The sequence below is a fragment of the Hippichthys cyanospilos genome, chromosome 13 (genome assembly GCF_059441005.1).
Source record: "Hippichthys cyanospilos isolate Australia breed blue-spotted pipefish chromosome 13, RoL_Hcya_1.0, whole genome shotgun sequence".
NCBI classification, from domain to species: domain Eukaryota; kingdom Metazoa; phylum Chordata; class Actinopteri; order Syngnathiformes; family Syngnathidae; genus Hippichthys; species Hippichthys cyanospilos.
The window spans coordinates 17704610-17848788 of record NC_142381.1 but is presented as its reverse complement, the minus strand read 5'-3'; the positions used below and the strand labels follow the sequence as shown (position 1 = coordinate 17848788).

At 38.8% G+C, this 144179-nt stretch overlaps 5 protein-coding genes, 2 long non-coding RNA genes and 1 pseudogene across 19 annotated transcripts in view; 2 read left to right on the top strand and 6 right to left on the bottom strand.

The window, feature by feature from the left end:
- Nucleotides 1–13017: 13017 nt before the first annotated feature.
- Nucleotides 13018–18540, top strand: LOC148414098 (uncharacterized). The gene is made up of 3 exons (XR_015867659.1): nucleotides 13018–13578; nucleotides 14772–14901; nucleotides 18105–18540. It is a non-coding gene; the product is annotated as an uncharacterized LOC148414098 (long non-coding RNA).
- Nucleotides 18541–32026: 13486 nt separating this feature from the next.
- On the bottom strand, nucleotides 32027–57062 carry sh3tc2 (SH3 domain and tetratricopeptide repeats 2). Of its 2 annotated transcripts, XM_088431847.1 has the most exons (23): nucleotides 56862–57062; nucleotides 51165–51263; nucleotides 48295–48426; nucleotides 47313–47440; nucleotides 45960–46065; nucleotides 45686–45829; nucleotides 44314–44509; nucleotides 43832–43905; nucleotides 41865–41905; nucleotides 41710–41822; nucleotides 41339–41475; nucleotides 41167–41217; nucleotides 40585–40889; nucleotides 40217–40411; nucleotides 38433–39293; nucleotides 38129–38349; nucleotides 37374–37540; nucleotides 37075–37252; nucleotides 36840–36990; nucleotides 35490–35612; nucleotides 35258–35408; nucleotides 34994–35190; nucleotides 32027–32989 (listed from the first exon to the last, which is right to left on the bottom strand). In XM_088431847.1, the coding sequence occupies exons 1-23, from the start codon at nucleotides 56875–56877 to the stop codon at nucleotides 32357–32359; spliced, it is 4419 nt and encodes a 1472-aa protein (XP_088287973.1). In that variant the 5' UTR covers nucleotides 56878–57062; the 3' UTR covers nucleotides 32027–32356. The 2 variants fall into 2 exon arrangements, with proteins under 2 accessions (XP_088287973.1, XP_088287972.1); XM_088431846.1 differs by having other exon boundaries at nucleotides 41710–41905.
- A 5706-nt stretch (nucleotides 57063–62768) lies between these two features.
- On the top strand, nucleotides 62769–128886 carry ablim3 (actin binding LIM protein family, member 3). 8 transcript variants are annotated; one of them, XM_088431509.1, is made up of 23 exons: nucleotides 62769–63127; nucleotides 73147–73281; nucleotides 90542–90725; nucleotides 100078–100193; nucleotides 102878–103004; nucleotides 103958–104051; nucleotides 109397–109484; nucleotides 109580–109638; nucleotides 109708–109779; nucleotides 111987–112151; nucleotides 112645–112674; nucleotides 112789–112915; nucleotides 114689–114787; nucleotides 115084–115134; nucleotides 120810–120926; nucleotides 121039–121109; nucleotides 121267–121435; nucleotides 123227–123256; nucleotides 123555–123610; nucleotides 124905–124971; nucleotides 125082–125092; nucleotides 125201–125281; nucleotides 127597–128886. In XM_088431509.1, exons 1-23 carry the CDS (start codon nucleotides 63115–63117, stop codon nucleotides 127708–127710), a joined length of 2076 nt encoding a protein of 691 aa, XP_088287635.1. In that variant the 5' UTR covers nucleotides 62769–63114; the 3' UTR covers nucleotides 127711–128886. The 8 variants fall into 8 exon arrangements, with proteins under 8 accessions (XP_088287635.1, XP_088287634.1, XP_088287639.1 ...); XM_088431508.1 differs by having other exon boundaries at nucleotides 120792–120926; XM_088431513.1 differs by lacking the exon at nucleotides 111987–112151.
- Nucleotides 68443–71538, bottom strand: LOC148414096 (uncharacterized). Its single transcript, XR_015867613.1, has 4 exons — nucleotides 71424–71538; nucleotides 70280–70375; nucleotides 68647–68787; nucleotides 68443–68535 (listed from the first exon to the last, which is right to left on the bottom strand). It is a non-coding gene; the product is annotated as an uncharacterized LOC148414096 (long non-coding RNA).
- Nucleotides 128887–133103: 4217 nt separating the features above from the next.
- On the bottom strand, nucleotides 133104–134651 carry LOC148414094 (N-acetyllactosaminide beta-1,3-N-acetylglucosaminyltransferase 2-like). The gene is made up of 2 exons (XM_088432057.1): nucleotides 133272–134651; nucleotides 133104–133154 (listed from the first exon to the last, which is right to left on the bottom strand). The coding sequence occupies exons 1-2, from the start codon at nucleotides 134649–134651 to the stop codon at nucleotides 133104–133106; spliced, it is 1431 nt and encodes a 476-aa protein (XP_088288183.1).
- A 2244-nt stretch (nucleotides 134652–136895) lies between these two features.
- On the bottom strand, nucleotides 136896–140471 carry LOC148414093 (fibrinogen-like protein 1; annotated as a pseudogene).
- Nucleotides 140472–140607: 136 nt separating this feature from the next.
- Nucleotides 140608–144179, bottom strand: part of LOC148414092 (calnexin-like) — a 3881-nt gene continuing 309 nt past the window's right edge. Inside the window, exons 2-5 of one of the 2 annotated variants that reach the window (XM_088432022.1) lie at nucleotides 143503–143562; nucleotides 142272–142391; nucleotides 140813–140915; nucleotides 140608–140746 (exon numbers count right to left, since the gene is read on the bottom strand). In XM_088432022.1, coding sequence (XP_088288148.1) covers nucleotides 140697–140746; nucleotides 140813–140915; nucleotides 142272–142391; nucleotides 143503–143562 — 333 coding nt within the window. In that variant the 3' untranslated portion in view covers nucleotides 140608–140696. The remainder of the gene's footprint in view (nucleotides 140747–140812; nucleotides 140916–142271; nucleotides 142392–143502; nucleotides 143563–144179) is intronic. The other variant, XM_088432023.1, reaches the window with a different exon arrangement.
- LOC148414091 (cyclic nucleotide-gated channel alpha-2-like) overlaps nucleotides 143712–144179 on the bottom strand; it is a 12159-nt gene continuing 11691 nt past the window's right edge. For 3 of the 4 annotated variants that reach the window (XM_088432018.1, XM_088432020.1, XM_088432021.1), the window contains one exon: nucleotides 143713–144179. This exon is cut by the window's right edge and continues 1529 nt beyond it. The gene's annotated coding sequence lies outside the window, so the exon portion shown is untranslated. The other variant, XM_088432017.1, reaches the window with a different exon arrangement.

Below are 144179 nucleotides of genomic sequence, written 5' to 3'. Positions count from 1 at the left end.
TTTCCCCAGTGATGTGTGTGGCTCATGTAACAAGGTATTTTAAAGGTGAATGTGTGCTTGCAGTCTGTATTTAAATAAAATACTGGTAATTTAATCAAAAGATGGTGCTCATATCATGCCTGTCAATATAATGCTACTTGTATGTGTGAGCTTCAACTTGTTTTTATGGAAAGCCGAGTGTTACATGGGTCGACATTACAGTATCGTGGCCCAGTGGCCTGTGGCCAGTGTAGGGTTGAGTACTGAGAACTGGTATTTCAGTGGAACCGGGACTATTATTCCAGTTCTCTTTAAATCATTCAAATTTTAAAATGTCAATGCTAAATCTTAAATACTTGCTAGCCACATGGAAATGTGGGTGTGACGGCGTAACCCCCGCTGCGGTTGATCAGTGATTGAGATTGAAAAATCTGCTCGAAATCGTCGCAAAAGACAAGAATTGTAATATATCCTGACTTGGTTTGTTAGGTATGGTTAGAAAGTGTCACAGCATGCTTATGAATTTACATAAGCATGCTTCCATTTTGTCCACTTAACCCTGTAAACAATGTTAAAACATACATTTTTTATTTTATTTACAGTACAGATTACCTCCAATGAGGGAGATCATTGGAGAAAAATATTGTGCTGATCGTTTTTAAAAGTTTTAAAGGTTGAAGTTTACAATGGTGGAATGTGCACATGAATTTTGATGGCAATTGGTTGTAGTTCTCAGATATTCAGGAGGGCTGAAAATGTTCCTACAGACATTGAGCAGTTTGTTTTGGTCTGTATTCTAACTAGTTAACTGGTGACTGCCACTGTTGTCCGAAGCAATGTTCAAGTACTGATGCCGCCAAATTGGCGGGATTATGTTTTAATCCTCTCTCCAGAAAATTCACCACCGGACCTCCAATTACTTTACAGCAAGTATGGCCTCTTTGGAGGCATCTTTTTCAGATAATGACATATTTTAAAACTTTTTCAATCACAATATAATAATACTCGAAGTAATAACAACAATAACTCAAATAAAAACTCTAAACTCTCAAAAGCATAATTACTCAATGTCAATATGAGCAACCTTGTTCAACTGTAAACACACAAAACAAACAGGTAAAAGCTTACTTTTTCAGTTCATTCCCCATCTACGAATCCCAATCTCATTATTGATTCATATATAAGGCGCACCGGATTATAAGGCGCACAATCAGCTTTTTAAAAATATTATGGCATTTAGGTGCCCCTTATAGTGCGGAAAATGCGGTAATAAAACAAAATCTATAGCACATTTGAATGTCTGCTTTACACAGGTATGCTGCTTTAAAGTATACTTTAAACTGACACTCTAGCCGGGCTGGTCTGTTGATCAATAACAAGCTCAGTTTATGTATTTTTTTAATCATGCTAGCAGTTTTATTTTTGAGAAATCAATAAATAACTATTGAATTCCAAATTTCCCCCTAAAAATGAGTAACATTGCAATGTAATTAATTCAGTTTTCCCACGTTTTGAAAGGAATCAAACAATATTCAACCATTCAAATCATTGTAAATATATTATTAATAATGTCAAAAACAGAGATGAATCAATTTGACCCCAAATTATATGTGGATATCCTTATTACGTTATCTTTTATGCCCAATCAACCCATTTCATTCAAGTATATCGTAGTCCCTTATATATGGAAAACATTTTAAAATATGTTATTAATTGAGGGAGCGCCTTATAATCTGGTGTGTCTTATAATGCGGAAAATACGGTATATAAATCAACCCGTGTAATGTTATTTATTTCATTTCATATTATGTATTTGATTTCAATAAAATGTATTTGCATCTTTCGTTTGCATTAAAGAGAAGGTAATGCTTGAGAATGCTTAAGAATTTAATGTTGAAATTAAGGAGACAAAATCATTTTCATAGGATAATCAGCTATAGTACAGTTTTGTTTTACAGTTTGTTAGTTTTGTTATGGTACATTCTAGAGTGATGGTATGCCAAAAGAATTTGGTCTGACCTGATACAAAGCAGCATTTGGGAAACATAGTTATAAAGTATTTCATGAGGCAGCTAGTAAAGTTATATAAAGTTATATAGAACATATCTGATGTGATTTGTATAAGGGAATCTTAGAATTTTGAACCAGCAGCAATCTACAATTGGTGTTGTTTGGTTAACCAGTAAGACATGGGTTTTAGTAATCAAGACAGGATGTGAAAACAAAGTGGAAGTATTGTTAGGTGTGAGGGATGGCCGCCTAAGGGAGACCTTTTATCTGTTGCAATCAATGCATGTCTAAAATGAAAGAGTGCTATTGAGGATGACGCACAGTCTTTCGGAGGAGTTATTGATCTGGATGGTAAAACTGCTGATTTAAAAAAAAAAAAGACAAACTAGGTGCCAGCCAGAGGAAATAAAAAATAAAATAAAAAAATCATTATTAAGTTATAGAAAGAGAAATTATTTCTTGCATACTGTTGGCGAACGAAGAAGGTGGGAGGATTGTGTGAACAGTTCGAACTAGATTTCAGCCACTTAAGGGAGGAAATTTAATTTATGTTTTGGAACAATATGGAAGTGAGGAAGGAGGTAGATAAAGAACAGAATAAGATCAAGGACAGAACCTCAGGGAACACCAGAGGAAAGGGGGTAAGGGTGTGATGTGAACTGAGCAAAAAACGAGTGAGGTCAAACAGTAATGAAGTGAACCAGGGATATGCAGTGCCAAATATTCCAATGTGGGAAAGTCTGTTGATAAATGCTGATTATGACATTTTCTGCATGGCTAAATTGAGCTCAGTTAGAGCTTAATGAGCAGCCATAATTGGTGGGATCTAGTTTGAATTTGATCACATACTGTCAGCTTTTGTAGGAAAGGTTAGCAATTCTAGGGTTTGAAATAGAAGTAAATGTCTGATCTTTTTCAAGTTGTTAGTGAGAACACCAGATTGTTTCCGTACTGGAACAGCTGCAGAAGGGTTTCCCCAAATGTTTAATATGTGTATCTAGACATTTTGAGGTCTCTAAATTAGGATGATTTTTTCTTGTCATAGTTTAGGCTTTCCATGATTATGAGATGATGGGACGGTATCAGAGGTAAAAGATGAATCAATAAAAATAATTAAATTCAGATCGTGAGCAAACAGATTCATGGAGTTTTCGGGTTTTTTTCAGGCATCAAATTATTGCCATCTTAGGACCTTTAGCAACTGTGTGGTTATTCTTATGGTTAAAACTATAGTTGTCGACTGTCATATCTTGATGATTCCAAAGATGCGACATTTATGAAAATTCACTTGAATGCTTTACAGCAGCACCTGTCCGATGTACTGCAATAACACATCCACACTCAGTCTAATGTGGAGTCTGAACCAGTCTAATAGCCACTTGTCATCATGTAAGCACATTTTGGCCAGCAACAAGTTCCAGCAACAACTCAATGCTGGAATACAAGAAAAGTTGTGTGCGCATGTTGAAGCGAATCACATAAGCTGAATCAAATTAAAACAACTTGTGCATTGTGAACTATGCCGCCTCCCTGTCATTACTGGCTCCAGTATGGTAGACGTGCAATGGCGACGATTCCGGGGTAACTTCATCTCCGGAGAGAGAATCCCCTCTGTCTCTCAACAACAGTCGGTGGAATTGAACTGGAATGAACACAGACTAAGTGATGAAATGTGTTGTGTTTCAGTATGGTGGCTGAGGTGGCGCTCAGTGGTCCAGAGACTCGGGAAGAGTTAGCCGCCCCTCTTGCCGTGCTCTGGTGCACTGAATGTTGTATAAAAAATATAAAGTTTTGCACCAAAAAGAGACACATGCCTGTTCAGCCTCAGATACTCTGGAGATAATCAATGGGCATGGGCAGGAAAGGTTGGATGGATGGATGGATGGATGGATGGATGGATGGATGGATGGATGGATGGATGGATGGATAGATAGATAGATAAGAGATCATCGTCTTTCTGATTTTTAACAGACATATACATAGCTACCTGTATTAAATTATGTACTCACAAAGAACATAGTACTAATGGCGAGTAAAAAAAACAGGTGGTCATGAGTGGGTGAGAGTGATTGGTTGCACCTGGGGGTGATTATGCTGATTGAAAGGAATGTGAGTTGACGGACAGATGGGAGAGTGTGAACTGACTGGACCTGGCAGACTGTGACAGTGGCCAGCCTGGATGGAAATGTTCAATGTTTAACATCTTTTGAAGACAACTCTTTTTGTACAGAAGTGATAATGTGGCAAACAAATGAAAATCATCTAAGAATTTTGCTTCAGAACCATTATGTAAAAATTAATATCTCACAACTTTCTTCAAAAAAAACTCTATGTTATCGTGCAAAAGTAAAGAAGACGCAGGATTTGTGTCACAGGAAACTTTACTATACATTACTTTACCGGAACAAAATGAACACAACCGGATGTTCGGCGCTCAAAACCACACTCTCTACAACATACACATCAAACCATAACCCTCAGGAAATTATGTTATCAAAGTCATACCAAAAGTTTTTTTTTTTCAGTATTCTCTCCTTTTTGTGTATGCATAATGTGGCAATCATCCTAGAGGATTTGAGCGTCTGCTTCTATTCACACTCTCTTCTACAGTTTTTCGTCACGATGAAAATATCTATCACAGGGTTTTTTTTTAATTTCAGTGTAAAGTCAAGTAAAAAAAAATTATGCTACATTTGAGCTTGAAGATCTCCAGTTCTAATATTAGTATTTTAATAAATGAGATATTGTTGAGCAGGATTTCCGAATGTCTTTATTCTTAACAAAATTCAACAGGTTGAAAATGAAGTTTCCAAGTACCTTAATTGAGTGTCGGCCTTTATAAAATGTTTTGGACACAATCATGTAGAGATGGCTCAATGCCACTTTTTTATGTTCACTATGGACTACAATACTGAAGCTGAGAGGATAAGCCAAAACCAATACTGTGCCTATCTGATTCATTTTGTCACTCTTGATATTTTGTGCATGTATTTTGCATGACGCTTACATCTAAAAATAACACATTCAGACTGTTTAACAAGTATCCTGGTCCCCTTAAAGAAAATAAATTGAAGTTTAGTCAAAGTCAAAGTCAAAGTCAAGTTTATTGTCAATTTCTTCACATGTGCTTAACATACAAAGGAATCGAAATAGCGTTTCTCACTATCCTCTGCGTTTTACATGTACACATTATTGTAAAAACCTACAGCTCGCATCGCAGTAAACACAGCAGACCCAGTATTCATATGTTAAAAAAAAATTATATATATAAAATATATATATATATATATATATATATATATATAGACTGTAAACAGGAAAGTCACATTAATAAAATTTTCAAAGCTCCAATAAATATTTGGAGCTATCAAAAACAGTGTTTCACCTAGAATAATATACGTATAAAATAAACATGGCTTCTTCCAACAAAAATCTAGGGTGCATATCTGTTGGCTGCAAGAAATATCAGAGTAAACAAAGAACACTGCAATTTATTATTTGTCTGTCTTGTCTGCACGCAATTCCTAATGTTAAACCATATATGTTATACCACAATATTCACATTTACTGATAAACCTGATCTTGAACTAAAAAGCTGATTTCAGCTGTTTGTTTGCTTCATCTTTTCATAAATAATGTTACAGACTGTGCTGAAGAGTGTCTTGCTCTCCACTCTTGCTGAAGGTATAGAAAGAAATATAGCAGTTATAGCTCGAAGGCTGTCTAGTTTGGTTAGCCTTCAAATACAGCAGTGGATTGTCTAAAAACAAAATAGTTGGCTCAATGAATTAGAGCCAACTTTGCACCTTGTTTCAGCCTCCACTAATGCCATCTTCTTTCCTGGCCCTAGGGTGGGTGAGGTCACAACTGTTGGCTCTGAGGCTCCTCTTGTCCTCCTAATTTCCTCCACCTTCATTACCTCTGAAATTAAGACATCCTTTGCCTGTCTTTAAGCTTTTGCATTCGAGAAGTGTCTGGAAGGATGAAAATAAACATGTACATGGCTTAATGTTAATTCACTCTTAATATGAATAACAAATTAATACATTCCAAATGTTATTTTATCCACTCACTTATTCTAATTCATTAAAGAAACCAAACATACCTGTCCTTACTGGCTGAGTTTCCATGTGTGGGAAACGTCTTCTTACAGCCTCAAAGACGGTCGTTTGAGAATGTGTTTCAGATCTTGGACAATAGGTATTAAATCATTTACAGAAGCAGATGAGGAGCTCACCTCCCTTGTCACCTCCTTTAAAGGGAATTAAGCTTGCACAGTCTTTTCCTGTAGCCCCCACTGAGTCACAGTCAGCACGACTGGCAATTCATACTATGCTATATATGCATACATTACTCGTAATACAACCTCTTCCCCTGTGTCCAAGCGTCTGTCTGTGGAGTATAGACATTAGAGAGCCATATTGAACTCAGCTTGAATGCCTTGCACGTCTCCAGCTAGCGCGTCACTCACACTACACTGGGACAGCAGCACCTCGTTAACAACAAGCTGCAATGTGTGGGCAAAGCATCCAATACTACACTGCAAAAAGTCAATTTTAAGTGTTCACACGGCGTTGGCCCGTGTCCCTTAGGAGGGGTGCTTCGGGAGTTTAGGGTATCACTCGGTACCATCCCTGTACCATCATTGTCAGAGTTTGATCCGCAGTTAGTCAAATCCATTTCCGGAGGGGGTTGGCCTCCACCAAGGCTGTCCTTTGTCACCAATTCTATTCATTACCTTTATGAAGTGTTGATGGGGTCTGGGTTGGGAGTCTCAGCATTGCATCTCTGCTATTTGTGGCGCTGTTGGCTTTTTCAGGCCGTGACCTCCAGCGCTCACTGGAGCAGTTTGCAGCTGAGTGTCAAGCGGCTGGGATGAAGATCAGCACCTCCAAGTCCAAGACCATGGTCCTGAGTCAGACAAGGGTAGAGTTCCTTCTCCGTGTCAGGGATGAGGTCCTGCCCCAAGTGGAGGAGTTCAAGTATCTTGGGGTCTTCTTCACGAGTGGAACGGGAGATTGACAGTTGGACCAGTGCAGCATCTGGTGTTATTCGGATGCTGTACCATTCTGTCGTAGTGAAGCAAGAGATGGGCCGAAAGGCTAAGCTCTCTATTTACCTGTCGATCTATGTTTCTGCCCTCTCCTATGGGCTGTGGGTTGTGACCAAAAAGAATTCGATCATGGATACAAGCGGCCAAAATGAGTTTCCTCCACAGGGTGTCCGGTCTTTCACTTAGAGACAGGGTGAGAAGCTCAGTCATCCAGGAAGGACTCACCCGACAATTCCACTTACTGCGTTGCGGCTGTGCTCAGTTGCATTGTGTATTTGCTGCATCATGTGCAGTACAATGCAGCCATGATAATGAATGGGAGCGGTTCCCCACTCGCTGCATTGCGGCTGCACCGTGGGGTAAGGAGTTTTGCTCAAAGGAGCTGTCTGAAGACCTGCGATCAAGAAATGTTTGTTTGTATAAAGCCAGCAAAGGATATAAAACCATCTCTAAAAGTCTGGATGTTCATCAATCGACAGTCAGGGAAGTTGTCTACAAATGGAGAGAGTTTGGAACTGTTGCTTCTCTCCCAAGGAGTGGCTGAGATGACGCCAAGGGTTCGGCGCAGAATACTCAGGGAGGTAAAAAAGAACTCTAGAGTGTCTGATAAAGACTTACAGAAAACACTGGCACAGTCCCATATCTCTATGCACGCATCAACTATATGTAAAACTTTGGCCAAGAATGGTGTTCATGGGAGGACTCCACGAAGGAAGCCACTGCTGTTTAAAAAAAAAAAAAAAAACATTGTTGCTTGTTTTATGTTTGCTAAAAGACATTCCTCAGAAATTTTAGCAAAATATTTTGTGGACTGATGAAACCAAAGTTAAATTGTTTAGGAGGAACGCACATTGTCACGTGCGGAGGAAAAATGGAACACCTCACTAACATCAACAGATCATGCCAACCATGAAGCATGGTGGAGGGTGCATCATGGTTTGGGACTGTTTTGCTGCCTCAGAGCCTGGACAACTTGCAATCATTACTGGAAAAATTAATTCAAAAGTTTATCAGGATGTTTTGCATTAAAACCTGAGGCTGTCTGTCAGCTAAAAAAAGGGGATGGATGCTGCAACAAGACAATGATCCAAAACACACAAGTAAATCAACTTCAGAATGGTTTCAGAAGAACAAAATACACGTTCTGGAGTGGCCAAGTCAGAGTCCAGACTAGAAGCCCATTGAGATGCTGTGGCATGACCTCAAGACAGCAACTCATGCCAGACGTCCCAGGAATCTGACCGAACTACAGCAGTTTTGTTAAAAAGAATGGACCAAGATTAGTCCTGATTGATGTGCCACATTACATTACGCTCACACACACATACCTGGAAATATGAATTTGGCATTCGAAATGTAGCTCATTACGCCTATTACACATCCAGTGGAATAAACTTAAACTAATCTTAAGTGAATTTACATACTCAAAAATGAATATTATTCCTCCCTTGGACTTGCAAATTGATTCCTAGATTGCTGGAAACGTAAAAAAAAAAAAAAAAATCTATCAATAAAACAACTTCAATAACGTTCTATGCATACCAACAATACATGTGCCATCTCAAGGCAACCAAAGGAACTGCATTCATGTTATCAACTGCTTCAATTAATATTATAAATACATTATAATGCATTGCATTGCGCATTACTGTCATTTGAACGGAGTAAAATATTACTCCATTTTTGTGTAATGCCTTACACTATCGCGTTGCAGCAAAAAGAAATTCAGTACCGTAATTACATTACATTTGTAACGCATTAATAAATTAGTCAATAAAATGTAAAATTTCTATTTGTTAATTCTAGGGTGTGAACTGTTGGTGGAAACTGTGGCTGAAGCATGTGTAGCTGAAAAGTGCAAGACCACAGTAAAGATCAGTCCAAGAAATCTATCCCAAAGATGATAACTGAGGAAATCACTTGACACTCACAACATGAATGTAATTGCTTCAAATCCGACTTTGTTCTTTGACAAGCAGACATACAGTAATAATAAGCTTCAGAGCAATCAATCTTTCTCTCTTTAACTCTGTGTCATGGATATTGTATTCTTAATAATAAGTTATTGCATGTGTTATGGCTTCACTTTTACCACTTTCAAAGCCTTATGCAACACCACAGTTGTGCCATTTAGCTCTTATATCACACTTGAAGATCATTGAAAGTATTGCATCATTCTTTGTTGTGAAATGCAGAAAAATTTACTTTTGTTTTTATTGCCCTTCTTGAACGTCATAGTCATTTCCTTTCAGAACCGCTGTGTATGAGTGTATTTGATAAGCAGCAGCCTTTGTTTTTTTATGCAGGGGTGTTGAAATCTTAACTTTGAATAAGCCATGCATCTCTTTTTTAGTGCAAGTTAAGTCTGCAAAGATTGACTCAGCCAGTTTGACCGCTTCGGGCTGTTCTGCAGACAGTATTACTGGAAAATACTGCACTGAAATAATCTAAAACAAACACAATTACGTGACACGCCTCCTATCAATGGTTGGCCTGGTGTTCTTAGTTTTCCCTAAATCAACCTCATTTGTTCTTCAAGAAAACATTGAACTTTGTGGGAAGGCCCTTTTCTGTGTCGATGCACAAAGCTTATGTATTGCGTAATGGTGGACCGTCAGGGCCTGCAAGGCCCTCTCTGCCGGCCTGACATATCCTGACATCATTATCATAGCTATAATAAGCGATATAATAATAATTGATACTAATTATATAACTATAATGAAAGTTTATTTCATTTTGAATTCATTTTTACTAAATATATATCATATATATTTTCTGTCTTAGCCAGAAGCCAGTGCATTCGCATCAACACGGCGCGGGCTTCTGTGCAAGGGCAGCTGGGTATGTGAGCGGCCCATATAACTTAATAGACAGCTGTATTAGCCAATTGAGTCATAAGGTCGCCATCTAGAGGCCTCAAGTGGAACATGACATGAGTGGATGCTCACTGTAGGAAGACGGTGCAATGCTCAACAAGCAAGCTACACGGTGTTGGCTTTGGCTGATTGTTGGCGTTAGAGGCAGAGCGTAGCTATTAGCTAACTTGTCTCAACTTGGCCATATTTCTGACTGGGCTACCAGGGGCGTGAGCTAACCCTGGCAAATAGTTCTGCTGGGAATGCCTTTTGTTCGCAAAGGTTCGAATTGATGTTTGGAGATACACTGAATGTGCAAACTTTTAACCACGACAGCAATGAGACACCAAAGCACGACTGGACACATGCACTACGGTGCTTTTAAAAGCTTCTTGAGACACCCGAGTGGATACACTGTACATCTCAGTGCCAAGAAAAAGAGAGAATGAAGAGGTCAAGAAAAATCAGGAGATTTTAAGCATTTTTTTTTTATTCTCGCTTTGTTTTATCACTACACTGCAAAACCTAATAAGTTGACACGGCTGCAGAACGGAAGACCCAAGAGCACACACAGGTAGGTGGGTTTAGCGACAGAATGTTTATTTAGAGAGAGATAATTGCTGGGGTAGAAGCTGATGAGGGCGGGTCGCTGTGGAGAGGCTGTCAGGGGTAGGGGAGCTGGCGCGTGGCAGACAATCGTTCAAGAGGGGATGGATGAGACGGAGGGGAATATAACAGTAGGATAACGGGGGGTCGAGTTCGGGCAGGGTTGACGTACCAAAGTTCAGGTCTCGACAACAGGCAATCGGAGGATCGGGGGTCGACATGGTCAAATCACAGATAATCAGGCAGGAAGAAGTGCTGGAAAGCTCGGCATGGCGCATAGAGGCAATCTGGCAAGTTCAGGAAGGAAAGGACCGGGCTATACACTGTGCAGGTGATTCACAGCAGCTGTTGATGTTTGGTCAGGTCTGGTGAAGCAGAGGATGGGGTGACTGACTGATGGATTGTGACATAAGTAGGCATTAGGCAGTAATTTAACAAAAACTGAGTAAATCGTTGCACTTTTTTTTACGTTTCAGAGATTATTTTTAACTATTGCAAAGCACAAAAAAATATTTTTACCTTAGTACAAAGATTTTTTTTCTTGATAATAGTGCATACATTATTAAATTAGGACCCATTAAAAAACTGTAAGCCTTAATATTATAGTTGAAGTTATTAGCAGATATACAATTAATTAATTATATAGATTATGTCAAATGACATATTTTACTATTTGAAAATAGCTAGTTTGAGTGACACCAAGTGATTTTAAAGAGAACTCTTCTCTTTAAAATCACTTGGGTTTTTTTTTTTTTGTGAAAACAGCAAAAATGACTTTGACAATAATATTTTTTGGTTTACTGGCATCTGAAACAACTGAACAGTCTTCCCCTTCCATAGAACATGAACAAAAACTTTGAAAATGTGTTTTTGACAGCAAAAGAACAATTTATATACAGTTTCATATACATTTGATAGTATGCAAACAGCAACATATTAACATTTGATATCATAATTATACATTTTTGGGCTAATTTACAAGGCATGTGTCCATGCATGTGTGTGTTTTAAACCCAATACTTGATTTCTGTGTGATAATGTGTCACATTCTTCTGGATCCAAGCGGACATTGCAAAATGTGCACACGCATCTTGATTTCCCACATTGTCTGATAGGCTTTGCCTTAACTGGCAATTCCACTTACTGCATTGGGGCGCTGCAGCACAACGCAGTCATGTTAATGAAGGAGAACGGTTCCACATGTCTGCTGCGCTGCATCACAGCTACATCGCTGTGCCACAGTCCGACAACTCTACGCAAGACTTGCAAAATCTGGTCCGCCGCCTGTCCGCCATGGCCAATTCCACAGTTCAGAAAGCACCAGACAGGAAAACGAATGTGGTCTACATCCGGATACAAAAAAAAGAATCCCACACGGGCAAGATTTTGTTCTCCTTTGCTGATTGATTGGATGAGGCCAAAAGCGACTGCTTCTCCTTGTCTGTGCCATTGACATCGAGACAAAAAGAGCAAATGCTTTCCTCCGGTCAATTGGCACTAGCGTGTACATAAAAATGTTTACCATTTGAGTCACGATTCAATCAATTCAATTCAAAGTTAAAACGAACGTTGTATGTATTCGCCCTTTGTAAATGAAGCGTGTGTAACATATTTAGTATGTATTGTGTTTTCATTTGTTCACGTTGGTTTTCTGTTTTGAATGAATGGGTGGAAACCAGACAAGTGCGAGACAATGAACACATGTTCATACACACAAAGGCTGAAACTAATATTGCAACAATAAATTGATATGAAGTTTCAATGCTTTTGACACAGCTGAATATTCATTTGTTGAAAAGCCCTAAAAGTCATCATCACTATCTGACGCGCCAAATAGCTCCTCCTACTTAACTCCAGGATGTCCTCTCATTCCTGCTCATCATTAGCGCAAATATCCTTGTTACTCTTCCACAGGAAGTCATCCTCAGACCCATCCAATTTGTTTGAAATGGAGGTCTTCTGAGATTATTTGCTGATCATCTTACTTGGGATATTATCCCAAGCGTTTTTTACCCGTGGTGACTGTTGTGATATCAGAATGTGGAAGGTTGCCCTTCACTGCCCTTCACTGTTTCTCCCCCCACCTGCCAACATCCATTATTACAATAATATACATATATAATATATAAATATATATAAATACAGGTTTTAAGGGCTGAAGGAGTCGTCAAGCCGATTTTTCCTTTTCATAATGTGTCAAAGTCCACTGGAAAAATTATCCACGCAGCCTCGTTGTTGATAACAAAGAAGCAATAAGACAGCGCTTGACGAAAGTGCATTTTTACGACATTCCGTGCAAACACTAAAATGGATCCATGCTATATTGAATTAAGGTACAGTATATTTAATAATTTTAAGCCTAGTAAGAGGAATTCTATTAGTTAATTTTCATTCAAATGTAATGTAAATGTGAATAAATAGCCCACTGTTTCTCCAAGAACCTACTAAGACTGATGGCCAACTGTCAGCCTGTGGGCTGCATGTGCTCACACTTGGAAAGGCCCTTGATTAATTTACAATGAATTATGCATCCATCCATTATCTTAACCGCTTATCCTCACGAGGGTCGCGGGTGCCGAAACCTATCGCAGCTGTCTTCGGGCATTAATTTAAAAAAAACAAAAACAAAAAAAAAAAACATTGACTGTGCAGTCACAGAGCAGAGAAGAGAGAGCTTGGATGATTTTGTAAGCAAATTCAAACACAAAATCTCTCGTACCTAGTTTGCTTAGAGATTCCATCATCCATGAAAGATTTTAACCTACCGTAAGCCACCACTAAAACGCTCAGCTCAAAGGTGCACAAAGAACAGGGATTCTTTTTTTCCACAGCTGTGACATGTGTTATGAAGATCATCAAGCGTTCCTCTTTGTGTTCTTTTAAGCATGGATATACTCACTGCTTAGTAGTGTTATAAATGTGTATGCTGGCTGCAAGTGGCTGTTGTAATGGATTCGCCTTATCATAAGTCACATCAGGAATGAATGTTTTTTTTTTGTCTTAAAATGCATTGTGTTCACAGGCAAGTGAGTCAACTTGTTCATTTGGATATTTCGAAGGATATCCAGGGACAAAGTAAGTATATTAAAATCTTTTCAATGAGGGAAATTTTGTTTAAACATACGGTACATAAAATGAGCATCTGCACTTACTGTTGGTTTTATTCAAGAGTAACCTTCACTGCAGGAGAGGGAGTGAATAATCAGTATCAATAATAGAATAAACTGTATCAGTTTATTTTTTGCAGTTGAGGATTGGTATATTTTATATTCAGTATATTAGGTCTATACTAGCTCTTCTTTGTATATCTTTTTCATACTGGTAGGTTTAATTAAAAACACAGAAAAAAACAGCATTTGCTCTTACATAAAGTGACAATTTTGCCATACATCGCTTTTGCACTTGTGGTGTAATTGGACATCAAGAATCTAGTGAAACCTGGGATAGACATACTGGTTGTCAAATTCAAATAGCCAGTTAAAACATTGTTTAGCGCAGGGATGACAAACTTGTTTAAGCTTGTGGGCCCCATGGTGGAAAATCATGGTACATATTTATATAACTTTAAAGCAACAACTTCAAAATTAGCAGACGTCCAAAGGAATTTATAAAAAAAAAAAAAAAAAAACTTTAGTAGTGATTGTTTTATTATTTTTTTGTTCTTTAAAAAGATTGGAATCAAGAATCATCATGAACAGTATTAAGAAACGGAGGGATTTTCACGTTTCTTTTTGCAGTGTTCTCGCTGGAGGAGCTGTGCATGTTACCATCAGAATTTGTAATGTTTTGTTTTAATGTTTTGTTTTTGTCCAAGATTTTAACAGCATAATATTTGTGTGGGGGACATGACGGTCTGAATAAATGCAGTTGCGCACAAACAGGATACTTTCGTTTTTCACTGAGAGTGTGCTTCAGGCTACAAGTCAGCAGGCTACAAGTCAACAAAAACACAAAACTTGTTTTCCTCCACTGCTAGTTGAAAAACTCTCTACTTGCTGTCATTGTAAATCATTATTATTACTGGTGACATGAAGCACAGACAAATATTCTGTGCCCAATTAAATTTGATCAGTTGAATTTGATCAGTTGTATTTTTGTTGAAAAAAAAATCATTGTCATCATTAAGAATACTTAGCTACACTTGATCTTTTGTTAAATATTAGCTCACAGCTGTTTGTTTAATAAAATGAGAGTAGTAACAGGTTCAACCACTGCTTATTTAACATGAAAATGTATTGTTTCACTTCATCCAACCATCCATTTTCCAGAGCCGCACCTGTCATGTTTTTGGAATGTGGAGGCCACAGTACCTGGAGTGAGCCCATGTAGGCCCGGGGAGAACTTGCAAACTCTACGCAGGATGGCCAGTGCTGGAACTGAACTCGGGACTCAGGAAATGTAAGGAGGACATGCTGAACACTGCGCCATCGAGCCTTCCTTGGTTTCACATTTCTTTTTATATTAATGTTGTATTTTTATGACATTTACCTGGGAGAAGTAGAAGGAGTAAACCTGCTGTTTGGGGAGAGAGAGAGAGAGAGAGAGAGAGAGAGAGAGAGAGAGAGAGATATGCTGGTTCCGCGACATTCAAATGTTTCATCCATCCATTTTCTAGAACCACTTGTCCTCACACGGGTCACAGGCTTGCTGGTGCCTATCCCACCTGACGATAGGCAGTAGGCGGGGGACACCCTGAACTGGTTGCCAGCCAATCACAGAGCACAGACAGAGAGGGAGCACAGACAACCATTATTGCACCCAATCAAACCTAAGGACATAGTATGTCCAATTTACCTGCCATGCATGTTTTTGGAGTGTGGGAGAAAGCCAGAGTGCCCGGCGGGAACACATGTATCGGGAGAACATGCAAACTCCACCCAGGATGGTTGGAGCCAGTAGGCTTTGAACTTGATTCCCTAAACTGTAAGTCAGATATGCTAAGCACTTGGTCCACGAGCCACCATTCAAATGTTTTAAAATGCAAATTAGTCATCTGCCCAATCAAAGTAGAATGGTAGGTCCAAACATTGAAATTCTTACTTTGTTTGTCTATCTCTACTTATGTAAAGAATTTGAAAAAATATTTAAAAAGAAAACTTTTGAACAATGAAAGACAAATACTGTAAAAGAAGAGGTGTGTGGTGAGGGCAAGACATTACGAATTAGATCAATATAATAAACAATGACAATTAAAAAAAAAATTATATATATATATATATATATATATATATATATATATATATATATATCATCAATAATATAGTGATTTATATTGTTTTTTGTTGCTCCAAAACTGGGAGGCGTCCACCTGATTTCAGACAACATCAATGAAAGGAGAAGGCAAGCATAACTGTATAGCATAGTTTTCGGACATTTAAAGACGCTAAAGCCTTAACTAACAGCCAGTCAGCAGCTCCCTGACGTGCATGCTACCTCCTGCATATAATTAGCTAGCAGACCTAAATGTTCCTTGTCACGGTCGCTCAGGCAATAAGTGCCAATACATGCAAGGTTAGCAGGATTAATTCGTGTTAGTCAGTCAGTGAATACATTAGTGTTTATGTATTTACTTTGATTGTTGTTTGTTTTGTTTATTTATTACATCCAGGGTTTTTTTCCGACTCTCTTACATGAAACAATTGAAATCTAGTAAAATTTCATTTGTGTTTTCCAATATTCAAGTATTAATTCCACAGTAACACTGATTTTTTTGCGAGTGTTTCTGAATCAAATCCATTGGCCAATTTTGGCAATGTGTTTGCACAAATTCCATCTATATTTACTACCTTCCATGAATAAACATGATTGGTTTTGGTTTTTGATGGAATATGTGTGCGTAAAAAAGAAAAAAAAAAAGGGTAGCTCAGACCTCAGATCCATCAAATATCAGGGCAATTTACAACAGAGCAGAATACAGTAAAGGACAGCTACTGTACAAAATAATCTTTTTTGTCAGTTTTCATTTCCTCATGGTGTCATACCCGCTTGTCCCAACACTTCTCTTTCCCACTTTCCCAAGCAATCTATTCATTCTTCATGCTGAAACATAGGCTCGGGCTCTTGTCAATTTTATATTGGACTTCCTAATATGGTGCTAAATGTTGATTGTGTGAGTCATGTTGGAGCTGTAAAACACCAAGCATGTCGAAAAGTGTACATGGACAAGGTGAGGACTCCAACCTAATCCTGTCATGGTTATTGTCATGCAGCACAGCACATTCCCAAAGGGGATGTAACGCAACAGAGGTGTGCTTATTGTGAAATGGAAGCTAGTATATAACATGAAACTATGCATTAAATCAGTAAGGATGTAGTGGCAAGGTCAGGTATAGCATGTATAACTGGATTCCTCTCGTCACTGAAGGTATCATATTTCTTTTGAGCGCCTGCTGCAGACCTGACTATGAGTTTGCAATCCAAGCTGCAGAAACCTCATTTCAGTAAACATGCTTTGTGATGGTATGTCTGACGGTTACAGATTTCCCCTACAGCATACGACAAGGCAAATAGCCAGTCATAAACTGTTATGATTATTTTGTATTCAAGAGTTTCTCCACAGACTGGATGGCTAGGTTCCCACTGCGGCTTGAAGTGACCTAATTCTGATTTTTTTTTTGCCCCCATCAGACCTGGAATTCATCTTTTGATAGCAGTGTGAACGACACAGATCTGATTTTTTAAAATGCGACCCAGGATACTTGGGTATTGGGTGCTAAATCCAATACGCATCCAATCTTTTGACATGCAACTTTAGTCAGAATACCGAGGTCACATTCATGCGACTCGCACGTAACAAAAAGGGACAAATGTCACAATTCTGCACACAAAAAGCTGCAAGCAGGTTGGCAAAAACAAAACAATAATACTCTGCCTTAATCTCACCTCTACTATTAGTACTACTCCTACTACTACTATCACATTTCAAAACATGCCTCTAAATTACCGTATTTTTTGCACTAAAAGGCGCACCGGATTACAAGGAGAACCCTCAATTAATGACATATTTTAAAATGTTTTCCATATGTAAGGCGCACCGCATTATAAGGCGCAACAGTAGAAGCAGTCAAACTTTATTAGTAGATTACAAACCAGCTTTCTGACAACTCCATTCACACCCAAAATGAATAAACAACTGTCTTATGTTTTATTTTATTAATATTTCAGTGACAGTTTATCTTTTAACAGCAAGGTATAACATGTAGTGCAACATTTATATCAGGGAACTTTTCCTCCAGTGCAATCACAATATAGAAATACTCTGAGTAATAACAATCATAACTCAAATAATAAGTCTACACTCTCAGTAGCATAGTAACTCAATGTCAATATGACCAACCTTGTTCAACTGTAAACACACAAAAGAAAGAGGTAAAGCTTACTTTATCAGTTCATTCCCCATCTACGAATCCCAATCTCAATATTGATCCATATATAAGGTGCACCGGATTTTAAGGCGCACCATCGGGTTCTAAAAAACATTAAGGCTTTTAAGGTGTGCCTTATAGTGCGGAAAATACAGTACTCAAAATTGTCCATATGTGTGATTGTGTGCGTAAATGTTTGTTTTTCTTTGTGTGCCCTTCCATTGGCCTCGCAACCAGTTCAAGGGTGTCCCCCATCTACTGTCGGAAGACGGCTGGGACGGCACGCCAGCGGACCCTACCGAGGATAACCAGCAACAGAAAATGGATGGATGGATGTTTAAACTGCCATATATGTACTTGGGAGCATGGAAGTGTAAACACAGTCTAAATAAGAAGCAAGCATATACAGTATATACTATACATGTACCTAGAAATAATTAAATGGAGTGAAAATTTTAGTATGCATCCGCTAATAAAGGGAGAAAGTGTCTTTAATGCTGTGTTTTTTAACCTCATTGGAGGTAGCGAACCCCACCAGTTTCATATGCTTGTTCAACAAACCTTTCTTGAGTGGATAATCATGCTTTTATTTACTTCAAATCCAAGTCATTTCATTATGAGTTTTACTGGTGCACATACTGAACTGATTGACCTGGTGACATATAGTGGTCAATTGCAGCCACTGATAGCTGATTTAAATAGGTCATTTCTAATGACAATCAATCAATTAATTCTCGGTTCTTGTGGTAGAAGTTCCACAGTGCCGTCCAATAAACTCTCACAACCATTCCCCTCAAAGAAATGTACAGATCAACATTGTTCCAATTTGATGTTGGCCGTAGGCTGGGAGGTCAATGTTTGCGCTATGTTTTAGAGTCATGGTTACATTAACGTAAATGCATTGTGTAATGTACACCATTTTGTTCACCACATTGATTATACAGGCGTTATGTCAAAAGTTCTGTTTAGAATTAAGTATTAAGAGATTGCATGTGTTATTTTGCTTTTTAAATATGATTTGGTTGAATAAATTGCTTGCACATACAGTAGTTGAGCAATGCATTCTGGGAAGCGATGGCTTTCAAGTAACCAATGGGCATGTCACAAGTGACAATCTCAGCCTCATTGACTTTTTGTCAAACAACACAAGAAGTTCTAAAATTACCCAAGAAGTCATTATCTAGTAAATTAAAATCAGCAAAATCTTGCTTTTTACTTGTAGTCTTTATGTGAGAGATGACGTGGTCAAATGTATACAGTACTTTGTTCTAGGAAAAGGTTTCTTCAAATTGTTTTCAAAAGTATTACTCGAAAGGTTGAAGGCATTCAAAAATCATGACGTTTATGGCTCGGAACTGTAAATGATGGACCAGCAAAAAAAATGTAAAATGCCCACTTCTGCTAATTCCTTCTCATTTGGACTACTGAGACAGAGTTGTGTAGAGGCTGCTTAGCAAGGGTAGGCTGCCAACATCCTCAGGCATCACCCACACCTCACTGCACCTTCACTGGCTTCCCAGCAAGACAGTCTTTAAACTTCTACTAATAACAAATAACTGCCTCCATGCCCTGGGCCCATCATACATCACAAACCTCCTCCGTTCCACCACTCCTGTTCAGAAACTACACTACACTCAGAAAGCAGTCGCGTCAAATCACTGCACCGAGGCGTGGTTTGGTCAAGGGACATCTGACGCCGGACGCACTTTAGTGACAAAGTGCTTCGAGTTCACGGATTGGTTCGTTTAAATTCAAGTCACTTGCCAGGGTCAAATGTCCACAGAGATCAGGGTCCTTATTTTGTGACAATCATTTTAAATGTTTTTCACTGAGAGGAAGGGATTCGGTTGGTTTTCAGATTGTTGCTTCATTTTGTTTCCAGATTGATCAATCAATCAATCAATCAATCCAATTTTATTTATATAGCCCTAAATCACCGAAGTCTCAAAGGGCTTCACAGATGAAAAGAGGTCGTACAGAGACATCTTTTCAGTATAAGGTACACAACAGCATCCCCCGTCAAAGCTCCCAGAAGGGGAAGGAAAAACTCAAAAACCCCAATTTGGGGAAAATCAGAAACCTCCAGAAGGGACCACAGGTGGGAGGAGCCCCCTTCTAGGCCCACAGGTTGAAGTGGATGCTGCATGTACCAAACACAGAAACGATATAAATTACAGAAAACATGTTGTGCTATATAGTGCAGTGATGTCTTGACAGCAGGCAAAGCCATTGGGCAGGAACCATCCCACATTCCAGTCAGGTGGACTGCAGACGGCCGAACTCCTAACTCCTAACTCCTCCTAGATTGATTGATTGTACTGAAATGAAGACGGAAAGATAGAAAATGTATCGCAAGATAAGACTAACAAAGATAAGGCAAAATTAAGGATGCATTCTTGTGATCTTAATCACCAATTGGTAGCAGATGGAGATAAGAATTTCTGGAAATGACATCATTACTGCACAGCTCTGCCAGGAGGAGAAGATAAAGATTTACTTTAATTGTATGAATATGTGTCTGTGTGTAGAATTTTGGACCAGGGTGGAAAAAAACGGTGTTAATTATGTCCTGCTTAAGTTAACTATTAAAAGAAGAATTATGAGTGAAGTTACTGAACGTGCTCTGTCAAGGGGGCAACTTGACATCAACGTTGCTTTTATTTTCACACACCTGGTAGTGATTTCACTCAAAAATATCCATATAAATAAAAGGTTTTTATTAACTAGTATGATAGTTGATGATAGTATGATCGTCATGTTGTTGTTTAAAGTCAGTGATTGTGTAGCATGCAGCCATGCATCACTGCCTTAGTGGTCACTCAGTGATGGTGTGAATGTAAGTGTAAATGATTGTTTGAATCTTAATGCTCCCTGTAATTGACTGATGACCACCGTGACCAATCCAGAGTGTAGTATATATATATATATATATATATATATATATATATATATATATATATGAACAAATTGACACATGTTTCTTACAATTTTAACGGCTCACTTGAAAAAGTTGATTTTCATCTCTTGTGTTTCATAAATGTACCGTTAATTATAAATATTTTTCATTTGGGCAAAAGTTTATTATAATATTTTGGTACTGCAATTTCCTTGGATATGATAATGTATCTTGTTCTACTTTTTTTTTGTTTGAGCTTATTTTATACTAAGACAGTAATATAATTTATATATAGCTTCACAGAGTAGCAGATATCCTCATGTTATTTTTTTAAGGAAAAAGGCATGTTCTTTATTAATTAAAACTTAGTGAAAAAAAAATAATAAAGAAAAAAAAGAAACAGTTTCCCTTTTTTACTCTGTCTTGCAAAGCAGACTGAAGTTGTATGATGATTCTTTGCACATCTATAGATTGAAGCAGAAATTATTTTTGATTGAATCAAATCAAATTTGAATAGGAGACCCCAAAATTCAAATTGAATCGCAAGACAGTCAAAGATTCCAACCCCTAGTTTTTGAAAGAAAAAAAAAAAAAAAAAAATATATATATATATATATATATATATATATATATATATATATATATATATATATATATATATATATATATATAATCATTGTCCATTTGCTCTTTTATTGAGCAAAACTTGATCACTTACAAACATTTTTTTTACAACTTACGCCACCATATTTGTTTTGATCTTGCAAGATACATTTTTTTCATTTTTACCCGAGATCTCGTTGCCATGAGATTTGCAGATCTGCAGGATCTCGTGATGGGAAAAAAAATCCTCCTAAAAGTGCTATTTTTAGCCCCGAAACAACATCAACTCAGCAATTTTGTTAATATCAGTGACAAGCCAAGTAATACACAAACAGGAAACAATGAGCCAGAAAGTAAAAATCAAAAACAGATCAAAAACATTGACATGTTGAAGCTAAGCGGACTTTTCTATCAAAATGGATCATTATATCAAATCTTTGAAGATGATGACAGAGGCTACATGTAATTTCTATTATTATTCATTCTATTATTTTAATACATTTTAATGTGAAATGTATTCATATCTGTTGTTGTTTTTTGCTCACATCTTGTAAATACAGTTTGGACCTTACTTTTTGTCCTTTTTACTGTGTGATTTTTGGGACTCCAAGCATTTCTGTTGAGTGCCATATTTTTTTATTATTGCGAGTCCCAACACTGGTTAAATGAGCACTGATATAATGTACACGGTGTTCTCTCGCCACTTCAAGCTCCACCTTTCAGTGCTTTGCGTTTTTTTTTTATTTTAAAAAAAAAATTATATTGTGGGGAGATGTGCTGTGAAGGTTTCCTGCACGCAAAACAGATGAGTTGGAGTGGATTTATACACCTACCCTTGGTCCATGTCGCGCTGGGAACCAATCACGTGTCTTGTAGGAGTACCTGTGAGCTGATCATCTCGCCAGTCTTGTCCAAGTTGTGCTGTGCCTCCAGTAGCAGTTGCCGACTGAACCTCATATGCGATTGAGAACGCATAGAGAATGCGAACAAAAGAGCGAATTGGGAAAATGCCACAAAGATTTCTACAGTATAATTGTAATCTTGAGTGTAAACTGTCTCCCCGTTAATATGTTTGCTCAGCTATGTTTGCTCAGCTATGAGCTCTAAGTCGACGTCCATGCACACACACACCTACACACACACACGTACACACAGATTACTTTCTTACTTTGTTTGTCTACCTCTACTTATGTAAAGAATTTGAAAAGACATTTAAAAAGAAATCTTTTGAACAGTGAAAGACAAATACTGAAAAAGGTGTGTGTTGAGGGCAAGGCATTACAAATTAGATCAATATAATAATAAATGACACTTAAAAAAAAAAAAAAAATATATATATATATATATATATATATATATATATATATATATATATATATATATATATATATATATATATATATATATATATATATATATATATATACAGTATATACATGTGCATGTATGTGTCTGTTTGTGTGTGTGCGCGCGCGCGCTCATATTTTCAAATAGAGGCCTATCATCTAATTTGTTTGTATTTCACATAGAAAATTGATTCTGAAAGGAAACTTGAGGTTTTCTTCCATATCAGTAAGTTATACTGATTTATGTTGCACACTCATGTGCACAGACATGGCGAGTCCTGCTGCAAACTGAATTTCCCTTGATGTCAATAAAGTATCCAGCATGTTTGTGCAGACATACTATTATTGAACACACTATACTTTCCACAAAATGTATATATTTGGAGATTATTTTTTGGCAGCTTGATGGACTGCTTATGTTGTGTTAAGAGACGTATGTTTGAGTCCCCCCATTCGTTGAGTGTTACTGAGTGATTTATAGTTTGTGTGGGTGTAAGTTTTTCCTGTGTCTAGGAGCAGGTTGTTTCATTATCAGTATCACTCATCATCCACCTACCTGCTCATGTGTTCTGATCATTTGTCTTTTGTTTCAGGACTAGTCAGTGGGAGGTTTACGCTGTAGCATTCGTCAGTTCATTTTTGCAGTAGTGCCCTTGCAGTCATTGATCCTTGTTCTTGAATATACAATGTTTTGGGATTTGATCTTACTGAATTGTTATGGTAATCAGACTGTATTAAAGGCTCTAATTACAATAAGCTTAACCAAAGCTTTAAGAACTTTGGAAAAGAGAAGTACATGAATCAATGTCATGATTATTTAAGCACAATACTGTACCAAAATCACCTTGGCCATATCTCTTTGGATTTTATATTGTTGCTTCGAGTCATGATCTGGGGAACCTTCTCTCATTGGGGTAGAAGAGAATACTTATCACGTTGACTATAATAAGATTATTATCTATAAAATACTGTACACCTAAAACTGCATACTTTTTAACATTGACAAAAGGAAAAAGCAATGCAAGAAAAAACTTTCAACCGTTAACTACTACTTTTTTACAACATGTATACAGGTTAAAGTTGTGTCTAAGAAGAAAAAAACAAGTTCATCAAAGTGTCTGAAAAAAAATGCCGACCCTTATTTTATCACAATTATACTGTATTTCACATGGCAAAATCAAATCTTTTGCTCTGGGGTCATCCGCAACCCCCCAGCGGGGCCCGCCCCACTATTTGAGAAGGACTGATCTAGACGGACCTCATTATAATCTTAAATATTGAAACAAAGTAACAAAACCACTATAGATTATTTAGTTTAAAAATATTTTTAAATGTCGACCCAGAGACTATGAATGGATGAAAGGAATACAGCACAGCCATTGGCCTGACAATGGCATAATGGATCAGGTCTTTTTTTTTTTTTATTATATACTAACTCAAAGGAGAATAGATGTCTCTTTCAACCTGGGCCTTCAGTGATGTCCTTGCAAAAATAATATGCCTCATTTGAACATCAGTGGGAATTCACACACAAACATTAAGTCCAACCAATCAAGTAACATTTCATTTCCAGAGCAGTTAAAATATTTTTTAGTACTTTTGACATTTAATTGTGTTACCGCTGCATAAATAACTTACAGACATGACGAAAACACAAAGAAAATGTTTGCACTCACCAATGCGGATCTGCACATTACTGCTGCACGGGGTTCCACTGTATAACCGTGGCCTCATGAGACAACAGCCAAAGAGATGAGAAGGGAAGCGATAATGTCACAGCTACTGTAGAAGGAGTAATAATTTTTAATTTTTTAAATTTAAGAAATAAATGTACTGCAGTAAAATTCGTTATAAATATGTCAAGTATAAATACTTTTCACATTTAAAAAAAATTCAGGTACCCACATACGCCCTAACCCTAACCCATGCATCATAGGGGGGTTGATGCTATTTTGCAGTTTTTCACTTATCGCTTGGGGGGAGGTTCCGGTTATTGGTGAAAAATGAGGTAAAATGATTACTGTATTATTGAATAAATGAGTTTTTCTGAGTATATGCACCTGGGGATCATTCAATCAATTATTTTAACCTTAGAATGTACTTACAAATATGTTTGAACCTACTTGAAGGCAAAATGCTAAAAAGAGATTTTATTTTCCAGTAATGTCTCAATGTCTCTCAATGACTTGTACATGTGCAAAAAAAAAAAAAAATGAAAAAAACATGCACATGCAATAGTTGGCAATTCAGGCTCTAAAAAGGCTTACATTGGTAAAAGAAGACAATTTCTCATAGAATAGAATAGAATAATAATTAGATTAATTAACCAACATATAAAACTGCAACGGCCGCCTTCTTGCCACGCACTTGATGCATTTTAACTGATTGTAATTGCTAAAAGAGACAAAGGAAGTGTAGAGGCAAATGCTATGCCCTCAATTTTTCCTCAACAAAAGTTTAATCACCCTCCGGAAGCAACAGACCAGACAAAAGCAAGAGACTGTGAAAGCTGTTGAGTTTTGATGACAGAAATAAGGCAGCTCATTGATAATGCACTCAAGCAGGGATAAGCTTGGCGGGGTGGGTTCCCATATTATTATTATTATTTTTTTTTTTTAATATAAGCTACCTTGGGCTAAGTTTAACATTTGATTTTCATTGAAGAACAATTGCCCATATAATTGAGCCACATTTACACCTTCACAGTCATACAACAGATGATACAGGTCCATCTCATCAGGCCACAAGCTCATAAACTGCTGGCCAAGCTTCTGCTTCCAACTTTAAACTAAACCACTCAAAAAAAAAACAAAAAAAATCAGTCTTAACAAGTTTGTTGTTGTTATGGTTTATAATGTGAAGGCATTTTCCATACTATTCAAAAGTACTTGAAGTTTGTTTGATTAAAGTTTGTAAAATCTTTTGATCCAAAAGTAAAAAAAAATTAAATAAAAAGTATGTGTTTATTGTACATTGTCTTCCCTTTTTGCCGTTGCTATATAAATCATATTGTCTTACTGTATATAGATTATATTTTCTTACTGTTCCATCACTGTATAAAGCTGTTGCAAATTAATTAAAAAGGTTGACACTCTCTGCCGAGGGAATATCACCAGTCATGATGTCTGTTCAGCAGAGGTTGACTTGCTTTGTATTCATAGATAAGATTAGTGACTAGAATGCGAGTCAGTAACACCAAAATGTGGACGCTGAAAGACACTGTACTACAGTGAAAAAATCATAATATGAAATGTTTGGATGAATGTATGGATGTTTTTAATCACTCTGTTCAATAAAATGAAGGAAATTGTAATCATCACATTGCGACCACAAATCAATCATGCCTCTGGGTACTGTCCAGTTAGGAAGCAATAAAAATTGAGAATCAATTTCACATGCTGAGTGGGGACAGGAAACGGATGGAAAAGCAGAGAGCAAGATGTCCCTATAGGAATGGTATTGAATTTCCTTGTTCCATCTTTTTTGGATGACTCCAATCTGGTTCCATTTTAATTTTCGGTACACATGCCACTAAATCGTGTGAAGTGGCAACTGCAGCTAGTAGTTTTTTTTTGTTTATTTTTCCATGTGGGAGTGGTTGGAGCTCTTTCGGGGTGGCCAATGCATACACATCCAAATGACATTAGAGTATCTACCAGCAATATTCAAGCACATGGAGGAGATAAAATATCCAGGCACATGCCATTACACCACGAGAGGTGGAAGGGGGTGTAAGAGGGGAACATCCCAGCAGCAGGAACACAATCTGTTCCTGTTGCACACAGGAACAGGACAATCAAATTGATCTCTAGCAGGCCTTTCGAGTTCATGTTTCTGGTTTCCTTGAACTGTCAGAAGCAGACTTGTCAAGATCGTCGACTTGATACCAGGAGACAGGCCATTACTCGAGGAGAGGAGAAAAGGGGCTGTAGAGAGGCTCCTTTGTACAGGCTGAGCAAATTGATCTCCAGCAAGACACAGGTGTCATGAGCAAGTTTATGTTCACCAGGAAAGGTGGAAGGTGGCCATTGCATGGATACAGCCTGGTAGCATGACTGCCTTTTGCTCTCGTATGCAAGGGAGCAATGCAACAACCCAATCGGTAGTCAAATAGCAAGCAGAAGCGAGAGACTGAAACAAAGAGACAGAACACACATATGACTCATAAAATCACCGGGCAGTCAATAGATGCCTGAAATCCAGGAAAGAACAATGCAATCTAGTTGCTGGAAGACAGCAACATTCCTCACAAATAGAATAAGGTAACATGTACAGACTTGGGGCAGTGGGCAGGGGACACCCTGAACTGGTTGCCAGCCAATTGCAGGGCACACAGAGATTTAACAACCATTCACCCACTCAATCAAGCCTAAGAACAATTTAGTACTGTACTCGTATGTCCAATACTGCTGACATGCATGTTTTGGAGTGTGGGAGGAAGCCGGAGTGCCAGGAGAGAACGCATGCGGGCTTGGGGAAAACATGCAAACTTCACACAGGAAAGCCGGACCCAGCTTGATTTGAAAATCGGGTCGACGTCCCTGCCTTACGTTTTTTTCACCTGACGACATGGCCCGCCTCGTTTTTTGTTTTGTCCCCTCTTTACGCCATTTATTTCACCTTATGAGACATCCAACATGGCGGTCAGTGTGCGCTCATACGTCTATACACACTTCATCACTTACAGCGCTACAATGCTGGTCCGTTATTGGTCGGCATCGCGACTACCTAAGATAGTGGTCGACTATTGGTCGGTGTCACGGGGTCATGAAGATGCTGGTCTGCTATTGGTCGGCGCACGGGGACACAACTTTGGCTGCCGTGATCTCATTTGAGAGCGCTTTCAATATAGTATTTATTGTGTATTGCTGTGCTTAATTCAAATTTTAATTGGTTAGCCATGGGTCCCGAGATTGTGAGGGATGTTAAAGAGAGAAGTAAGATGATGATTTATATAGAAATGAAGCTGGCGATAATAAAAAAATACGAAGAAGGCTAAGATAGCCTAGCTTAGGCTAGGCTTGATCCGCAGGATCAAGGGCATTTTCCATTCGCGCGCCAGTGCTATAGAATGCCCTACCAATGGAAGTTCGCGCAGCCACCTCAGAAGAAATCTTTAAATCCCGACTAAAACAACATTTATACTCCAAATCATTTAGTTAATGGGCCTGTCTGCAGCTTTCTGCTTCTTTTTTTTTCCTGCCCCCTTCTCCTGGCTCGGAGAGGGGGCTAGCTAGATGGTGAAAGTTGACTTGACCGCCCCCACTTAGCCCTGCGCTGATCGACCATCACAGGTTAAGAGATCGACCGTCTGCGGTCCACTTGGCTGGACTGTGGCAATGGCTTTGCCTGCTATCAAGTCACATTGCACTATGTAGCACAACATGTTTTCTGGAATCGATATTGTTTACCTGTATTTGTCTGTCATATGTGTCTATTTGTCTGTATTTGGTACATGCAGTATCCACTTCAACCTGTGGCCCTGGAAGGGGGCTCCTCCCATCTGTGGTCCCTTCTGAAGGTTTCTGATTTTCCCCAAATTGGGGTTTTCGAGTTTTTCCTTCCCCTTCTGGGAGCTTTGACAGGGGATGATGCTGTTGTGTACCTTACACCGAAAAGATGTCTCTGTATGACTTCTTTTTTTGAAACAAGTCTTGACATGACCTCTTTTCATCTGTGAAGCCCTTTGAGACTTCAGGGTTATACAAATAATATTTGATTGATTGATTGATTGATTGATTGATTGATTGATTGATTGATTGATTGATTCTCACTAGGGAATATGGCCATAACAATCACATAGTATTCCAAAGGACAAGAACCTTTACAAATGATTATCAATCCATCATGCCCTTACAGAGCACATCATGGAAAATGTCAGCGCTCACATATCTAGACAAGAAACTTACATTCAAAACACTTACAAGACAATTACAGCAAATTTTCCCTTCAGTGATGGTAATAGTTGCAAGAAGCAGTTTTTCTATCGATTTTGGAATACTATAGTGACATGTTCTATTGACATGCCCCTGTCTCCACTCTCCACAGGATCGTTTTTCATTCGGCAGTTAGTTATTACTGGGAACAGCTACTCCACCCATCATTGCTGTTTATATCAGAAGACGAGATGGACACTTGGATTTGTATGACATTGAACATTTTCAACATCAATAGCCCCACTGCTCCACAAAGAGATACCCCAGGACTCCATCTGTTGCCTTATCAGAAGCCTGTCCAGACATTGCAGGGCATACGGAGGCCATTCAAACTCATCAAGCAGCCACATTATGAGATGGATTGTGTGTTTCCTTTACATTTAAGTTTAGTTTGTTCTCTATGATTACACCGTGATATCAATAGAGATTCACAACATTGTTTAGTTCATCAAGCTATTGGATGTGTAAAATTAGCAACACTTTATTTTCTAAGGAATACATCAGCATGTACCGCTCTTTCTAACTGTGCACATTCTCATTATGCGGTTCACATTGTTCACATTTGCTAACTGCTAACCCAGTGCGGGCCTACATCGAATTGGATGGTCTCCCAGGTGACCGCTCACTGACAATCATACATTTTTGGGGTTTGTCAAGTGAGAGTATTCACTTGTGAGGAGTGAATGATTAATCCCTTACACTCAGACATCTCCAGCTCACAGGTTCCGCCTAGACGTCTGCTTTCCATTGACTGTCCAAAGCTTGTTACAGGGGTGCTTAACCACATCTGAGTCTTTATCATACAAACATATGTCTAAGCATGATCTATTCTGGGGCTTTCTTCTACAAACCTGGATCCTGCACTGCATTCAAAAATGATTTTGCAGAATGGACATGTTTTGCAGCTTTACCGCCTGTTTAATGGATGAGTGTCTGAATAGATTAAATCAAATAAAACAAAGTTTTCGAATCATTTGCTATGCATAATTGATTTGGTCCTGTACTACAATGTGGTATTTTTATAGATTTGCATTAGATGTAACATTTATACAGTGCATTGGAAAAATATAAACCCCTTTGAATATTTTGAGCTTCTGACACATTTCAGGTTTCACACTGACAGAAAATGTATGTTTTTTGTAAAGATAATGATGATGATGACAACCAAAATGAAGATGAATTGTGCACACTTGTGTAATCCTAGTAAGTGGGAATGCACCTGTTCTGTAATGGTGCCAGAGATTTGTTAAAAAAAATTTTAGATTTAGCTGTAACTTTCAATATTTTGGATTCAACTATATAATATTTACAAATACCAGCATAATTATGTGGAATATGTGACCTTTTTTTTAGCATTCAAGTTATGCATGGTAAAATGGTGGTTTTGTTGTTTCAGCGGGAGACAATTTGAGAGTGGTACATACCCCACACCAATCTGCCAAGAATCTCAAGTTTCAGTTATTTTTTTTTTTCCCCCTCGACTTTATAAACTTTATTTTACTTTGACTTCAAATGGTTTCAAGAGTGTTTCGCTGTGGTTTTCCAAGTGCACGTTTGCATTCAATGGAACGTTGTGCATAAAGAATATTTTGGTAACTCTGGGAATACTTTAAAAAAAGAGAGAGGGAAGAAAAAAACGTTGTTGGTTTTGGCAGAATTGAATAGGTTTAGATTAGCCATGCCTGTGGGGGAGCAAGAAACTCAACAGGGCTGTTCAGTATGCAAGTCATGTATGTAAGCACTTTAAGCAGTTGAATGTCAACACGCATCAATTGTTTTATTGGTCGCGTTTTGCAAACCTTCTGGCTATATACCTTTCCTCGCCAATTTACTTGATGACATAGATCTCACATCACGGTACAATATACAGTAGTTAGTGCACATGCAAACTGGGAAACTGGCCGGTGGCCAGGTTTGTCTGATTTATGGTTTCTTTCACCTGTTGCAAATGACTGGAGCAGCTCATGTGGCACGCAATGCTCGTAACCACCGTTTGACTTTGGCTGCCCTCACCCGGCAAAATAGAAGAGGTACATCATTTTAGCGTTTCTTTTCTTTGGGTTCGTGACCAAACAGATTACAGTACTCACAAGACCGAACCATCTCTGCGCCTTCCATATCTTTAAATAATAATAATAATAATAATTAGAAACATGTTTTAGCTTAATGAGTCGAAAGGGGTCGAGGTCGTTATGACCACGCAGATCATTTACGTACAATCTATACGGGCAAAGGTCTGAAAGACGAGCTCCCCTAATTCAATGGGTGATCGATTTAAATTGAAATTCAGTTTAAGGCAGGCCCAAGACAAAGCAATTTTCTTTTATTTCGGAAAACGTTCATAAATATGAGTTATGAATTCCTTGATGAGATTAATACTGGACTGTTGAATAGGCTGAATGTCATTTAATTTCCCATCAATATAAAATGATGTTAGTCACTGTGGATGTATTGATTTTGTTAGACCCAGCACCTACCTCTTCACCAGACCATTTACTGAGACTACATCTAGAGATATTCTTGCCCAGTACCCAGTATGAAGCTACAAATGTGTGCTGCATAGACACAATTTAGGAATGTGTACACGTTTCTATAGTTTTAAAAATAATGGGAGAAAACAGTTTCATGTGCTCCCTTTTACATATTGAAGTCTCAGTTGAAAAGTTTCAAAATCTAACTTTCAAAAGTCCTAGCATGACCTTTGATGTGTGATATCAAATGCATACCACAAAAAAACACTAGGATAAAAATAGCAAGGATTGTAAAAACATAACTTTTAAGAAGTCGTCCTTCCGTCCCTTGTAATTGCTTGCAAATGGGAGGTTGTGAGGTAAACCTTACAGGTGTCGAATTTAGCCCAGGTTTGGACATATTTCAAATCTTTTTATTTTATCATGCATTTCCCCATATTTGGCATGAATCATTTCAATGGCAACTTGCGACCAAGGTGCAATAGAAATGTATTGACATCCGAAAACCAACAGGTGGCTCTATCGGCCAACTTATATTTGCAAGCCTTTCACTGACCAATAATTGGCTTAGCCTGGACTCTCATAATGCATATATAATGCAAACATCTTCAAAAGTAATATTCTTATCATGACACATAGAATATTCCTATTTCATAAATATATAAATATACAGCGTAGTTACTTTTGCCATTATGGCATTTTTATAATTTTTGTACATAGTGGGAGTGTAATTGCCCCCACTCCCCCACTTATACATGGATAGGGCTGAAGCCACAGAACATGTAAACTAAATATATACAGTAGCTATATTTGATGATGTTATGAGCCTTTCAAAGTCATAATAAGTGATAATAAGGCCAGCCTAGTGAATAATTCTCAGACACACAGGGGTTGAACAAATACTAAATAGTGCTTGAGTGTTTTTACTGTCAATATTACACAAATATAATTTATAGTCATCTTTGAGATGTCTTCGTCTTATTAACATAATCTTAAGACATGTTGCAGAGGTATAAAAGATGTAGAAAATCATCATTGTGACAAAGTTCAGTTAAACTATCATGAAAAGGCACATCATTTGAAGTGAATTAGAACCCACATCTCAGTCTATAAATTAGTGCCGTTACATTGGATCATTGTGTTGTCTTTACTGGCTTGTGACATGTCTAGACAAACAAAATAAAGAAGACAAATGTCACAGGGTTGTTCTTTTGTGCATAAGCCCACGTGAATGCACTCAGGATGAAAGGTTATCTTCAATAACCGCTCTGTGAGCAGAATCTTTCTGATCAAGATGTGGATCCGTGACCGACTCTTTCTCAGGACAGAGACTGATATTACTTGAGATCAAATCATTCTCGTTTATCTGTTTCTGGGAAGTCTGGACAGTGTCCGTGGAGCTGCAGGAGTCTGACATGTGCTCCCTGGCTGTGTCAAAGGACTCAGTTAAAATGCTTTCACTGTAAGACTGACTGGCAATAAATGCAGGGATGTCAACAAGTTGATTGTTGGTGTCAGCAATACGAACGTCGTCGTCCTCTTTTTTGCTGTTGGCTTCATTCGGAATTCCAGAGTCTCTGTGGATTTCTACTTGCATATCACAAGTTCTTGGGAATGGCTCACTTTGACACTCCTCACTCAAATCCATTCCAATTTCCTCGTTCACAGCTGAGTCCTCTGCCCCTGACAGAAATCTCTTCAGGCTATGGGCCCTGTCTCGGTACAGCTGGCAAAGCTGAGCGTCGGGCAAGTGATTGCCATGGATCTCTGCCAACTTCATATACACTATATACAGAGCCTCGGGGTTAACTCGATCCTCCATGGCTGCTGCCAGTGCGAGGTGGAAATAACCCAATGCGTCAAAAAAATCCTGGAGAGGAAGCGCAAACTGTTAGAGAAAAATACAGTATATTTATATAGTTAATCCCCTGACAAAATGTTTGAACGAACATGTACAGTATTATATATATATATATATATATATATATATATATATATATATATATATATATATATATATATATATATATATATATATATATATATATATATATATATATTTATATATATATTTATATTTAGTTAGTTAGTTAGTGGGGTATGCGCAAGTCATGAACCAGTGGCATTATGGAAGAACAAAAACCCTGCATTGCATAATAATGATAATAATGATAATAATGATGATAATAATAATAATAATAATAATAATAATAATAATAATAATAATAATAATAATAATAATAATAATACAGTGGGCCCCCAGGTTACGAACTTAATCCGTTCAGCGGCTACGCTCGTATCTCGAATTGCTCGTATAGCGGGCAATCCAAACTCATGTTAATTCGTGAATGCGTGCAACGCGCGCCGAAGCCTTAGGTAAAAACGACACACTGTATACATATATTAAAATTGAGTGACATAATCTGCTGTACACTTGCATTATATAATAAATACAATGGATAAATAGCTTTTACCTTTTACGACGAGACTTGAGCTGGGTGTAAGCAGAGGGGGGCAGAGTCCAACGCTCAAAGTTAACACGGCGATAGATATGCTATTGGTCTTACAGTGTTACAGTAACTCTTTCAGTCAGGGTGCAAATCACGCAGATACTAAAACATCATCCTCTTATTTCTTTCTTTACCGCTGCTAGTAATTTTAGAAGCTATGTCTAACAGATAAAGTTTGCAAAGTCTTCACAACATTCCGTTTTTCACTAATTTTCTCTCCTTCCTTCCATCCTGTCCCATCAAGCTAGATAAAGGCGTTTGGCCAATAGCATATCGGCATTTCTGTGATTGACGTGTGACGCCGGCCAATAGCATCTCCGTGAGTGAGACCGGGTGACCTTAATCGACCAATAGCATATTCGCATCTCCGTGACTGACTGATAATTATTCGCACTTTTTTTTTTAAACGGTTGGAATGTATTGACAATTAATTTTAAAAAAAACACACATTTAAACCAATGACAATTCTTTGTCCTGCAATCGGCACATTTAATTTCATGTCAGCTGTTTTTCCCTTTAGCTGTACAAACACTACACTTAAATGGTAATATATTTAGACACCGTGAGTGAGACAGTCAGTGTGACGTTCTAAGACCAATAGCGTTCACGTTACTGCCACAAGTATCTACTGATGATTGATGATGTCGCTACTGTTGATAATTTTGACGCAATTAAAAGAGAACATTTCTACATACTCAATGGCCGGCATGTCGAATTGCTCGTAAGGCGAGAGGTTTGTTCGTAAGCGGAGAACAAAAATCCTCCTGATCCATGCTCGTAAGGCGAATTGTTCGTAAATCAGGGTGCTCGTAAGCCGGGGGCCGACTGTTATAATAATAATAATAATAATAATAATAATAAAGCCATATAAATAAACAATACTGCAATACTTAATTTCCAGATTGTGTTTTTAAAATAGGCCTGCTTTTATCCATTTTAGGGGGTGGCCATTTTGCTGTTGCCTGAAAATTGACATCACAGTTGCTCAGGACTCTGGTAATGATCAATCACGACTCGCCTGTTTTTTGAACGTGGTAATATGACAGTCACAAGCAGAGCCAGGATTTTATGTTACTGGAGCCCTAAGCAACTTCAATGTCATTTTCAATCGACGGCAAATGGGAAAAAAAACAACAACAAAAAACCCTGCTTAGTTCATATTACGCAAACACAATTGTAATCAGAATACTGTGTATAAACTACTTGGGCTGCATGAAACATTTTTAATTGTCTTCCACTTTAATACATGTGCATCTTGAGTGTGTTTAACTTATTTAATCTTTTAATTTGTAGCTGCAACCTAAATGCTGGTGTGCTAGCGAGCATTTCTTAATTTTCCAATAGTAAAATTATCCACATCGTACCTTGAGCTTATGCAAAGTGAGATTTCCCAGCCTACAGTAGACCTGAGTGTAGTAGCGAGCCTCCATTGGATGCTGCATGACAGGCGGGCAGAGAGACAGGGACTTAAGATAGTAATTCTCGGCCATCTCATAGCGCTGAAGGCTGTAGTAGACTGTTGCCAGTCGGTGGTAGGCTGTTCTCTCGTTCATCGGCACACCTGCAGAAACATTAATGACGCTCAAGTTGTAAAGTGAATGTACAGTCAAGCTCAGTGGTGCTCATACCTGTTTTGTTCGCTATTTCGACAGCTAGTGTAGCGTATTGCAGAGCCTCCTCCTGCTCCCCATGGTGCATTAACAGCTCTGTTAGTTTACTCAACAAGCGGAACTCTGACAGGGTGTCTCTGATACTTCGGGAAAATGGTAAACTGCCATCCTGTCACAAAAATTCGACAAGTATCTCAGGCATATCAGAATGTCTAAAGCAACTTTTAATCAAACGTTGTTTTCCTGTTACCCTGTAGAATGGTACTGAGGCCATTCTGTTCCTGTGTCCCTTAAAATAGACATCTCCTGCTTCCTCATAAATGCTCATTGAAAAATGAGAGTCGTTCATTCTCAGGGCTGTCTTTACTGCTGCCTGTCAATCAATCACAAATTAAGTTTACAAATATGACTTCCGTTAGAACAGTGTTTTTCAAATAATGGGCGGGGCCCCCAGCAGGGCGCGGATGACCCCAGGGAAAAGGATTTGTTTTTGTGACATGTGATTCTGATAAAATAAGGATTGGCATCTTTTGTATTCAGGCACTTTGATGCACTTGGGGTTTTTTCTGCTTAGGCTTTGGTCGGATCTTCCAGATGGGGTCTCAAACTCGTTTTAGCTTGCGGCCCTGATGGAGGAAAATCTATTCCCAAGTGAGCCAGACCAATAAAATCATGGTATATATCTAATCATTTTAAAACAGCAACTTCAAATTCATTAAACTTGATTTGAGCTCCTCGCGTCAAGTGATGTTATTTCGGCAACCCCACCTCTCCACACGCGACGCAAAGCGTACCTTCTGGAATTTCTTCACAATCGAAAAACATGGCAGACTATCTATTGCTTATGGAAGGTCGCCGGGACAAACACCTTTGTGATTTGGCTGAAAAAGACTACCGACGGGCTTTGCCGTCTGCCTTCCCTTGTCAGTAAATTGCATCATATGTTTCTTGGGACGGTTCGAACTCAAGTAAAAAATTCATACCTTGTACTTGTGCGGGTGTATTCAATCAATCAATCAATCAATCAATCAATCAATCAATCAATCAATCAATCAATCAATCAATCAATCAATCAATCAGTCAATCAGTCAGTCAGTCAGTCTGTCTGTCTGTCTGTCTGTCTGTCTGTGTCTGTCTGTCAATCTAGCTATCTATCTGGGCAACCTCTTTATCAGGTTTTTGGAGAAGCAATTACAAGTTCATCAGTTATGGTGAAATTATTTCGGTGAAAAGGTCTCATCATGGATATGAGTGTTTTCCAAAAAAGAGGCAGGTTCAGGTAAGAATGTTACATTAAAAGTTCTATCTATCTAGAAGTGTGTTCTAAGATGAATCGCTGTAACTGATTTATCTCTTCGGCAAAAAAAATATATCGTTTGGTTATATACTGTATATCTACTTCAACTATGACTAGACTGGCGTTTGAGGGACATGACCCAGAAATGCATGTGTAAGAACACCAGTGCATATAGAAAAATGTCCGCATGCTGCCTCCTCCTTTCTTCTAAAGTGAAACCATACATATGCTCTGAAACTTGCAGCATGCATAAAATTCTGATCTAAGTGGGATTCAGGCAGTCATCATAGATGGCCTCTTTACCTGCAGGTACATGTCAGCCAGCTCATCCTCCTGGATGAGATAATAGATCCTTCCCACCTGCAACCAGGTCTCAGATTCTTCTTCTCTCTTGCCCAAATCAATGGAAATCCTCAGGCTTTGCTTGGTGTAATCCAAAGATTTACGGGATGATCTGCACCACATATTTGAAACCTGGTTTGGTCATTCATGAATTAAAAAAAAAAGCTGCCAAAAGCTAAAGAGAATTAAAACTTACTTTTCAGTATTTAATGAAAGGTAGAGGCTGCTTAAGATTTCAAGGTACTCTCCTTCGAGTCTTTTATCCTTCAGCTCTCTGGCTACTGACACACAGTGTTCATAATAGACGATGCTTTGACCGTAAAGCAGCAAGTCTGAATACAGCCGACTCAGCACCTTGGCCACCACTAACTGACCTACAGTGAATAAATTCCATTTTTAATGGAACACGTTTAACTGTGACTGTGAAAGGTTAATACATAGTTTCTCCATCAGAGGGCGTATTAAGTACACTTAGTGATGCTCATTGTTACTTACTGGGCAGGTTTCTAGCATGCAGTGCAATCAGAAGTCCCATTTCATAACAGGCCCTGATGTGATGAGTCTTTCCCCTGTCTTTGTAGCTTCTCCCCAACCAAAGGAAGGTCTGTACATGCTCCTCGTCTGCGGGGCTCTCCCAGAGGTGAAGAAAAAGTTGCAGAGATCTGGAATAAAAAAATAAATTAAATAAAAAAAAGGCGACATGTTTGGGGCAGACTACCTGTGGCAGTGAGGTGATTCAGATGAAAATTAAAAGTGACAAAATGCAGAGAAAGGTCTTCACTCTGATAGGATTCAAAATAACAGTGTTTTTATCTATACCACAAATTCAACATACATTCCAACATCATAGATTTTTTTCAGATTTGACCAAGAGATGTGGAATATGGACAAAACTGTAAAATAATATGCAGACAATTTTACCTCACAATAAGAATATACATTTCAGTTGCTGATGGCAGAAACAAAACGTGCATCTTTTTCAGTAACAAATGACAGTTACCTTTTGAGCATTGATTAGGGATGACCGGTTGCAAACTTAAGAATTTGGAATCCAATTAAAGATTTGAGTGAAATTATGACTGAAAGTGTCTTGGATCTCATTAGACTGTACATACGACTGGCTAAAATGTAGCAAAAAAGTACTTACTTTTACACTTTGTTTACTTAAAGCATTTTGTTTTACTACACTGTACCTTTCTTTTGCATCAGTAGTAGAAGTAGTCTAAAATTGGGGATCTGGGGTATCTGACCTGACCAAGAAATGTTCTGCTAATGTAGAAGCCCCTGCATCCAGTGCCAGGCAGCCCAAGTTGGCCAATGCTAGGGCCTGATTCCTCTGGTTTCCACTTTCCCGGGATATCACCAAGGCCGAGTGGAGTTGCCAGCCTGCCTCTGGTATGCAGCCTTGCTGCCTCAGACACAAAGCCAAGAGATTGTGGATAACCCCTCTTTGAGTAGAGCTATCTGATCCCTGCAGATTGGTTGAACATGAAAACAGAACATGCAGTACTTGTCAAGGAACAAGCAAACACAGACCTCTTTTTTTTTTTGTACCTGAAGTGATACAAGCAGCGGTTGCAGGACACCCTGAGCTTTCTCAGCCTTGCCTGTTAAAATCAGCAGCCAGCCAAGCAGCACAGAGGCCTCAAAGCCTTCCTCCTCATTGATGAAGCCTCCTGTCTCCACTGCTCGTTGAGCACAGCATACTGCCTTATCAAGGGCGCCATACTGCTGGTACACCGAGGCTAAGCCCAGACACAGGTCCCTCTGCGTCTTTAAGTCCCCCTCTTTCTCAGCTATAGATAGCGCCTGCAGGAGGTAAACCACAATCTGGGCAGGGAGCAGGGATGTTCCCTCCTTCCAGAATGGATTGAGGCGAGCAGAGTTCCTGATAAACCTTTCAATCCTCTGGAAGGCATCTTGAAGCGAGTGGTCCTGTCTCGAGTCAAGGCTCAGAGAAGCCAGCACCAGGTAAGGCATATATTTACGATGATAGAGCAAGCTCAAAAGCCAGTTGAGGTCCAGAGGTGCTATTGGGAGCCCGTTGTTGGCTGAGAGGGTTGAGGAGAGGAACTGTAGGCGCTCGACAAAGGGAAGAGCATCATCAGGTTTCCTTAGAAGCAAGAAGAGGCTGGAGATAAGGTAGCACACACGGGCCTCCAGATATTTATCCCCCGTTACCATCGCTCTCCTCAGAAGTAGTTTCAGCAGCTCAATTTCATCTGAGGATGTGTAGGTGTGTTTGGGAAGACAGAGGAGCACGGCGCTGGCCTTTTCCAGGGTGAGGGGCAGCTTGTCTGTCATACGCTGCTTTAGGTAGACGGCGGTGAGGTTGGTGAGGAGAGCTATTAAAAGCGGCGTGTCGCTGAAACTGTCCACACGAACACTCAGAGCTTCCTCGTAGTAAACGCGAGCCTGAAGTTAAGAGGGAGGATACTGTCAGAGATAAGTTATATTAGTAAGAATTCATATTCAAGTATGAAAATGTTTCGATATGAAACATAAGCAAGATAAGACAAACATTTGCCTTTTAATATTTGCCTAAAATTGTAAACTGTATTAAATAACTCTATGTATCAACAATTGTGTTATATATTGGCCAGCAAATAACAAAAAATTATAGTAGGTTTTTACATTGTGTTAAGATGGGTGGATCAGAATGTGATTATTGTCCGTTCGGAGGTTGGTTTTCTATGGATAGTGATGACTTTATCATTGCATAATGACAAACAACTCCAAGTATGTTAAATGGTGTTCTATTTTAAAACACACTAATACACTCATTGTCTGACAGTGTCATAGCTGAGCAATAGCGCTGTGTTATACTTCAGATTTTGGTTTCGATTGATAGCAAGTGAATACTGCTTCCAGTACAATTTAGTTTGGATAAACAAAACAAAGCAAAACCAAACAAAATGATGGCATATGGGGAGGCAGGAGGCAAAACTGGAATCAAAAAGGGACTACGCTCAGGTAAACCTGAAACTGGAATTTGACATTTGCCAAAATCAATCAACTATGCCCCAAACTGGTACTGAATTATATTCAAAATACGAATGATTGTACCTCTAGCATGGCAGGCCGGCAAGTGTGTCCCCAGCACATACACACAAAATATTGTGTGAGGGATCCATTTAAGAAACCAAACTAAAAAAATGTAAAGAGTGAATACTATTTGGTACTGATATGACACTGATACAGAGTTTATTGGCACAGCCCTGAGCAATATCGTGTACAATATGATATAGCTCTTGTGTTGGATCCTAATTCTAATCCATGTATGAGTAGGTTCTAATCAAATAAGGAACGACAAATCCCACAATCAATAGCAGCTCTACCTGTGATAGCTTGAGCTTCCTGGCACAGAGTCTTCCCAAAAGAAAGCATGCTCGTCGATGCGCCCAGTGCATGCCCATCCTCTTTGCACTCTCCCTTACGCTCTCAAGCTGACATGCGAGTTCACTCTCGCTTTTTCCATTGAAGGTCACCCACAGGAATGAATATTGCAAGTCATACAGGGGCAGCAAGTCTTCCTAAGGAAAAAAGAACAAGCAAATATAAAAGTATGACTGTTATTTCATGTATAATTCCATGCGTTATCGGTAAGTTCAATAAGACAGAACTAGAACTGTGTTGCCATGAACTGAATGCTAACTAACAAATGGCTTTTACCACGACTTGTGACTTGGATTGCAATTCTGCTGACCTGAAAGTGGTCATGGTTTAGCAGGATCAAAGTTGGGTCCCTAACTTCTGACTCATCCCCTTCCCAAATGTTATCATCCAAGAAGAGAGGCAGGTCCTCTTGGAATTCACTGAGTTCTCTGAATGTGTCATCTAAAGTGAAAGACAGGCGCTCTCCCTCCTGTGCCAGAGGATTGTGAGACTGATAGAGTGACACACGAGGTGACGAGTGCGATAGCGATGGGCGGGGGGAGGAGTGGTATGGGGGCGTTCCGCCGCTTCTCTCAGACATGACACTCTGACGAGTGCTTGCGGGGATCTTCTGATCTGAGGAGGAGGAACATAAAGTAGGTGATGGAACATGGCAGTTTAATGTGAGTCCCACACATATAGAGAAACAACCGTTCATACTCTCATTCACACTTCATGAAAATTCAGACTTTTTCTTAATCACTTCAGGAAATCCAGTCTGCATTCAAACCCTAGAACACAGAACTCTGAAGAAGATGTGCCCATCACTCCTACATCGTGCAGTAGCAGCCAATGTCGTGAAAACTAAAGCTAGTGTAGATGTCCAATATTAAGACATTCAAATTAAGTTTACCACGTTTGGGCCGATTCCTAATGTACATGAAGTCGGACTCATCCAGCCTGTCTGGAAACACATGGACATTGAGTGTAAGACTTCCTTTTCATATCAAAGCCTGACACCTAAGAATATTTTTTGAATGACAGCTTTACAAGCCATCATTATTGATGAGTCCTTAGAACCCTACCTAGCCTGTACACAGAGCTGATATCAGATGAGAAGAGCCTTTCCATGAGGTTGCTGTCACACGACTCTACGCTGAATGGGATCATCTGAGCTAGCGTGGCTCGCTCCTCCTCAGTCAGAAAGACCAAATGTCTTTCTCTGTACAGGAGAAACAAAGAGAGCATTTTCAGTAGAGCTGTGGCCCTGGCATTCTCAAGTTTTCCATCCCAGCTAGAGAGCAGTTACGCTACATACATTAAGATAAGCAGGAGAAAACATGAGGTAGCTAATGTAGATTTATCAAGGATGAAGTGCTTTACAATGAAAATGACACACAACCATCAGACCAATACATTTCAAGGCATAATGTGCAATGAGATTAAATCCATTTACAGGGCCATGGTGTCCAGAGGCTTGACGTGGGCCTTGCTGACAAAGCCGGTGCGACCAGTGGAGGCGTGTTTTCCTATGAAGACGCCAAGGCTTTGAACAAGTAGACCTTGAACCTCCACAACGTCCCCTTGACTGAACTGAAGCTCATCTTGAACCACTGGACTGTAGTCGACCACCGCGACACACGAGCCTGTCACTGACATGTTAAATGAAGCAAAAAGTCGGCATCAACAATTTGTTCAAAAAGAAGTAAGAGAAAAATTACAATGTCTGACTTTTTTCTCCCAAAATCTTTCACCGAACGATAATAAATTAAAGCAGCAGAATTGCAATAAGACAGAACTTATGTCTTGATAGATGAACTCTTATTTGTTTAAATGTCAAGCCAAGGGTCAAATGTTTGTTACATACACAAGCAGCCACATTTTTTTTTAAACTGAAAAGTATGGAGTAAGATCACTGTCAAAAAGATATGCATGTTTCACCATTCATATGAGTACGACTCTTGCGAGACACGACTTTACATCTTTGCATGGATTCGTGGACCTGATCCTTTGCATTTGTGGATCTGTATATGCAAATTAAGATGCTGTCACGCAAAGCTACCAGGCAAAGTGAGTCAATCTGTAAGTCATTCGCACTGCGCACGTTTAAAGCAGAAAAAAATGGCCAAATTGAACGCAAATTGAATGCCAAACTGAAGCTTTAAATCGCTCATCAGGCTTCGATGTTAAGGATAATGTATGCACATTTTTAGTAATGGTCAAATGATGCTTTTGTGCGCCATTTGTAGCGATTTAAGGCCAATTTCTTGGAAAATACTATAATGTCATTTTGGGGAGCTTCTGTAGCAGCTAGTGAACTCTGCTGGCAGAAACAAGCACTGCAGTTGATTTGGAAAAACCTGTCCCTTTGAATTGCACAAACCAACACTGAAATGGTAGTAAATTACAAGATTCTTATAGTATTTGTTTATTTCTTTATTGTTGTGGTTACCTGGCAGTTAATGTCTTAAAAAAATAATGATTTTTAAATAAGGGTGGCTTGGTGGCGCAGTGAATAAGCACGTCTGCCTTACAGTTAAAGGGACCTGAGTTTAATTCCACTTGGCTCCGGCCTTCTACTGTCTGAAGCCAGCTGGGATAGGCACCAGCAAGCATGCGACCCTTGTGAGGATAAGCGGCTCTAGAAAATGGATAACTGGATTTTCAAGTAATATATGGGTTTGGACGTACCAATTTCATTAAACAATTTATAAATAAATTGGACAATCATGTTGCAAACTATTGCTGTTGTGTGGGGTCTTGCGTGACAGCGCCAATGACTCGAAGATCAACTGATTTTGCCTGGTTAACTTGGCGTGACATCATATTAATTTACATATCCAGATCCACAAATGCAAAGGATCAAATCCACAAATCCAAAGGAGAGGTTCATGAAAAGACGTGAAGTCGTGTCTCGAGCGGTCACGCAAACGCGCAAACAAGAGTCGTATTCAAAATACCTCGCACTCGGATATTTTCAATTAGTAAACTCAACACAATTTAGAGTTCTACTCAAACGTATTGGTAAACATGCATCTTTTTGACAGGGATCTTACTTGCAGCGATCTTACTAGCCCCCAGATAATTTTGGCACATTTAAACCACAAAAACTTTACCTAGTAACATGGAATTCTCAAAGGCCATTGTGAATCTTTGTCCGCATTTTGGTCCAGTATAATTTATCTGGGCTAAATACAAATGATCATGCGAAAATACCGGTCTGTAACATTTAAACTGATTCTGATTAGCTTTACCTTTTTGGAACTTCAAGTACTGTACATGGACTAGAATGTTTAAGTGGAAGCAAATAGCAGTGATTTAATTATGAAATTATTGTCCAAACAAGGTTGTCAAGATCCAATCAGTGCTATTTGGGAGTCATTTGTAGTATAGCTGTCTCACTTCCTTATGCAGCTTGCTCTTTTTATCTGTTTAGGGGCCTGACATAGCAATCTAAACAGCTTAATGGACATAGGCTCATTAGAATCTAATGGTAAACCTAACATTGTAGAATGGTTCTTTGTAACAGTGAGTGTATATGCCTGTGCGTGTTTGTATGTGTGTGTGTGCGGCTGTACCAAGTGGATGTTCAAACATTTCCTTTTCTGTTGGCGAGCACCCCGCATAGACAGGGTAATTTCTCAGGAACCACCTGCACAAAAAGGCCAATGCATAAACAAAGACATACCACTTGTTGGTGCATTCAATCACCACAAGTAGAAATTAACTCTTTCAGTGCCACGGACGAGATTTTCCGTCATTAAAAATGCTTAGGTTGTGTGCCAGTGAGAAGAATTCTTATTCAAAACTTTTTTTTTTTTTTTTTAAATGAATGGATGGATCGATGACACTGGTAAAGAATGGAACAATCTTTAATATGGTACCATTAATGTTGAAATAGTAATACAATATTCTGTCGGCCTTGAAAGATGCGTCAAAATGCTCAAAATCAAAAACTCTCTAGGGGTAGCCTTTTCAGATAACGCTTGGCTCTCAAAGAGTTAAGCAAGTATTTTATCTGTCACTAAAATCTAGCTAAATTAAATAGAGAAAATCTCACTGGTAGAAAGGGTAGGGAAGTGGCTGAGTGGCGGTGACAGGCACTGCGCCATGGTGTCCAGTGGAAAGTAGTGTGCCCTCCCACATGTCCTCCTGTCCAGTGTCCTTCACCACAAGAAGATCATTCTTTTTGAATGACAGTTGATCTTCATCACCCTCATCATGTCTTGTGGACAGTGCCTTAGCAAAGAAAGATCCTGTAACAATGTTATTTCATTAATGCACAATTTAGCACAAATCAAACATACAAGGGGTTTTAATTCTGGTATTGATCAATAAAATGCCTTCTAAAAATTGATTATGGGTGAAAACAAAACCCAAACCCTTTGAATGGATTATGGCTGTTTGTCCATCCATCCATCCATCCATCCATCCATCCATTTTGTATATCCTCACTAGAGCCGCAGGCTTGCTGGTGCCTATTCTAGCTGTCTTAGGGTAGTAGGCAGGGCCACCCTGAACTGGTTGCCAGCCAATTGCAGGGCACACAGGGCCAAACAACCATTCAAGTATACAATCGTCAGGACAATTCCGTGTGTCCAAGACACCTGTCATGCATGTTTTTGGAGTATGGGAGGGAACCGGAGTGCCCGGAGAGAACCCACACGGGCCATGGGAGAACATGCAAACTCCACACAGGAAGGCCGGCGAGAGCTATGAATCTTGAGGCAGAGGTGCTAACCACTGTGTCACCGAGGGGTTCAGGGCCTTGCTAAAGACATGGTCACGATGGTCGGGGGATTGAACCCACAGCCTCTTGGCTAGGAGATGAACCACTCTACCACCAAGCCATGCCACCCCGACTAAATTAAACTAAGGTCAATCCCGTCGCAGTTTAGGAGTATTGACCTGCACTACGAATTATTAAGTAATAGCTTTACTGCAAAAGCAACTTTTATAATGCTTATTAAGCAAAGAACTTATAATGTTGTCTGTTTTCATAAAAATAGAAGCCTGATCAGTCAAAATGGGACTGCTCAACATTATAAAGGATTCATTTGAATGAGAAGAAGCTATGCATTCTTCAAAGAAAATCTTTTTTTTTCTTTTTTCTTTTTTTTTTTTTGCTTGGCTGGAAACAACTTTGGTTTTATAATATTAACTGCAGTCCGGTAATTATTAGCAAAATGATGCAATTTCTGGTAGGGAGGAAATAGCTGTATTTCAAGTTCATTTTCTCAATGAGAACATATTTTGAATGGCAGGTGTATTTGCTAGATTTCAATAATTTGTACTGATTGAATCCCAGTGTATATTGCAAGATTAAGTGTTTAAAAATGACTCAAGGATAAGTGAATGTGTGTATGTGCGTGTGTGCGCATGTGCGTGCGTGTGTATGTGTGCATGCACGCATCTGTATGAGTATTTTTTACCTTCCTGGAGTAAAAGCTCTAGATAGAGGGTGGCCAGATGATCCTCATCTACTTTTACATTAATCTCCAAATCGCTTAGCAGTTTTGGCTCCAGCCAGAAGGACTGATCACACAGGAAGTTCTCCAAGCATCGTGCCACATAACCTGCCAACCAGTAGATACCAATACTGACTTCAATACCAATAATAACAGCCTCGATGGTAACACTAATTAATGGACATCAATACTGCTGAAAGTAACAATAATAAACAGATTACTCTCAAATAAAACTTACCTAATGCTAGATAAGTTGAAAATTTCCATAGTTCCTCTACAGTTTTGAAAGTGAGGACAAAGCTGTCTTTTTCTGCATGAACAGACACCAAACGTGCAGACAGGTCCTGCAAGAACAAAAATTCTTCCTCAGCAAAAACAGAACCTTGGGACTAATGCATTTCACAGCTTAATTACGATATCACACATGACGACTCTCTGATATTATATGCAAAAGGAACAAATTTTAAGCCATGGTTCTGTATACAGTGGGCCCCCGGTTTACGAACCCCCTGTCTTACGTATTTTTCATCTTACAACGTGGACCGTGGCGTTTTTTTGTCCCCCTCTTTATGCAAAAACTTTTTGTCTTATGAACCATCCAACATGCCGGTCAGTGTGTCCGCACTATTTTTTTCACTTTGCTGCATCAACAAAAATAACTTTTCTCGCATGTCACGGAGATGCCGATATGCTATTGGTAAATTAAGGCAGTCACGGAGAAGCCGATATGCTATTGGCCGGCGTCACGTCAATCACAGAAATGCCGATATGCTATTGGCCGATCTCCCTCATCTTGCTTGATGGCATGAGCTGGTCCATGTGTTGTGAAGACTTTGCAAACATTTATCTGTTAGACATGGCTTCTAAAATTGCAAGTGGCAGGAAAGGAAGAAGTAAGAGGATGATGACAATTAAAACCAAGCAGGAGATAATAAAAAAATACGAAGGAGGCACACGCATAGTTAACCTTGCGAGTGAGTATGGCCGTAACCGCTCGACAATCGGTACAATTCTCAAGAACAAGGAAGCCATTAAAGCAAGCAAGTCTTCTAAGGGCATGACTTTCCTTGCCAGGGGACGGACCTCGGTCAACAACAAAATGGAGAGGCTTCTTCCATTATGGATTAAAGAGAAGGAAATCGCCGAAGATATGTTCTCGTTTAAAAATAAGTTCTGGTTTAACAATAAGTTCTCATTTAAAAAAGTTCTCGTTTAAACAAAAAGGTCATTGTTTAAAAAAAAGTTCTCGTTTAAGAAAAAAAGAAAAACATTCTGCGGGTTCGTCTCTGCTCCCCTCCGCCTCCACCCACCACCAGCTCAAGTCACGTCGCCCCAAAGGTAAATGTCATTTTTTCCTTTGTATATTTAAGTTATTTATTTAACTGTGCAGTAGATTATGGTTCTAATTTTTAACATGTGTAAAAAGTCGTGATGTTTTCACCTTAGGTTATTGCACACGTTGCACGCATTCACTAACATAGGTTTGGGTTGCCCGTCATACGGTGAATTCGAGTTACGAGTCTAGCCGCTGAACGGATTAAGGTCGTAACACGGGGGCCCACTGTATATTGATAACAATCATTTCATTCACCTTGAATAACTGGGTGACATCTTTGCTGTTGCTCTCCACCACTCGGAGTCGGGTGCGCAGTGCCTCCTGGAGAACCCGGTCAGGGTCCTCTCTGGAGCGTCGGCGTCCAGTGAAAAAAAGCATAATTTCTAGACAAGATGAATACTGTTGAATTAGCTTTATGAAGGAAAGCTCAAACTCAACCAGCGTTTCTCAATAATTGTTTTCATCACACATACTAGAACGTAAAAGGGTTACTGAAGGCAAGCAAGAAGAAAACTTTCAAAGGTTCATTAAAGATTTTCGATGGCAGCTCATGTTACAGTGAGATGCGTTGTGAGAACCAACATAGTCCCCCGGAGGAAAAACAAAGCTATTAAGATTGCTGACTGGGCTCTCTGTGTGGCCATTTAAATCCATTTAAAAAGCAGAAACTGGAGGGTGTGATGGACCTAAGATGCTGAGTAGGTAAATGTGTCCTGTCAGTATTCATGACTAAAACCCTTAATTGGTTGGAATACAGTACAGGTCTGTCAGTCCACTATGGTGTAAAACAGGAGTTCACAATGGTGTAAAACAGGAGTACTAAATATTAATCCAAAAGAGCAACACACATTTTTTTCAAAGCATTTCTTGAGGTCAAATAGGCTATAAATAATAATGATGTAATAGTAGCAGGTTCATTTTAAGTACTGTATAAAGACAGAAAAACAAGACTGAAGGGAACATTTACTTTGGCTTTGCATTTTGCATGCATCCCAGTACAAAGATGTGAGCCACACAGTATGAAGGCATCCATATTGTGCACAAGTAGATTCATATACAGTACACGATGAATGCCTTAGCAAGCTGCTTACTTATCATGCAAAGAGAAACCTCATAGCATGTGATCATGGAAAAGACAGTCAAACTTCAGTGCGACAAATAAGCGTCCAGCTGGTTGGTGAGGTGAGGGCAACAATTGAGTACCTCTGGTATAAAGTGCAGCATCAGAAAGTAATACCTGAAGAGCATTTCTCGCTCGGTGTCACCCGATTTCCTTTAAGAAAAGCCTCTTTCTTCTTCCAATAGTTTTCTGGCTCGAGCTCTCCTTCACCTGAATCCACCATGGGGCCCTCTTCATCCTCACCTACACCTAATGGGAGAAAACATTTTAACACCACACCGAGTAAGAATGAATAAAAGTTTGCAATGCACTTTGGCAGACAAAATGCAAGGAGACCCAATCTTAATTTTCAGAGTTGACCAAAATATTTAGAAACAAAACAAAAACAAAAAAAACAAAACAAACAAAAAAAAATTATATATATATATATATATATATATATATATATATATATATATATATATATATATATATATATATATATATATATATATATATATATACACACACACACACACACACACTTTCATGTTCCAAAAGGCTATGCCCCATTTTACAAATTACAGGAGCAGTAACATAAAAAGTCAAAATCTTGGGAGTTTTAAATCACATTCCAACGTTGATTTCTCAACCTAAACACTCCCAAAGTGTTATTTTCCTTCATTGATGCATTTCTAAGCATTATTTTCTTATTCTGGCTCTCACAACAACACCACCCTTGCAAATGAAAATGGCTTGAAGTGCGCTCATGACGACAGGAACAAGAGAGGAGCAATTCGTACCTACCCCTACCACCTGTGTAGAAGAAAATATTCACCAACCTTATCCATATCTTTTAAGTTTAGTTTTGGTTCCGGAGCGGAGGAGGAGAGATTGTGCACAGAGTTGGCTAAGCAAACAGAAACGTTTCATTCATTAGCTACATCGTTTAACTGTAGAACATGCTGAAGTGGCCAAAATATATGTTTGGGGGACACACACCCAGACTATCAACGTCAGTAGTAAAAAAATTTAAAAAAAATTAAATAAAAAAAAAAAAAAATATATATATATATATATATATATATATATATATATATATATATATATATATATATATATATATATATATATATATATATATATATATATATATATATATATATACACATATATATATATCACTCGTGGGCGGAACTATTGTGAAGGAAATTGGGTTCCCACATGGACTGATATGATAGGAGGAACACTTGTTTGTGAGAGCTGTGTTTTGACCCTGTTTTGTGTTTTAACGTCAGTAAAACACTTCTTTTGGCCCCGTTATTTATGGTGTTAGATTTGAGGCACAGTCTCTCTAAATGAGACGTTTTACTTCCTGGTTAGAAATATCGGTACCATAAAACTCATATTGAATAAGAAATTAAATCGCCAATGTACCAAACATAATTTATATGCACATATTATACTGTGGAAAGTATCTAAATATAATGTCACGACCCCTTTAAGTTTCATAAAACACCTGCTCACTGCTCAGATGAGTTTGATATAGAAAAAAAAGAAAAATTACATAGTGGTCTTGTCATTACAAAGGATCAAGGATCTGTCCCCCCTCCCCTTCCCCTTCTAAAATGCCTTCTCAAAAAGTGCTAAGTTTAGGTGAAAAACAAAGTAAACTCAGCAATTTTTTTGTGTCACTGATAAGTCAAATAATACACAATCAGGTAACAATGAGCTAGAAAGCAAAGACATGAAAACGAAACTCATCAGAAACTTGAGAAGAGGAACAAAACATCTAAAATGCCTTCTCAAATAGTGCTAACTTTAGGGGCAAAACATAGTAAACTCAGCAATGTTTTTTGTCACTGATAAGTCAATTACACAAGTAGGTAACAATGAGCGAGAAAGTAAAGATGTGAAAACGAAACACTTCAGAAACTTGAGAAGAGGAACAAAAAATAAATGTTGAACATTCAAACAGTTTTCAGAGGTAAAATGAGCACTGCAATACTGATCTGTTGTCAACCAGACGGACACATATGTACAATCATTTACGAATTAGTATGAAGTGTTAGAGAAGACTTGAAGAAGTGGTACTATTCAAACAGAAAATAATAGCAACAGCAAGTATGAGAAAATATGACCCATTTTTTGAGTGAGTGATACTATCTGAGCATTAGGATATAGACCGATATAATCTGATATTTTTGTTTGATATCTGATTGAAATCCAATATCAATGTCAGATAGAGACATCTTAAACATCGAGTATGTACTTTATATTTTGGGATCCGAGTGCAGCCTATGTTCCCAAAAATGCATTAAAAATGTTTTTTAACTTCACGCGAAAGGCAAAATTTCGCTTCTCGTGACCGTGCGCAGCCATTTGCGTTGCTCCATTCGCGTCCATCGCGTCGCCCGACGCGCATTCGCACCCAGTCGCGCAAACTCCATTGAGTGTGCACATAGCATTAAACTAAATCATCTCCAAAACATTATTTCGGGAACCACTGATCTAAAGGTTGATCTAGAGTGCTACTCAAAGTGCAAGGCAATGACATCTCAGAGATTATCCTGATGATACGAATCCTTTCTTGTTAGTTTGGATAAATTATTAACTGTAATCCAACCAACTTTTAAATCTTTACGACATCCAAGCAACGGCATAATAAGTTATTAATTTCACTATAAAGTGGTTAACCTCTTTACTCTTGCAGGGGAAGAAGGCTAATAAATTGCAATTCATGACACCTTCAGCAATCCTCCCTTTCCGCTTACTCATACACTATGTTATCCAACATGAATCGAAGGGTGAGTAGTTGTATTGTTTTCTATCACTGTCATAGAGAAGCGCCTCCGATTATCTGGTGTTAATGAGGTAAGAGAGGCTTCCCATGGTTTGCAAAATAGAGCACAAAGAAATTGCAACAACATTTTCGCAATCACGTCTGTTTCCACGCCTTTCTCTACCATCGATTTGTTAATTGTTTGGAAGATTCAATCATACTCCACCTTCAGTCATGATGTAATTTCCTGAAAAGTGTTCGTGGGTCCCCCCGAGAGTATATGGTGGTTCCCTCCACAAGGCATCCAGCTCAGCAGAGGATATGTCTGTAAAGAGACAGAACATATGAGTGTTTTCAAACATAGTTATTTTCATAAGGAGGGGATGGGACAAATGATACTAACACAAAAGTTAGTAAGGGAGATTTGGCTTTGGCTTGAGGGGATTTGACGGCACACTTTATGGCGACATCAAAGAAACCTCCAGACGCACACAGCCAACTTACACCTGACTCCTGAGAGTGCACTTGTTTTCAGACATACGATTGACGAATTACAGTCACAACCGCAGTTTCCTTCTTTTTCAACATGCTGTGTCAGTACTAAGGAATCCTGCAAAGCTGTCACAAAAGACACAATAGCGTACACAACGCAACATGACATGATGTCGGAGAGGACAAGAGCCCATTCTCTTCCATCCTACGACACAAAAGACGACACTGACAGGACCACTGGGGTTGCACTTGCAGGGTCACATGCTTCCACAACATAAAAATACACAATGCCCTTCGATGTTACCTTCTTGGCTTAGTGTGTTACCCATGTTGCATATAGAACTATACTCCACTACTAGTCATAACAGGGGGGCCAAGTGGGTTGGGACCGACCTGTGAAGGAGGAGAGGCAAATTTTGATGAGGGCTCCACAGCAGGAGGAGTTGAGCAGCGGTCTGCAGCAACAAGATGCCATCTGGCCAAAGAAGCGGCAGCAGCTCGCAGGGATCAATTCCATCCCATCAGTTCCCTACTGCCTCTGGAACAACAATTCACTCACTCTCTTCCTCTCTGTTGGACAGGCCCGCTTCCTCTTCCTATTGCTGCACTCCCATTCTTATCCTGCTCAGTCTTTCTCTTTCTTCCCACCTCAGTCAGGTTTGAGTGTCCTGTCTTTACGAGTGGCATCTCTTCTCTGTGCCTGGTCTGGCTCCACTCTGCAGTCCCACCGTCTTTTTCTATGTCCATCCACCTCCACCCACCAGCCTCTCTCTCCCCTGCCCAGCCAGTGCGCGAGTGCACAAAGCACTCTCTCCAATTCATGAGTCTGTGTGGGGGGCAGACCTCACAGAGATTTCCCCCTATCGTGTGTGTGTGTGTGTGTGTGTGTGTGTGTGTGTGTGTGTGCGTGTGTGTGTGTGTGTGTGTGTGTGTGTGTGTGTGTGTGTGGTGGTGGTGGTGGTGGGGGGGGGGTACATGTGTGTGTGTGTGTGTGTGTGTGTGTAGGGGGAGTGAACTGTTAAAATATGCTTAGAATGTGTGTCACAATAGACAATGTGTGTGTCTTGTGTGAATTGCTGGGATAATTGCTGATCTGCTGATCTATGAAACGGCAGGCAGCAAGGTCACAGAATAGGAGGGGGAGAGCAGCCTGGTGGGATAGATAAAGGACTGGTTTATTCACATCCCAAATTTCTCGGTCCTCTGATGAGTAAGAAAGGGATGACATCACACACAATGGCAACGTCATCCTGCACCCACAGTAAAGAGGATGCATCATTGCTCTTGGGGCTCAGGATGGGATACAAATAAAGCTGTGGATTGTCAGAATAATACTTTATGTGAAGCTTTACCAAATAATTGGGCCTTATTTTGTCTTACCTGGTGAAAGCAAATGATCCCAACATTACCCATGCTGAACAAACAGTATATTTTAAACCAATTAGACTGGCTTGATCGCTATCGGCTGATATTAGCCATTTTAAGCAAGATGCTGTAATGTCATACTTTGGAAACTGAACAACTTCAAGTCTTTGATCCATTCCATAAATTATATGCAATATGCTTTTTATTTAGACTATTGTAACCTAATTTTATAGCATTACAGTAATGTTCGCATCACTTCCTTATTTACAGGATTTACCTTTTGCTGCAAAGTAATTATAGTATATAGTATATAGCAATTTAATTACAGAAACTTGTTGCATGTTATTAGTTCTCTCTTAAATTATTTTTGTTGTACTTGACTGAAAATTTTTCACAGTTCTTGGAACACCTTCAAGAGGTCATTGATCTCTTTACCAGGGCATCTGTGTCAATTTTAGGCATGGAATATATTATTAAACCATAGCAGAAGTGCTTTGTTTGATAAATATAAAAATAAAGTATTTAAATTGACATCCATCTATCCATTTTCTATACCCGCATATACTCACAAGGGTCGCAGCTGGTTTCTATCCCAGCTGACAGGGCACTAGGCGGGGGACACCCTCAACTGGTTGCCAGCCAATTGCAGGGCACACACAAAAGAATAACCACTGACACACCCAATCACACCTAAGGACAATTTAGTATGTCCAATGCACCTGCCATTCATGTTTTTAGAGTATGGGAGGAAGTCGGAGTACCCGGAAAGAACGCATGCGGGCTCAGGGACAACATGCAAACTCCACACAAGCAGGCCTAAGCGACTGAACTCGGGTCCCTGAACTGTAAGACAGATGTGCTAACCGTTGAGCCACCTTCTTGTATACAACTATTGTAAATTGTTGGGAGTACATAAGTTTTTTTTTCTTTTGGGGGGGGGGGGGGGTAAGATGAGTAAAATGCTGACATAATTTGAAAAGTATTTTTACTAAAATGCACTCTAACAAGAGACAAACCTTGTGGTAGAATGCCACAACAGCAGGTTGTTTTGAACGTAGTTGTTTTGAAAATATGCAGGGAACAATGAAATATTAAAGAATGTCAAGGTATTCTGAAGCAAAACATGTTGCATAAAAACAACATACAGGTAAAAATACACAGGTTTGCCAAAGAATAAACCACTGGACTGTTCTAAAGCACCCTTAACCTGAATGGTGCTTTAAATTATTTTGAACATGTGAATCAAGCTGAAATGTGACATCTGTTAGTGACAGCCCTTTACTCCAGAGGAATGGACCAACATACGTATCAACAGTGTTGGGATGGAAAAAAAAAAAAAAATTGTCAATGAGTGAGCCCTAAGCGGCAGTAGTTGTCGCTTATACAGCGTCAAGTTGACATTAGCAAATCATCATTTGCATCAGAAAGAAAGGTCTTAATTCACAATTATTTTATCATTGCCTTGAGGAAGACCTATTATGAAAGGTCACCTTTTCAGAGCGTTTACGCATTCGAAAATGTTGCTTTTTAACACTAAACATCCCCGAAATGTTATTTTCCTTAGGTGATGCAGTTCGAGTCCTTGTAGGTAAAAAAGATTGAGAAAACCTCCTAACAGCAGATGAAAATTGTACCTCCTCTATACAATGCAAGAATAAATAAAAGGTGTTGCAATGTTACAGTTACAATGTTTTACTGTAGAAAATGATGAAGTGGCGAAAATGTGTCTTTGGTAGAAAAGAGCCAAACATTCAATGTCAGTCACCTGCTGGCGGAACTGTTCTTATGAATACTGGGTTCCCACAGGGACCGATTGGATTGGAGGAACAGGTGTTAGTGAAAACGGTGTATTGACATTGTTTTATATTATAATGTCAGTAAAATGCCTGTTTTTGGCTCCTTCATTAACTTTCATGAGGTTTAAGCTGTCAGGATGATGGCAGATGGATGTTTTGTAGCCGGCGGCATTGAACGATATCATAAAGGGGGTGTGGCAGCTTCATGATGTAGCACAGTCCCACCGTGCTGCGTGATAAAGTGCAGATTGCGGGGTGTCTATGCCCATCAACAGCAACGAATCCAACATCTTCCATTCAGACCATTTTGAAGTTCCTTTAAGTGTAAGTGTAGACTACTCTGCATGTGCAATCATCCATTATATCGTGACTGCAGACTGCGCAAGCAGGGAATGATGGGGCCTATTGCCTTTGGATGGTAAACAAGTTGTCCACATTCCATTTAACAATGGTTTAGAACAAGATCATTTCACAGGAAACTGCAGAACTAAAATATGTGAAAAACTGTTGCACAGATTAAAATGAATAATATTTCTCAGTAAGTTTCAAACAAGATATGAAAATAAACTTTCAAGTGAGCAACTAAATTGAGAGATGGGGAAAGCATGAAGCATGTGCTAGGTGGTTAATCTGGGTTCCTGTGACCTTATCAAGAGCATTATCATTCCATCTGAGTCAAGTGCACATTCAAGGGATGGATACAGGCTGCACTTGTTAGCACGATTGGAGTCAGCTACATTGAGGCGTGGTTAGCGGGACCACCTTGGTCTACCTGCGCCTAGCAACATCTGTCTATCAATTTGCCAAATCTCTGTCTGGCCCTACCCCGAGCATGTCTGTGCCGCAACAATCACCAGTGTTGCTCCTGATTATGAAAATAGGGCCCCAGATGTTGAACTGCTTGTTCTCAAAGTGTGACTGATTCTGTCTAATCTAATAAAAACTCTGCTCCAGTCTCAAGAGTCACATGCTCGGTCACTGCTGCAAATCAAAATCTGGACAGCAGAAAACAGTTGTGTACAGCAGAAAAACAGTTGTGTACAGCAGAAGTTCTCAAATCCAGGTATGTGAAAGCACTTCATGGGGTACGTGAAATTTTAACAGCGTTTCTACTTTAATGCTTTTGAATGTTATGACCAAGCAGCAATAGTTTTCTTTTCAAATTCAAAACAAATTAATTTGACCAGGAATCAACATATGGCTAAAGTGTATTACACCTTTGCAGAATATTGCGTGCTTTTATTTTCTTAAGTTTTATACAGATGACCACAGTCATTAGTGCTGCAATTTTCCAGCAGATGAGACAGAAACAAAACAGGCAAATTATTTTGTGACATTGCTGCCTAAAATACACCAAGAGATACAACTATGCTGGGGGTATTTTGTGATGGATAGCGCTGGAGAAATTAATCACAGGGGGTTAATTATTGAGAAAATGTTGAGAACCACTGGTCTAGAGTACAAAAACCTTGTACCCAAAACACAAATATAGCCAAAATTGTAAAACGTATAAGTCACAATATCCTCTCAAGACAACAGCTGTGGATCAAGCTGCCTTTTCCTGACAGCTGGGACATCAAAGCGATTCAGCTCCCAAAAGACAGCACAAGCTGAACTATGTCAATAAAGCCTCATGTCACTGAAAACAAGATGTCACAGATACTCTTTGTGTACCTTATAAGCATTAACACACACTGAATGTGTTAACTTATTCTTCACACATTGAAGCCAGAAGTGCAATTGGGGCACTCAGCAAGTAACATTCAATCTAACATGTAACACGTATTCTTCGTTGTGTGAATTGATGGTCCACGCGAGGTTTTGAAGTGTTCTTTTATTTTTGTTTGTTTATCTGGATTTTAACTTTGGAATATGTGGTTTGGTAATATGAGACAAATGGTATATAATTTTAGACTTACCCCTTGTTAGCTCACTTGCATGCCTGTGGGTCTAGGACAGATTTCCCTGCAGGGAGATTCCCACACTGTTGCAGAGTAGCATTTGTACTACAAAATCAAACAGAGTTGACTTTTTGCTTCTTTGAACTTAATGTTTTTTAGTATTTCATAGTACGTACACAGATTGCAGAAAAACACAAGTAGAACATGAAACCGCAGTGTCATAATTAGCCCACATGAAAACCATTTCCTGCCTACAATCACATTTGGAAGTTTATGGTTAGAACAAGGTTCAAATTTGATAACAGGCACTTTGTGACAGAGCACGACTTTAATGTTTAAATCGCGGGGGGGGCCCTCGGGACTTTTTACCTCTTTTCTGTTTCATTCTTCAAGCCATTCTTCTTGCGCTGACACAGTCAGTATGTGCGTATCGCTGTCTGCCGTGCATTTCCATACAGCCGCAGTCGCTACCTCACGTTGTCCCAAACTCACAAAACAGAAAAGCGAAAGTCCAAATTCTTAGTTAACGTCAGATTGTATTTGCCTTAAAACGCCACAGAGGGAGTCCCATATGGCATGACACTGACTGAGGTCTTTAACTCCTCCCCTCGTGCCTCTCTCACTTCCCTCAGTGCGTATTACCATAAACTCTTCCTCTCCACTGACTTAACCTGTTATTACAATGGGGTAACTCATTTGCGGTTGTTTTTTTTTTTTTTTCAAAAACCATTTGCGCCTCTTTACGAGAATAAGGAACGCCGTCTAGTCACTCCTTTCTAAAATACCAGCCACACCAGTTGGAGAGGGTGACGGATTTAAGAGGAAAAAAAACAACATCCAATCAAGTTAATACTTGAGGGATCCCTGGTCTGCATTCGAAACCTTAACTGACCCTGCCCATCAGTTCATACACAGTACATACATTACTCGGCTACACTTGTCCTGTAGCAGGGCTGCAAAACTCACTTTTTAGCAGGGGCCATTTACAACCAATGTTGATCTTAAATTGGCGAGGCCAGCATGTCCCTGACCTAAGATGCTGTCTTCTATCATTATTCTTATTATTTTCTGTAAGTCATCTGAAATGTCTTTCGAAAAATGAGAGGAACAATGTTGCATTGTAATCCTGTGGAACAACCAAATTACAGTACATAATATCATTTACCGTAAACGGTTGTCTTTGCGACTCCCAGTGGACTAAAGTAGCAACAACATTTATTCCATCCATCCGTTTTCTATAGTCGCGTATCCTCTCAACTGCGCTTTATGTTCCGTTTTCACGGGCTAGTTTGTATCTCATGGGGGGCAAATTGTTGCCCCTGACTTGGACTTGTACCCCACTGATCAAATGTAACACATAAAGACCTTAAAGACAGTACCATATGAGACAGATGTGCCAACCTCTATTTCAACACGCTATTTGTACCTTTACATCCATCCATCCATTTTCTAGAGCCGTTTATCCTCACTTGGGTCGCAAGCTTGCTGATGCCCATCCCAGCTGGCTTCGGGCAGTAGTTAGGGGACACTCTGAACCCTATGCCTTTACAGTATATCTGTTTTTAACCTTGTGACTTTACCCAAACTATACGACAAATTACGTGTGACTTTTTTAATTAACCCATGTTTACACGAGGAAAGTTTATTCAGTCTTTTCCTTGCATAATAAATGGTTAACTCTGGAAGTGATTTTGTATTCCAAGTCCCAATTGCACCATGGCAAAGTGAACCCTGATAAGATCAGGCCTGCACTGCATATGTGATTATGCAATTGGCTATGCACTGTTGCAGGAGAAAAAATATCACTTATTTTGCAAACATGTTTGTCTGTGTGTATGGGGGACAAAGGGCATGATTGTAAGGATAATTTTAAAGAATTCACCAAACTGCTGATCAGTAATAATGATAAGGCACACGCAGAGGTTGACAAACAAAAAACACTGTCTGGAAAAAAAAATAAACTCTGGTCCAAAATCATACTTTTACACAATGACAAAAGTGTCTGTCTATGGAGTGTGTATAATATGTATAAGATGTATTGGTATATTGTGAAGGGAATCATATATTAGGTTGTTATCATTATGTGCTTATTTCTTGTCTAGAATAGTGTGCATTGCTATCCATCTGCAGTCTTAGTTCATCTCGCCCCAGTCCTTAGATAAAGCTGTTGACGTAGGAAAGTGTGAGCTGAGACCTTGGCCCAGCTGTTGGAGGCGCCCGGCTGGCTCTTTTTGTTATGTCTTGTAATGTGCGATGCTTTGCTGAATGAATAAAAAGCAGGCAGGGACGCTTGATCGACAAAAAAAGGTGATATTGGCAATGCATGAGTACGTACACCAACCTTTTTTCCCTTTGCCTGGGCAGAGAAAAGTCAATCTTGGCTGGTCTGAGTTACTATTTTTGCTGCTTAGTAGCTAGGCTTGTCTTAGTCTTCTTTTAGAGATATCTCTGACATATATTCTCAGTAGCTTCAACTCTTCTGGAAAGAGTTGTAGCAGGAATATTTGTTCAGTCATAGAGAAGAATCATTTTCAGCAACAAAACCTTCAATAAAACCTTCAAACCTGTTCTCACAAAATTGGAATACTGGAAGCATATAATTTAAAATAAATGACTGTGTAAATCCGTGGTGGGCTGTCAGGGCCAGCAAGGCCTTCTCAGCTGGCCTAACATAACCTGACATCATCATTATCATAATAAACTATAATAATTATAATAACTAGAAAAGTCAATTTCATTTCAAATTCATTTTTACTATATATATATATATATATATATATATATATATATATATATATATATATATATATATATATATATATATATATATATATATATATATATATATATATATATATATATATATATATATATATGTGTGTGTGTGTGTGTGTTTTCTTTATTTATAAAATTGTTCTCCATATTCTGTTCTTTTCATGTCACATTATATCCATTTGGTTATGCTCCTTCTAGTGTTGTAGTTTTAAGTTGGAGTTTTTAGCCAATTAGAACTCAGCAAACTTGTGTCACCAGGACGTATGTAATCTGCCTTAGCCAGAAGCCAGCAGGGCATTCACATCAACACGGCACAGGCTTCTGCGCAAGCACAGATGGATTTGTGAGTGGCACACATAATTTAATAGACAGCTGTAATAGCCAAACCAAGTCATAAGATCGCCATCTAGAGGCCTCATGTTGAACGTCACGTGAGTGGATGCTCCCGTGAAGGTGGTGCAATACTCAACAACCAAGCTACGTAGTGTTGGTTTTGGCTGATTGCCTTAGCGGTGTAGTGTAGCTATTAGCTAACCTGTCCCGACTTGGCCATATTTCTGACTGGGCTACCATGGGTGTGAGCTAACCCTGGCATATAGTTCTGCTGAGATTTTTTTGTTTGTTTGTTTGCAAATGATCGATTTGGTGTTTGGAGCTACACTGGGATTGCAAACTTCAATTCTTTCACCACGGCAGCAATGAGACAACAAAGTGACACACTGGCTATGGTGCTTTTAAAAACTTCTTGGGACACCTGAGTGGATAGACAGTATTGTACATCTCTGTTCGAAGGTAAAGAGAGCTCCTCAATGCGCTATGGTGCTTTTAAAAACGTATGGGAACACCCAAGTGGATACACTGTACATATCAGTGCCAAGAGAAAGCTTGTGCATGAATAGGTCAAGAAAAATTGGAAGATATTGAAAAGACTGATCGATTGTGACCGCCGTTTGTTTTGGTGAGTGCAAGCCTTTTCTTTATTTATTGTTTCATTTGTAATATGTTTGTGTTATTTTATTTTGTTCATATTTACTTTATCGTAAAGAAATAAAATGATGTTCTTATTTTAAACTGCGATTTGTAATTTGGACTTCATAAAATTTTGTGGATATTAATTTTAAATTATTACTAATTTTTTAAAGTTCTGACAGCATCGTGTAAAATGACAAGTTTTAATGGCTGATGCGGGTTTATTGACGTTTAAAAGAACCGGAAAATAGCCTGTGTAGCCCAGTAATGCGTACATGTGCACATTGGAAGCATATTCGAGAGTCTGACATCACAGTAGGCATACGTGTGAAAGTCATGGCCCACCAAATGTATGCCCTGTGGTTCCCAGGCAACCACTTCAGGGTATACCCTGCCAACTGCCCTCAGATAGCTGGGACAGGCATCACTATGCCTGCCACACTTGTGAGCAGTTAGGACAATGGATGAATGTTTAAATATTGATGTAAATCATGTAGAAAATGAAAGAGCTGTCAGGATTACCAATTTCAAAGCTTCTGTTTATATAGCTACTTTTTTTTCTGCAAAAGTCTGACTAATAGTGACGTTTCTCACAATAACGCAACAGGGAACGTTTGCCGATACATACTGCCTTGTTACTAACTTGGCCCTGCTGCCCTCAATGCATAGGAAGGCAAGCCTCCTGCTTTTCTTCTGCTGCTTTATAGGACACATGCAGAGGGCGTAATTAATTATGAGCCTAGTCAGCACATATGACCAGAGGTAATAGACCTACCTGGACAACTGACATATACAGTATTTTTCGAGAATTCATAACTGTTAAACATATGTTGAATAATTTTGTTGAGAAAAGGTGATAGAGTTTTGCACATCCTCAGTTCTTTGATTCCATTTTGATTGGATACAAAGTATGTATAAAGATTCCATCCATCCATCCTTTAGGTACCGCTTTGTCCGGGTTCGGGTCGCAGGGGCGGCAGCTTGAGCAGGGAAGCCCAGACTTCCCTCTCCCCAGCCACTTCATCCAGCTTCTCTGAGAGGACACCCAGGCGCTCCCAGGCCAGTCGAGAGACATAGTCTCTCCAGCGTGTCATCCTCCTCCTCCAGCGCTCCTGAATAGACCTTACCAGGGAGGCTGAGGAGTGTGATCCCTCTGTAGCAGGGACAGGTATCTCTGCACAAGAGGAGGCTAAAATACAAACCATGAAAAGCATGTTACTTAAAAAAATAAAAAATATATATTTTTTCTCAATTGAAATTATGGGACAGTCTGACCAGCATAAAAGCACAACACAGCAATGAAGCAAAAGTTGAGACTGTGGTCTATTTTAGCACTAGAACAAGCTAATCAGGTTTACACACGTTTTAGTGGATCCCGTGACAACCAATGGGCACGCGGGATTGAATCACATACAAATAGGACACAGAGAACAACATTGAGCACAAATAACGATGGAAGAGAGTGAGGCGCCACTCACATCCTGTTGACCCATTGTCTAGCTTCCTTTGCGTTTCACAAGCAGAGCTTCCTCTGGACAGTGGTCAGATCACTGAAGAAAGACAACACACACACACACACGCATTCACACTTATACACTTATACACACACGCACACCTCCATCCTATCCTCTCTGACTTCAGTCGGAAGGTGGGGGAAATCTAGCGAGCTATAGCTGATCACCATTCAATCACATATTCACACTAGTTTAGGATATTCAATGAACTTCACGTGCATGGTTTTTGAATGTGGGATGGAGACATGCTCGCCAAAGAAACACATGAAATCATAGGACCAGCATGCAGAGGTCACATAGGGCCAAAGTCGAGAGTCCAACCCCGGCTCTCAAAAACATTTATTTTGCACTGTTGCGCAGTGCGAATATATCAACATATATATTTTTTCCGAATTTAAAATCATCCTATTCTCACTTTTACATGTCGTGCCAACTAAATTTACGTAATCCGGCACTTTGCACACAAAATTAACTTCGAGTAGGGGGAATTAAACATCATAAACTGTGCAGCACGTCTCACAAATGAGCTCTTATTGAATTAACTCTGATTAATCGATAAAATCAGTACTGTACTGTATTTGCTTTCGAAAATTGCCCGGAAGAGGGCAGTGTAACAACAGTTTTGCCAAACCTACCCTTGCTGCTCTTTTATGTAAAAGCTGTCCACGAATTTTTGCGATTCACGCTATAACACATTTAGCCCTTGTTTAATTTAAGCATAGCTACTAATATCTACCTAATCGGCGCAGCATTATACTACCAAATTATTATTGTGATTATAAAGGATGGATTGATAAAATATATCCATCCAATAATTTTATTTGTAAGACAGCCCATTTTAAGCTTGTGGCGCTCCGCTTTTGACTCGCCCATTATTTTGAAGTCAAACGTTAAAACGTGGTTTTTTTTTTTTGTGTGTGTTTTTTTTTATCTTGTTTTGAAATAACTTACCGGAAACGGCAATCTTTAACTATTGTAGGCTTTTGAGAGGCGCGCGCGCGCTGTCAGCGGCACAGCGACCACAGCAGCACACCTCTGCTGAGCCGGCAGGGTGAAACAATGTGAGCAAGGTGTCTTTGTGTTTTGAAGCTTGTCGGTTTCTACGCTGACAAAACACGCGCAGAGACAAAAGGACTGCGAGCTTGTGTTACCGTACATTATTTTATATTATTTTTGTTAGTGTTCTTTTTCCGTTTTCTCAGTGATGGAAAGGAGGCAGCGTTGCTGAGTGAGTGAGCGAGGAGCATAATTTACCTTTACCGGAAATTCAGTCTTAATGGCACTATTTGGATGCACTACACAGTGTGTATGGGAGTATTTTTCGACGAAACCACTTTGTTTTGTCTAACAACGCCCTGGACATCATGAGCTCTAATGGTAAGTTCATACAGTGGGCGAGAACAGTGGGAATAATTACAGTAGCTCAATTGTGGCCCGGTAGATTTTTAGTTACAGTTGAACAGCCGTGTGTGAGCAATAAAACAATATTTCTTGAATTACCTTCCAATTCCCCCATTGTCTTTTACTTCACCAGTGGCATTGAGGTGTCAATTTGTCTATCTTGCATTGCATTGAACGCTGTTCGTAATACTTTGGCTCACATGGTCAAACTGGAGTTGTCATATGGCAAGGTCAATCGCAAAGTGCTGCCACAGTCAAGCTTTTTGGGCTTTTTCTGATTCCAGTTGCCTTATTTCTTTTCGTCTCCATTCTAGCCACTATTCACACCCATAACGTTGACTGCTTAACCCCTCATGCCCTCTCATACGTTCAGACATACTTATTGAGTTGTATATGTTTAATGGGACCCTTTTACAAATATTCAACCCCCCTGAGTTTCAGCTGTTTTTTCAGCTCAAAGCCCACCTGTCACTTCCCCATCATGTTGCCTTTGGAGGAGCAAGAACTCATGCACATTTTCCAGGCAGCCTACTACTGGTCTTGTGGACTTTATGTGGTTGTGATTCGGAGCGTGATGAAGACGGCCAAAGCCCCCCGTTGTACTTATCTAAGACTAACCCGGGGGCTACCGTGATGTTAAGCTGACCTTGTATCAGCTGACTCTGACCCTGATCCCCTGTCAGCTGAATCAGGGCTTTTCTTCTGCAGGGCTAGCGGCTCAGTGGATGTTATTGTGAATTTGTACAAGTTGTCCCTTGGTACAGCTTTGATCTGTCATGGAAAACTTCTCTCTTCTGTTACACAAGCTCAAAAATGACTATATTATTACACTTTCAGTCCTGATTCCACTTCCAATGATGTCAAGTCAGAGAAGCTGGATATTACTGCGTTGATCATACACTAGTCTATCATTGTAAGAACCTCCATAATTCATCCAGTTCTTACAGTTCTCAGGAGGGTGGGTATTGCCTGCCTGCAATCTCCCACAAAAGTGGGCCACAAACCAATAACGACAATGCTTTTGTGGTATTTCTTGGGGTATGCAGTAATAACTTGCACCTAAGGTGTTACTCTCACAAGTTGTACAGCTTGGAAACCTGGAAAGGCTGCAGTTACCTCAAATTTTGTGTATTACAGCCTACATTTGTTTCGATTTACCGTGGACACTTCTCTATCTGCAGTTGTGAAATTTATTTGATTTTATTTGTTTGTTATTTTAGTGGGGGGGGGGGGGGGGGGGGTTTTAGTTGATTTGGTTTCTGGTTTGGTCAGTATAATGTCAGTTAGTATCAGTTTCTTATTATCCAAATGTTTACAAATGTCTTATTTTGATTCAATATTAGAAATCAGTCTGCTTTCATGGAGGATTACAGAAATCTAGGGAAAAATGTCTGTTCCAGAGGCTGACAGTTCAAGTATTTGGACAAGTTTAAGTTAAAAAATGTCTTTATTTACATCTTGCATAAATGATCAGATTAACATAATAACCAATTGGTGAAAGCCGACGGGCCTGTTTCAAAAATAGCTCAGTCGTGATGCAATATTGTGATTTTTAGATAATATAGAGTTGTGCGTTGATTGATAAATTTTTGCACCTGGTTTCCAAACATTGTTAATGTGACATGCTGTCATCAAAATGTCCCATAATCAAAATACTCAAAAACTGTAGAAAGCATAGCCATTTCTTCACTAATTGAAAAAAGAATGCAAGTGATGTCCTGCCCCATATGTACTGCTGGGCAAATGGCAACCTATGCTTTTGTTATCATAACTGAGGGCAGAGCCTGAGCATCAGACTTGAGTGGCTTCTCGTTACAGGAGCAGAACTGAAGGTATGAAGAAGAAAAAAAAGCGAGTGACCCCAAGACAATAAAAACATTTTATTCATCAGGGTGACATGTACTGCACTATACTCTATTTCCTGTACTGGACTCCTTCTGTATTTACACATTACAATCACAAACACGCTTACAATAGTAATGTTTCAACATTTTTACCGAGCCAAATGGCACTTGTATGTTCAATATGGCAGTCCCCTTCCCAAAGTTCCTGACTCTTAACAAGCAAATGCTGTGTTTCCCACAATCTAACCACACTAAAATTTAACATGAAGGGATTCCACGTGGTCAGCATGAATGAGTGCAGATAATCCCATGTCATTTACATGTCAACCTGGGGTTGACTGCTCTCTGAACACTGAAGGTGTGTGTCAGCGCTGTCACAGCAACCAGATGGTGATGGAACATGCTTACTGAACACGAATCTGTTGGCATGAACACATCTGAGTGTAGCGAAGAACAGATTCTCTCCTCCAGTCAATCAACATGTGTCCTCCTGCTCCCTCCGGCACTCTTCTGGCTTGTACATGTATGGGCCTGTTAAGCCAAAGCCAGTGTATTTTCCACTGCACTGGGCGTGATAGACCAGAGGCCAGAATTATTAAACACAGCGCTGTCTGTCTGTCTTCATCTACTGGATAATCTCGTGAGCACTCGGATTATTTTGTGTCCCCTCTGATATTGGCTACCTGCAAGGCAGACTGCGCTGGGCTGCAGATGTCGACAATTTCATTTCACACAAACGCAAGCAATCAAAAATTAATGTTTTAAAAGGTCAGAGTGACATTGGGCGGGAGAAAACACATCTTGATCAATATACTGATTATTGAGTTCAGGTACCGGAATGAATCTGCTGAGCCATACGTCATCAACAAATTTGAACATTTTGAGCCAGCCTCAAAAGTATTTTCGAGATTTAAGCGAACTGGCGGTTCCCATCAGTTTGTTGTTAACAGTGAGCTCATATTTTATGCGCACTCTATATTCGGCATTCCAGCCTCCCTGTGGTGTGGTCAATTCCACAATTCATAAAGCACTAAACAGGAAAAAGAATATGGTCCAAATTCACAAAAAATGATGGACACAATTGTCTTTTACTTTGCTGATTGATCGGATGAACCCAAAAGAGAATGGTTTTCCTTCTCGATGCCATTGTCATTAAGACAAAAAGTACAAACATTTTCGTCCTGTTACTTGTGACTATAACGTGTACAAATTTACATTATTGTTTGAGTCACGACACAATGGATTTCTTGTGTGGTGTTTGAGGTTTGTGGTCGTTTAAGTAATATACAACTCCTGCTCCTGGTGAACAGTACAAAACTGAGCTCAACATTATTCATCATGACAGGTATCATAATTGCTTAACATAGTTAATCAGGATGAGAGATCAATATTTCCTGAAGTAATAATCAAAAAGGACTCCGTGTTCTGAAGTAGTTTATCCTTGTCGTGAAGAGAATTTGCTTATCGGGGAAGTGTTTATGTTCGCTTGCAATGCAAACTGAAAGACTACTAAAGCCAATTCCCTATATTTTTTACTGAATAGCTTGAACTTGTTCAAGAGCAAAACAGTTATTGTTTAACATAATCAGACACTGAATCAAACGAACCATCATGACTGTTTTATAATAGCGTAAGCAGTTTATTTCATGTCTTATTATATGTAGTTATTCTAAAGTTCTGTTAATTTGTTACCTTCAATATGCAGTATGACGGACTGCAGGGAATTTAAAATATAGCTTTGATCAAGCCCACTTAAATACAAAAGTATTCTATAGGTCACTTAAGCAATTGTATGACGTTTCCCCCTTTCTCCATGACCTTGGCCTCTGGTAAGATTGAGTGATCATTCACTTTGTGAGTGGTGGTGTAACCTTTTTCTCTCTCGTTGCACTGTAGCAGAATGTTAGTAGTGCTACTAACTGAGCAGTTGTCACCTAGATGAATGCTCCTCTCCGAGGTCTTGGCTGAGTTCAAGGATGATAAAAAAAAGGAGATGATGGTGTGTGTGTTATATTTGGGCACTTTAGATCATGGTTTCATCATGAAGATTTCACCATTACAAGCATCATGGGAGTTTTACTCTTTTGGAGATTTTAACCATATTACAATGTTGGATTCTCACCCTTTCAACCACTTTAGTGTTAATTCCCTTCATTGATGCATTTCTAAGCAATCCTCGCTCATTCTGCGCTAAGCATGGAACGATAACCGGATTGGCAGTATATTACAATTTTAAAGTCACGGTAATTTAAAACTGCTTTTCATTCATCCCCCAGCCTCCTCTCAGTGAGTCTTCCTCGGCTGTCCATTTCCTGCTTTGTGGGCTTTAGTATCAATATAATTTTGCTTCTGCAGCTAACTACCACAGGCAACGTGGCCAAAATTGTATCATATCCCATTTTCACACAGCATTTTATATGTTATTTCTCAAAATAGGACGCAAGTAGTCTATTGAGCTACAGTTTGTGTAACAATGTGAACAAACAAAGGCTGCTGTCTGAGAAATATTTGGCTTCTGAGAACAAGCAGCTGATGTTATATGGTACGAGCTTGAGTCAGTGTGTGCCAGAATATGATATCTCGTCACCATATTGTGACATAATCCACAAAGTGGGGTTATCATTGTTTGTACTGCCTTTCTGAGGTTTCATAAACCAAAACGCATACTAGCCACAATCTTGCTCATTGTGGTTATTTTTGAGACCTCAAGTAAAACATAATATTTGGAATTAAGTATTAAGAGATTTTTGCATTATTTTTCTTTTTAGATTATGATTTACGTAAATAAATTGCTTGCAAAGCATTCGGGGATGCAGAAGGAAAGAGAATGAGGTAATGATTCCAGTGACCAATGGGCACATCACAGTGTGAGTGAAACGCTTATTCTGATTGGCTCTTAGCCCGGAACTGCAAGAAGATGTTAAATTCCCTAAAAAAAGGGCTTATTTAGTAAAGTCAAAGTCAGCACTACTCTGCTTTTTACTTGTATACATGAAACTAAATGAAACTATAATATTTGTTGAAGCGGATTTGATTGACTGGCTTAAATGCATCGGCGTAGGTTGAACATCATGTAAAGCATGACTATGCTCCCCAGTGAACATAACATGTCTTTTTTTCTTTTATGAAATGTCAGTTGCTGCAAACCCAAACGACTTGAAAAACCCCTGACAATACACCCACTGTCTCTTCGAAACAAACGGTTCACTGTATTTAGCCACAGTCATGTTGTGCTAGCCTTCTCTTTGGCGTGAGTGTGAATGAAACAAGAGCAAGATATCGAAGCTCATGAGGGCAAAACGCGTTGTAGCAAACAGGGGAAAATAAATATATATATATATATATATATATATATATATATATATATATATATATATATATTATTTTTTTTTAATCGCACATAATAATAAATTTGCATCGACCAAATAAATCACCTACCTTTTATATTTGGCGGCCGACCGGCATTGAACGACATCATGAAGGGGGCAAGGCAGCCACATGCTGAGAGGTGCGGCTTCAGTTAACAAGACATTTATTTCCCTGTTAAAAATATCAGTACCATAAAACTCATTTTTAAGTAGAAATTAATTCACCAATGTGACAAATGTAATTTATATGCATATATTTAACTGTGAAAAGTGGAAAATATACCATGATCTTTGTCCTGCTCAGATGAATGAATTCAGGTGTAAATCAGATTGGATTCACAGTTTTGATCTTGATCATGTGGCTCGCTCAAATTTTGAATTCCATAAGCATTTAGTTTGAATCGAAAAGCGAGTTTTCATAAAGCTGTGGAATAATAGAGAGGGCAAGTGTCAATATGGATGCTTAAATCATTAGACGTATTAAAGGAACAGCAAGAGGTGTGGTTGTGTAATCAAAATCTCAAACTGGTTTTGTGACATTTTGAAAAAAGGTTTACAACCCAACTCCAGCCTTCTACATTTTTTAACTGAGCCAAGTATGCAAACCACATCACTGAATGTGCCTTTAATGGTCTTTTCTGTTTGATCTGTCTAAATGTACTTAATGTAATACCAAATAAACATACTGTGTGTGTTCATGGTTTTACTAAACGTGCTATGAAAATATCAGAATGCACAGTGGAAAAAATTTTGGAACATTTGGATTTAATAAGCAGTTGACTTCCTCTGGCAGCAACAACCTCAGCCCAACATTTCCTGTAGTTGTATTTGAGATCTGCCCAGTGAACAAAGGAAAATTTAGACCATTTCGCTTGACCAAAACTTTGCAGGTCTGCAATAATTTTGGAATGTCTGGTGTCAATGTCGCTTCCTCTTTGCTGTCCTTCAACCACATCCTTTCTTGTTTAATGTTTTATTCATAGTTTGTTAAAAAGCAATGTAAGCAGCTTCTTACAAATTAATTATTTGTACGTCTCGAGTGCTCACACTAGGCTTGCAATGTTTTTTGAAATATAAAACTATCATTCAAAAAAATATGCTATTAGTAAGAAAATAAGGTATTTAAAGAAAGCATGACAACAAGCACCTGCAATTTCTAGTCACATTGACTACAAGTTTGATGAGCTCTTGGAGAAATCATTTGCCTTCAAGGTCTACATACTTTTTCCATGTTACATTAAGATCCATAAGATGCATGAACACATCAGCATAATATTAAGACGGAGGTCATCAATCTTTTTTAAACTCTCAGCTACTACTTGAGTTTTGAAACGATTAGGGAACATTTTTACACATGCTTCTGAAATAACATTTTTGCTCAAATGATCTTTTTTTTTTACCCATTAATGATGTCATATTTGCAAAGACACACATCATGTTATTGAAATCTCAATATATCTGTAAGTAGAAAACAAATAAAGATCAATATGGAACATTTAGTTTGATAAATAGCATTGTTTACATTTTTAAATGATCACATCTACAACTGCTAGAAAGTCACAATGTCGCATCACTGCTGAGCTATTTTTGAAACAGGCCCGCAGGCTACTCATGTGGTGCTTGGTATCTACCAAGTCTATCTATGTTATCTATCTATATCTATGTTGGTAACCTCTGCGTTAAACATACTGGGTCTACTTTTGTAATGTTGATGAAAACTATATCACATTTTATGACAATGTGGAAATTCAGGTAATTGCAAAAGATGAACATAAGGCAATTGTTTTATTATGTTAAGCATGATGCAAATCCAAGTGTTTTAACCTAAAAAAAAGTTTCTAAAATTAATTCATTTAATTAATTTATTTATTCATTAGAAAGGTGATTTGTCATCTTGGCCATTATCAGTGTCTCACCGCTCAAATGACAATCTGCAGAAGTGGGCGGTCCGTTATTTACAGTCCGTCGCTATCCTGGTCTCTGTCTGAAGGCCACAGAAGTATGGATGCATCCTGGAAACAGTAACTTAAAAATTATTACTATTGTAATTTTTTAACTTCACTATTATTCTGATTGATCTGTCAGACACATAAACTGAGTTTTGAGGCACATTTGTGCATTTTTTATATTTGCCATATTCTTACTTACAATGATTACCGTAACAGGACGAGCGAGAGAGAGAGAGAGAGAGGGAGTCAGTTGACTGTTAGCTGCAAATGCCTGTTGCGGCTAACAGTGGCTCATGTTAGCTGAGGTTGTTACAAAATTAGTTTCAATAAAAGAAGTGAGCAGGCTGAACCACCATCCCAGTCCATCCTTGTTCACACACAGAAATACAAATAAAACCGAGAGGATCATGTAAAAGTTATGATGTCTCCAGCTGATTCAATTAAGAGTGGTAAGGTACGCAGCCGAGAGCGCCGGTTAGAGCACACAGAGGTATTCCATTTGACTCCTTTATGAATTGCAGTATTTTATCATAGACTGTAGACACAATCATAAACTTGGTGAAACACGGATGCTGTGCAACTTCGGGTATTTGTGGTAATACGAAATTGAGCTGCTTCAAATGCATTCACTACACTGGCGAGGCATTCACCGGCTGCTCATAATGTGGGAAATCTAAAACACAGAAATTAAGATGTAACAAATGTATAATTTATGAATATGAACACGAGAAAATATGAAGAGTTTACAAAAGATGAGATTTATTCTGTTTTGCTATAGTGTTTACATTGTTGCCAAAATGCTGGTGCGTCTTATACAGGATAACATAGAAAATACCAGAATTTCAAATATTCAAAGCGATTGTATTGTCACATGTATAGTACTATGTATAGCACATGTATAGTACTATACCACACGGGGAAATTCTTATTCTGATCGTTTCCCGAGCATTCCATAATCGAGGAAATAATAATTAACTATTTACTCCAAAATCAAGGGTGCATTTTATACTCAGGTATGTCTTATACTGGAGGGATTACAGTATTATTGCTTCATTCTTGATCACCAACAATATCCCAACATCCCTTGTGGCCATGCTCCCAATGGTCTTACCCATGGCTGTCAGGTCAGAGGCAGAAATTGTGGCAGTCTCTTGGTCTCCGGGGATGCTGTCTCCCTCAGCCCTGTTCTTATCACCTGTCATCCTGAAGCGGGATTCTCCTCGGGCCCTTGCCAATGATTTAGTCTGGGATTACACCTGTTGCTTGGCGGCTATTGTTAGAACAATGACTCACCACCTCTTCACGGGAAAAGATGGAGGGCTTGAATGGGCTGAAAGGGAATGAATCTACTTACATAATGGGATAGAATGCTGAATTTAATAGGTTCCTTAGCTATACAAGTCAAGCAAGTATTCCATTCATTTAATTAACTAAACTAAATCAGATTGATTAGGTTAAATTTCTCCAATTGAACCACCTAACTTCACTTTTCACTTTTAAAATTGCCTTTGAAAGAAGAGTATGTCCCAGAATTGACCATTTGTTTTGGCGTCATTTCAGAAAGAGACTACATATCGTAAATAGAGTATCGAGTGAATGTGTATCAAGTAGGATTTGCCACAGGCTTTGTTCCCATTATTGGACTTTCTCACCGAATAGGATCACTATCACTATTGTTCCTTCTGGTTTATGATGTAGGAGTTACTCTTCCTCTGTGAGTGTCTTTCTCACACACACACACAAAGATATTTACAAGGAATTGTCATAACTCTGTGCAGGAGCTGAGTATTTGTCTAAAGTAGTTGCTGGTTCGATCGGTGTAACCGGCATTGTGAGGGGAACAATGGAGTAACAGTGACTTCAGTGTGGGAGACTGTGAGTAGGAAGTAATCAAGCTTGCATATTTCCAATGCCCACTCTCTGAATTTGAACAGGAAGGTAAACATCGATACAGTCATGCATACATTCTTCCTCCAGTCCATGGGGGTATACAGAAACAACTCCCATGCATGCACATAACATTACCAGCTCACGGCATTCAGGATATGAGGCGTGCAGAGCTCTTAGACATTTTAAGTAATGCTGGTCCTTTGAGAATCCTCCAGTGAAATGGAATCAGTAGTTGGAGCACGCTAGCCCATGTGCTACCTCCACTGACCCAGCAAAGTCCTTCAAGCAGCTATTTAGGTGAAGAGCAAGGCCAGCTGGTTATCCTGCCATTATACCTCTCCACCACTGTAGGACCACTCGGATGCTCCTTGAGGGAGATAAAGAGCTAAATGAGCAAGCAAGACTGCAGCTAATGATTTGCGGGCAATGGGACCACTTTATAGCATATTTTGTAAATGAAAGCCGATTTTCATCCATCCATTTTCTATAGCTGCTTCTCCTCACAAGGGTCGCAGGCACAGTGCTTATCCCTGCTGTCTTCGGGCAGTGGCGGGGCTCACCCCGAACTGGTTGCCAGCCAAATGCAGGGCACACTGAGAAAAACAACCATTCATCTAAATTCAAGTGTACTCTGTCACCAAATTGTCAGGTATGTCAGACGCTTGCGACAGAAAATGCCCTGGAATGACCAATGAGGAGCGATTTGGTATTTCACATCCCAAACACAGTTAGACTTGCCCTGACATGAAAATGAATACGCACCAGTTTTCACTTTGGACACGTGTGTGCCAAAAAATAAAGTTCCAAATGATGAATTTTCTTGTTCTTCAAACATCACTTGTTAAGGCAGTTCCTCAGTTATTCCAAAACAACTATTTGAAGAAAAGGCAAGACTTACTCAGCTGCAATGTTTTGATACTGAGCCCTCTTTCTGTGCACTACAGCATATCATCAAACCTCATTGGGAGGTGAGCCAAGTGGTGGGCCAATTCGGTGTCAACGGTGTCGGGAAGTGTGCAAAGGAGAGGTGGTTCGAGTACAAGAGACTCACTTCCATGTAAAGTGTTTTACCTGCACAGGTAAGACCTGATCAACAACAACTACGAGTTATGAATTATGCAGCAATTATTGCAATGACTAAATGAAGGCAGAAACAAAGACTAAGTCACATCCTTACCATTTCTGAAAAACAACCTGCATTGAATGCTTAGAATAGTGACTCTTCTTGCTAATCCATCTTAGTCCCCATGCTGAGTGCTACTATTAGCCCACAGTGAGGATTGGAGCGGATCAGAGTTGCCTTGCAGGGTACTTTAGACTCCTGCTAAGATAGCTTGTAATAGTCCAGTCAACTCTGAAGGGATTTCCCTCGTAGTACACTGTTGTCTAATGAGATTGTTTCACAGCTTTTTCTGTGCACCTAGTGAGGAAAGGTCCGAAACCAGATAGTACTGATACCACTAATACTTTTGATCCAGAAAATGTCATCCCCAAAACAATGATAGACCTCTTTAAAGAACGACTTACCACCTAGTCATGTCTAGCATTTTATTTTACACTGCAAAATTAATGGATGTTTGGAAATGCAGGATGTTGATTATCTGTTCAATGATAAGGAAACAGAAGGGCCTATCTGCAGAAAATGCTCAAAGTCCCATTCAAACTTGACAGTGATTAATGGCGCACTTGGAAAATTTGGAGCACCTCTGGAAAACCTTATGACAGTCAACAATGTGTGCAGGAGCAAATTAGAAATCAAAGAAGCAAGAAACCTTATTTGTCATGCTGCTACGCAGCCTGAAGCCTTTATGCTTAGTTAGGAATACATAGTGCAAGCTCTAAACCAAATACACCTTTTCAGTCATGTGCAAATGTATTTATATGAAGCAGCTAAAACTAGGAGTACACTATTTGGTATTTGGATACTGCAAGTATGCGGTTATCTATATACTGATATAGAGAACTATTTTAGTATCTAAAAATGGAGTCAAAAAGACATGTTTCCACTCCAGTTAAAAGAAAACATTTTTTGTTAACATTATCTTCATTATCCAGGATAAATGACTTTATGTTGCAATTTTTTTTCTTTCATATCACATGCTACCAATATTAGACAGACCATAGAAATCGAAATCTACAATTAGCACGTAATCATCTTCATTTGTTGATGTTGTTCAAGTTAAATATTTGAAAACTATAAATGTGGATGAAAGACGAGTATGTAAGACACAAAGTAACATACTGTATTATCATTTTTTTGCGTTTTGCCACGTCGTTTGAATTTTGTGCATCAAATGAAATGACATTAATTAATAACTAAAAAAATGTTTTGCTCTCATCTAAAGAGGGATGTCATTTGGTTTATTGAAAAATCAGTATTGTCCCAGTAGTTACAGTAGGTAAGTGATGAAAAAGCCAATCAAACAAATGTTGAAGATACAACATTAATAAAAGACATTTCCATTCGTTTTTCAGATATGTCGTGTTGGGAGAGTGGACACTAACCACACTTTTATCACTATAGAAAGTTTTGACACCTCTAGTACTATAAGAGATAATGTCCACCATCATGTTCAAGAATTATTGGGATTTTTTTCCCCCCACTTTTTTCACACCATCTGTTCATCCATTTATCATTGTCTATCTTCAAGTTTGTGCTCATACATTTGTTGGTGGTGAAATAAAATAGATGCATACTACAGATAGAAAATTGTTCAAATAATCTCACAGCTTCTGTAGTTTGTGTATCACAAGAGCAGTATGCCATTCTTGCCGAGATGAATACAGTCGTACGGGACTTATAACACGTTGACATGCACCTGTCTCACACACATGCACACGCAGACATATACACTCTGATATTGCGTGTTGGCCATGAATCCACACGTGTTTTTGTGCAAGCATTTGAGCGCACATGTACGATCACTGTGGTTGTTAAGGGTTGCTGTGGTAACGGTCTGATGGGGGACCCGTGCCCTGGTTGGTGGATATTCTCAGCATCTCTATGGTGCTATTAACCAATCACAGGGCACTATTTGTACCCAAGAGAAAAACAAGGGGTGGTGAACATAGGAAGGCAGCAGAGAAAAGAGGGGGATGGGGGTAGGGTTGTTTGTGTCGCCAAAACATTACATCATAACTTTTGTCTCATATCAAGTAGGTTTATATTGCTCTCACCCCTCTGCCGTTCCATACTGCTAGCACAGAGCACACCTTCACCGATGAACATCAAACAGCCCTCTCATGTTTCAGAGCGCTCTCCCCATCCTAGTGAGGTAATGGGGCATTATTGTGTGGCCAGACAATCCACATCCCGGGTTATAATGTCCTCTGCTATGCAAGCCTCTGCTCACCCAGCAGTTTTCCTCTATTTTTATTGTTCCGTGTATGATTCTCCCTCACGCACAAATTTTGCTGTGTGTTTTTTTAACTTTCTGAATTGTGTCCATGGCTTCATGCCTGTTGCTGGTACTGTCTGTTTTACTTACTCCTCTATGCATTTCTATAGCTGACTCGCTGCAAATACTGTAAAGAGCCATAACTTAAGGTTGCATTCTGCTTCTGTAGCTTAATTGCTTAGCCTTCACGCGATCTCTTATCCTATCCCTCAGTTTTTTTTCCCTTATGGTTTCTCTCCTTCCTTCCCGCTGACTGCCACTCAAGCATGAAATCAATTTCTCATCATGGGACAGGATGACATTGGCATGCGAGGTGTGTGGAGGCTATAGGCAAATGGCATTTCACCAGGGTGACCATCTTCTGTCACCAGATAATTGCCTTCTCGGTCACTAGTCCTAATGAACTTTAGAAATCGGTTTGTTGAAAAATTTTTTTTCCATTTACTTTTTTTGTCCTCAGAGAATCATTGTTTATGAGATTATTCACCTTGACCAATAGTGTTGGACCATGTTACATTGTTATAATTGTAAAACTATGACCAATGTTTCCAATGTTTCTTGCAACCCCAACATCCCCCCTTGCTATGTATGTCAATCTGATGTTTTGCTCAAAAGACTTTCCTCTTTAATGTTTGAGAGCACAGAGCATAAAGTTTCAATGAACAGGTTTACTTTTGGAAATTTCCATATATAGAACGCACTGCATTATAGAGTATGGTACATGACTGCACATTAAGGAAAACAAAAATGTTGAGCAAATGAGTTAAAGTTTTTCAACTTCAGTCGGACATTCATACATAAGAAGCCCTTCATTATAAGGTACACTGTCTAAAACTCTATTAAAGGTGTGGATTTTACTTTGACAATATCCTTGGAGAACTGTATTTTAAAACATTTTGCTTTTGTGCAATTTAGATGTGATTGAACTTTAGATAATAATTAGTATTTGGCAGCCTTCATTTTAAAGAGTGGCACAATTTGGACACACGCATAATTGCAGTTTAACAATTCATCCATTCTCTATTATGAACTTATCTCATCTGACTTTTGGCAGATGACTGGGTTAGCTATGGAAAAATAAATGCAATTTATTGACTTCAACAACTAATGGATTAACAATATTTACCTTAGTTTTTGTTGGGCAAAGCATTTTTTTTCCAGTTGTATGTGCCGCACCTGTAACAAGGGGTAGTAACTACAAGCAACTAAAGAAAAGAACATTAAGAAAGACATGAGGGATACTATAAGCACACATGTAAATGGTACCGTTAGTGTTGTAGTACCAAACAAAGACACCAAATAACATGGCTCTCCGTGTTATTTGGTGTCATTGTTTGGTACTACAACACTAACGGTACCTTTTACATGTGTACTTATATGTGTGCAAAAATAGAGGCCTCTAGATCACTGATTAAAATACAATGTCATTGGTGTGGATTATTGATATAATCAATATAGTTAAGCATTACTGTCACATGGGACATGTAAAACTCACAAACATTTACAAAACTATCGACTATATGGGGAGTCAAAAACAAGCCGTTGAGCAACAGGTTCCCGTGTCTACGAATATTAGTAAATTGCTTCATTTGCCAGTTCCATGGAGGCATCCAGAACAGTCTCAGAAGAGCCTGCGACCCCCACCTGCCAATCCCCCCATCGCCCGACGCCACGGTCATTCTCCACTTGGGAGGGCAACAGCCTGCAACAGGCGAACCAGTGACCCACACCAGCTGGAAAAATCGGACAGGCAGGTGTGCCTGAGAGTAGAGGTGAAGATGGGGGCCAGAAGGCCCCCAACCCACTCTACGTCCTCCTGTAAACAAGCATGGTCTAGGCCCAACAGGTCATTACCATGTTCCTTGTGATGACACATTTCTCAAGGTCACCAGTCCCCCCCATCAGGATCCACTCAAGCCACTGAAGTCATGCATCAGCTCAAATCATAAAGTCCTCATGGAAAGTCAAGATATGGCGGAAAATGGGAAGTCACCAAACGTCACAGGAATCTAATGTGCTAATCTGAAAGATCAGTGCTCATTTCACCTCTGAAAAATGTTGGGTCCCCGGGACTCATAATTCTACAAAACTATGGGTCCCAACAGAAATATTTGGAGTCCCAAAAATCGTGATGTAAAAAGGACAAAATTTAAGGTTCAAACTGTATTTACAAGATGTGAGCAAAAACCAACAACAGATATTAACAAATGTCACCATCAAATGTATTAAAATAATAATAATAATTTTTTTCATAGATTTGATATAATGGTACATTTTGGTAGAGAAGTCCTCTCAGCTTCAATTTGTCAACATTTGTTCCTCTTTTCAATCTTCCAAAGTGTTTCGTATTAGCTCATTGTTGCCTGATTGTGTATTACTTGACTTGTCACTGATACTAACAAAATTGCTGAGTTAATATTGTTTCGGGCCTAAAGATAGGACATTTAGGAAGATTTATTTTTCTATAACCAGATCCTGCAGACGAAATCTCATGACAATAAGATCTCAGGTAAACACAAGAAAATAAGATCTACGGGATCAAAACAAACATGATGATGTGAATCAATTGCTGAGTTCGAAAAGAGTTTAAAAAATATATTATTAAAAAAATTATTACATGCTTTGGAAGATCGAGTAGACGAAAAGACATGTTAAAGCTAAACAAACAAACATTTAAAGATAAAGTACAAAGCGGACTTTTCTTCCAGAATTGGCTAATATCAGTTGTTGGATTTTCGTCATGTTTTGTAAATGAAATAAATAAGATGTAATAAAATGTTTTGTTACAGTCTATCATTTGTTTTATTATTTTATTCTACAATGACATTTTAATGAATAAATGAATATTTATTTATAACATAAAAAGATAAGAAATATGTTTTATTATATACAGTATACTAATTTTCTATTTTACTTCATTTTATTTTTGCAATGATTTTATTTCTACAGCATTCAGAAGAATTGTGTCATTGTGCTAATGGAATACAGTCATCTGCTGACAAAATGGCCCGCCGGTGCTTTTTCCTGTACTTTCATTGACCCGCAAAGTTAGGCTGCGTTTTTAGTGGTCTAAGGTTCAGTCTACTTTCAGTTACAAAATTGCATGATTCGTCATGGGCGTGAAGTACTATTATATTGCAATGCCTATAGGTATATAACTCGGTCTGCAAAAATCCCGAACACGACAGGTTGGATCTGCACTGTCACGAAATTTAGAATGCACCATGTCAAAACCTGGCCTGTACCTGCACAAAAATGAAACTTTTTTTTTTTTTTTTCATCAAGTGCACACGCACCAGTCAACTAAATTAGGGCCCTAAATTAGGGGATTAGGGATTCACCTCACACTTTTAGGCCGCATTCTCTCTTCTGGAATTATAATTTATCCTCTTAAATTCCAACAGACAATGATTGTCTTTATTTGTCAAGGGTACTGACATGTAAATAAATCAACACCAATGCAAAAACAAAACAGTAATCCATTTATAGCACAGCAGATGCACAAAGGGACTATAATAAATTCTTTATAAAATGTGACTTTTCTATTCGTTTTTTTTAATTCTTTTTAATGAAAGGAAAATTAGCTACGCATGTTAGTGTTGATAAATACTAGGTATACTGCTCCAATTTAGTACAGTTCTTTTCAGCACATTTCAGTCAGTAATACCTCCCTCAAGACACCATTATTCCAGTCGTTCATCATCTGCATTCATAATTTCTCGGAATCGCTCTCAGATGCAGCATATATAACGCTTGGATGACAAAAAACAGAAATGAAAAGACAAAGAGAAGAGAAACAGTCAAAAGTGGGGGGTTACATGGAGGGGTCGCTTCCTGTAGCTATAGCAACCACTGGTACGCTAGTCCAATCACCACCCCAAAGCCTAGTTGCTAGGGAGAGAAGCAAGCGCGGGAGGCAATGGGACTTCTCCCCAATGGCTCTCCAAGATGCACGATACATGACAGGGAATGATTCTCTGCTTGTCCATGTCAAACGTCCCTGGACTGGAGGATTTTTACACAAGAATGCCTTGAGTATTTTCTTAAAATGTGTGTGTGAGTGTGTGTGTGTGTGTGTGTGTGTGCGTGTGTTGGTGTGTGTGTCTGTGTGTTAGGGCTGTCACTGACGATAATTTCAATAGGCGATTAATTATTGGTTATTTTTTCAATTAATCAATAATTAATTTTGCTTGACATTAGCTAAGGCTCTAATACTAATGAGCCCTTTACTTCACCTCAAAGACAATGCAGTATATTAAAATACATTATATTTAGATCCACCCACATAACTTAAGAACTTGTACAATTTCATTCAATACGCACAAATAAAATACAAAATTAAATTACTCAAATTAAAATGATGCAAATAAAAGTGCAATCTATCTTTATAGAGTGCAAATACTGCTCATTAGCTTACGACATTACTAAGGATAACCATGATTAGTGATTTTTTTAGTGTAGAACATTCACAGCTTTCAAGTTAAAACAAACAGCGATCTATTTGTAGATAGGTACTAGTACTATAATCAAGTTTACATACAAGTAAAAACACAATCCTCTGTCCTTTGTATCGTCGAAGTCACAAAGTAGTGTCCAGCTGTTGCGCAAATCTCTAGGGGGAGGTGGATAATACAAGGTACAAGGGGAGAAATCACTTTTGGTCTCCAAGGGTGGGAACAAATCACAATTTTATTTACGACAAAACTGAAATTGAGCCAATGGATAGTTCGAAAAGGGAGTGCTGTATTTACAAAAACTAGACATTTGGGTGAAAAAAAAATGCCTCCATCAGCAAAAAGCTGGCATGCAAAGAAAAGGACTCACACTGAACTATCTAATCCAAAAAAATAAATCACTAACAACTCGGCATGGGACGGGATACAAATTCCACGTCAAACTGTTCTCTTTGGGCAGTAACTATAGCACCTGCTGTGGAAAGGACACGGGCACTGGCAACTGTTGTCGCATAAAACGGTCAGGGAAAGTAGCGTAAACATATTATTTAGTTGCATTTACTGGAAGCTGACGTCGGCAAACCAGAAAGTGGACGTGATTGGCTGCAGCGGCGAAAGTGTATGAGTCACATTGGGAGGAGGCTCCCACTGCAGGCTACAATTGCTTTTTAAGGCAGACGACATGGGAGTTATTTATTAGTTTTTTTGTCAAATAACTATGACTTTCAAGATCGCGATGCATTGCTATTACGGTTATCGACCCATGCCTAGTTGGAACTACAGTGCGACTAAAGTGATGTTGTGACGGTATCTCATACCGCGGCATTAATCTTGCTTCCCAATGACCACAAATTAGCAAGGAAAATACTGGGTCGTCTGACCCGGTACGGTGTAAGCTTTAGTCCAGCTCTCAGCTCTCCATATTTTCCCAACTTTGTTTATGGTCTCTACGCCGCCTGCGAGCGTTTCCAGTTGGTCGGGCAGACTGCGAAATGTCAAGAGTTCTCTGTAGCAGCTCAGGGATGAGGGAAATATTGCTGATAAAATGGCTTTAGTTTTGCGTTCATGTCCAAAAGAGTTTGTGACGCAAAAGCCAATCTGTTCTGCTCAACCAAATTCTAAATGAGCAGGAATATCACTGTTTGCTTGCATACTCTCAAGAGATGCTGAGCCTTGAGTTGTACATGTGCCGTGAGAAGAAAAGAAAGTGTTGGATAGATGTTACAAATGCTGTTGTAATAAAATGGAATTTCAAGTGTAAACTCCCACTTATGTTTGGTCACTCTAGGTCAATGTCTGAGGAGTGCCTGTGGCATGTGCATTTACAGTTAACTCGTCTGTTTGGCATGTAGTAAACCTTCATAGCATGTCTCTCCGCAATACAGCTTTTTTAAAACAAAAAACAAAAAAAGAACAACGGCAAAGCAAAAGATAAAGTGCGAAGTGGCAAGGGAACAATGTACATCCCTTGCAGTTTACTGTGTAAATCTTTTCCCTGTTCCCATTCATCCTGACTCACCATTTCACTAATCAGCACTCAAAGTTCCTCAGCAGCTGAACTTGTTTGAAGAGACGCCACTGGATAACCAATCTGCCTCCATCCAAAATCCACTGTCAAGTGCCAAAAGACTGAAGTCATTCATGCACAATATTACTCCACTAGAATTTTGCTTTCAGCCTCCATCTGCTATTATTGCTGACATCTTCCTTGTCCCTGATATTAGTTCTAAGTTATTGTCAAAATTGTACATATTGGAGAGAAATGTCCATTTGTGGATTTCAACAACAACAAACTCCTTAAGGTCTCGACTTTAATTTCAGAAGAGACAAGAAGTTCAAATTGTAATCAAAGTATATGAAAATAAAAGATCAGATATTGAGGTGGACCATTGCCACTGACTTTTTTTTAATCAACAAGCAAGCTAGCTAGCATGTCCGGTGAAGCTGTCAACAAACAAGGCAGAGTTCCTCATCTCGAACATCATTTTGCCAATAACAGTAAGTGGCAGCATGACATTGAAGCCAGACGGACTTTTAGACTTTTTTTTGAAATACCCTTCGAGTAACCATATACAGTACTTTAACAATGGATTGCTATAATAAAATAAGTAACGATATCAAAAGATTATTTGATCAGACCCTGCATTTGGCTGGGAACCAGTTCAGCGTGTCCCCCGCCTCAGCTGGAATTGGCATTAGCAAGCCTGCGATCCTTGTGTGGATAAGCGTCTCTAAAAAATGGATGGATGGATGGATGGATGGATGGATGGATGTTTTAACTGCATTAAATGTTGTCACTCATACCTACTACTGATGACATGACGTGTCACACACATATACTTGACCAATAAGTCTGCATTATGATCAAGTTATCACCGCAAATCTCCACTTTTATGCTAGATTGTTTGGGATGAAATGTACATCAAATATGAGTAAATGTAACATGAACCCTAAGATTAAAAAAAAAAATTAAAATCACGTGTTCCATTGCAAATCCTGCCTCCCTGTGCATGCAGCTATTTGGAGAACCTTGCAATGCTCACATGTTACTTACAAAAAAGAAAATAAAACTAATCTGTGTTGAACCATTACAATGTCATCAAAATTGTTCAACCACTATAATGTCATCAAATTCGTCTTTATTGAACCAAAATGCATTGTAACTATAGCATCAATGATAAAACGTTTTGGTCAACCCAAGCCCACACGAAATGGCAAACCATGTTTTAATTGCCACAAAAATCTTAAATCAATTTTCCTATTACAATAATTAGACATTGAACAATTTGGCAAAACATTGCTGTAACTTCATTAATTTTTGAGCAGCCACTGTGTATATATCATTTCAAAGGGAATTTTGTGTAAAATCATCAGATATTGATATCTCAGTTTTCCTTTTGGTCGACCTAGTTTTGTGAAAACACATTACAAATATAAACTTGAGCAGTCCTCACTGCTCTGTTCAGGTTTCGCTTTTGTATTTAGGATTGATAAAAGCAAACTCACAAGCAGTGCAGTAATTTTGAATGGCATCTTCATCATCAAATTTTGAGTCATTTTACGTTTTTTTTTAAATTGTATTTTACGTAACAATGCCTAAAAAGAGCCAATGTTTACATTTCTTTGGATCGACTGTCTCAGAATGTATAAATTGCATAGGAAACTAGTGTTTAAATCCTCTTATTGAGTGATGATGAATGTTTTCAGCTCTTTTTTCAACTATATTACTGCATACTCACCTCTCATATACAGACATTTCATTCCCTAAACACACACAGATATGCATTTTAATGTATGCATGTCTCAGATAGTTCATTATTTGATGCAGAAGAGTGAGAGCAGCGACATTGTAATCCTAAAAATGACCATCTTTAGTTTGCAGCAATAAAGGAGTGAAATTCAAAAGCTTGCACTCAAGGACGTGGTTTTCTATCTTTCCTAAAAAGCATCAGGCATAAGCTGTGGTTTGCAATTCAGATAACTTCCTTCACCGCCTCCGGATGCCCATCAACAAAATTCTCAATTAAAAACAATTGGCCACCCATTAAATATAGTCATTAAACCGTTTATATTGAGCATGTCAGCATTTAGCTGAAAGCCTTTACTTATAGATGGAGCCTGACATTCCAACTGATGTGTGTTCAGCTTTCTTCTAACATCTGTCTGACTGTTTTCTCTTCCGCCTTTGATTTGGTATGACTTTACAAAAATCTCTGTTGACTTGTCAAGTTATTTACTGCAGGGGTCCGTTAGGGGAACCCACCTCATCATTCTTGTGTTCACAGTAGAACTAAAACTACTTTCAAAGTAAGTGTGCAGCACTGACCTACTACCTTACAGCACACTATACCTATCTGCATAATTAGTGTCGATGGCAGTCAAAGCGAAACATTGTAATGAGTAGATGTAAAGGGCATTTGTGCCAATAAGGATAAAGTGGAGGCCTAGTGGTTGGCTTACAACTCTTTTGAAGCAGAATCCTAAAAGCTGCGACACAACGAGAGAGAGAGAACAGGCGTCTGGACTATTTTAGGTTACTAGCTTAGGCTGACATGAGATGGGAATTTTAATTGCGTCTGTTGGCAGGAGATAAATACCCAATCACCCAGACCCCCTGTTGGTTTCTAATCAGTGTAGTTCTAATGACCACAGCTGCTAACACCAGCCTGTGTGTTAACCTTCAATCACTATACCCATGATCCCTCACCAAATCCTTGGATTGCCACAAATGAAAAACATAAAGTCAAAAGACCCGTCTTTTACTTTACAGCATTAGCGATACGCTCAGGGATTGATTCAGAAAATGAGCAAAATGCATTCAATTAAGTCTTTGATGTATTTAAGTGTTGCTAAATTCATTTTGGAAACCATTTGTGGCTAAATCTGATTATGTTTGGTAATATATAATACAATGTATGTCTCACTTCACAAGGTCTTAATAAATACTGAGACAGCAAGTCCCCTTTTGGTTAGCTATGGAATACCCCAAAACCCCGGAGGCATTCACCAGACAGGGAAACAGACCAGACAAGTTCCGCAATGTTTTTTTTTATTTTTTTTTTTTATTAGACTTCTGGTTTTATGGGCGTAAGTTGCTACCATGTGCTGTGGTTATACAGCTGTAATCAAAGCCTGTCTTCCTTGAGCCAACCAAAGTCATGCCTCTGCAGCGACAGAAACTTTAACTTGTAAACCAACTCCACCCACACTTCTGGCAACAAAATCGAAGAAAGGATTGAGAAGTTTTCCTTCTCAGTAAAAATTGAATTTAGAGTATCTCTAACTGCTTGAAACCTTCTTTGTTGTTCTTCTGTGTGTGTGTGTTTTTTAATAATAATGCTTCTATTTATACAGTACATTCATGAGGACATGCAGTCAGCTTTCTATTTAGAATCCTGCTATCCAAATTCTATTCAATTGAAAACAATACTGAATTGTACCCAACTTTATTCCATTAACAATTTTGTTTTTCTATCTATCTATCTATCTATCTATCTATCTATCTATCTATCTATCTATCTATCTATCTATCTATCTATCTATCTATCTATCTATCTATCTATCTATCTATCTATCTATCTATCTATCTATCCATCCATCCATCCATCCATCCATCCATCCATCCATCCATCCATCCATCCATCCATCCATCCATCCATCCATCCATCCATCCATCCATCTATCTACAGTAGTTTGGGTCCCATTTTTTGTAGACAGGCATTCATGTGCTTGGCATAAAAATGGCTGCATCTTCATGTTCGCGTTTGTGCAAGTTTACACTACTGTTTGGGCCTGTGTTCCATCTGTCTGAGCATTCTAGCTAAGAAAGAGGCTGTGCTTTTGTCTCACCGGAGAACTTGGTAACAGAAAGTACACTGTGCTCGGTCTAAAAATGCTAAACCCGCTCAAATTTTAATTTTTGAGCTGGGGCAAGTCTAGTTTAACATGTTGCTGTGAACACAGTTTGCAGCTTGTTTTCAAGAAGTAGACAAGCTTTAATTTAAAATAGGCTAAAAGTTAGACTCCGTAAAACCAGGTCTAATGTGTGGCACCCTGATTTGCTGGTATTTGGCTACTTTCATGGCACAGATACCCTGTTTCGCCCAAGTCTTACCCTTGCAAAGGCTAGTAACATACTTAGACTGCGCTTTGTGCTCGCCTTACATTAAGCATGGAAATAAGGCCCTATATGTCTAAAAGTAGTAAATTATTCCTGCAACAAACAATTACTTGCAAGGTATGCTGGCCATTGTGAAATTTGGGAATATATATGTATATTTTTTATGGCAGTGCGACCCTAGTTTCTTACACACCCAAGTAAAACATCAAGGCAGAGCTCACAATGTGTACCAAATTATAATTGATATTCATTGAGATATATGCACAGCTATTCAGAGTTTATTTTAGAATTTAACCAATTAACCTTGAGCATTCATCAGTCAAACTCGTGGTCAATAAAATATATAATTTCTTGTAAAATAGCACACCTTGAAGCTTTTCACAATGTTCCACATTTGAGGTATCAAGCAATTACAGTATATATAGCCTATATACAGTGGGCCCCCGGTTTACGAGATGAATCCGTTCCGCGGTTGGGATCGTAACGTGAATTCGCCGTATAGCAGGCAATCCAAACCTATGTTAATTAGCTAATGCATGTAAAACCCCAGGTAAAAACATAAACATTTTTATATACATCTTAAAAATTGGTATAAAAATAGTATAGTAAGTGCTACTTATGTATAATATACATGCATACAATTAGATAACATCATAAATAAAAAACAATACAAAGGATTTATTTACTTTTCTTATCTCCAGCTTCGTTTCCATTAAAATCATCTTCTTACTTCTCTCTTTAACATCACTAGCAATCTTGGGACTCACGGATAACCAATTCGAGTTTGAATTAAGCTACGCTATTGAAAGCACTCTCACACGGGATCAATTCTTGAGGCAGCCATCTTTGTGACCCCGTGCACCGACCAATAGCAGACCAGTATCTTAGGGAGTCGAGAAGCCGACCAAATGCAGACCACCATTGTAGTGACGTGTTGCATGGAGGCAGTTTGACGCCAACAGAAAATAAGAGCAATTTCATAAAAACGCCTCAAGAGTGAGCCAAAACAACAAACACAACCAACCTCACAGGTCAGGACAGTTGATGATGATAATCATCAAAAGTGGATAAATGCCTTAAAGAGGGGACAAAACCTCTCAGTGTTCCATATCGTAACATGAAAAAAAAACGTGATTTAAAAAAAAAAAAAAATATATATATATATATATATATATATATATATATATATATATATATATATATATATATATATATATATATATATATATATATATATATATACAGTCGGCCCCCGGCTTACGAGCACCCTGATTTACGAATAATTCGCCTTACGAGCGTGGATCAGGGAGATTTTTGTCCTCCGCTTACGAACAAATCTCTCGCCTTACGAGCAATTCGACATGCCGGCCATTGGGTATGTAGAAATGTTCTCGTTTAATTGCGTCAATAATATCAACAGTAGCGACATCATCAATCATCAGTAGATACTTGTGGCAGTAACGTGAACGCTATTGGTCTTACAACGTCACACTGACTGTCTCACTCACGGTGTCTAAATATATTATCATTTAAGTGTAGTGTTTGTACAGCTAAAGGGAAAAACAGCTGACATGAAATTAAATGTGCCGATTGCAGGACAAAGAATTGTCATTGGTTTAAATGTGTGTTTTTTTTTTAATTAATTGTCAATACATTCCAACCGTTTAAAAAAAAGTGTGAATAATTATCAGTCAGTCACGGAGATGCGAATATGCTATTGGTCGATTAAGGTCACCCGGTCTCACTCACGGAGATCCTATTGGCCGGCGTCACACGTCAATCACAGAAATGCCGATATGCTATTGGCCGAACACCTTTATCTAGCTTGATGGGACAGGATGGAAGGAAGGAGAGAAAATTAGTGAAAAACGGAATGTTGTGAAGACTTTGCAAACTTTATCTGTTAGACATAGCTTCTAAAATTACTAGCAGCGGTAAAGAAAGAAATAAGAGGATGATGTTTTAGTATCTGCGTGATTTGCACCCTGACTGAAAGAGTTACTGTAACACTGTAAGACCAATAGCATATCAATCGCCGTGTTAACCTTGAGCGTTGTACTCTGCCCCCCTCTGCTTACACCCAGCTCAAGTCTCGTCGTTTCAAAGGTAAAAGCTATTTATCCATTGTATTTATTATATAATGCAAGTGTACAGCAGATTATGTCACTCAATTTTAATATATGTATGCAGTGTGTCGTTTTTACCTAAGGCTTCGGCGCGCGTTGCACGCATTCACGAATTAACATGGGTTTGGATTGCCCGCTATACGAGCAATTCGAGATACGAGCGTAGCCGCTGAACGGATTAAGTTCGTAACCCGGGGGCCCACTGTATATATATATATATATATATATATATATATATATATATATATATATATATATATATATATATATATATATATATATATATATATACACACACACACACACAGTATATACAGGGTTTCCAGGGTGTAGTGAAGAATTAACACCATGTGGGACACGATTATAGGGTGGAACAAAATTTGTTGTATATTTTAGATTTTCTTTACAGATACACACAGCCAACACCAAATGTGTCACCAGCACGATAACCACAATATAATTTTGATTGGGACATGTCTCTAGGGCAACCACGGAAGTCGTCTGTTTCCTATGGCAACCAATGATCGGGAACCTCCTTTATATTGCCTGAGCCAATCGGCCATACTGGCGTAAACATTGTGATCAAGCAGAAAAGATTGCACCTTCCACTCCAGTTTGAGCAGATGCAATGACCCATCTGTGAGTTCGTCAGGCGTTCATATAGTAATGAACTGTATTATGCAAAGTGTGGATATTCTCCTATTTGACAATCTAGATAAAAGAAAAGTAGAGGGGAGGGAAAAGCTTGAAAGCATTTTGAGACACTTTTTTCCCCCATTTCCCTTCTCAGGGACTGTATCAGATAGCATGTGATTAAGATTTTGTTGGGAGTGCTAGATGGAATCAAAATGTAGTGGGGACACTTTGAAGGCAGTGGTTCTGGAAATGTGGTTGACACACATATTTTCATGAGCTGCTTTCCCGTTTTTCCACTTACTCCCCTCTCTCTGGAGTTTTCCAGCTACCTCCCTTCAATACCAATGACCTGTCATGATGATAAAGATCCATCATCACATCTCACCATACACGCTGTCACATTTCATCATCCTCCCTCTGCGTATGTACTCTGCCCATGCATCAGAGATGGCTTTATGGGTTTCCAACATTCTGGAGCTGCTGAGAATTTTTTTTTCCAAAAGGGAGGGTATATTGATCTTCTATTACACCATTAAGCCATAAGACCCATCTCATAAACAGTTTGAGATTAAATGAGCCCATTTCAGAAGCTTATTAGCTGTGTCTATTGTGTTGTGTTGTGTTGTGTTGAAGATCAGGTCCTAATTTTCATGCCGAGCACAAATATAGCGCAAAGCGTAGTCTAACCTTGGAGATGGATGGAATTTACTTTATTTTGATATTTTCACTGAAAGGTATGTTTATGGACAGGGGTGTTTGCACTGGTGAGGGAGTCAATACATCCAACTTGATTCCTAGCCAATGGAGGCAGCACTTCTTATTCAAAATTTTGTTGAGAATCGTCTAATCCAGGACTGTCTTCAGTCAGCCAGAAGCAACATTGTTATTCCTAATTATCACAATGTCAAAGAATAAAGCATGAAGGTACGTTTGTTCAACATCTACAAATGTTTATGCCTCAGTGGGATAGATGCTTAAAGGCACTTTATAATGTTATTTGAGGGACAGTCTTGTAATATGACAGTCTGGACTCATCTACATCACGTGATCTTCATCTGTGTCACATATTTTTTGTCCAGCTGGAGGGTACAACATCTGTCAACTCCTTTTGTTGGTTAACCACAGAAACTGGAAGAAACCAGATACCAGTCACCACTCTGACCACTGTTCTACAAATAAAGGCCGTTTTTAGTATTCTGTTAACCCAATTGGAATTCATTCACAGTTATTTTGCAAAACGTTGAAGCAGAAGACTGCAACATTCAGAGACAACACCCACTTATAAGTGGGAGTCCATTTACCATTTACTTTGTGCGAATGTATGCTTCTGTGCAAACACACAAACACTTGCACGCACTCACACACACACACACAAAGCAATCTTCATCTTGTCAGGTTTTGTTGATGAAAAATCTAGTTTTGTCAGGTTCTTCACATGGATAGCTGTCAGAGGCTTTGCCACTATATTTCCAAAAGTGTGCATTTGGTCACGGAGCATAACTCTCACAGCCAATATTTAAGACAAACATATACTGTACATCATAAACACACAGGTAATTAAAAAGAAACATTTAATTCAGAATCCTGTTTCATGACAACATAACTAATTAAATATAGCATTAGGAATGGTAAATTTTTTCACTAGAAAATAAATCTTAACTAATAATTCACTAACTTGACTGACGAAATAGCTAACTGTCATGTTTTATGTTTCACGTTTTATTCAGTACTTAATGTTATAAAATTGTGGTGGTGTTTGTCATTTAAGAAACTAAGTGAGAATAAGCTTGGTCTGAGTTAAGCCAAGTCTTTTCAAAGTGCATTTGACTTCAGGCCAAGTGTAGTAGCTTTGGAAAAATAAAGAAAATCATTTTCAGCAAAGATAGAGCAAAAATAGTTGATTGTGAAAGGAAAACAAGGGAGTGCTGAAAAGTTAATAAAATGAAAAATGTGTATCACAATGAGAGATTTACAAAGGATTTGAACCCAATTTTGCGATATTAATATGAACATCTGTGCATAGTACACCTGACATTATTATTTTATTATTTTGGTTTATGAACTTACTGTTGTTACAATATCTTCACTTATCATTCATTCCACAGTGTGTAACTGTGACCTGGCGAGATCAGGCTTCTTCCAGAAGAAGGGCGAGTACATCTGCACAGCAGACTACCAGCGACTATATGGTACACGGTGTGACCGTTGCAACAGCTTCATCACAGGCGAAGTGGTTTCTGCTTTGGGACGGACTTATCACGCCAAGTGCTTTGTCTGCAGTGTATGCAGGTACATGTGCACGCACTCATCATCATGCATAATTTCAAATGTATTACCACAGATTGATTGAAGCCCATCCGTTCCTCACAGAGCGATGCCTGTGAGAGACCGACTGTCAACTAATTTTGCTGTGAAATTTTGCAATTGGACAGCGTAGCAGCACACATAAACATACATGTGTGTTTGTAGTGTATTTTCAGCACTATAAGGTGCACCAGACTATAAGGTGCTTTTTCAATGAATGCGCACTGCTTTATAAGGTGCATAGAATATAAGGTGCAGTCGTGGCTGGGGGTTCGTTATGCATCCACTAGATTGACTTGGGTCATGCATCCACTAGATGGAGCTGCACTAAATGGAATGTATTAAAAACAATCAACTAAGTCGTCAAACTTTATTCATAGAATATAAACTGTATTAATACAATATAAGCGTTCTCACAACTCTCAAAACAAATAAACAGCTGTTTTATTTTGGTACTATCGGAAGAATGGGGAAAATGCAACCTCTTGATTGCATTAAAAGACTGTTTAGATAAATGCCAAAACAAATCAAGAGTTTAAAAGAATATAAAATTATTAAATATTAAACTTAAATATGTTAATCAAAGTGCAACCAAAAACCTTAAAATATATAGTTTTGTTGATTTAAAAATGGTGCTATTTTGCGCTAGTTATGGGGTTGTTGAGTTTACAAACACACACATTAGTTTATGCAGTCAGCATCTGTTGTCAGCTTTATTTCGGGGGTTCAGTCAGGAAGTCGCTGTCTGTTAAGGATAGCATGTAGGCCGCGCTCATTCAGACGACGCCCTCACTCAGGACACTTTCGAAAGCAATTATTGTAAGTCTATGTTTTTATGTGTTTTGGACATCGTTGTTGACACATGCTGTTGACACTTGCTAGGTACGAACACCTTTTATATGCGTCACACTCTTGCCATCGATCTAATTAGCATACCGCTTGTTGGTTACACTGTCATTGTACAATACACTACACATATAAGTCTCCGCTAGATGCTAATGTGAGGACGACTCATGATGCAATCAAATGCAGCTGAACATTTCAAACTCAGAACAGAAAAAAGGCCATCAATATATATTCCGTAATTCCCCAAATATAAGCCGCAATTTTTTACCTATATTGAAGACCAAAAGTATGGTTCCCTCCTATAAACATTAATTTATCGATTAGATTTTTTTAATTTGACACCATTCAAGAACAATTTTTTCTGTCAGACAAATAAACCGAGTTTTGACGCACAGATGCGTGGCCGTATTCTTACTTACAATAACACCCTTAACGAGGCAAGCTAGAGGGTGGATGTCAGTGGATGCCAGTACCTGTTGCAGCTAAAACCAGCTCGTGTTAGCTATGCTGAGGTTGTTACAGCATTATTTTCATTCAAAGCAATGAGCAGTTTGAACCAACGTCCGGGTGCATCCTTGTTCACACACACAGGATTATTTCTAAAACAGAGAGGAACATGTAAAAGTTATGATGTCTCCAGGTGATTCGCAAGAGTACACCGGTTAGAGAACATGGAAATGTATTCCATTTTACTCGTTTATTCTTTTGGCATATACACACCCTCATAAACTTTGGTGGGACACGGATGGTGCGCAACTTCTGGTATTTTTGGCAAAGAACTCGAAAGAACTCAAGGTGGGTTGCGAGGAACAGAAAACAACAACTGTTTCGAGCACACTCAACATTACACTGGCGACGCATTCTCTGACTGCTCACAATGTGGGAAATATGTAACACACTTAGCGTATTTTCCGCACTATAAGGCGCACCTAAAAGCCTTAATTTTTTTTTTAAAAAGCTGATGGTGCGCCGTATAATCAGGTGGGCCCTATATATGGATCGATATTGAGATTGGGATTCGTAGATGGGGAATGAACTGATAAAGTAAGCTTTACCTCTTTCTTTTGTGTGTTTACAGTTGAACAAGGTTGATCATATTAGAGTTATTATTTGAGGTATTATTGTTATTACTTTGAGTATTACTATGTTGTGATTGAAAAAGTTTTAAAATATGTCATTAATTAAGTGTGCGCCTTATAATCCGGTGCGCCTTATATATGGAAAAGGTTTTAAAATATGTCATTAATTGAGGGTGCGCCTTATAATCCGGTATGCCTCATAGTGTGGAAAATACGGTAACCTGCAACAAATATATAAATTACGGATATGAACACATGATGCTTTGAAGAATTTGCAAAGATGATATTTATTCTGTTTTGCTATAGATTTTACATTGTTGCCAAAGTGTTGGTGTGTCCTCTACACAGGTGCATCATTTATTTGGGGAATTATGCTATTTTTTGCAGTGTTTACAAACTATCTCTGTCTGAAATGGCAATATTTTACCATTTGTTGAATGTAACATATTAAAATATATATCTTTAATGGGGTTATAAATAGTTATAAACACAGAAGACAAAATAACACATTTCCAAATTTTATCATTTGTTTTGATAATCATTGTGTAATTTGTCATTATCAACATTCAAAAGCCAAAATAAGTGTTGGTATGGTGTGTTAGAACCCAAGGTACTGTTGATGCTGAAAGGAGAGATGATGGAGAGTATATGACTAAAAGAGTAAACACTGAGTTAACATTTTGCTGGACCACTGCATGAATAGCTCAAGTTGCATTCAAGATAAAGATAGTAACTACTCATTTCCAGTAATTTTCTAAAGCACTAACATAATCGAAAATCAGCATCAGTGATTTTCTGTAGTTAAACCACATATCCACAAGTTTTAGAAAACATAATTCATCCCTATCATCCTTCTGAATAAACCTGTTACATTCATTTCCATCTCACAATTTCAATCATTATTACAATCAAAGAGACACTGAGTGTACAGAGGCAGTCAGTGGAGCAGCCATGTCAGTGTATTTGGAGCACACTGAAGGAGACATTAAGAATCTAGAGGGCGGATCTTCTCTTCTTTGCTGTCTGTTCTTTGTCACATTGCTCCCATTATTTTTCTTGACCTCTTCTTTTCTTCCTATTCTCCACATTTTAAAGAGATAACTATACAATCACTGCAGGCAATTTTATTTGAATGGTTTTAGTGTCTGCACCTGTGAACTTTATCCATCCGGCCTTCAATGGATCCATCCATCCATCCATCCATCCATCAACAAAGACATACAGAGACAAATGACCACCTAAGGGCAATTTAGAGTGGCCAAAATACCTAACATGCATGTTGGTCAGAAGAAATCTGATTACACAGAGAAAAACCCACTCAGGCATGGGTAAAACATGAAAACTCCACACAAGGCTTCCGCATGTGTGACAGGTGCAAACCAGTCTGCCACTGTGCCGCTCTGTGAAATTCAACCATTAAACAATTAACTTTTTTATAATCTAAACTTAAACGTGATCTTCACTTATTGTCAGTAAGAGTTGGGTCCAATTCAGCCACTTTTTCTTTTTTTTCCATTCAATTTCATTTGAGCCTACTTTTAAATTCCATTCCTTCCAAATGCTATTGCTTGTTATTTTTAAATTTTTGCAGTGCACCCGCCCAGCATGGCATAGCTCAAAGTTCATGTGACAAAGGTTATCCTTAAAATAATTGGCTCTATTTTCTCACCCAACACAAGTCTACTGCGATGCGCGGTCTAAATCTGAGCCAGGCCAGTCTCTTAGTTTTGATATTGAATATAAGCCTATGGTTATATGCCAGTTTTGGCCAAAAACAAGGCTGTGTGTCACTAAAAGAAGGCTTAGTTATGACTGCAACTCATGTTATTGGAGGCAAGTAAGAAGAACTTAGAAGAAGTAAAAGAACTTTTTGTTGTTGAATCTGCCCTCCCACGCGCCACCATCACACCAGAGGGTAACAGCATGACAATATGTTCAAAGATATATGCATTTTTGTGCAGTTAAATATGGGCTGTTACATTGTAGGCATGAGCACGGCAAACATGAGTCATCAATAATCAAAATGGCTTTTCTCACTCCATTATGTTATTTTGGTATTTATGGCTGTTATATTTTCTTTATTGATATACCTGTAGCTGATGCAGCTATCACTTACCCTTCACAGTAGAGATGCAATACAATTTACCGAGCCAAACGGTACCACATAAATTCAACTGCTTGGTAAAAATTAGCCCATTATAGTAAAAATCAAGAAACAGATGGGTAACAGCCCAGAAAGAAGGTTGTCACAGGTTTCTTTCCATCCGTTTTCTGTCATGCTCGTTAGAGTATCAGCTCAATTCTATGTATAAATCACTTTAAAATAACCTTTTTTGCAAATAAAGTGCTCTGCATTGAATGCAAAAATGTCTTCCAAGATAAGAATTTTTTTTTAATAAAACAAAAAGAAATAATACAACAATGATGACTCTCCTGCTGTGTCAACGCCAAAGAATCAAAATGAGCTTGTCGGACGTTTATCAGGTGGTGATTCCAACAGAAAAGGCTCAATTCTCTCTGAGTCTCTGCTTTGTCCTCTGTATGTCCAACAGCGCCATGTCCTCTGACCAGACGCAATGGGCAGGTATGTAAGGGTTGAGGAGCCCAGAGAGATAAGGAGCGGCAAATTTATGTCAAGATTTGAAAATAAATAAAATCAATCTTAAAAGAAATTTAAAATGAAAAGTGAGCCAGTGAAGGCTTGTTCCGAGTTGGATTTATATGCTCTCTCCAATTTGCTTTCCCAGTTTAAAAATCACTGTCCAATTTAAAACCTTTGGCTTTAGATGAGGCACCAAGGGGCCTACGTCAGCAGAATTAGATTTTCAAGGGACACTAAGATCAAACACTATAACTTCTGTTTTATTTTTATGGAAGTTCAAGAGGTTCACAGCCATCCAGGTCTTGAATTCCTCCAGACAAGGGACTAGTGGCCTCAACGAGTCATAGATCAAAAAGTCATCCACATACCAGTGGATGGAAATATCCATTTTTCTTAAGAGTGGAGGCCAAGGCCAGCAGGTAGAACAACAGCAAAGGTACTACTGTATATTTGAACTCTGTGGAACCCTATATGGCAGTAGGGTGGGTGCGAGACTCAGAGCAGCCAAGACAGGATTTAAACCCCTCAAGTGCTACCAGTTCCCACCTGATGCTGCTAACGAGTCAACAAAACACTGTGGGCCACTCCATCAAACGCTCTAGTCAGATTTTACATAAGACACAGTAAATTGTCAAGAGAATGGCGTTAAAGACATGTAATCGTGCTGATTCTGTGCTATGCATCATCCTTAAGCCTGAGTAGTAAACCTCCATATGACTTTATGGTCATCCAAGTAAAGACTTCCCTTGTGATTGCACCACTTATTCCACCTTTTTTTTAACAAAAAAGACAACATAGAAATGGGGCTCAAATTTGACAGCACACATACCAAAATGGCCAAGCTCAATGACAATATTTAGGAGAACCGGCCAAGGATGAAAATCTGTTAAACCACATCCTTGAGGAACTTTAAGGAAACAACTGCAGTTAAGGTGAAGTAGTCAAGGCTGACTTAAGGTATGAGGGTGGGTACATCCTTGATCGGTTATTAGTTTTGCGCAAGAGATACATTATAGGTAAACAGCTATTCCCATTCACATTCGCTTGGCTTACCACTACAGCAATAAAGACTTTGAACTGACCTAACATACAGCTTTGTGGATTTGGAGTAGCCGGAGAAAATCCAGGCAGGCACAATACGATGACGCAAACTCCACACAGAAACGATCCAACTGAGATTCAAACCTGGATTCTGTGACCGAGGCAAATGTGCTAGCCACTGTCACAATTATATTTATTGAAAATGTATTATTGTGACAGTTTTCACTATTTTTGTCTCGTGATACTTCTACCGCATTATTCTTTTCAACCCTTTCCTGCCCTCTTAGTTGACTTTTCACTATTTCTTCTCTTTTCTCTTCAGTCTTTACTTTTATTTTAATCTCATTTACATCATCAGGGTCTTTTAATTGGACGTTCAAAGTAGATGAACAAAGAAAATGTTTTTCAACTTACATTTTGTCATTTCAAAAAAATAAACAGAAAACACAGCATGTGCAGCAAAAATGGCACCCCTCTTTGATATTTGCTTGCACACCCTTTGGCAGCTTACAAATGTTTCTTGTAGCCACCAATAAGCTTCTTGTACGTCTCAGCTTCTCGCCCTTTCATGTTTGCAGGTTTCTTTGCCCCTTTGCAAACTTCAGCTCGAACTAAAGATTTTCAATACGATTTAGATCAAGACCCATTTGTGGGCATTTCAAAGCAGTCAATTTGTTTTCTTTTCAACCATTCCTGCATGCTTTTTTTACATATGCTTTGGGTGTTTTTCTTGCTGCTGCTATCATGATCTTCAGCTGAAACTAAGTTTCCTCACACTTGGTAGGACATGTTGCTCTAGATTATCTTTACAATTCTCTAATTTCATGATCTCCAGGTCAGATGCAGCAAGCAGCCCCATTTCATCATTGATACTCCATTGAAAGTATTCTTTTCCTTGTCAGTTTCATTGCACCGTCTTTAAAAAAATAAAAAAATCTTGGTGTACAGTCCCAAAAAGTTCAATTTTTGTTTCATCTGTCCACAACCTATTTTCCAGAAGTATTGCAGTTTGTCCAGTTAACCGTTGGCAAAGTATTTTTGTTCCTTCTTATGTCTTTGCAAAAGTGTCTTCCTTAGCCTCCACCCATTATGCACTGTTTGGTTTAGTGCACTTCATGTGGTCGTTGCCAAAACCATGACCCCCTGACCATTCCAGGTTTACTTTCAAATCTATGGATATTAGACGTGACATTTTTTCCACTATTTGCACCAGCTATCCAAGACTTCTATCATCAAGTTTCTCTTTCGCCCAAGTCCAGGAAGGTTCTTGACAGTTTCATGCTGGTGAAACATCTTGATACCATTAGGGACTGTTCATACACGAATACCAAGGGGTTTAGAGATGGCCTTATAATTGTTGGAGGTCTTGTGCTTGTGAATTATCGCACTTGTGATGTCCTCCGACAGTCTGTTTGTTTTCACCATTGTAACAAAATGATACGGGATAACAGGTAGCTTTTTAAAACACTGAAATAACTTGATTCATGTTACTTAGTCACTGATTTACAAGAAAGGGTGCTGCTATCATTGTTTGTTTAAAATTGTTGTCTAGCATTTGCCCTTTTGTGTCAAAAACAAGCTCTATAGAATCAAAATGTTTCATTGGACCTTTTTTTTTCCAGGAGATATTCCACATTATGTACATTAACTTCATGGGTGCTAATAATGATGAGCAGGACTGTACATCACATCGACCTTCTATATCTATCATGACCCGCCTTTGTGATTGTTATCTTTGTCTCAGCTTTAATAAAGTCAGTGTTTCATGGGGAGTGATCAAAAGGGCAGTTGTAAGTAGAAACAGAAATAGCTTCACTTCAGTAGCTAGTAAAAACATGCATTAAACATGTTAATGTCATAAAATTTTAACGAGTTGCTGACAAAGCAAAGGACTGCTAAGTCCAAGGTCAAATGTCACATCTGCACTCACATCACTCTCTTAAATTTCAACTCCATGGTCAAGCATAATATTCAACCTAAATATACTGATACTGTATATATTTGGTGCTGTATTTCATCAACTGCTTGGTTTCTCTTTTGAGAATTGAAAATAGTAGACTAAAACAAAATAGCAGACTAGCTAATAACTAACTGAAGGGTGAGATGAAAATTAATTTTAAAAAATACTTGTTGAATTAGTGCTTTTAAAATGTATAGCTCTGTTTGAATTAATCCTTTCTGTTGTAAGTATAAATGCCATTTATGTTTTAATTTATTAAAATGGACAAAAAAACTATTATAGAAACCCCTACAAGAGGGGTCACAAGCTGTCCTCGATATGGCATATATATATATATGCCAGTACACATATATATATATATATATATATATATATATATATATATATATATATATATATATATATATATATATATATATATATATATATATACTGGCATATGACTATTAGTCCCCTGAACATCCAAAAGAGAATCCTAATGTTACAAAGAGCTGTGCGTATATTTATTAGATGGCGGAAATGTGTGTGACAGCAACTAATCAGTGTCTACATTTCATTTTCTACTTTGTGTTGCAAGATGTTGTAAGTAAATGTTAGGGCGGTGCTCCCTGGAAGGTAAATGAGCAAGATATAAATAAATAAAATCAGGATACGATAAATTGCACATCGTTTTCAAGTTATAGTTAATAAAATGCACTACAAAGACTAGATATGCTTCAAACTGCTATGCTTTGTTTTGTTTTTCTTTTTACTTTAATTTTTACATTTGATGCATGCTACTCATTTCAAAAACACTTGAAGTGATCATTAAAAAAAAAACTTACCTATTCGGAACATTCCACAGGTGAACAATTTAATTAAAAATCAGAATGTGTCATGATTTGGTATAAAAGGAACATCCCGCAAAGCTTCAGTTGCTCATAATCAAGGATGGGGTGTAGAGAGGTTTCTTAACATACGTTTGCAAGGAATTTATTGATTGCATCATTTGCCATTTTTCTGAAAAGATTCTGAGAATCTGGAAAAATCTTGCATCTTTCTGATCGTGATAGTTTTGTTGTATTTATGTTTTACACTGTGCATCAAATTCCTCTGAATCACGGTTTGTAGTTTCAATTAGCCTTTATTAATGGCAAGGTAAGTTGGGGACGGGTGCAGTTTACTGAAACGAGGGCTGACATACTCATATACATAATCAATGTTAATGAACCAAGGCAGAGGGAGCCTTAATCTGCTTTAGGGTTTATAACAAACACAATGTGTGCTGTTCCTCTGCCGGTAACTCCTTCTGGGTCTTGATGCCATTTCTAGGCCTTGGCAGTGAAGTAAAAGGATTGCTGCTTGCAGCCTATGTCATTTCAATAGCCTTCTCTAAGCCTTTCAGCCCCCCATTCGTTTTTACACCCTACCCAGTTATGGATTATTAGTCTCTTAGAAAGTAAACACGTGCTTTATCAGAAGTATGTGTTTTGTGACGTTATTGTTGGTTTCATTGATTGGTTTTATGTATGGTATAATTGGTCACAACATGCCAGATTTAAATCACAGTAGTGTTAGTGGTGCCAGGAGTATGATATATTTAAGAAACCCATCAGAACGTCTCACTATAGACTGATTAAACATGATGTTTGGGGATGTAGGTTTAGTTTAATTCAGTACTCAGTTTGTGTTTATTGACAGGTTTGAAGTTTGTCGTTTGTTTTTGCTCACAATGTTGTACATTGTACATTCTGAAATCCAGCACTTGTGGTGCAATAATGTACTGTATTTTCTAGCGTTCTAATTCTCTGTTTGTTTTCACTTCCACAGTAAACCCTTCCCCATCGGAGACAGAGTGACATTCAGTGGAAAGGATTGTGTATGCCAGCAGTGTTCTCGCTCACTCGCCAAGCCAAATGAACCTATCAAAATCCATGGGCCTAGCCGTAAGTCCAGCATCTGCCTTGCTTTCACCCTTCTGTTTAGAGCCACCCAATACTCTAATTTGATGTGTCCATTAGCTCTATTAGCACATTTAGCCTGCAATTGGCTGGCAAGCAGTTCAGAGTGTCCCCCAGCTATCCTAGTTAGGATAAGCAGCTATAGAGAATGGATGGACGAATGGATGGATGGTCCTCATTTAGCTAATCGAGTTTGTGTTAGATCAATGTTCCCATACAGTAAGAATGATACAGTTTAACACACTCATCATTCATTTGTCACCGCCAACACAAAACATCAAACATCCAGCCCTAACCCTGTCTTCTTGTCAAATCCTTACTCTGTGATTATGTCTGCATCTGGAATGCAGCATTTTCTTTCAAGGTTCAAGAGCTTTATTGTCATATTCATTGTAATACCACACAATGAAATTCTTATTCTGTTCGCGTCCCCGAGCAGACTACATTCCACAACCAAGTAAAAAATAAGGTAGGCAATAAAAATGAAACAAAACAAAAAAAAAACACTGAAAACTCACGCGTTACAGACCTCAGGAATACTGGGACACATTATGGTATCTGTGGTATCTGAAGGTAGCCTTCTTAGTGGCACCAGTTGTTTGTTTTCTTGAGTAGAAAAGGGAGATGTCTGAAGTATGGGGTTTACTTGAAGATATAGGCATTATTGTATATTATTTATAGCTTCTAATGATGTCGTATTTATTGTATGTTAAATTCTGTTGTGAACGTATGTTAAATTCTTTTGTGAACTGGATTAATAGGTGGATTTAGGACAATACGAGTTTTGATTTTGTTACCTAAATGAAGATTGTGTGTCAAACGCACAGGTGCCCACCCTTTGAAATAGGGCCTATTGTGTTGAGACATACAGAAGGTAGTGTGCTAAATATAGCCTACCTCATTGATGGTAAAAACTTGGACAATGAAAACTATGACAGCTAAACAAAGCAAGGGTGATTTATTTGGAATAATGTATGTAGTTCGTGCAAACACTGGCTATGACCCACTGACTGTGCAGTCACAAAAGATGGTGGAGCAGGACAAATTTATTGTCCTCCCCAGATTGCTCCATTCATGAGTACAAATTCCAAATGGCTCCCCAGATGTGTGTTCATCACTGTCAGAATGAGTGCTGGTGCTCAAAATATAATCCTTTGTTTTTTTATGCAGCATTCTGTTAGGATGCAAATTCATGCTTAGACTGCACAACAGTATAGTTGTCTTTGTTACTTGACTGTGGTTGGAATATTGTTCAATCAAGTACAATTTTTAATTTGAATTTGAATTCCATTGACCATTTTTTTTGGTCCTCAAAACATGGATTCCACATTTTATTCTGGTTGTATCTCCAAAAAGATACTATGCATGGATAAGTCATTTCAACTTTGCATTATACATTGTTACTACAATTGTACATTACACATTACAATTTTAACTAAACAATTCTGGAATCATGACAGGAATTTCTGGCCCACATCATAAAAAACAAATGCATCATGATTCAGTAGACAATCGGTTTTGAACGCTTCCAGACGAGACACAAGGTCTTAGCTTTATTGATCCAACCCTATCATCATGAATTGACAGTTCCAATATATTTGCCAGTGGCAAAAATACTGGGTGTGCAGCAGTTTTTCACAGTAAAGTGCAGCTTTTCTGAGCTGACAGTTCGCAGAGGAATGTGGTCCCTTTACTCATGGGCATACTCCTCCCAAGGCCAGTAGATCATGTCAGAGAAGATCACCTGAAGCCAAGTAATTTTCCTAATGGAAACAAACTGACATTCCCTTAGTACTGGAATGCATCACGTATACCCTCATCATCTCAATTGTCCTGTTCCTGCTGTTCTCAATAACACCATGGATAGAGTATGTCTCCATATAATGTATTTTTAATAGTAAGTTGCTGAAATAGTTCATTGTGGTTTGGGGCAATATGCGGCTTTGGCTTTATTTCTTCTTACTTTAAATCATGCTGAACACTTTTATAGTTGTAAGAAGTAGCCGAAGTAAGCAATATACCACATTTGCGCAGCTATTGATTAGTTGGGCTTCAGCAGACTGGATGAAGAGGAAGTCTAAGTAAACCTGTTCTTAAGATGTCAAGCGCCTGAACAAATTTTGAAATGTGAGACCCCATAAAATTGGCATGTGTTGGCTGACTGCTTTTATGAGAAGTGTACACACCAAAACCAGCATATCACACCACCCACAATGATATCACTTCCAAAAATTGTGTTGTCCAGAGTTGACCAAATAATCAAATTCAAATTGACATTGCAATGTACCATACATTAAAACAATACCATTTTGAAATCATGACGGCTGAAACGTGGAAGGGGAAAAAAATGCTTAATTTTGGATGGTCAATAGGTTTTATTCTTTTTAAACAAAAAAATCACTTAAGACACTCCCCATCAAAGGAGAATCGGTGAAGGTAATAACGAGACTGCCAAGAGACAGGCCTTTTTCTGACTTTAATCAACATTGGCTAAAATGTGTCCTTAGTATGTGTGTTAGGGTGTTATGAAAATAAAATTACACTTTGACTAGATACCTTTGAATGCTTGTAATTCTGTCTCATCTCTCTTCTATTTCTTTCTTCGTTCCGCTGCTCAACTCCCAACCCCGCTCTCCTCCTCCTGTTTTGTTCTTGCTCTTTTTGTCCAGACTGTGCCGGATGTGGAGCAGAGATCAAGCAAGGTCAGTCTCTCTTGGCATTGGAGAAGCAATGGCATGTCAACTGCTTCAGATGTCAAACGTGCAACATGGTCCTCACCGGAGAGTACATCAGCAAGTGAGCATGAAAAGACCAAAATACTGTATAGTGATTCTTGAAGTTGTATCCTAAAGTCATAAAAATCTCCAAGAATCCGGTAATTAATTCTATGCAAGAGGTTTGCTATTACTGTGTGCAACAAATTGCAGCTGTTGTGAATGACATGGATTTACAATTTACATTCCCAGTCAAGGCAGAGTACAGTATGTTGTTTTGATTGCATTTAATAATAGTTAACGTTTTATTAGGATAGACCAATAATGGGTTGGGCTGATTATCATGAATCTTAAAGCCGATAGTCCATCATTACGCCTCTCCGATCATGGAGACTTGCACTTGAATGTAGCATCTGACTGTCTGTTAAGGAACCTCGCTACAGCATGGTCTCGCCCACAGCAACATGACGTAGAATTGAGTTATTATTAATGAATTGATTCTTACATATAGTAAGTATGACAATATTAACCTAAAATATTGCAAACACCTATCAGGAAAGATTTTGCAATGGCAACAATTTGATCCTATTTGCTGTTAATAAATAAATAAATATATATATATATATATATATATATATATATATATATATATATATATATATATATATATATATATATATATATATGTATGTATGTATGTATGTATGTGTGTGTGTGTGTGTGTGTGTGTGTGTTTTGATGAAGGCTGTGCTGAAATTTTTATATTAAAGATTATGTGACATCTATCATGGTGTGTAAGCTTAAGACATTGTGTTGTGCTCATGCCTCACTATTTGTTTGTTTCAATATTTTACTGAAGATTCCTTGTTTCATAATTATTGTATATGGAAAATAAAATTCAAAACAATAAATTAGACAAATCAGAGATCAGGGATTTATTTTGAAATGTACTTTCAAGATTTCTCTCCAGTGTTTACTCTTACTTTTTTGAGACATGAAACAAACAGAAAAACAACAGCTTTTATATGTGTACAGGGACGGCGTGCCATACTGCGAGGCAGACTACCATGCCCAGTACGGAGTGAAATGTGAGGGCTGCAGCAGATACATAAGTGGAAGGGTTCTGGAGGTGAGAATTGAGAACACGTTCGGCAGTGACAGTGCAAACAGAGATTTAGCTGGGTTGATATGTGGAGTAATTGAGAAATCCTCAAATGGGAGATGACTGAGCTAAGTGAGCATAATCAGTCTTATCACAATCGAGCAGTCATATTTCTTCCACGGCTTGGTTTAATCCCCACTCTGCTTGGGGAGTGTGTGACTTATGATTGAAGAGTGATAATCATGTTGACATGCTCACCCAAACCAAAACAAATTCATCCGCGGTAGTCAAACATCACATTGTCTTTTAAGTTTGCTCTTTAGCAATCTCTTACAATGTGCTACTGCGCTACATTTGTTTATGGAAATATTTCATACATCTTGCATATGTTATGATAAATGCTATCTAAAATCAAATGTATATTGAATTTTGCACATTTATATAGATATACATATATATCCACTAGATGTAAGCTGTTATCAAGTAGCTAATGGGGGCACAATAGGCATACACTCAAGTTTCAAAATTTGAACGCAGATCTCCCTCTCAAAAGTTCAAGCTGGACCCAGAAAGGCCATAGTGGCTTAGAGATGCTTAAAATGCCCAGTGATTCGCCAAATCCCTTTACCAAGGCAAAATATTTTGATGGAGAAACTTCGCCAACTCAATTTAACCGCAGCAAATTAAAAAGTTCTTCAAAAGTAACTGCGATTAAAAAGGGACTATTGACAACACAAACTTTATCTGCATGTATTTTTATTTTCAAATATCCTTGAAGTTTTTTTTTGCACACACAATACTTAATGTATTTAATGTACAAAAAATATTTTTTCCATAACTTGCAGCTTCTGAAGTTAATTGAGTACTGCAGATAATCAAATTTTTTTGTTATTTTTTGTTTTTTGACTTATTATGGCATAAATACTGTTGTTATTCCTAGTTTTGGCAAAATATCCCGATAGGCTGTGACTGATGATAAAAAATGTTGATTAGTTGAAAAGTAGGAGTTAATCAAACCAGAGGAGACATAAGCAAATGGATTTAAAAAGTTAAATGCAATATTATGAGAGTAGTTGGATTGGGACTATTGAAAGCAGAGATTGATTAAATCCCTTTTGATGTTTTACGTCATTGGACACGCATGAACACACACACACACACACTTACACACACCCACTCAATATCTTATTGTCCCTGTGCTCCTTTGCTCCTCAGAACGTTTGGTGTAAAATGCTTTGTTCCTCTCCGAGTTATTTATAGACACAGAGGCATGTCAGCCTTGATCTGAAAGTCGGTCTCTCTCTAGCTCTCTCTCTCTCTCTCTCTCTCGCTCTCTCTGTCTTTCCCTCTCCCTCCCTCCATCCGGTATATAAGCCGCAGCAGCAAAATATGAGCAAAAAAATGATTTTTGCCATGGATAAACCGCACTGGACTATAAACCACAGGTAATAAAATGAGATATTTCTGCAAAACGATGGTACATAAAAGTTTATATATAATTTTGTTATTTAATTTTTTTCTAATTGTCTGCCAACAGTAAAATCCTCTCTTTAACAGACTGAACATGTCTGCATGTTTAGTCCCAACATATTTATAGAAAATGGAAATGGATGGATATTTTCAACACTAAGAGAATACTGTTCGTTAAATAGCAGTTCAAAATTGAAATCAATACGTCAATAGCATCTTTTTTTTTATCTCCCTTTGGTTGATAGATTAGTTTAGTGCACATAATTCATATATACAGTCATAAATACATAAATAAAATCATATATACTGTGTACTGAATTTCAAATTTACACGTCACAAATTTACCCAAAATCTTATACATTCTCTATTTTTAAAACTATTTTTGAGTACAGTGATTAATTCACATCTTTTCAGTTCTTTTTCATAGTTGTTCCATAAACTGAAACCTCGAACTGATACACACATTTGCTTGCTGGTGGCAAGCAAAAAATAATAATAACAAAAACAACAGATAGGCCGCACTGGACTATTAGCTGCAGGGCTCAAATCATGAGGAAAAAGTTGCCGCTTATATGTGTGTACAGTGAACCCTTGTTTATCATGGTAGATACGTTCCGGAACCGGCCGTCATAGCTGAAAATCCGCGAAGAAGCGCCCCCACTTTTCACATTAAAAAAAAAAATATATATATATATATATATATTTTTTTTTTTTTTTTTCTAGTCTTCATGCTGTACATATTATTTCAGACAAATATTACTGCAGTACACATATTTACTTCAATCTTAAATGATTAAACCTTAGACACTGTACAGGAGTCAACTGTTCCCCTTTTCCTTTGAAGTCTCACGCAGCTGCGGTCATATTAGCAGTGGCTCGTACGTTGAATTAAAGTCTAATCTGTACATGATCAAAGATTATTTCCATGGAGAGTTTTGCCTTTGGGGCGGGAGTTGGGGCGGGAGTAGATTGAATCTACACATGCACGCGCCGTATAACTCATGAAGCACACCCCGGCGCTGTTGTTGTCAACACATAGGCAGGAGGCAGAAACAGAGGATCAAAAACGACATTCACCAGATCGTTGGAAACCTCTTCCCTAGATTTCTTTTAGTTTAACAAAACTTGGCACTTTTGAACATAAATGAAAGGTCATTCCAAAACCATTTGTGACCGTTCGGGGGCTCTTGATTCTCAGTTTAGCAAGTCCAAAATTTACACAGCAAGGAGCAATGCGAACACACGTATTTCAAGCCTTGTCATGTAGAATTGACATCTGCCAAGTGTTTAAGCTGTATACGTTCTCAGTGATACACCTTGTCAGATTGTCAATTCAAGTCAAGCGCTCAAGCTTTCATGTCAAGCTGTCGTCCTAGTTTCTAGTCTTGTTTACAGTGCATTTTTGTGTATGAACATTTTCTACTTATACACTTATTTGGCCTGTCTCACGTAACAATCATTTAACTATTTAAGTTTATTGTTAATTGTACTAACGATGAATAAGCAAATTCCCTTTCTCCTATTCTGTTTCAGAAAACTCCAAAGGGAAAGCCAAGAGGCATGCATTTCTCTCGTGATTTCCAAGCACAGAGAGCTTGGTGTCATATGATAGTGTTTGTAAAACAGCTGGAACACTCTGTGATATGGGCTGTATTGTCTGACGCAGACAATTAATTAATTAATTAATATATATATATATATATATATATATATATATATATATATATATATATATATATATATATATATATATATATATATAGATATATATATATATATATATATATATATATATATATATATATATATATATATATATATAGATATATAGATAGATAGATAGAGATAGAGACTTCAAGGATTTTCTTTTTTGTTGCATATTGAACTTTTGCAATAGCATGCTGCACCCGCAAAGGCTTGTACAAAAAAAATGATGACAATTGCTGAGAAGGTGGTCCTTCTCGAAGGGAAAAGTTATGCGGCCGTGGCCCGCCATTTGGGAGTAAACAAATCCACCGTTTGCTACATTAAGGACAAGGCGAACATTAGAAGACGGCTGACATCACAATAGAGTGAAGCCAGTTGTTACGGCTCGTAAAAAAACGATCATCCGTAAGAAAGGTGCTTTAGTAATCTTGGATTGCCGACTACCGACGGAAGAATAACATCGCGAAGCTCTTCTTCTGCCCAGTAGTTGTAATGCATTGGTCGATGTTGCACAGGGAGCCAATCACATATCCATGTGGCATGTGCGTTTATAGTCAAATCGTCTATTCGTCCTGCAGGAAACCTTCAAAGAGCGTCTTTCTGCTTTTTGGTTCTTTTTTAAGGAAAAACATATGCGAATGATGAAGTACAAAGTTGCCAGAATAGACTTTTTATATATACATTTCAAGCTTTGCATGACATAATTACGCAGTGAAGAACCATGGCAACAACATGGCAACTGATATATCAAGAAACAAACCAGTCACAACAGTAAATAAAGTAAAGAACTTTAAATGACTGATGACATAAAATCGACACAAAAGTGATAAATACATAAATAGCAACTCCATAGTAACTAATATCACAGCACAGATCAATTCTTGGAAACAGAACAGTTATTATAGATCTATGATTGCCTTCATGTAGAGCATGTTTCGTTTAGCACACAAAAAAATTATCTGCACGTGTCGATGATCCTACTCCTGATATGCTATATACCTATACCTCTTCTCAGTGCACTAAGATAAAACAGTTCAGGTCTCTTTGGCAGATACAGTACCTTACATTTCGGCAGAGCGTCTAAAAATAGCAATTCCCTGATGGTGTTTCAGAGAGGTAGAGTTGATGGTTTAGGGGCACGCCTCAGACGTCAGCCCCCCATAGGCACATGTGTGAAAACTCTGCATTTAGGGCGAGACTGGATTAAATTGAGACATGTTGTGTAGATGTGTTGACTCGCCTGTGTCCTTCACTTGCATGGAGGCATTCTTCTTTCCTTATCTATGAAACACACACACACAGTACATTGTCCACACTAATTTCTGCACATCATATTGACTGACCCAGAGGGATATTTGCTAATTTTGGCAAAGAGCAAAACAGGAGTGGGCTTGCATGTGATTCCAGTAAATACAGGCAATCTTATGAAGAAGTCTCATGATGTCTCAGGGAACTATAAGGCCATTGTGATCATGTGTTAAAGAGAAGTCATGCTTTACCTAATGGAGACTTTAAAATAGAATTGTTTGATAATTTAACAACATTATCAAGTTCTCTTAGTACAAGCCGTGTGGCATTTCTCTACCCCAGGCATGTCCAAACCCGGTCCTCGAGGGCCGCTGTCATTCATGTTTTTGATGTTTCCGTCGTTCAATGCAGCTGATTCAAATGTTCAGGTTTGTTCGTGTTGGGAGGATAGAAACCTCAAAAACAGGCAGGATAGTGGCCCTCCAGAACTGGGTTTGGACATTCCTGTTCTACCCAAACACATGCACACTAAAAAGTATTGATAAAAGACAATAGTTCAAAAATAGCAGCCAATTGTAACTCTGGCACCAATAAAGATGTCTATGTATTTTCACTTTTGGAGGCAACACTTATTGAGAAGCTACTAGCATATTTTTTTGTGACACTTCTCAAAAGCTACCATTTGCCCACATGTCGAAAGCTCACATTTGTAGCAATGCTACCTACACTGTCACATCTCTGCCGTGTCAAAACTTTGCTGCTCTATAACTTTTGGTTTCAAATGAAGCTGTAGCTGGGTCGTAGATTTGAAAATGTGAGTTAAAAGATATGTATTAGACCCCTTCAGTCTCAAATATTTGTAAAATTTGCGTGTAAGCAATTAAGAAGTCAGTTTTCCATAATTGGTTAGCTGTTTACAGAATTTCTATTCTTCTCTTCTCCTTCAGGCTGGAGGGAAGCACTACCATCCAACTTGTGCTCGCTGTGCTCGCTGTAGTATGATGTTCAAAGAGGGAGAGGAGATGTATCTGACAGGTGAGATGCAGCCACCACTCAGCTTGTGTAAACAAAGACATGAATATGTAAAATATCTGCTTTCAATCTGATGTCCGTCCTTCGCTCTTCTTCAGGGTGTGAGGTGTGGCACCCCTTATGCAAGCAAGCGGCAAGAGCAGAGAGAAGACTTAGGGTACAATGGATATATATGTTTGTATTTGTTGGGTTAAAACTGAAACTACGTTTTTTGGGCATCTCACAGCACAGACGCTTGTCAGAGACCTCCATCTCCCCTCCGGGCTCATCTATTGGCTCTCCAAATAGGGTTATATGTGTAAGTAGCTATTTGTCTTTGCATCTTTTAGTCCTTACTTCCACGAGTACAAGGAGAATCTTTAAAGTAGAACTCACAATGAATGATTAAAAGGATATCAGCAAATTGATTGTTAGGCACCAACCCGAGGGCTGCTCACTCCCATGGCCTGTTCACTTTCCGTGCTCATTCATGTCACAAATTGCAGTCCCTTGTTGTCATATTGAACAAATATCACAATGAGAAGCTACAGTAATTTCCTGCATGAATGTGTGTCTTGGTATAGTTTCCTCACTGCTTTGTATCTGTCAATGTTTATGGTTACAATATTCATCAGCTTCCAAAGCAGTGGCTCTGCATCTTTTCCGCACTGTACCCACTCAAATCACCATTTGATGTTCTTCAACTTGATAAACCAAGTATGCTATGAACTACTGTATAATGAGGTACTCTTTCTTGTAAATGATTGGCCAGAGTCCAAAATGGACCAAGCGAATATTGTATTGTTGCCATAAATGAGGTGAGGATTTGAGGTGGTACAACGTATAATCTTTCGGGCCTTTTTTTTTTATGCTTGCTATGGTATTCTACTGTTCATCACTGTATGTTCTCCTCCAATATTGTTATCGAGATGGGCTTCTTTAGACGGCACTACTGTTTTTTTTGTTGTTTTGTTTGTTTTTTTAAATTTGGCAACGCTATACCAAGTTTCATAGAAGTGATCAATATGGTGCAGTGGAAAATGATGATCTTGTCTTAGTTTTACAGTAAATGTTACCTCTGTCACTGCAGAACATTCCTACTTTAGATAGATACGTATGCTCCAAATTGTATAGCTTCAGAGATCTCGACTCCTTGCTTAAAATTGAAACTGCCATAGAGATTGATTGTTTACTGAAAGTTTAGTCATGAAAACAAATTCTGCATTTAAACCTTTATTTGAATCAGAATTTAATTTTATGAGTGCTTGCTTTGATATATGTGTGTGTGTGTCTGTGGTTTTTTTTTTGCACAATACAGCAAAATTAAACAGACACACAGACAGACACACAACATTCTGATTGTGGAAAGAATAAGACTAATTCATAATTGAAGAGTCAATAATTATGTATAAGATGATAATAATTTGTAAAATTCTAACAAATTTGGACCTGCAAATTTACAAACACATTGATCACATGCACTTTTACGTCATTTTAATGCAATAGTTATTCACCATTGTAAACTACAACCACAATAATAAACACATGTTAAATGAACTATATACCAATTATTACAGTCTTTGTATCGGCAAAATATTTGCTATTATATTTTTATATATTAGGGCGAACATGACAACTGTTTTTTCTACTGATATGAGTACAGATCATTTCCAGCTTCTCCATCCCGATACCTTTAAATCTGTTGTTGCAGTCTAAAAGAATATAACATTTCAATCCTGCCTCCTACTTAAGTTGCAAGGTCGTATGATTGTATGAAAAAAGTGGTTCACGACAACATACGGTCACATTTTTTGCTACGTTCTGACCTATTGTCACTTCAGATGTAGATGCTGTCCGAACAATCTTTAAAGCGCTAATGCAAATTAGTTCCTATTGTATGAGTAAAGCTGTTTTATCACCCCCTGCTAGTGTTTACATTTATTCAGTTTTGCTATACATTGTGTTGGTGCGTCCTATACACGATTATGTAGAAAATTCCAGAATTTGACTCTAATGTTAAGAGTATGTCATAACCACAGGTGCGTTCTGTATTTGGGGAATTACGGTATATTCTGCATATCGCAGCACACTGTCTAGCAGACTGCTGAATGTTGCTGTGTGTCAGTGTGAGCATGTGGTTTCTGCATGCAAGTGCTAGTCACGGCTCTCTGCTCGGCCATGCTTGCCTCTCATCTCTTAATCAATGACCTTTGTGGTTAAGGTGATGGATGAGGGACAAATGCACTGTAAGCACCCTTGCCTTCCATCTTGTTTCCTCTGTCCCTCCCGCTCCCTAGCTGTCTTTTCTCCTGAAGGTCAACAACTGTTAGACCGTTCAGACACGTACAGTACCTACACTGTTGTACAGGTGCTTGCACAGGCTTTCGTTTGTCTGCCTAGCGTTCTTCATTACTGCATGCTGTGTTTGCCATCATTATTGGAGTTTCCATACAACTCTTTCTGGGTGTCGTTCATGTGGTTGCGGTTGTGTCTGTGTTGGTGGTTGTATGTTTGTCCTCTCTCCAGGCCAGATTGGCGAATGAGTTCCTAGATTATAAGGACCTAGCTGCCCTCCCAAAGATCAAGGCCATATATGAAGTCCAGCAGCCAGACCTCATATGCTCCTCATACCAGCCCTACCAGACATACACCTCTGATGAGAGGCTAGACATGACATACAGCTATGGGGAGGTACATCTGCCACACACTTGAGGCCAAACGTGGCACTGGTCTTTAATTTAAAGAGAAAATTGCAGTTTTTCAGAAAGACATCCTTGTAAAAATGCTCGTGAGTTATGTATCTCTTTGCACATTGCATTTTTATTAGGGTTATATGAAAGGTTGCACATCAATAAATCAAACATTTGCAACTTGCAATATGGCCACTGTAAGATGGATTTTAGTGCAATTCACGCTCGTGTATATTCAGTGCATCCAATGAGAATTTGTATTGTTTCAAACACATATTTTAATACTTTTCAAATATAAATCCTTACTTCTTGTAGCGCTTTAAAGTCAAGTGCAGCCCTGTTTGAAACTATGCATCTCAGCTTGGTTACAAATGCTGATTTATAGAAACCTGCCAAGGGGCAGTACAACTGTAAATGATCAGCATTTATTACTTTGATGAATTGCTATAGATTTGCATTTTTAAATACCATTTTTACCATCTTTTATTCTGCAGTCACTTGGGACACTCTCTCCCTATTCTCAGGTACGTAGGTATTCCCCTTCACATTGTTACTGGGAGAGCACTTAAGATCACTTCAAACCACTGTTGTGTTTTCATTTTGTCAACTTGTCCTCCCTCCAACTCTCATATGTCAAGGAATATGATTGCCTGGACATGAAGCAGAGAAGATGTTCAAGTCCAGGTTACATTGACTCTCCAACCTACAGTCGTCAAGGCATGTCACCCATCATGCCTCGTTCTCCCCAGCACTTTGGTTACCCTGGTGAGGATTTAAAAATATGCTGGAATGTACAGACAATATTATTTTAACATAAAATTACTTGAACTTCCTCAAAGCTTTCCGGAAGTCGTTTTCGATGGCCTAACCGAACTCGTCCCACACATCAGTTTTTGTCTTGGTGACTACCAAAGCCACTCTCTGTTTAGTCAGTTGGTAGCTGTCAGCTGCCTTTGGTCCCACAGGCCTAAAAGGCCCGAGAGGACTCCTTCTTAATCTTGACGGCATCCCTTACTGCTGGTGGCCACCGATAGATTCTGGGTCGCTGCCCTGATAGGCACCGACCACCTTACGACCACAACTCCGATCAGCCGCCTCAACAATGGAGGCGTGGAACATGGTCCACTCAGACTCAGTGTCTACCACCTCTCTTGTGACGTGGGAGAAATTCTGCCATAGATGGGAGTTGAAACTCCTTCTGACAGGGAAATATGCTAGACATTCCTAGCATACCCTCGTTTGGGTCTGACGGGTCTGACCGATATCCTCCCCCACCACAGGAGCCAACAGACCACCAAGTGGTGATCAGTTGATAGCTCTGCCCCTCTCTTCACCCGAGTATCCAAAATATGTGGCTGCAAATCCAATGACACAACTTCAAAGTTGATCATTTGACTGCGGCCTAGGGTGACCTGGTGCCAAGTGCACACATGGACACCGTTATGTTTGAACGTGTTTGTTATGGACAATGAGCATAGAAGTCAAATAGCAAAACACTGCTCGGGTTCAGATCAGGAGCACCATTCCTCCCGATCACGCCCCTCTTGGTCTCACTGCCATTGCCCATGTGAGCACTGAAGTCCAATGTCCAGTTTGGTGGGCTCTCCTATCTTCAGGGCTGAAGTCATTGAGGTAGTAAAAAAAAAAAAACCTTGGTGGCAAGGCCCTAGGGAGGGATGAACTTCCCCCGGAGTTACTAAAAAATTTCCGGTTGGTGTACAGTTGTCCTTGTTGACACGCCTCTGAAACATCACAGTGACCCCGGACCGTGTGTTCCAACTATAGAGGGATCACATTTTACAGCCTCCCCAATAAGATCTATTCAGGGGTGCTGGAGAGGAGGGTTCGTCATGAGGTTGAACCTTGGATTCAGGACGAGCAGTGTGGTTTTCATCCCGGCTTTGGAACAGTGGACCAGCTCTACACCCTTGGTAGGATCCTCAAGGATCCAGTCTACAAGTGTTTTGTGGACTTGCAGGCGTTCAACCATATCCCATCGGTAATTCTGTAGGGAGTGCTTCAGGAACACAGAGTACTGAACCCCCTGATGTGGGCTGTTCGCTCCATGTACCACCAATGTCAGAGTTTAGTCCGCATTGCCGGCAGTAAGTCGAATTCGTTTCCAGTGAGGGTTGGACTCCGCCAAGGTTGAGTGCCCCCCAGGAGGAACTGGACGAAGTAGCTGACGAGACAAAAGTCTGGCCTTCTTTGCTGTCGCTGCTGACCCCGTGACCCGACCCCGGATGTGTAGTAGAAAATGGATGGATGGATAAAAGTACTATGCGCACAAACAAGACATCCATTGGCTCTGTCGGCAATGGTGGCATTGCATCTTCCACTGCATTCTGCTCACACGCCTTGAGGTTGCTATATTTCAATAGTTGCTTTGATAGTGGCTGTTCAAATAAATTGTTATGAATGAATTGTTATGAATTTGGATTTTTACACCTTTGTTTTTACTTGAAACTACTAGTACTTCATTGAGTCTTCAGTGTGAAACCCTCATATTCATCTTTATGTTCCTGTGATTGGCTGTAGGATCTGAAAGTGGCAGAAGCTCACCATACTACGGCCAAGAGGGACGGTCCAATACACCAACCCTCATCCAGCCCCCCAAACATTTTCATGTACCACCAGGTAGGACTGCTCACCACTTTATCTCACAATCCACTAATCACTCTGAGGAATAACGTTGGGTTTCTCAGCAGTAACAGGATGTGAACTTTATGTAACAAAGTATTGTTGCTATACAAAACATAATCCCTTTTGGCCTCTCCTTCTTCTCAATACAGCATACTTGACCTTAATTTGTCTTCCTTCACAACCTCTTTTCTTCTCCTCATCCCATTGTTCCAAAAGCAACCCACAACCTCTAGCCTTTCCTCTTTTATGCCACTGCGTTTCAATTTTCCATCTCCTCTTTCTTTCCTCAGCCACAGGGGAACCCAACATCTACCGGAAGCCTCCCATCTATAAGAGAACGGGTACAGTGCAGTTAGCTCCGCCTTAGCCTGCCTGTCCTCTTGTTAGTGTAGTCATGTTGTGCTTTGACAATGGCGTTATTTCTACTGTATTGAGGTCTCTCTGCCCCTTAGGCCCTGCGATGGATCGCTATTAACGTTTCAATTATTGTTATCTCAAATACAACAAATTCAAAAAAGAAATAAATAAGCTTTGCTAGCAAACACTAATAGCACTTGACTTGCTTCATTTATCAATGGCGAGAGGCCATGGAGGAAGTCAAATGCTCAGCCTCTGCCCTTTTTTACATGTTGGAAACACACGTAACACATTTACAACACACATACAGCAAACCACGGTATAGTGAAACTGGAAAGTATTTATCCAGTATAGAAATCATTTCAATTGTACTTGCAATGTTGACAGCTCCACTGGAAGCTGCTATATTAGCTGCTGGGGATTTAATTAATAATTTTGTCACCAAGCACAAGCTGCCATGCAAATATGGGAAATTCAGGTCTAGGAAGTCAAAACCATGCCATAGTTTGGCATTAGCCACAGGTGGCTACAAATAAGTCAATTTTTTTTCCTCACTTTCAACCCTCTCATTAGGGGGGTCGAACTCAAAATAGACAATTTTTTTCCACATAATTGTGTTTGAATAACATTATTTCGATTCGGAAACGTAATATCAAACTGTAATGTCATGTCCTTTACAAGGCTTAAAATTATTATACTGTATATACCTCTAATTTGCTAGAGTATGCATCCGTTTTAAACCGTTTGCACAGAATTCACAAAAATGCACTTTCGTCAAGCATTGCCTCCTTGTTGTCAGTGAGGCTGCAGTGATGCTTGACTTGTCTCCTTCTGCCCAGAGATGTGTGATCTGATCTCACAACAGTCGGGTAAAGACCATTCCAAGTAAGATGAACAGCAAATCATCTCCGAAGACCTTCATTTCAAACAAATCGGATGGGTCCAAAGATGACTGACTACCGGTGTAAGAGTAACGAGGATGTTGGAACAATTGATGAGGATATAAGAGAGGACATTCCGGGGTTAAATGGAAAGACCTATTTGGCGTGTCTGATAGTGACGATGACTTTTAGGGCTTTTCGACGAATTAATATTCAGCTGTGTCAAAAATAATAATTGAAACTTCAAATCATTTTACTGTTGCAACATTAATTTCCGCATTTGCGTCTATGTGCATGCGCACATTGCCTCGCACTTGTCTCGTTTCCGCTCCTCCATATGTTATTCAATATACGACGAAGAAATGTGTCTAAAAGTACAATTATTTGGTCATTTTAATAAGACACACCATGTGTTCTAATTGGACACCCATGATCTATGTAACTACTAAAGTCCGGGGTGGACTTATAATCGCGTAGTAAACTTCACCCAAATTGAAGTAAAAAGGGAGCGTCAACTAATAACCAAGGTCAACTTGTACCCCAAGAAGTATGGTAACTGATTTGACTACAGGTTAAGAAGCACCTGTAGCTAAAGCCAAACTTTGGCAAGGTTTTTCATTTCTGAACCTGAATTTCCCACCTCTGCCACAATGTACGTTTGTTATTCACAGGTTAAACTTAACACATGCATTAGAAGCCATCATTATCCACAGTTATGTTAGATAAGCACTTTGGCAAAGTTATTTTTCTTTTTTTCTTTTTTTTTTTATTGCATGTTGGCTATTGTGGTCACTTAGTGAATTGTGTCAACCTGTCTACCCACACGTCTTTCTATTCTAATGGAGCTAATTACATCGCAGGCTGTAATCTGTCCTTGCAAAAAGCTACACTTCAATCACGGAAGTATTTGCCTAACCTAAATTTAAAGCACGGTTGTCAAACGCCGGTCCTCGAGAGCTGTTATCCATCATGTTTTCCAGATTTCCCTACCCAAAACACCTGATTCAAACATATAGCTCATCAGCAAGCTCTGCAAGAACTTCAAAAGGATCCTAATCATTTGAATCAGGTGTGTTAGAGAGAGAAGCATCAAGAAACATGCAAGATACTGGCTCTTGTGGACTGGAGTTTCACGCCTATGACCTAAAGGCAGTGGCGGGCCGTGACTTTCACACGTACGCCTTCTGTGATGTCAGACTCTCGAATAAATAGCTCCCATGCGCACACGTACGCATTACTGGGCTACACAGGCTATTTTACGGAGCTTTTAAACGTCAATAAACCCGCATCAGCCATTAAAACTTGTCATTATACGTGATGCCGTCAAAACTTTAAAAAATTCATAATAATTTAAAATAAATATCCACAAAATTTTATGAAGTCCAAATTTCAAATCGCAGTTTAAAATAAGAAGAACATCATTTTATTTCTTTACCCTTGATTGAATTTGAACGAAATTATATAACGCAAACATTAAAAATGAAACAATAAATAAAGAAAAGGCTTGCCTCACCAAAACAAACGCCGGTCACAATTGATCAGTCTTTTCAATATCTCCTGATTTTTATTCACCTTTCTTTATCTCTTGGCACTGAGATGTACAGTGTATCCAATCAGGTGTTCCCAAAGGTTTTTTAAAAGCACCGTAGCACATTGAGGATCTCTCTTTACCTTCGAACTGAGATGACCACCGCTTGGGTGTCCCAAGAAGTTTTTAAAAGCACAATAGTACACTGAGGAGCTCTCTTTAACTTCGAACTGCGATGTACAGTACTGTATATCCACTCGGGTGTCCCAAGAAGTTTTGAAAAGCACCGTAGCACGTGTGGCCAGCCGCCCAGACAGTGTCTCGTTGCTGCCTTGGTTAAACAATTGAATTTTGCAAATCCAGTGTAGCTTCAAACAGCAAATCGATACTTGGCAAACAAAAGGCATTCCCAGCAGAACTATTTGCCAGGGTTAGCTCACTCCCCTTGTAGCCCTGTCAGAAATATGGCCAAGTCGGGACAAGTTAGCTAATAGCTACCTTACGCCTCTAGCCAGAGCCAACACCGCGTAGCTTGCTTGTTGAGCATCGCACAGCCTTCCTGTAGTGAGCATCCACTCACGTCACGTTCAACGTGAGGCCTCTATATGGCGATCTTATTACTCGATTTGCTATTACAGTATAGCTGTCCATTAGGCTATACAAGCACTCACATATCCATTTGCGCTTGCGCAGAAGCCCGCGCCATGTTGATGCGAATGCCCTGGCTTCTGGCTAAGGCAGATTAGATACACCCTGGCGACAAGTTAGCCGAATTCTAATTGGATAAAAACTCCAACTTAAAACTACAACACGAGAAGTGGCGTAACCGAATGGATATAATATGACACGAAAAGAACAGAATATGGAGAATAATTTTACATATAAAAAATATATATAATATATATATTTCATAAAAATGAATTTGAAATGAAATGGACTTTCATTATAGTTATTATAATTAGTATAGTTTATTATGATAAAGATGTCAGGTTATGTTAGGCCAGCAGAGTAGGCCTTGCTGGCCCTGACTTCCCACCACTGCCTCAAGAATATATGAAAAGGTGAGACTAAATCTCTCAAGAGTTGCATGACTGTTGATTACAGGCCTGTTATGTATTATTAAATCAAAATGTTGGTTTTATTCTTAACCTGTTAGTTTTCTCCAGGCTAGAGCTGCATATAGCCTACCAAAATATCTTTTGGCTTTATTCACTATATGCGTAGTGACGCGTCACAACTCTGACAAGGGTGCTCCAGTAACATTTACCTTTTCTTTTTGCCTCTTTTTTTTCTTGCATCCAATCACTCTTTTTTTTTTTTTTGCTCCCCTCCACATCCTGCTCCATTTAACCCGGTGACCTTGCCACTGTAAGTAATCTCCCTCGTACTTGCTGTTTCTCCCAGCCAATCCATGGATTATATTCATGTCTGTGTCTCTCTTCTCGTTTTTGGGAACTCCATGTCAGCACTGTACAGGCTACACAACTTTGCTGTGAACATACTTGTGTACTTGTGTATGTGGCGTCAGGCAAGTGGAAAGTGTGTGTCCCGACGATAACAATGTCCGTCGCTGGTGTCATGCGTTGTGTGGATTGGAATTCAATGCATCATGGATCAGGGCCGGCCGGCATGGTTAATGGCTAACAGAGCGAGGAATGATCCATCTGACATTACGCTGCATGTCACCCCGTTGACTTCCATTGACTGTGCTTTTGTCCAGAGTGGCATCAATGTGATTGCCTCATACTCATGAAATGACTGCCTGCCTCAGGCTGGGCCATTGCGGGGCGCAGGTTAAAAGAGCTTATTTTCGTACTGTTGGCTCAAATATTGATCTTCTCGAAAAATGATGTCCGGAAATGAATGTGGCTGTGAAGGAGAAACGAACGCTTGGTCGCCATTTTTGCGATGTTCATTAACTGTTTTCCTTCCAAGTAAACTTGTACCGTAGGATTTTGTGTTAAGATAGACAGGACACCGAAGCAACCAAGTTCGTTTTTTACATGTACATTTCGAGTGTTACATTGGCAGGTGTCCGATTAACATTTGTAAGACGCCTGGTTTGGATTGAAGCATATCTGTGCCTGTTACTTTACGTGACGAATTATGATATATAAGAATTGTGCGACTTGGAAGGAAAAACAAATTTAGAATCACCTTTTATTAAAAACTGTCTGTTCAAACCTGAGCTAAAGCAAAGTGATGTATTGTTTTATTTTGACAAAGACATGAAAACCCAAGGAGCTAAATTGGGCAAATTTCTTCAACCCTGATATGTGACAAAACCAGAAATTTTACCAATGCTTTAAAAGGGAACTAAACTTGTTTAGATGTTCAAGCAGTAAACAATATTTGTCTACAATTATTTTGAGAACTGAATTAGTTTTCACGTACCATTAATACCTTTAAAAACACATTTTGCTACTTGCTTTCGACCGATATCATAGATGCTCAATCATGGTTCAGCTTGCAAACGGCACATGGCAAAAACTAGGAAACAGATGAGTGGTTGTTACCTGATCCTTGAGCCCATTTTCAGTTAACAGCATGTGGGAAAAAAATGTTTTTAAAGGTATAAATTGTTGATGAAAACTAACTCCGTTAAAGTATCACTGTAAAAGGGGTTGATGCAACTTTTGGCTGTGAGATGTTGTCTCCCTAGGTTGGGTCCTCATTAAGTTCATCTAAACTGGGACACGGCTAAATTTATTTTGCGTGTTTCACCGCTGCCCCCTGTTTTAAGGCTCCCATGTTCAGGTCTTGCAATTCCCTCCTTAGGCAGGAGTGAATGTGAGAACAGATAATGCCATGTAATGATTTTGTCACTATTATAGAACCCATTTTCTCAAACCATGCACACAAACAACTCAGATATCGTAAAGCTCAAAGAGAGTTTTCGGGTATGAATCAGGGGATAATTAAATTTGTAGGAATCCTGTTCGTCCCAGCAAAAAAAACTAACACAGTCTGTTTTTATGGCTGCACTGCCAAAATCCCCATTTCTCCGAAGGTATTTTAATATTTAAAGCAACAAAAGCAGAGGTGTAAGCAAATTCTCTATGATTAATATGGGCTAGGCACTCACTAACCCAATGACAGTTATTTAAACGTTTGACAAACCAGATTGTCGGGTTTGATTGGTCTCAACTGTTACATACTGTATGTTTTTTTTTTTAGGTTTTTGTTTTTGTCTGCGCTCACTTTGGCTCCTGAATGTCACCCTTATGTGCAGACAATCGTTTGAATGCAGCAACCAAAAGTAGGACCAGTGAGGACATCCTGAGATCCTCCCAACTGTCCACCTACTCTCCTGAGCCATACAGCCAGTCTGAGTGTGACTACTACCCATACAACAGCTCTCCCAGGGGTACTGAAGACTCACTTCATTTTTACTCCCTTCACTGGACCCAAGTCATCAGGGTATACTTGAGTTCATTTTCACTCATAAGGGAATGTCTTTCATCTGTATTGCCACTCAGCCTATCGGGTACCAAGGAGACGGTTCTCAACAGGGGGGGATGAAGAGAGTTGGAATCACAGTCTTCAAAGAGTAAGCGCTTCATTATTCGCCTTACTTCAACATAGTGTCAGAAACAGCATGGATAATGCATATCTTAGGTTATGGGACCTAAACTTGTTTGTTCCTCTCACACTGCATCATCCGCCTTAAATGTTTTATCCTTTTTCCAACTGTACCTCGGTCTCAGATTGGGAGTGGCATAGGGAGGATGATCCTAAAGGAGGAGATGAAAGCCAGATCTGGTTCCTATGACAACGACCCCTGGGGCAGTGCAAGGAATTCTCGTAGCGGGAGCAAGGAAACTCTCAACACTACAGGTTATGGCTCCCCGGCTTACAACAACACTATCAATGGATGTAAGTAGGGCTGCAACTAACAATTTTTTAAATGACACATTTCCATCCCTTTATTCGAAAACATTTTATTTCAAATTGACAATACTTTGATGAAAGGAAAGTAAGATTGGGTTACTGTTTTGGTGCGTAACATCAGAAAAAGGGGCAAAAGTATCGATAATCTTGATCACTTTGTGCAGTTTTCTTTTGATCCAACACAAAGGTAAAATGTCTGCTTACATCACGTGTCAAACTCAAGGCCCGGTGGCCAGATCCAGCCGGGTGCATTATTTTATGTGGCCCGCAAAATGCTTATTTGACTTCAAGTTTCTGGCGAAAATACCAAACATACAAGTTGGTTAAATTTGGGGGGGGGACAACACTTTTTTGTTCCCAATCCGTGTGGATAGTTTTTACTGGCCTCTCATTAAAATTAGGTAAGTGTGTGACGAACACAATTAAAATTTATTTGACAGAAACTAGTACTCGAATGTGGTCCATGATAAAAATATGTTTGAAACCCCTGGCTTGATGACAGAATTATGAAAAAACAGTATACACTGGTGAGAGGCCAAGATCCTGAGGATTTGGGCAATTTTACAATAAAGTAGGTCTTGATTAACTGATTATGAAAAATGATTATTGATTAATTTGATCATTGATTATCTGATCATTTCATCATTACAGTTCAAAATTTAAGCAAGCGCCCAGCTCGACAAGTTGTAGAATCTACTCGTACCAAGTGTACATCTAATACCACCTCTAATTTTGTTGTTTTAGAAATAAATTAGTATACAGCTAGCGTTAACAGGATAACACAAAAATACTGTACGTAAATGATTGCGGTGTAGTTCTGAATGCATGTCAGGAGCGGGTTTGTGGTTACTGTGGGTTCGGGGTGCGTTTTTTTTTTTGGTGGTAAAAACATGTTTCCGCTGTCAACTTTGGACTATTCATACGTGACCGCAGCGATCACTTATCGACACTCGAAGCTCAAGCAGGTGTTCAAGAGTACCAGATGGTGCCCAAGCTCCCGGCATCATTGTGCATGCAGCCCGTCGAGGCTTTTAGTCCCCGCCATTCACACTGCAGCTTGTCTTCCTCCCCTCTCTTCTCTTCAAGGGCTTCTTTTCACTCTCATGCACCATCGCTTTCGTCATCTCCCTCGTTGGCGCTTTGCATGCTACTTCCATCTTACTTCCCGCCACAGACGTGCTTCTCGGCATGCTGCTCTTATCCGCGCCGTATATGCATGAATCCATGCATGTGTGTATGAAACTCACTCGCTTTCTGTGCGCAGCTGGTGTCCCATATCCTGGTTTATTTATGAGCAGTAAGATCTCTCATTAAAGCTCTTTCTCAAAGTGGAGGGGACACAATTCAGCAGTACTCTGTTGGTCCTCGCTCTAAGGCAACAAAGACAAGAAACCATATTGAGCAAGTAAAATGATTGTGCCGGATTCCTCGCATAGTAGGCCTTTTTGTTCCACATTGTACTGAGTTGGTGTGACATAATGTTCATGAAATACAATTTCATTATGTTAATGGTATTTACTTTGTATCTTGACATAATGTCACTCAGCAACTCAGTACAATGTGGGAAAAAAAGAGCCCTACTATGCGAGGAATCAAACAGACATTTTAATTGCTCAATAGGTTTTTTTTTAAATAATGATTAATAAAAATATAGTCAGGGCAGCAACGAACGAGTCATGGATATTTGAAATGTTCCATTGCCATGCAAGTCCGATTTCCTTTATATTTGTGCAGTCAAGAAGTTTTCATCATCTTCTCATTGTTTGCCTTTCACAGCGCCCCGATCTCAATACATCACTGACAGTGGTGAGTAGATTATTTTAATGTGAAACATGAACACATTGCACTTGGCGAGTTTTACATGAATTTAAGTCGAATCGTGTCAAGTTTAAAATTGGCATTGCATAGAAATGTTAGCATTCAGGTAACACCAATGCTGTACAGTACTACTCATCATCTATGAGTAATGAGCACCATCTTCTGGCAGTGGCTTGTCACTGTTACATTTCCATTCATCTGTCCTTCGCAATTTTGATGTGTCAAACCTGGAAAATTAAAGACATTGCGCTACACTAATGCTGGGATTTGTGGTATTTCGTTTTAGATTTTGTGTGCAAGTCTGCCTCACTTCCTGGTTATGGACGCAATGGCATTCAACGGGTGAGACGCTAGAATATCTGAGACTATACAATAAGTACTTACTACTTGTGTGTAGTACTGAGTATGGCTGCACAAAATAGCAAAAAAATATCATCATTGCGATAATGCTACGTGCAAAATGTATCCCACAATACAATTTGCATATGGAATTTTATGCTTGTGTCCGACTGGCGAATCAGATGCAAACGTAAGTGCATATGGCCAGCCAATAGGTGAACAGTGTCAATAGGCATTGGCAGTGTTCTGTCCTCCCAAGATGTTAAGGTGATTTTCATCAAGGTAGACAGACAGCGAACAGCAAAATGAGAGCAACTTCTTTAATCGTTGTGTTGTTCTCACTCATTTTTATTTTGTAAAACTGCCAAGAAGAATATATACCAAACGTAAGTATACATATGTGAAAATCACATCTTACCAAATGTAGGCAACTGTGAAGATTAAATCAAACATACAACCACAAATAATGTTCTCTTCAATATGAAATGCTAATGGGCTAACACGAAAATGCTAACAAGCCAACACATACAGAGGCAGCACCGTTTAACATGCTGATATAAACAAACATTAGCCAGCTTATTATCTATTATGACACGAATGACCAACAATGGGCATATTAGGGTAAATAATATTCCACTAAAGAAAACGACTAACAGACACTCGTGGGCCAGCTCTCGTAAGGACGGACAACAACGTGTGGCATCGACATAACTGCGCCCAACTGGAACACCTCCCCCTCCCCTTCAGAAATGCACTACCAACAGCGGCCGGAGGCGGCGCCAAAAAACAAAAACCAAGGCACAAGTCTAACTGTTTAACAGTTCCAGAACAGGCAGCAATAACACTTTTCAAAAAAAAAAGTTCAATTTACTTCCTTGGGCTGCTGAACTTTGCTAACGTTGCAACCAAATATCGGGGAGAGTCAGTGGCACAAAAGCACATAAAGGTAGTTTACATAGTTTTACTTTTAAAAAGTTGCCTGACGGCTCATTGGAATAATTAAAAATTGGTGTATTTTGCACAGCCATATTCAAACACTATACTAGTTTACAGTACAGCACTCCCGCGACCCACGTGTGGATAAGCAGCTACGATAATGGGCGGATTGATCGATATCACAACATTTTACTTCCATTTTGCATATTGCATGATCTTCCAATATTGTGTACTACAAAACCTTGAAAAATTATGTGTACCATTTGAACTTTCCCACATTTTGTGACTTTACAATTAAAATCTTAAGTGTTTTTTTTTTTTTTCTAAACTGATTCCATTAAAATTTTTAATCACCTTGCAGCCTCAGAGTGCTGACTGCTACCAATACCAGTACGACAGTAGTAATGAAGTCAACTGGGGAAGCAGAGGTATATGGAAATACGATTTCATTATGTTAATACCATTTACTTTGTATTTAAATCAGTAATTCAAGTTCTATCCATTGAATCAACTTATCTATTTTTCATTTGCATTCCAGCAGAATACAAGGTGAGGCTTCTACACTTAATTATATCTAGATGATAGTGTTTTAAATCATTCAAGTTGTTTTAATGAACAAAAAGAGATGATATACAGCCTGTTTTAAATTCCTTACAGGTTTACCCCTATGAAGCGCTGATTATCACCACTAGAGGAAGAAACAGGCTTCCCAAAGATGTGGAAAGAGCCAGGCTGGAGGTAATTGTAGATGATTTCTAATTAATGTTAAGGCAACAATTTAAAAAAAAAAAAAAAACACTATGATGCGCAACAAACATGGTAATAAATGTGTAAGAGCAAGTGTGCAAGCAGTGTTGGGAGTTATCCATTCCAAAAGTTACGGAATTACTGAAACGCATTACTTTTTGCTGAAACGTGGTAGTGTAATATATTACACACGCACAAAAAATAGTAAATCGTACTCGTTGCAAATTAGAGTAATGTGATGCATTACAGTGCATTTTTAGTCTGAAAGCAAGATCAGAGGAGAAAAGTCCGGGTCAAAATGTTTACCTGTTGTTAGTATTTACTACAGCAGAGATGAATACGGTAGCAGCAGACAACAGGTTGAAGATGGACAATACACACACAGGATGGACATACTGTACGCCCATTATTTTCAGTTTATCAGAGATATAGACAAAAAGAATATGATAGTTAGGTGCACTTTGTGCGCGACACCTAAAGAGTTGTCCACTTTGCGAAATAGCACCAGTTATTTCACAAAACGAAAATACGTAGAGGATTGAGTGTGGGGATGAAACAAAGCAGGCAAAATTAGCTCTCTCTTGCTCAAGAGGTTAGGAGACTGGTGCAGGAGTATGTCGTGCGTAGAAGAAATGCTGGCGCTTTCCACAGTGGATTCACCAGATTTTTAAAACCTTGTCAGCAATATCCCTGTAACAACGTAGCAAAAATGACAAGGTAAGATAATGCTAAATTTCACTGTACAATTGCTATTAATAGGTCTATAAATAGTTCTGGTCCATATGCATCAAGATGAACCACACAAAAACTCATGTTAAACAGTACGTTAAACACAATAACGATGACGTAGGCTAGCTGCTAACATTAGCCCCACTGAAACCGTGTGTTTTTGAAATGTCTGTCCCTACCCTAGCCGACTGAACTTGAATTTGAATATTAACATTAAAATTGTAGAATGCACTAACTGATTTTGCCTAAAGCATAAACAGTGCATTACTGTGCCGTGCACCCAAGTCATAAAGGGATTAAAATACAAAAAATAGATCTTGTATCTTGTCTGTAAAGGTTTACAGATGAATATAGATTAAATGATTTGCACTGGCTTGAGGCTTAAGACAACCTTTCACTGGATATGTAAGGAGCGTGATGAGTTACAGTTAGAATGGCAAAGCCATATTTCCAGTTATTTAATATAAAAGTATGCAATAATAGTGTAATGCATTACATTTCAAATACAGTAACATTGTTTTGTAACTAATTACAGTGGGCCCCTGGTTTACGACATTAATCTGTTCCACTGTTGGGATCGCAACGCGAATTCGCCGTATGACTGGCAATCCAAACCTATGTTAATTCGCTAGTGCATGTAAAACCCGGGGTAAAATCATCAAAATTGTATATACATATTAAAAATTGGTATCAAAATAGTATAGTAAGTGCGACGGATATATTATATACACGTATACAATTAAAATACCATCATAAATAAAAAATATAGAAAGGATTTATTTACCTTTATGTGACGATATTGTTGTGGCCATATGGTCATATTCCCTAGTGAGGGTACCTTAGGCTTCTTTGTTTTTCTTGATTATCTCCAGCTTCGTTTCCATGTAAATCACCTTACTTCTCTCTTTAACATCACTAGCAATCTTTAGACACATGGCTAACCCATTCAAGTTCAAATTAAGTAGTAAAATGCACAATAAAGTTATTTTAAGCACTCAGAAGACATCCAGTCCATAGCATACCGACCAACAGCAGACCAGTATCTTAGGGAGTCATGACACAGACCAATAGCAGACCTGCATTTGAGTGACACGTTTCAGCGCAGGCAGTTATCGAGACCAGAAAATAAGAGCAATTGCCCAAAAATGCCGGAAGAGGAAGACAAAACAACACAAATACAGCCAACCCGTAGGATCATGACAGTTGTTTTTGTTGTAAAGCAGGGAAAATACCGTAAAGAGGGGATGAAAAAATGTTGCAATCCACGTCGTAAACTGAAAACAACGTAAGGCAGGGATGTCATAGACCGGGGGTCTACTGTACTTTAAAATGACTGTAATAAGTAATACATAATGCATTACAGTCTTGAAGTTTTGCCCAACACTATGTGCAAGTCACCAGGTCTACTGTATGTCAGAATGCTTAATGCTACCAGGCCTTGAAGTTCCATTTCCGATCTGAGTCAAGAGCGTTCATCTCTAGCATTTCACCATATCACTAGAAATGATATTGTAACAGTTTCACATGAGAAAATGAAATAGGCGCATGCTAAAGGGATTTCTTCCTCTTTCTCCCAGCGTCACCTGTCCCCAGAGGAGTTTGTTCAAGTGTTTGGCATGACCATCGAGGATTTCGACAGGTTGGCTTTATGGAAGAGGAACGAGCTAAAGAAACAGGCCAGACTCTTTTAATAGCGCGTGGACATCCGTCTAATGCTGCCATACGTCTAGAGAGAAACTGATGAACTATGGAGATTTCTGCACCGTTTCACTGCCATGGCTGAGAAGCTGTTCTTAATCTCCTCAAGCAAGCAACCAAATTGCGGGCACATCAGCGCAGACTTGCGTGAGTCACTGAAACAATAATTGCGTGCTGGAGTGATCCGAAAGCAATACAGACCTGGAAGTGTAGATGCCATCCTGTGCTTTTCTTTATCGGAACGACCGAAGAAGGCACACCTGCACCCCCCCCAAAAAAAAAAAAAAAAACAGCTGCCACCACCACCATGAGGACAATTTTGACTTTGCCTTATTTATGCTTTCTACATATATTTTACGAGTGTGCAGCACCAGCAATCTGGATATGTAGACTGTGGTTGAAATATAACTTTTTTTGTCACTTTATTAGTGTGAATGATACATGATAATGGGAGAGAGCTGGACTATATTTGCTTGCATTGTCATCACTTCTTCCCCCTGATTTTGCACTCTTACTCAAAATACTGTGTTCATACTAACATAAGAAACAACAAGCAATGGAAAGTACTAAACTTATTCAACTTATATAAAAAAACGAAGTGTGCAAATACAGATTAGCAGCGCACATGATATAATGGCTACACAATTCAAAACTAACGACAATGCATTTCTTGTATCGTAACATTTTACAAGGTAACACAGGAGACAAACCACAAACAAAATGTTACCTTTCACTTCATTGCAATAGAGCTTTGCAGACAGTGGTCATGCAAACGAGATCCAAAATTATTGTCCAGTAATTTTGTAGCTATACAAGGGTTATGAAAAATAAAAGACTGCTTTGCAAGGAATTTCCCATGTTTCTTCTTAGCCAAGGTTGTTGATTTTTTTTTTCCATTGAACACTGTTATTTTGGATTTTGTCACAAAAATTAAACATATAATTCCCTGTGTTGCTCTTGTTTTTTAACACAAGAACAAACACTTAGTAATGTATAATGTCAGTGACATTATTATAGGTATGTTTTTTTAATCTGGCCTGCCGAGCATTTACCAATGTCAATTATTTTATGCAGTTAATGTATGCAGTTAACAGTTTTGTACTATATTGTTTCATCAATTAAAATCAAAGTAGAATTCAAAGAAATTAAATGAGCATTGATTTCATTTACATATGTATGTTTATTATTGTCTTCAGCATCATTTTAAATATCAAATATGACCTGTGAGCTTAAATTTTGCCAGGGGGACCTGAAAAGTTACTGTAGTATTGACCAATGGTATATTGCCTACTCAAAAGTGGACTCAGATATGCAAAATATTAATTTCTTGCAACACATGAGAGCATTTACCTCATCACAAGTCCTGTGCTTTTTGATATGCACATTCAGCCTTTTTTCTCCTCAAATTGGTTAATTAAAACCTACAGCATATTTACTTTTTACTAATTTATTAAAGTATGTTATTGTTTAAATTTCTGTAAAATTAAAAATTCTGATTTACATTTATTTTAATAATGGTAAATAAGTTTCACTTAATAATACAATTACAATTGATTTTTTGGTCATATTTTCATTCTATTATCAGCTAGTTTACTCATCAAATGAATGTGTTCATTTAGTTTGTATTCGTTCATTCCCATCTCCTATCTTGTTGTGCAGTGTATAATGATAACAGCATACATTCGATAGTTCATTAATTTATTGTGAATTGTATTTTTTTTTAATTGCTTAAAATGTCATCACTAAAAGTTCTTCCCATGCCTATGTGGGGTTTTTCCTGGTCTCCGGTTTCTTCCCATTTTCGAAATACTGTACATGCATAAAAAGGTAGTTGGCTTCACGGGCACACTTCCCAGAATTCAGGTTTCCATTCCACCTCGTGCCAAAATCACCAGAACCACTGAAAGTGAGTATGGACTGAGCAGTCAAAATGTCATTTTGGGTGATTTCAAACCGAATTTATTTCAATTTTTGCCAATCAGATTTTCCAAAATGGGTCTCGTTTGACAGAACGGTGTAGACTGAAGATCATGAAACAGGAGAGACACCTAACGCCTTTGTGTTGTCGCTGCAGGAGAACATTTAAATCTGTTTTCTTAGTTTTACTGTACAAGGGTGAGAAAAGCAGAGGCTTTTGTCGTGCAAACCTTTTGGAAACAATGCCGTCTAAAGGCAAGAAAGCGCACTTGCGGGCTTTTAAGGTGGAATGGAAAGTTCTCGGGAGTGCGCCAGTGAAGCCAACTTCAGTGTCGTTTGTTAGCCTTCGTATACAGTGTTGGGAGTAATGCATTGCAAAAGTAATGTAATTACTGTAACGCATTACTTTTTGCTGTAACGCGGTAGTGTAATATATTACACATGCAAAAAAATAGTAATATTGTACTTGTTACAAATGAGAGTAATGTAATGCATTGAAATGCATTTTTAGCCTCAAAGTGGCGCTTTTTCCGCCCCAAATTCACCAAAAACACCATGAGATTAGAGGAGAAAAGTCCGGTGCAAAATGTTTACTTGCTGTTAGTAGAGATGAGTGCGGTAGCAGCAGACAACAGGTTGAATATGGACTTGCCTATTCCGTAAAGTTCATCAGAAATAAAGATAAGAAGAAGATAATAGTTAGGTGCACTTTGTGTGCGAAACCTTAAGAGCTGTACACTTTGTGAAATAGGACCAATAATTTGACAAACCATCTAGAGCAGTGCACAGTAATGTGAACTTAGGAAAAAGAAAACACGTGGAGGATTGCGCTCTTTCGCTGAGGGTTTCCACTTCTACCTCAAGAGGTTAGAAGATTCATTAGGAGTGTGCCATACATAGAAGATATGCAGCAGCTTCTCACAGTGGATTCACCAGCATTTGGAAACCTTGTCAGCAAGATCCCTGTCGCAAATAGCAATAATGACAAGGTAAGCTTACGCTAATTTTCGCTGTACAATTGCTATGAAAAATAAGTCTATAAATAGTTGTGGTCAATGTGTATAAAGATGAAGCATACAAAATCATGTTAGACCAGTCGTGGGCATGATATTATCATAACTCTAATAAACTATAAAAATTATAACTATAATAAAAGACCATTTTATTTTACTTAGGTGTAATTGGGTGCGAGAATGGCTGTTCGTCACTGTGTGCCCTACGAGTGACTGGCAACCCGTCCAGGGTGTCCCCCACCTACTGACAGAAGACTGCTGGGATAGGCACCAGCAAGCCAGAGACCTCAGTTAGACTAAGCAGCTACATGCATAATGCTATAATGCATGGATGGATGCATTACTTGCCGTACTGTACTTCACTATAAAGTTAGCAGCATTAGATGCGTGACACTTCTGTTTTCTGGATGAGACCAGGATTATCTTAACAAGGATGGAATAATAATCATAGCCCCATCTTTTAATCAATTTTTTAAATAGTGCCATTCGTTAATAAAATTTTACAGCAGCACTTTTTATTATTCTCAAAGTGGGATGAGCATAGAGTGGCACATCCAGACTGTTACATTAATAATGTGCATTGTCCCATTTAAAGCAAATAAAATAAAAAGTTGCGCTCTGTGAAAATCATTTATCCACCTATTATCTGTAGCCACTTATCCTCACTAGGGTCGTTGGCTTTCTCATGCCTATCCCAACTGTCTACGGGCAATAGGCAGGGGACACGCTGGGCAGGTTGCCAGCCAATCATATGGTATAAACAACTATTCATGCACCCAATCACACCTAAGGACAATTTAGAGTGTCCAATACACCTGCCATGCATAATTAATTTGGAATGTGGAAATAAGTTGGAGGGAACTCACACAGGCTAGGGAGAACATGCTAAATCCGCACAGGTCAGCGCGAGCTGGATTTGAAATCGGGACTCTGAACTGTGAAGGCGGACGTGCTAAGCTTACTCCCAGTTGTGCTGCGCAAATCAAATAACAGATAAAAACACATACACATACACCAACACTGAGATTGGAAGCACCGATCCAGTGACGCCAGAGGGGAGGCCCCAGCCCTGTAAAAGAAGGCACGTCCAAACCCAGTCCTCGAGGGCCACCTATCCAGCATGTTTTGGAGGTTTCTGTCCTCCTACCACACCTGATTCAAATGATCAGCTCATCAGCAAGCTCAGCGGAAGCCTGACAACAAACCTGATCATTTGAATCAGCTGCATTGCATGACGGAACCATCAAAAACATGGAGGATAGATGGCCCTCGAGGACCGGGTTTGGACATTCAGTACCTGGTCTACAACATTTACTGTCCGCTGTGGAGCAGATAATTCAGTCACGGGGAGGACGGGAACACACCCGCTCATTCGGCTGTGTAACCAATTACCCTGGGTTTTTCTTAAAACCGTTTTTATTGCGTCCTGCCACTACTGGCCTTACTTTAAAAATGGCCTAGAATCGAAAATCCATTGTCAAAAATAATTCTTGTGGAGGCAGCCGACCAACAATACCTTCAGTGATTTTGACAAACGTCAACGGAGCTACCCCGGAAATTGGTGGACCTCTAAACCAAATAATCCGTCAAGGCCAAGAGCGTTACTGTGCTTCGGGATGGGGCCTTGATTGTAAATTGGCAACCGCTGTGAGGTGCAGGCTGCAACACCTGCCAGCAGGAGGCAGCTTAGCCCCTCAAGCCACATTACCTGACCGTGCTTTCTGTGATTCGACGGAGAGTTCTTGAAGGCAATCGCCCCATGACGTTTTCGCTTTTCCAATGAACGTGAAGAAATCCTTCGAGTAAGGCCATCGGTGTGGGGGAATGGCGGCGGTTTTTAACCTCTTGAGCCTGTGCTTTTTCGGCTTGTTTGTCCTTGTCTTATTCGATGCTAGCTTCAAGCAAAGGCTCCCTATTGCTATCTTCTCTGCTCTTCAGGTTACGTGGCGCTGACAGTTGTGATCCTTGCGTTTATTTTTTTGTAATTGAGAGGCAGCCAGGCTGATTGGTCAAACACGGTTTACGTAGCTTGTGCGAAGATGCTGAAAGAAAAGTAACATGGCCTTTTATTGTCAATTGTTAAAAATAAAAAAGTAACGAAACATTTCTTGAAGTGTAGCCAGTCAAAAGTACGATATGTCTATTTTAAATGTAGGGAGTACAAGTTCAAAGTTGTGAGGAAAAAAAAGTGCAGTTTTGTTACTTCCCATCACTGATAAAAACTACAACACTGGAAGGAGCCTAATCAAATGAACATAATACAACATGAAGAGAACAGAATATGGAGAATGGGATATATATATATATATATATATATATATATATATATATATATATATATATATATATATATATATATATATATATATATATATATATATATATATACTGGAAACATATTTTTGGAAAAATACATTTAAAATGAAATAGACATTTATTATGATAATGATATCAAGTTAGGTTAGAGCAGCAGAGAAGGCCATGCTGGCCCTGATGACGGCCCACCACTGCGAGATATAATGGGTACAATTGTAGCTTTTAGCACGGGCTTGGAGATACACGGCTGAAAAAAATAATCACTGGTGTAGAACATCACCTGTTTTCTCGATCAAGCATTATCTAACTTTAGCTGTTTTTCTTTTCATATTCTTTTCGGAAACCCTCAGTGGCACCTGCCAACACTTGTTCCGTGTCTCCAACAGGTTGTTCCAGAGATAAATGAGCTGTGCCGGGCTTCGTTTATGGACCAATAGGATGGTGTGATACGCACAGGGCTTCTTTTTTTCGTTGCCAGGAAAGTCAAACGTGAGGAAGGCCGGGTGGTGGACGGGATGCGCGTTAAGACGAACCATGCACATTCCAACGAAAACATCATCGATAGGGAAGAGGTGAACCCTGTCGGAGATCTCGTGAAGACGTTTAGCTAGCTGGCCCGAGTACACAACTCCTCCGCCACCAGCATAGATGGGATAAAGTCCACTGTAGAAGCCGCCCGGCACAAAATACTTGGACTTGCGAACTCGATTGGGGAAGGCCGCACCAATGACGTCACCGACCATGAATTCGTTCATGGTGTGTTCCGCATGCGGCTTTTCGAGCTGCTCGTGGAGGTAGCGGATCATGTTTGGCGTGTTGACAAAAACGTCGTCGTCGCCTTTAAACACGAAGCGAGTCGGGCCGCAGTGGCGGGAGAACCAGGTCCAGAATAGAACGTCCTTCAGGGTGAGGTTGAAAAAAGTGTCGCTGAAGTCCCATTGTACGATATCACCATATTGTTGATTTTCCAACTGCAGCAAATCGGACGCGTACCATTGAGAATCTTTAGATTGATCTTTGCCGATCAGGAAAACCCGACGGATGTATCCTCCAACTTCCCGTCTTGGATTACTCTTCCTGAGTGTGGTCACCCAGCCCACTTGGCCCCAAGTCTTTCGGATGGCCTGACGGTTCTTGAAGTTCAGTTCGGTCGACTTGATGGCGAGGAGGAGCAGCGGCGGTTCCGTCTCGTTGTTTGCTCCTGCCCCACAGGTTCCGTTGGACTGGAGGATGACCGGGTAGTTTCTCCGTTTCATGTGTCTCACGAAGTCTCGCATCTGCTGCGGTAGCTGCTCAATTTTCCTCCTCATGGGATTCAAGCTGGTAACCTCCGATAAACTTTTCTTCTGAAGATAATCATAAAAGCTTTTACGCTCAATATTCATCTTGGCATTTTGAGGATTCAAAATTGGGTTGAACTGGCGGTCCAGGGCAAGCTGGAATTGGTTCCAAACAGCTACATCGCGGAGCTTCCAGAACCTTTTTGCCATGGAGGCAAAACTCTTATTTTTAAACCTTCCAGAGGCAACGAAGTAATTACTTTTTGCATTAATGTCCACCTGTGTTGCCGCCCTATTCATGTTGGAACACATCATGATGCCCAGGTAGAGGAACAGGAGGAACAGGCAGATGAACGGGCTGCACACCCAGATCCACCCTCGACGCCAGCTGCGGTGAAACCGTGCCATTCAACTGAAAATGATCGCACAATAGCTGAGTTTGGAGAATTAGTACCAAGTACCAAGCTTTATAAACTTGCTTTCAAAAGCAAAAACTAGGGATGTTCATTATCACTTTTTTCAGTCCCATACTTATCACAGATACCCAGTGCCTGTAGCACCAGTATGTTTGATACACTAAAGTTCTTCAAAAACTGACTGATAATTTAAAAGACAAACTTATATAAATATCCTAATGGAAAAATCTTCCTTAAAACTTTTTCAATATTTTTAATTTACGCTACCTGATTGAAAACAAGAAGGGGGACGATACTGGTGTCAGCTGCCGTCATGGGTACCAATACCATAAATACTCCCTATGGTCATGACAGTTTTATTTGTTGCAAAGCCGGAAAAATACCATTAAGAGGATACGAAAAAACTCCGTGTTCCACAACGCACCTTCGAAAAAAACATTAGCCGGGGACACTGTAACACTGTTTGTTGAAACATACTTGCAAATATGTTAAAATATATTTGTAGGAAAAGTGCTAATGATGGGAAAATGAAGCTTCATGCAGCACATATTTTTTACTCCTCTAGATGGTGCCCTTGGTTTGAAGAGAAAGGAGAAATAGAAATTAAATACATTTCCATTGAAAACCAAGAGCCTTCTCAAAGCGTCAAAATATATAAGTGCTTCACGAAGCTTCATTTGCTAAATGTTCACTTGATTATTTAGTAAATGCAAAAGATAGCATTTTCTCAACAAATGCTAAGTTTTTAGCATATAGCCTACAAGTATGTACGTTCAAACACAGCATGTCTCTTTGAAAAAACATTCTAATGTACTGTAGTTGTTAATGTTTGAACATACTTGCCAGTATGTTCAAATGAGTTTGCTTGTAAAAAAAAAAAAGTGAAAAAAAGCAGCTCCATTCTTCTTTACTAGCTAGCTAGTCACTTTGATTTACAAGCCACCAAAAGGACAGTTACAGAGTTCAAACTAGCTACATTTTGCTGTGATAAAACTTTCCATATTAAGACAAATTAATGGCATTAATTAAATTGATCACATTATAAGGTGACGTGAACCTTTTTTTTTTGGTGTGATGTACTGTAGTTCATGTATGTATCATTTATCAAATGAGAAATTTTTACTACATTAAAAATTCTGTTTGTTCTGCTCACCTCTTTTGGCCCAAGTCCTCTTCCTTCACCAAAACACTTCTGCTAAGCCAAGACAATTAGCTTTCCATGCTTAAGTGATGACTGTTGACCTATGACATCCTTCCAATTTCAGGGAGGAGGTGGAGTAAATTCAAGGCTGCTGGTATGTGCAAAAAGGGGTCCACCCACTCAGAGAGGTAAAGACATGTTGTCTCATTGGGTACAAATGAAGAAGCCAGCAAAACATCACTTAAGAAAAACACATGATAAAGAAGAAAAGAGAAAAAAATAATATTTTAAAAGATTGCTTTCTCCATTGGGATATTTTGCCAAATAGGTAAGATTGAAATAGAAATTGGTTAAATTTTTTGTAATCGTCCCCACCGCCCCCCACCCCCGAAGAACCGGTTTTGCGGCTCTTTCAATGAAAGAGCTACAAAAAGAGCCCCCTTCAGGTTTGACTGGAATTTCAATGAGGTGGGGTGATTGAAATGTTCATATACATTTTTGCCCTATCTGGCTAAGCCCGTTCATTGCTTATCTCGGCAAATAGCAGGGGTCAAGTACCTCGGGCTGTAGCCTCGAGAGAAACATTGAAAATGGTTACAGCAGGTTCTCCAAGTATGTAAAATGTCTGGTTGGAGCAGACCAGTCACTTTTACAGGGTGTGACGCAAGACCTAGCAGCAGGAAACAAAATTAGAGGTGATGGAACTTTTGCCAAATTAGTGCTTACAATATCCATTCATTTATCAGACTTTGAAAGCATTTGTTTTTTATAATACGATGATGAAGCTCAGTAGATGTTTCATGCTGTTAGATACAACTAGCTAGACATCAAACCGAAATAGTTCCGTGGTCTGTGTGTTAAATCATCTCAAGAAATTCTCCAAATAAATAATGCAAAACACTATAAAAATGCTAATGAATATCCTGGTGTAACCCTTTGAGCTATTGTTGTTTGAACATTAATGGTGGAGCAACACATGTAGAGAAATGACAAAATGCATGGGCATAATTCTTTATCCTCTGTAAAAGATTACTAATATTATTGTAGCTTAAAGACGAGTTGTGACCATCTCCATGCAAAAATATTTCAAAGGCATTAAGTTGCACTTGGCTCTTTGCGTACAACATTGGGGTCATCCAAAGGGTCGATTTTGAAATTGTCATCCAAAGGATCGATTTTGAAATTGTCAGGTCGCATTTTCATGATGCTGGTTTTCAGGGAATACCACCATCCTCTCCATGTGTACCAAACGACACCATCATCTGTCAGTGCACTATAGTATCCACCGGGGTAGTTAGTACCTGCCATTGAGATGGGCTGAGTGGCACCTTGGAAAAAACAGAATAAAAACAAAATGGAGATTCTTGGTTATTTTAAATGTGATGATCAGGTACTGTAGTTCCCCAAATATAGGATGCACCTCTATTAAATGTTACCGTGTACTATATAGGACGCACCAAGAGTTTGGGGACAATGTAAAAACTATAGCAAAACAGAATGAATTTCATTGTCCAAAACGCTTCATATTTTCTTGTTTTCATATCCATAAGTACTTATTTAGTATATAAATGTTGCGCATTAAGTGTGTTTCAGATTCCCCACATTGTGAACGGTCAGTCAACGCCTCGCCAGTGTAGCGTTGAATGCGCTCAAAGTACAGCAGACCCCCAGGTTACAGTGTCCCTGGCTTACGTTTTTTTGATGTTGCGATGTGGAATACTGAGTTTTTTCATCCCATTTACTGTATTTTCCCGGCTGTATTTGTGTTGTTTTGTCTTCATCTGCAGGCGTTTTTAGGTAATTGCACTTATTTTCTGTTGCCGTCACATGACGGAGATGCTGGTCTGCTATTGGTCGGCCTCACTTGTTTCAAAATGGTGGAATGGTAAAGCTTTGTTCTATCGCAAGTGGTTACAAAACTGTATTTATAGTGCATTTTACTGTTTAATTCAAAGTTGAATGGGTTAGCCATGGGTCCTGAGATTGCTAGTGATGTTAAAGAGAGAAGTAAGAAGATACATAGCACTTACTATACTATTTTGCTATTTTGGTACCAATTTTTAAAATGTATGTAAAATTTTGATGGGATTCTGGGGTTCTAAACGCATCAGCGATTTAACATTGGTTTGGGTTGCCCGTCATACGACGAATTTGTCTTACGAGCCCAACCGCGGAAAGGATTAATCTCGTAACACAGGGGCCCACTGTAGTGGTTTTTCCGTTTCCTCACGACGACAAATGAATGTGTGTACATGCCAAAAGACCACAATTAATAAACGAGAGAAATGGAATACCTTTTCATCTTCTCCAACCTTGTCACTCATAATTAAATTTTAACAATCAATCACATCATAACTTTTACATGATCTTCTCCGTTTTAGTAGTATTCCCGGGTGTGAGCAAGGATGGACTCTGATATTGGTTCAGTCTGCTCGCTTCTTTTATTGAAAATAATGCCGTAACAAACCTCAGGTCACGAAAATAAATAATCAACCTGATTATTATTAAATGTTTGTCCACAAAAAATAATCTATATTATGTGTCAGATCTGTTCTTAAAAAAACAAAACAAAATCATTATAAATAAATATTTGTCCACAGAAAAATAATTAACATAAAGCGTCATCTTATGGGATCACAGTAGAGATCTGTTAACCAAAATAAATCATGAACTCGATGGGTAATAGAGATGTAGCGTGGGGGAGAATCTGGCTTTTAAAGAAAAGGAAATTGAATAATCGACCAAACATAAAATTTGTTTTCTGAACTTATATCTTCCTGAACCATTCGATTAACTCAATAATTATTTAAAGGATTTTTGCATGTTTGTTTTATTTGAAATCTTGAGTACCCCCTGGACGAACTCCAGGGGTACCTACACCCCTATTTGGCCTTCATTTATGGGAAAAAAAAGTGTGTCTTATATTTGGGGATTTACGGTATTTCAAAACAACAATGTGATAATATTTTTTTTTTTTAAATAAAATGTTAAAAAACACTTTAAATAGCCATCTAGGAGAATATGATTAAGCTATCGCTGCAATACCATATCAGCTAATTTAGAAATGAATGCACTATGAGACGTGCATACTTATTGAAGCACCAGCCTCCTTTATCTTCCTCTGCGCAATTGCCTTGGTAGTTATCGTTGTCCTTGTCATAAGTGCTGAATTGGATACCCTGGTGACCGACACACCAGCCTGGTCATTTCCAGACAGAGCGTCTCCTGTAGGCACCAAAAGTGAGCCTGTAGTACTCCTAGAAAGGACCAAACAGATAATGGAGGGATTTTAACCCATTCAATGCCATAGACAGATATAGACATAAAGACCCATTTTTACTTGACTGCCAGTGAATGAGTTTGAAGGAAGATATGGTTGAAAGGAAGTAAACACCACCACGGAGTGGGCTGCTAATACCGTTTCATCTGCAACTTTGAAGTTCCCGTACTCGGCATGCCGTTGGTTTCCTTCAAAGTCCTCCAGGTAAATCTTTAGTGTGTAATTGACTGGAATAAATGATCAGAAGAAAATACATATATATACTGTATATATACAGAATACAATGATCCCTCATTTTTCACGGTTAATGGGGACTGGAATCCCACCGTGAAAAGTAAAACCTGCAAAGTCGTGCCTCCGTTTTTAATTTTTTTTTTTTTTATGTGAAAAGTCTTCATGTTATACAGATTATTTGAGACAAATATTACTACAGTACGCATATTTACTTCATACTTAAATGATTAAACCTTATACACTGTACTGTAAGGGAGCAGTTATCCCTTTCCTTTGAAGTTTCGCGCAGCTGCGGTCATATTAGCAGCGGCATATATATATATATATATATATATATATATATATATATATATATATATATATATATATATATATATATATATATATATATATATAGATAGATAGATAGATAGATAGATAGATAGATAGATAGATAGATTCTAACTAGCTAATTAGCTAGATACTAACTAGCTAGATAGATAGACACTGATGAGCTAGCTACTCTAGCTAGATATGAGTAATGCAGTCTACTTGTTTCATTATTGAGTCTACAGAGGGAAAAAAAACTTACACACCTGTTAAAAAGTTCTGCTCCATTGATTCTTTTTTGAACGACAATCCAACCACCTCCTTCACTCATATCACAGTAAACTTTGACAGGAACAGGGGCACCATGGGGTTGGATGTTATAGTAACCACTGGATTTAGAGCCGGAACTGTAGAGGTGTGAGCAGTCTGGCAAAACTGTGAAAATAATATCAATATCATAACGATTTAATTATATGTAAGACTTACCAATTTCATATAGTTTTGCATCCTGACCTTCGTGCTGTGTTTTCATTCTTTCATCAATGGTATTTGCTTCACTGTCAGCTCGGTTAAAGCGTAGTGGTCGACAAGGGTGGAAATCTTGTTTTTCAAGCCGACTTTTCAGGAGCTTTTCCTGTACCCTCAGTCTCGTCCGTTCCTCGTCGCGCTGCTCTGTTGCCTGCGCAAGGGTAGGAGAATTGCTGGAATCATTCTCAAAGAATTCCTGCTACAATGGTCAAAGTATAATAAAGTCAAACATTGAATGTCGTGAGACTTACACATAGTGAATGAAAAAAAATTACAAAGATTGTCAAATGAATTCCATGGAGATGGTGAAGTGCCGCCATCCTCTACTGAGTTTGTTACAGATAAAACATAAAACTGCAAAAGTCAGCAAACAAGCAGTGCTTTCTATTTTTTTTTCTTTTTTCACGAATCAAGTCCTTCACACATTCTAGACAAGATTTTATGTTTTTTATTTAATGAGATGTTTAGAAAAGTTCAGCTTCTTTTGCTGCATTTTTGGAAGAGCAGGTTCAAGAATGTTCCTGGATTTGATGAATTTTGGTATCTTAGTGATGCATACTCTGCAATCCTCTTCTTCTTGTTCTGTCAGCTTCTCCTAACGCAAGAGAAGAGTATGTTATTTTTTCGTGACTTATCCAACATCTTCACTTTGAATATTTACCGCTACTATGCGTTGGTTGCTTCTTTTGTGAGATCTCAGGGTCATCCGGTTGAATATCATCAGACTTCTTGTAATAATATTGTTGGTCAGGGGGGCCAAACCTCTGAATTCAAACAAGCGTAAAGTTAGTTAGGTGTCAAACGCAGTGGTATCAACCTTTTTTCAATCATGTACGCCCTGTTTTTAGCCAAATAGCCTCAGCTAGAAAACTAGCTCGCTAATGACAATGCGCATCTTAAGACAAAATATAGGCATAAGATACCGTGCAAATGAGTCACTATAACATAATTTAGCAGTAATAAATATGGTAAATAATACAGTGTATATTTGTGGAGACTGGTGACTAGTTGTGATTTACAATGAATTAAATGGACTGGAGGTGTTTCCCTATCCACTTAATTTGCTCCCAATTTGAAAAGAAAACTGTACAGTTCATCGTCTGCGCAGAATGATTGCGTAAATCCAATTTTACTATTTCTAGAAAACAAGAAAAGCCACAGGTAACAGGAAAAAAGCCTATAAAATACCAAGGAGTCTTCTAAAAATTGTGCTTTTTTGTTTTGCTTTCCAAAAACATTGAAAAGCAGATTTTATTAAAGAATTAAACTGTTTTAAATTGGGTAAATGACGTTCCAAGTTTCTTGGTAAACGACGACACTCTTAGGCCTCACGCGTAACTGCAACCTTGATATAACGCTCTTGGTTTGGTAGATGTTTATTCTATAAGTGCAACTGTGCAAGGGATATATTTTATTCGTCCCGTGTAAATCTTTTTTTTTTTTTTTTATATTAAAAGTAAAATTGAAACCAGTAGGTGCGTCCTTTTAGAACATAGGTGTCGAACCCAAGGCCTGGGGGCCAGATCCGGCCCGCCACATCAATTTATGTGGCCCGCGAAATCCTGAGCAAACTTCCAATTTCTGGTTTAAATACTTAATTTGCAAGTTGTCCTCAACATTTAAAAATTTGGGGGTAAAAATAACAAGCATTTTTTGTTCCCAATATCTCTTTTGAACAGTTTTTACCGGGCCCTTATTTCAAAACTAGTTAGAAGTGTGACAAACACACCTAAAATTGATTTGATTTCACAATTACACCGGCCCCCTGACGAAAATTATAACTACAATGCGGCCCCCGATAAATATGAGTTAGACACCCCTGTTTTAGAACAACCGCTGTTCCGAGCCTTCCACTTTCATCAAATGCCTTCCGACATTAGTCGCCCTATGCTGCATTCGCTGAAAATGGGAATTGTGAATTTTCCGAACCCCGTGGCAATCAAACGCCTCATTTAAATTGTTAATGCACATTTAAGTGGTAACAGAAACAACAACTAGACTTGCTGATACATGAAACCTAGCATGCTAAAATCTCATAGACCCCAATCTGAGTAACGATGCTCAAATCAACGCGAGAGGAAAAAGGAGAGACTTGAGACAGAAAAAAGCGTTCAATGCACCTTGTCTGGCCACATGAAGCTAATGAAAAGAATAGCAGGGAGTCCAACGGTGAAAACGTAGACACCCCACAGCCAGGGGCGCTGATGCGTAGCCAAGAAGAGACTTTCAATGAGGCCGGGCTGCAACAAATATTTAGATTCAACTCTTTATTTCGTACACAGCCCATAAAGCGGCAGATCCCAATGACAGTTTGGTGGCAGAAAGTCAAAGCGCTCAAAACAGACGTCATAATTTTTGTGGTCGTCATTATCATATGGTCATCATCGTCATTGTCGTTTTTGTCATGATTGTTGTCATAATCGTCGTCGTCGTTATCGTCTTTGTCATCAACATCATTGTCGTCGTTGTTACATCGTCATCATCGTCGTTATGGTCATCATTGTCATCATAGTCGTCGTCTTCATGGTCATCATCGTCATCGTCATTATCGTCATCGTGGTCATCGTGCATCATCATTGCCACATCGTCATTGTTGTCGCAGTGGTCATCGTCATCGTCATTATTGTCATCGTTATCGTCTTTGTCGTTAACATCATCGTCGTCAACATCGTCGTTGTGGTCATCCTCGTTGTCATAGTCGTCATCATTGTCGTTATTGTCAAATTGTCATCATCATCTTTGTCGTTAACATCATCGGCGTTATTGTCACTTCGTCAACATAGTCGTTGTGGTCATCGTCGTCATCATAGTCGTCATCATCGTCGTTATCGTCACATCGTTGTCATGATCTTCATCGTTGGCATCATCATTGTCGTCTTCAACATCGTCATCTTCATCATCGTCGTCACATCGTCGTCGTTGTCATTGTTGTCGTCATCAGTATTATCATCGTCATCATCTTCGCCATTGTCACATAGTCCCCATCGTCGTCGTGGTCGTCGTCGTCATTGCCGTTATCCTCATCATCGGCATCATCGTCGTCTTCGTAATCATCATCGTCATCATTGTCATCTTCATCGACAGTCATCATCGCCGTCGTCATCGTTGCCATTGTCGTCATTATCGCCATTGTCTTCGTCATCGTCATATCATCATCATCATCCTTGTTGTGGTCATTGTCATCATAATCGTCATTGTTGCCTTCGTAATCGTTTGTACACAGCACATAAAGCGGTCGATCCTGATTTTCCTATCAGCGCGATGACAATTTGGTGGCAGAAAGTCAAAGTACTCCGAATGATGACTTGCTCTTCAACACTGTAATGTCGGCTTCTTTGAAGCAGGTTTTACCTGTTCTGCAGCAGAAAGTGGGACCACACTGGCTGCTATCAAAACAATGCTAAAATCCATCTGTGAAACATATGAACACACACATCACAACATTTGACCACTAACAGAAATGTGCATAATATTCTGCATTTTATTCATATTCAAATTTTTATGCTTTGTGGTTGTAGTTTGTGGTGCTTTTAAACTGCACTGTAACATGCCAGTTTTTTTCATTTTTTATTTTGTAATTTAACCCTAGAATTACTAGATGAAAAAGTGAAGATAAAAGTACAGTGGCCATTCATACCTGATTTATTAAACTTTGGAACTACATTCAATAACTCCAGAAAATGGATCGTGTAATGTCATGTTTTATTCCTATCAATTGCCTGCCAGAAAATTGCATCAATAATGACAATGTGTATCCATACACAACCAAACAAAATAAAGGCATACAAGGATTTGCAAAGGAGTCACTATAACACAATTTAACCATAAGTTGCTTCAGGTTCCAGTTAATTTACTCTTAATTTGAAAAGAAAAATGTGTTGTTCATTTTAGTACTTTAAGAAGTGTTAAATAACATTCGCTGATACCTTTATAAACCCAGTTAAAATCTTACATACCCCCAGTTGAGAAACACAAATTTTGTCTCATAAATGAAGCAATATAGAGCGTACTATAATGTCGAGTGCACA

What these genes read in the sequence shown, in the direction of transcription:
- sh3tc2 (XM_088431846.1), bottom strand. An exon ending in CTTCCCTACCCTTTCTACCA is followed by an intron (nt 43,906 to 44,313) that starts GTGAGATTTTCT and finishes CTTTTTGTGCAG; the next exon opens with GTGGTTCCTGAGAAATTACC. An exon ending in CGCTGCTTGTATCACTTCAG is followed by an intron (nt 38,350 to 38,432) that starts GTACAAAAAAAA and finishes ACCAATCTGCAG; the next exon opens with GGATCAGATAGCTCTACTCA.
- ablim3 (XM_088431506.1), top strand. An exon ending in TTTGTCTGCAGTGTATGCAG is followed by an intron (nt 90,726 to 100,077) that starts GTACATGTGCAC and finishes TCACTTCCACAG; the next exon opens with TAAACCCTTCCCCATCGGAG. An exon ending in CAACAACACTATCAATGGAT is followed by an intron (nt 121,436 to 123,226) that starts GTAAGTAGGGCT and finishes TGCCTTTCACAG; the next exon opens with CGCCCCGATCTCAATACATC.
- LOC148414094 (XM_088432057.1), bottom strand. Translation starts at nt 134,651, where the DNA reads ATGGCACGGTTTCACCGCAGCTGGCGTCGAGGGTGGATCTGGGTGTGC. An exon ending in TGAAAAGAAAAACAGCTAAA is followed by an intron (nt 133,155 to 133,271) that starts GTTAGATAATGC and finishes TATATCTCGCAG; the next exon opens with TGGTGGGCCGTCATCAGGGC.